The 121896-nt window shown below is 41.5% G+C and overlaps 2 protein-coding genes across 2 annotated transcripts; both read left to right on the top strand.

The window, feature by feature from the left end:
• Positions 1 to 27802: 27802 nt before the first annotated feature.
• LOC138604539 (alpha-2-macroglobulin-like) lies at positions 27803 to 62692 on the top strand. The gene is made up of 34 exons (XM_069676470.1): positions 27803 to 27885; positions 31868 to 32048; positions 32542 to 32698; positions 33613 to 33665; positions 33992 to 34009; positions 34978 to 35146; positions 35249 to 35333; positions 35549 to 35660; positions 35748 to 35874; positions 35969 to 36078; positions 36936 to 37091; positions 37314 to 37544; positions 37909 to 37972; positions 38431 to 38576; positions 38739 to 38888; positions 41171 to 41279; positions 45225 to 45324; positions 45969 to 46194; positions 46327 to 46453; positions 47404 to 47525; positions 48258 to 48309; positions 48596 to 48679; positions 48804 to 48980; positions 49142 to 49223; positions 52221 to 52377; positions 53039 to 53110; positions 53306 to 53471; positions 56212 to 56438; positions 56558 to 56773; positions 57169 to 57287; positions 58334 to 58424; positions 59351 to 59419; positions 60687 to 60792; positions 62649 to 62692. The coding sequence occupies exons 1-34, from the start codon at positions 27803 to 27805 to the stop codon at positions 62690 to 62692; spliced, it is 4188 nt and encodes a 1395-aa protein (XP_069532571.1).
• Positions 62693 to 63658: 966 nt separating this feature from the next.
• Positions 63659 to 119493, top strand: LOC138604540 (alpha-2-macroglobulin-like). The gene is made up of 36 exons (XM_069676471.1): positions 63659 to 63664; positions 65461 to 65570; positions 71196 to 71376; positions 74674 to 74830; positions 79601 to 79653; positions 81393 to 81413; positions 83204 to 83372; positions 83479 to 83563; positions 83836 to 83959; positions 84065 to 84185; positions 84279 to 84388; positions 85770 to 85925; positions 86515 to 86748; positions 87134 to 87197; positions 88166 to 88311; positions 88474 to 88623; positions 90396 to 90665; positions 93420 to 93508; positions 96314 to 96539; positions 96671 to 96797; positions 98271 to 98392; positions 98951 to 99002; positions 101068 to 101151; positions 101269 to 101445; positions 102458 to 102539; positions 103516 to 103672; positions 103994 to 104071; positions 104267 to 104432; positions 107462 to 107676; positions 107776 to 107991; positions 110972 to 111090; positions 112984 to 113074; positions 113584 to 113652; positions 113828 to 113933; positions 118414 to 118453; positions 119205 to 119493. The coding sequence occupies exons 1-36, from the start codon at positions 63659 to 63661 to the stop codon at positions 119206 to 119208; spliced, it is 4377 nt and encodes a 1458-aa protein (XP_069532572.1). The 3' UTR covers positions 119209 to 119493.
• Positions 119494 to 121896: the final 2403 nt, after the last annotated feature.

A 121896-nucleotide genomic window follows, 5' to 3' on the forward strand; every position in this document is an offset into this window, starting at 1 on the left:
ATTTGTTCCATGGGGGAGCCACAACAGATGGAGCGTGCTTTCAATTCAAGTCAATTCAGAATATTTTATTCATGCCCCAGGGGAGGATTCACGGCAGGCGAGTCCACAAGAGACCGGAGCAGAGCGTCATCCATACACATGAAGGAGGCAAAATATGGAACAGCTTTATTATCATACTGCTTTGTTATCAGATATTATTACACAGCTTTGTTCCATACTCCATCCTAATTGGTCCGTTATTTCTGTATAACTAACTTTTTGTTTTTATTACGTCTATCGTATCAATCCACAGAAAGAAGGCAGAAACGTAACGTCTAACGAAGAGGAGAGAGAAGAAGAAACAACAGCTCTGTGCTGAGTTTCACCCCCACTCTCTCTTTACCACACTTCCTGATTTTACTGTCAATTAAAGGCCCGAAAAAATAATAACATCAAAAAGTAAAAGAGCAGGACGGAAGATAAAGTAAACACTAAACACAACCCAGTTTAGACTAAAGCCTGTGTCTAAGGACTGAACGTGTTGTGAGGCAGAAAAATGTTCATTTTAAGGGATTATCAGAGTTTAGTAAGTTTAGTAAGTTTAGTAAGTAAGTTTTAGTAAGTTTAGTAAGCTGATTTAAGAAGCTACAGAGTTAGCTACAGAGACTCTGAACTGTAGAATCAAAGGGACTATATTTTAGCTGAAGATTATGTCATTTTTAATCAATAAAATCTTGTTTCTTATTATGGATTTCTTTTTAAAATATTTGTGTAATAAGCGCGATAACGCACAGGGAACGTGTTGTTATAGCCCTTCTGTTATAACAACCTGTCTGCTGCACATTACAGGTTACATATCAAAATAAAACTGCTATTTAGTGTTCATACTGTGTGAGACGTGTTGATGGAGCAAAATCTGACTGAATTCTTGAGTTTTCTTTGATGCTTTTTCAGAGCCAAGAAATAATTATAATAAATTATAAAATTGTGCTGTATCATTAAAAACTGCACGTCTACAGATGAGGACGTGTTGTTACTCACCCTCGTTAGCTTCGGACCAATAAAAACTGACGTGATTGTGACACATCAAGTCAGTCTGTCATGAATCACTGAACTCACCCAGGTCGTAAAGAGCCGTTCCTGCGTCTGTCTTCTTACTGTTAATATTCCAAAGATTTTAAGATCAATGACTTGAAAAGTATAAATGCTGTCAGGTCGAGTCCACAAGCAGTTTGAATCAAATGAATCTCTGTTATAAAGTTTATAAGTGGGATTAACGTGATTCACATTTAAATGTTATCCAGTTTATGTCTATGAAACAGGTCTGAAGCATTTATGTACAATACAAACAGTTCCAACATCTAAGAGTGCAAATGTTAGTGAGCTTAATCGGTGTAACGATTATGACGGGGTCCTTGGAAAATGTTCTCCCCTGGGACCATGTTATGAGTATTTGAACAGGGCTTTTATTTTGAAGGGACATCTTTAGAATTGAATCTATAACAAAACGGGATGTAAACCAACAAATCAGAGTGCAAAGGTTACCTTAGTCTAAATAACTTCATCGTGTGACATCGTCTAACAATGTGCTCCATGGTGCAATGATGGCTCTCGTAGTGTTTCTTTATGTCGTTGCTCCGCTGGGCTTTCCACATGGATGCTCATGTCATCATCCAAGTCAAACGCACCAATCAGGAGGCGGCAGCTGCAACAATAAACAAGAATTGCAACATGAAATATTACAATGTTTTTCTTGTTCAGAAACATTGTAATATTTTTATTCTTTAAAGTAGCCCGGGGCCATGCTTAAACACGTTCCTCTGTCTTACTGACAGTTTGAACACCATTCTCGTGAGTCACAAGGCATTCTGGGAAATGTAATGCAGAAGCATTACTTTCTTCTTCAACACTGACAAAAAAACATTGATGAGTTTAATGTTTTATTGTCTTCTTTAAAATATGTGATATTTGTGTATTTATAGTTTTTGTCTTGTTTGACATGATGAGTTTTATATGGAAGAGAAAAGTGCACACATGGATCCAGAGAGATAACAAGGTGAGAGAATATTCCACCTGGTTTTCCTTGGTTCTCGTGCAGTGATGTGTCTTATTCAATCTTATTTCAAGACTCAGAAACTCTTTCACTGAGACCAAAGTTCATGAAAATGTTTCATCACTACTAAATGTCTCAACATGATTGGACAGATTGCCATGAAATATTCAACATACATATTATAATCCATATATAAATTTTTTTTATCATTTTTTCATCTTTCGTTCATGATCACCTGAAAGCTAATGATGAACTCTCATGAGCTTCACCTGTGTGTGGAAGTGCTAATAATTATGTTTTAGCATGATAACACATAAACATAAACACGGTGCACTGTGTGCATGTCAGCATGCTGTTTATGGACGTATTATTGAGAGCTGGTACCCTGCCAAAGGAAGGCTACGGAAGCCCGAAGTGGACAACATTTTATTCACTCTATTTTCGGGGATAAAGACTTTATTTCGGTTGTTCCGTCAGAGATTTCGACTTGTTTATCTCGTTATCTTGAGGTAACAAAGCTGGATTTCTCGTGATAAAGGGATAATTTTCTGTCGATGTAGAAAACAGGCTGCTCACTGTGATATTACAGAGCAGGCCATGCTGCCACCGCCCAGTCTGATGAGGTCAGTTCTCTATATTTGTTTTGTGCTTTTGCAGCTCTGGAGATACGAGTTATGATCATGTGATGCTACGGTGGTGTTCTTATCTCGAGATAAACAAGTCAAGATCTTGAAAAAACAACCATCACGGGAAAACAGAGTAAATAAAATGCATGCGTGCATGTCCACTGAGGGCTTCCATAGCAGACTCCTATTCAGTCCAGTATCCACTGAATGCGGCTTCAGCCACGAGTTCCACATCTTTACATCGTGAGGATGTCACTGATTTTGAAATGGTCCGTCTCCGCTCAAATGAAGTTTTACACACACAAAATTCACGACAGAAAAATTCATATTTGACCTGTTTTCATTTTGAGGTGTCGTGTCGGGCAGTTTTTCTATTTTTGCTGCAATACTGCGAGTGACCACTGGGCAAAATGTAAAGAAACACTGTGTGGCTGCAGCATCAGGTCTTAATAATACATTTATGCTGCTGACTGTATAATTTAACTCAACACTTGGTGACCATTGTAAAAATGTGTTAACATCTTTATGTGAATGTTGGCGCAGTGAGCCAGCACAGCGTCATTCAGCCAGGAGCTTGTTAGGACGTAGGAAAAGAAATAGTACCGAGTTAAAAAAAAACTCGTACTTCAAACAGAAAGATGAAAACTGTTCTGCTATGTCCTCTTCTTAACATCCTTTATTGTTTTTATTTATCTTTTATTGACCGCTCCAAACATTTTATCTGTTTTATTTCTTCTGATGTGACGTCGTCTTCTTAGAAGCTTAATAATTTTTTATTGCTTTTATTATCTTTTTGTTTGCATTGCTTTGTTTTAAGTGCCTTTTAGGTCTACGTGTTTTATTTTATTTTATTTTATTGCATTTATTCTTGTTGACCTTTTGCTTTGTGTTCTTATCTTTTGTTGAATTTTCTACTCTGTTTTGCCTCACTGTTGACTGATTATTCTGTTATCTTCCTGTATTTACTTTGTCTGTCTTTGTCTGTTTTTAAAGGTGCTACATAAATAAAGATATTATTATTATTATTAAACAAAAAGAGTATCTGAGGGGGAGTTTCCTTTAAATCAACATTTACATGCAGTGTCCACGTCTCTGGAGAACCCACTGGACTCGGAACAAAGGAGGCCGCTGCGTCATAACCCTCTGAAAAGTCCAGAGCCAAAAGGAGTGAGCAAACCAAAGACAGCCGTCTCTGTTATATCCACCACCTGAAGGCCAACATATCCCTGCCCGATCTCTGTACACACACAAACACACACCCCGTGGATTTTCTTATACCAATATGGGAATCATACAATCTGCTATGGCCTGACTGCCTGCTCATCGCTGGCTCATGTACCAGCGCTGCGGCTTTCTGTTTGTCCCTGATCCTCAACATTTTGGTAGAAGTGTGGATTCCAATAAAGGCTTGTTAAACAACAGATTTCATTCTCCGACTCAAGAGGGCCCCGCATGGCCCAGAGGCGTAAGCTGCTCCTTTGAACATCTAAATCCCCGTGCAGCGTCTGACTTCCCTTTGTTATTCACTGGTGGATGTTCCTTCCCGTGTTTCCGTGTGCGCTATCTCTCTGGAAAGGCTCCAGCCGACTGTGCAGAGGGAGCTTTTAGCTGTAAAAGATCATCTCATTGAGATCATCAAGCTCCAGTTAATTGAACTTTTATATGATATCTTTGTAGGGGCTCAGGGTGAACATACTGTTTTAATAAAGAATTCATCAGGCAGAGAGGGGGAGGCAGATTTAATGAGCCCCTCCCTGGATTTGGAGACGGGAGACATGAAACAAACAGTCTGCTTTCAGCCTGAATGTCTGCTGCCCTCTCCTGCCTGCTGCTGCGAACACACACACGCACCACGGCCACTCCTCAGACAGAGCTGCCTCGCTGTGTGAAGCATGGGGCACGATGTTTTCATTTCAACAGTGGAGGGAACATGTAGCATTCGAGGAGGGGCGTCCGGGGACAATTTACAGCATCAGGACATTTATTTCCTGGTGGTGGAAGTGTCTTTATGTATATAAAGTAAAATCACAAAGCTGCTAAATATTCAAATAACATATTAACTGCATTTTTATTGACATTCCAGAAAGATATAATCTGCCACTATTAACATCTTTTCTTTATCCCGGAGTTGAGTTTTTAGCTGGTAATGAAACAATTAACCATTTGTTCATGCTACACTTGCTGACTCAGTTTTTCATTTGGTCTGTTGCGTATTTCGATACATTGCTCACTTATCTTATTAGCTCTGTAGATGTTTTTAAGGATGCACGTGTTTACTTATTTTTATACGCCCTTTATTGTAATGTTGCACTATCCACTGTGCTGCTGTAACACTGTAAGTCTCCCTGTTACCCAGATGAAGCTGCACGTTGCTGAAACAGACGTTGTTTACATTTTCCACAGACAGGACTCACAGTGAGTGACACGTTCCACTGTTAAAGAGGTTCTTCTCAGAGAGCACGACGTACACGTGTACAGGACGGGAGCAGCAAGCGCGACAGTGAAAGTTCACAGTAGCTTTAATGTAACTCACGAACAAACCAACAGCTGCACTTCCTCTGCCTCTGAAATGACAAAACAAGTAACCTCAACTAGAAATGTTTTGTTCTAAGAACGTTCTGAGAATGTTACGTGCAATGTTTTTAATAGAAGGAGAACGTTCTCTGAAACAGTGAGACTGTTCAAATCACATTTCAGGAACGTTTTATAAATCACGTTCTGATAGTTCAGGCCGTACGAACATCCTGAGAAGATCCTCAGAATGTTGCAGAAGCATGCTGTAACTTTGTTTTTATGCGACACTGAGCGAATGTTTTGTACAAGGCGTTCTGACATCACAGGCCTCAATAACATCCTGAAAATATCTTCAGACTGTTGACGTTAAAACGTTTTGTCTTAGTTTAAGTTTAAACGTTACAAGAACTTTATTTGAAATGATAAACATCCTTAAAACGTTCTTTGAATATTAGATTAAAATGTTTTCTTTCAAACGTAATTAGAACTTGTAGGTAATGTTAGATAATGTTACTGGAGCGTTCCCTGCGAGCTGGGACTACACTGTGGTGCAGAACTCAATTGCAAACCTTCACAAAACCGAAATGTTTTTTAATCCTGATTTCACCACGACAGGGAGATTTATTTTATGTTTGCAAAATATCAACTGCAACTGGAAATAAATGTAACTGGTGGACTAACTTTAAGCTCACAGCAATCACTCTTTAAAGGAGCAGTTCTCCCCTGGAAAAAGCCACTGTCAGTCAAAGCTGCTGTTCTCTGTAATCGATAGAAGCAATAATATTTGAAATTGGCGCCTTAGCTGTAGAGAAAGTTGTACAAACCATTCTACATTCCTACAACACCCAGCGTGCATTGCGCCCCTCCCTCTGAAAGGAATGGCCCAGCGAGAGACGCTGGAGCGAGAGACGCTGGAGTGAAATACGACCGTTTCACTGCAGGCGACGGCTCAGAGCGGGACAGAACCTGAAATACGACGAGAATATACCGGTGGATCGTTTAACAAAATCTTCAGGTCTGCAGTCTACATTTCAAACCTGACGATTCTGAACGAGACATGACATCGGAGGCGGCGTCCTAGACTGAGGAAGTGTAGTTTAGCGAGCTCCCTGGCCTCTGCCTGATGACGCGTTGGAAGCATTGGAGAAGCGGATAGCGAAAATCTCTGAACTGGACCTTTAAAGACGTAATTTTCTGTGACAGTTTAATTAAATCAATATGTTACCAGGCTGCGACAGACATTATAACAAGGTGGGAATAAAAACATGCACTAAATAGTATGATAAATAAGGGGATTATGTTTATGCTAATAACCTTAGCTGAAAGAAATGACTCCCACCTCTTCCACAGGGGAATTGTATGACAGGGGAGAGGACAAAAGAATATATAGAAATTACCACAGAAGAAGAAATACAGGAAGAGGGGCTCTGAATGACATCATGAGTACTTTATCAAGTTTGGCGGTTGTCACAGTCACGCAACTGTTACCAGGTACATGTAATAGTCTTTAATCGTTCTTGGAAGTGATGCGTCTCGAGACAGGTCGGTGCGTTTAATCACACGCTAACACGCTGCTGTTTTAATGTAGATAAAAGAGAGCGAGAGAGAGAGACCCAGTTCCCCTGTGTGAAAGTGTGCCGCCGTGCCTGTTATTTATCTGTAATTAAGCCTGTCATTGATCGGTAATCATGACTGTTAATTATCTGCAATTATGCTCTGAGAGACGTCAAACACAGCTGTTTGTCAGGCCGGGCAGCACGTGACGTACGACATCAAAATCAAAGTTTCATATTTCCTCAATAGACTCGTGTTTGATGACTTTTATTTGTTTCATTTCTATTACCCTTACCTGGTGCAATAGTTAGTCAAAACACCGTAAACTAAAGCTACATCTGCATTTCAAAAGGAAATCAATATTCATCCATGCAAACATTTTAGCATCGATTCAGAAATATTCCTGACTGTACTGAAGAAGTGGATGTAGCCACCTCCACGTCAGTTTGATTTTAAACCCCCCTTTTGAAGCCTCAAGTTCGCCATCAGGGACCATATGGTGACACCAGGGTGGATACACATTCCAGTACTGTATTTTGGGTACTACACAATATGAAATCATTAATAAGAGACGGGGGGAAAGAGTGCAAAAACAAGAAACATAGCCTCCTGTTGGTGAAATATAAGGCACACAGTCTCTGAGTGATCTGTAGCAGCAGTTCCCAAACTTTTTATGCAACGCACCCCCTTCTACACCCAGACAGGGTTGATGTACCCCCAAACCCCAACACTTAAAAAAACAAATCTATTCAAAATATTCAACAGATCACAACAATGCGCTCTGAAACTCAAAGCTGAAACTACACTGCAACAAACTCACGCACAAGTCCTCTCTTTGAAAGAGCAATGAAGACGAGTGAGGGCGAGGGGAAATGCTCAGGCAGACGGGCCCATCGTGAGAGAAGATGGGGAGCATGCTGTCAGATTTTCAGCCGCATTAAAGAAAAATTGCATCAAGTTTAAATTAAAATGACCAAACATAACATAGTGGTTAAGGAAATTAAATTGCCTAATTTGAATAAACTGCAATAAAGCACACGAGTAGAGAAAAAGTTGATTGACACATGCAGAGGCTCAGAAACAGATCACATGGACAAAAAGCTGATCCATGTGAGGATCCACCATTACATGTTTCCTCACGCGCAGCCCAAGGGGTGCACGTGTAGCGGTGTAAATATTTAACCTGTAAGGTATGTTAGATTTCTGTTAAATTTGGAACTCAACCACGGTTTTATTTTATTTTTGGTTGTATTTTATTTTGGTAACGAGAATCCCAAGCGGAAGTCAGTGCTGTTGTTACTGCTGTGCATGACGTGATTCACTGCAGTCGCTGGGGGTAAGATGGTTTCCCGTTCCCCCAGGTGCATGTCTGTCAATAAACATGATAAACTGCACGTGTTACGTGTTAAAATGATCAGCATTCGCCGTGTATGGCGACTCTGACGAGAAATGCGAGTACTTTGAGTTATGTCTTTTTTAAAGTAATTGCTGACTTAGTAGCGAGTAGCACTTTAGCTAGCTGCTAGCAAGCTGTGTTGCGCACGTTGCCGACCAGTTCACTGATACGTAACTTTGTCTTTTAGTTCATGTTAGAGCGAACTTCTGACCAACTTTTCTGTCATGCTGTGGTTGTTTGTGTCCCATGATTGCAGGTATGTTTTTATGTTGAACTGTTTAATTTTTTGTATATGTTACACAGCATTCAAATGTTAGGATATTTCTGTAACTTAGATGCTTACCAGTTACAAAACAAGGTGGCAGCAAAGTGTTTATTATGGTTTTGTGTGAAATGGAGCCTTTAAGTGAGAATAGTTTGTATTATAAGTCTGTAGTTATGTAACATGAGTCTATATAGAAAAGTGTCAGTATAAACAAGTGTGTTAATTGTTGATGGCAGCTCATTGTTACATAGCTTGAATATATTTTTATTTTTATATTTTTGTTACTAATTTATGAACATGATGCCACTATATATGATCATATGATCACTATAGTTGTTATATATGGCAGTCTGTGAATACTCTGCTGGGGTTCAGGTTGGAGCGAACTTCTGACCAACTTTCCTGTCATGCTGAGCTACTGTGGTTGTTTCTGTCCCATGACTGTAGAATAAAACGCTGTAAGTGATCCATCTACCCTGACTCCTGGAAGTATATTGAACAGCACCCTGGTCTATAAAAGTGGCTAAGTGGACGGCAAACAGTTAGAATTCGCAACATCACAATTTCCTGGAGGAACTGAACATTACTTGGTAAAACTGTTGGCTGTAATGGAAAAATACAACAACATGAAATTGCTTCTGTCAGTGTTTTCCCAAAGCAAAGATGAGCATATGAGCAACATTTACTCAATGGTACAAAGTTAACAGTGATGAAGAATAGACTTCAGACACTACCTGAACAGACCTTGTGTTAGTGTTAGAGTGAATTTGCACAACGATTCTGGCATGTATACAAAAACTTTGATTCAAAAATAATTCCAGAGAAATAAACACATAATGGAGCATCAGCTCTGCTCCAACTGGAACTTATCAGAGAAAAAATTTGTTTTGTCTTACCTTTCACGTTACCTCCAACGCCAATCAATTCTCTTGTTAGCCAATGGGCTCCCTGTCATGACGCTGCCGGTAGATAAATGGTGACGCACTGAAAAGATGGCGGTTTACCCAGTGTCGGTGTGGGAGCGTTCATGGCTGGCTAGCCTTGTGAAATATGGCTAAAGTCCGTGGTAGTTTTCATCCCTCGGAGCTTGTTCTTCCCGCTAAGGACGCGTCACTTCCGGATTCTCCTCGTGAGGAACTCGCTGGATCCTGCGCACAGGAGGAGCGTCACTCCGGTACCGCAGGTAACTCCGACGGCGACGGAGGGGTTTTTGTTTTGCTTGTGCCCAAAGAGTTTCGAGTAAGTTAGAGGGCTCACTCTGCTTCACGTTGCGGGCACGCAACAGTGTTGCCAAAGAGTCGTCCTTTGACAGGAGGGCTCACTCTTTGGAGAAATTATGAGCTGTGACTGTTTGTGGATTAACCCTTTGGAAGTGAATTAACAGAAGGAGGTACTTTTTGTTGTATTTTTGGAACTGTGAAAAGGGCACTTGTGAATACGTTATTTTGCCTAAAAATGACACCTTTTGTTGACTTGTTTGATTTTGCTTCTGTTTTAGTAGGCTGTATGAACTCCCACTTATAACCAATATTTCAGCCCATGGAGTTCCCATGTAGTACCCACATAGAATTTAAAGCTGGGACCAAGATGGTTCATGTGGATGTTGCCCAGATGGGGCTCACCTAATACCTAGTGTAATCTTACATGAATCCATGTGGGCAATTTACATGAAGCTAACATGGAACCCGTGGACAACCCCATACGGCCCATTTTTCAGCCCATTTACTACCCACATGGGCCCCACATACAAATGTTGGCTGAGCTCTGTTGCTCGAATTCCTTCTTTATGTTTGTTGTGGCTTTTTTATGTGTTTTGTAATTACACTTCTTTGTCTATGAAAAGAATTAAGGTATGCCTGTGTAAGATCCTAAAACTAAAAATAATTTGTTGGTTGAAAAACCAGCTGGCACCCTTACAAACTTGGTCAAACTACTTCAACTCATTGACATACTGTATATACATATGCCAATACCATTGTATATTATTGGTTGTTGCCACTGTCCATTACACAATACTTACGTTAATTCGTCAAGCTGGTAGATATTAACAGATAAAATAAAGATATATTTCCCACATTTGAGAGAACATTTTTCTTTTAGTTGGGGGTTGTTAGAGAGGGAAAGAAAAAATGTTACACGGTCCCATTTGAACGATTGCCCATTAAAGTATTAAAGGGGTATTTGGCCTGCATTGAATCCACCATTGAAGCCATTATCCTGTTGATGCTAATAGCCAGCTTGATTACCTTAAATTACTGCTACGCAGGCTTAAAACAATCTTGCTTTATCTGCTTCATTATGTCCCAAAATCACCTCCTCGCTGGACGTGTGAACAAGTAATCTTGCAGATGTGTGCATAATTTAGTACAATTTAACTCTGCTGAGGAATGTTTTTGTTTGTACAAAATACCCCCCCAACACCAAACGACTTCTCAAATTTCACTGTTGTGGACCTTTTCCTTTGTAGGTGTTGTTGTGCGCTCACATCATCTCACTCCAGTTAAAGTTGGTTATAAAACTCAGTCTGAGCTGACTTAATATCTAACATGTGTCATGTGCTATGCCTCTCCATCATTCCTAGTGTTTCAGTTGCTTTTTTTCCCTTCCTTGTGTGTATTGTTGTCCCCCTGTTTGTTTTCTGTCTGTCTGTCTGTCTGTGTGTGTTTGTGTCTGTCTGTCTGTCTGTCTGTCTGTGTGTTTGTGTGTGGCAATCAATTATCCTCCTGCTGCCAATCCACCTGCAGGCCTGGGACCCATCCACTCATCAAGCTCCTGCAGCATACATTCTCCGGCTCTACACACCAGTCTTTGTCAGATTGTTTAGTTCGTGTCCATGGTACTGTCCTGCAGCCAAACCATAGACCTTACAAATAATGGACATTGTCTCAGTGACGTCACCCATTGGTTTCTGAAGAAGCATTTTGAAGCCTGAATTGCGCCGGCGCTGGGGGTCACCATATTGGAAATGACAGAGCTGTCTAATCCAAAGGCGGGCAAAGAGGAGGCGCGCGAACGAGCTGAAGCCTACGGCTGGGGACTATGGGCAGGCCGCATGAATCAGTCAGCTACGGCTAAAGAAGCTAGGCTATATGCTTCTCAGCATAGCTAGCAGTTATTAGCCAAAGACTGTATAAATAATGAATGAGCTCGTTTAACTTCGTGTTTCCCACAGAGGAGATTCTGCTTGTGACATAGAGCGGCGAGTCCACACGTAACAGGAAACTTAAAATAACCGATGTTCTCGTCACTGCGGTCCACTGTAATCTCTCACAGGAAAATACAACAACTTCTGACTCATATTTATTATTAAATAAATAAATGTTTGATAAACACTGAACAGGCTTACAAGCCAGCTAAAGCGACCACAGTATACCTGCTAGTTGGTGCTAAAAATATATCAATACAATAACACTAGCATTTACCTTAGCGAAATAATCATAAAGTTCCATAAATCCCACAGAGAAACAGATTATTTGTCCAAACTTTGAATGAAAAAATCCCCAAAAGGCTCCAACAACACAAACAGGTGAAGTTAAGCTCAGTGTCTGTGTCTGTGTTGACGTCTCCACCTGTCAATCAAGTGATCCGGCCCCTATGATGTAAGGCTTAATTTAATTCACCCCCTGTACAGTTATATTGATATATAAAATTATCTATTTATAACAAAACAGTTTTTTTACCACACTGTAAGCATGTTTATTTCTACTGTAAATTGTAATTGCCATTTTCCCATCTGCTGTAATGTTATGTCTTGTTTTCTGGAGCCTCAAGTGGCCACTCGAGGAACTGCAGTTTTTTTGCACATCTGCATTCGGAGGTTGCTACATTTTTGATCGGTCTTTTTTTTGTGTGTGTTTTTTGACTCTTGACCAAGCCTTGGTTTACCTGTGTCACAGACTCATTAGCCATCCAGGATCTCCATCTGTCGGCCTAACTCAACTGTGCTCTCAGCTCCTGCTGCAGTCCACCTGCCCTCCATCTACCAACCAACCCAACAGTATACCCCAGTTCTTCATCTACGAATTGCCAGATAGTTGTTTCACCTTCTTTCATTGATTTTAAATATCTGACGTTTTTTGGCTCTGCATTGTTTGACTATGAATTCTCATCGTGTGCTCCCCGTGCTTTAGGATCAGCACTCTCCCCACCTGCCTTCCTGCCCGGCCAACTGCCTTCACCTGCCCGCCGAGTCCTGAACTCCTCCCCTTGCCCAATTACACCAGCCGCGCTCACACCCTTGCCTCGCCATATCTACTTTCCCTCTGCAACCTTCAAGACAACATCCACCCATCTCCATCTCCCTCTCCATGCAATAAATCTCATTACTATCCTAAAACCTCTGAGTCTGTGTTCAGCATCTGGGTCCTCATTCACTGGTTGTAACAAATCATCGATAAGGCAGGGTAGGTTTTAGGGCGTGGCTTACTGTGATTGACAAGTTGCTACCTGTCATTGAGGCTAGATACATGTACCAATTCTTATCCACCCTATTGTCCAAATATGGTCCCTTGTGTTTGAAAAATGTCCTTTTTTACATTCTGTTACTAAGTGAATGTTACAGGAGTTGCACACTCCCTAGCTGTTATTACACAGTGTAAGAGCCTTTGTTATTGGCTCTGGTGAACCAGTTAAATTTCATTAACACTGAGGAAGGAATTGCCTCCCCTCGCTAGTTCGTAATGCTAACCCAACAAATGTTATGGCCTCAATCAGCCCAGAATAAGGAGAGTGCTGCATACAGCCAGTTCAACAACAGATTTAAATACTTTACATTGTTATCATTTTCTGTTCCATTCAATCTGTGATTGATTTTTGCTGCTGCCCGAGTGGTATGTTACATTTCTGTTTGCCCTACAGAATTGTACAATATTGTATGATGTGTACAGTTAACTAGTAGTCTGGTGTGATTTCTACCGAGCAGTCAGTGAATCTGAAGAACAAGGTCTATTTTAGCTCGGAGAGTGGGAGGTTAAAGTAGGGCTGTTTGTTGATTTTTGTAGACAGCGTGGGTGTGAAGCGCTGTGTGCAGTAGTGTGATAACCATTCTGTCAGAGTTCATTTGGCACACACCATGTCTGACCTAAACATCTCAGTCAATGAAGGCTCAAGGCCTTTTCTGTTCGGTTGACAGAAAAGTCTGAAAACACAAATGCATGCAGCAGAGGTGATGTTCATTAAAATCTATCCAATGAAGGGGGTACAATGCTGGAAAGTTTGTAATTGTAGCTTAAAATTGCTGTTTATTTAAATGTTTTCAAAAATGAATACAATGCGCTGGTTCTGTCAAAACTTGCCCAAAATGACATTTGATTATTCAGTCTTAAAAAAAACCTACATAGTTTTGAACTATTCGAATATGAATAATATAATCTAATATAATATAATACTCGAATATCTATTTTTGCGCGATATGTCCACAAGAGGACATACCAACATACCACCACAACGAAAGACAAACTTACTTCAGCTTAAGTTTTCTCACGGTGAGATTATCCTCAATGTTGGAATCCGGATTACTTTGATCGAACTGTTCTACATCCTTTGCCAGAGATTCAATCTGCCGTGTGAGCAGACCTTTTACTCTGAGTTGACAGGGGCCATCCGAGTCATCTGATGTTTCATAACCCCTTGCCACAGTAACGTTGATGTTAAACCGCTGCGGAGATGGTGTTTGGCTTAAGCCCGGCCACCCACTATGTGACATGTGTCGATCATTGGCTGATGGGGACCCAAAGTCATCTCGACTCCTAGGGCCTGAGAGGTTATCACATGCCCTTTGGGACAGGGAGTTAACCCAGCTGCTTGGTTTTTCTTCTTCGAGCACTTTCAGCAGGTGTGTTTCTTTTTTGCAGGGGCTTGGGTCACAGCCATTATCTGAAAACTGCCGACATGTTGCACACTTTAATTACCTGCCCTCCCTGAGCTTCTTCAAACACAGCCTGTTTTTTGCTTGGCAGTTTGGAAGCATTCATGCAGAATTTAGTTCTTCCTGCAGGTGGGCTGGCTAAACCTCATACTGCACTACTTGCAAATAGAATTTGCACTGAGCGAGAAGGAGGAGTTGCCCAAGAACATCCGGAGTTGTGCGTTGCAGTATCACGGTTGGGTGGCTGACATTATCAACCAGCTTTAATATTTCCTCACAAGTGCTACCTCGAATTTGAAGGCCTCACGCGGGGCACCGTAATTGTGGAATTGGATGGGAACAATTTAGTTATTAATACAAATTATTATAAATAATATGATTATTAATATTAATACATAATTATCAATCAGAATTACTGATACCACCTTGGGATCAGGGAATAATATGTCAATATAGGTCAATATTTCATCAAAAAAAGATCAATATTTTTAATATTTTAATGAATAATCAGACAACTGCTCTTTAAATGATAAATATAATTTATTTTACTAAGCAGAACCAATGAAAATTGATGATACTTAATGAAGAAATTACTATCATAAACCTAATCTACAAGCAGTAGAAGTAGGAACTTAAACAAACAGTCTCTGTTTGACCAGCATTTAGCTGACTGCACATCGAGGTAATTAATGTAAACACATGAACAAGAAACATACCTCTGAATGTGACTCTGGTCACATGGAATGGTGGGGTGGGGCAGGTTATGCTGACTTTTATGTCCTGGGTGAAATCCCAGCTGACGCCCTGGGGTTCCTTCAGCTCTCCTTCAATGGAGGGAAATAATTTCACTCTCCCCCTCATTTCACACCTAGGTGAGAAAAGAGCATTCTGGGAGATTGAGTAATTGTGGTGTAAATAATAAATAAATATCAAATAAAAATATTGTATCAAATATTAACAGATATCGATTTTTAAAGTGTAATCCAACTGCTGAACAGTTTGGGCAGAATTGTTCAATATACTGCACAGGGAGAGTGAAAAATTTACAGTATGAAATGCAGACGAGAATCTGCAATGTTCAGATATTCTGTGCAAAATACGTCTTTATAAGCCTCAGTCCTGAAAAAATCAGCTCCACAACATTTCAGCACTATCTCGAACATTACAATCCATTTACAGCTCTGCCTGTTGTTCCTGTCACTGACAATATAATGCAATCTTCACATCTCTGTAATTAAATAATGATGTTTGTTCTGTCTGATAACAAAATTACACTCTCAGTGACAAAGATGAGACAGAAGCAGCTAATTAATCTGTATTAAGGGCACTGACAGCCGTTGCGTTTGCACCGCTGGAAGCAAAGACAGCGGGCTGTTGTTGTAATGCTGCCTGGCCCTGAAAGCTGAGGGTTTCTATCAGCCTCCATCAACATGGATGGTGCTGCGGCTCTGATGAATGTCAAATTGCGCTCATCTAACTCCCCCTTAGAGAAATGCTGACAATCACTTGTACTAACAAGTCAGGTAGTATCTCTGACGAAACACTCAGAAACCTCTCCCTTGGGGGCTGATCTGTACTTGTCCTCTGTGTGAAGGATTGTGGGCTGTGAAGGGAGGTGGAGGGGGGGGACAGGCGGTTTAATAAGGCAACACACAGGGATTAATGAGGAAGAATGAGATAGGAAACAAGGGGGAGGAAGGGGAACAGGGAGGGATGGAGGAAAAAGGATGATGAGTTGAAAAGCAGACAGGAAGCTGTCTCGGTACACAAACTGTCACAGGGAGCAGTAATCAATAGTCCCCTCTAAATTCAATTCATCTGAGAGTCGAATCGCCGTGGTGGTCCGGAAGCTGCTGGTGGAGGTCAGTGACTGTCAAACACAACATCTGAGCAACGGGCCACAAAACATGAGAAATGATTGCTGTGAGACAAAGTGCAAACACCCATGAGCAGTGCTGAAACTGCTGCAACTGTATCGTTTAGTAATAGATTGATCACCACTGAATGTTTTTCAGAGGCATCGGTAGAAAGACATCTGTTTAGTTACCAGCTAACAACACACACTTCATTTGTAACTGTGAACTTAAGAAGAGCTGCGCAGAGCACAGATTTACATAATGTGGGCTTGCACTGGGGCCAGTGCTGCCCACATGCACTTTGTGATGTCTCGGAGGGCTAAGAAAAGACCAACTGTGAGAACCTTGAACTGATAGGCCTAGCCTTCGAACACAAAGCACAGGCAATGCCCGTGATGCAAACATATAGGGACGTGGAGATATGCGTCCTTTAAATCGATGCATGTGGACCACAACCACAGACACAACTCATTAACCTCACCAAGAGTTAAAAACCAAAGTACTTCAGTACCAAGAGAAAACACTTACTGGGGAGTGTAATCTGCTATTTAGCAGGTACACTAAATAAGTGAAGCTTCCAAAAATGAAATTAAATAAACTCCATCAGGACCAAGCAAAAACACCTACTAGGGAGTGTTCACTGCTATACAGGGGGCAATAAATAACTCCAAAACTCAAATCCAATCCCCTCAGTACCAAACACTTACTGGGGAGCATTCTCCGCTATGAGGCGGGCATGCTAAATAAGCATAGTTTTCCACACTTAAATTGAATCACTCTGCATCCAAAGGCCAAACCAAATGCCAGGTAGCAGACGCTGTCATGAAACTAGGGAGCTCCTGTTGCACTCTTCCAGGCTTCCTTTAAGCTCCTCTTTCTTTCGTATTTCCCCCAAATGTGAGGTATTGACATGCCTTTTGCAACAAGCTGAAACGCTAAGTGTTGCCGCAGTGTCTTATCGCCACCCATGGAGGTCGAACACGTAGCACCAACCGTGTGGTTGCAGGGCCCAAAGGGACATTTTTGTGATGATGTGGGCTTATAAGCCCTGCATCATTCCATGTGCGTGAGACCGATCATAAGCAGTGGTAAATCACTGCCACTGGCAAAAAGGAAGAATTAAATAGAACATGTCATTTCCTACTTTTATAAAGACACTTGAGATCAACTTATTATATCATTAAGTTTTATAAAAAGCCCAGAAACTTTAACAATTAGACATTTAAAAACCATGTAAACGTAGGAGGAGGCAGAAGCCTCCCACTCTCACTTTATTTGAACACCTGTCACTTAAAGTTGAGGTTGTGCAGTTTTGTTCCAGAATAATATTAATAATAGAAATGTTCTTGATTATATAAGTCATGATAAGTTTTAGTTGCATCAGTGGTCAGAAAAAAAATGTATCTAAAGCTTTTCTGTCAAACTGGAAACATTTCAGCTCAAATCTTACGCTTGATTTGATGACTACAAAATGACACACAGACGCAGTGGGACGTGTTTGGCACCAGCATGCGTCCTAATAATTTACTTTGTGGAGAAACCTGCCAGGAAATATTAATATTTGCATTTAATGGGCTTAAAGCACAGTGCCTCTGGGGATTTGCTGTTTGAAAGGGTTCTGGGCAGTTTGGCAGGTGGTGATTGGGTGTGTGGGTGTGTGTTTAAGAGGAGGAGAAACTAGGACTCTCAAGTGTTAAATTAAATTCCAACAGGACATGGGCTGGGATTGTCTAAATCCATTAAAGTATCAGGTCAAGGCAACAAGAACATTCCCTGATTTTTTTTGAATTAACAAATCAATGTTCGTTAATGAGTATTGGTTCAAAGTAACAGGTGTAATGTGACACATGTCAATAATGAAGATAAACCAACAGAGATTTCAGCGCCGTGCCGGGGTTTCCAGCTGAAGTACAGGATATGAACCGTGCTGAAATAGGGAGAAAGAAAATGTTAACGTGAAAGGGGCCTAGGACAGAGCCTTGGGGCACCCCACAGTGAACCCCTGTAACAGCTGACCCAGCATCAGCAGCGCAAACACAGAGACGCCTGTCCTTAAAGTAGGACATAGACATTCAAATTGTAGTTTAAGTTGTAGTATTGCTGGTATGGTGTAAATTTCACTATCAACAGATCATGTTTTAAGTCAACAGAAAATATAGGTTCCACTCCTAATCTCAAGATAATATGCCATCGCAGCTGCGCCTGAGCCGTTCAGCTCACTCAGGCTTTGGCTGCTCCAGCCTTTAACATGGACACCAAAATGAAAAACAAGAGGTCCCTTGAAACAAAGGCACTGCTCAGGTACATAGTGTGGCCCAGGTAGAAGCTTTGACATGCATTTAGCTGAAGTGTAACAGCAGAGAGCGTAATGTGGGGTAGTTGAAGTGGCTGCTGGTGTGTAAGAACCACTGTTCAAAAATAATCATGTCGTGTCAATGAAAGTGTGAGCTCTGTGAGCGCTTGGAAGTGTCTTGAACAGTGCTTAATAGAAAAAAATAGAAGTATGATAACACATCAAGTAGAAAATTACGTATTGGCAGAGATAACGAGAAGTAATAAAAAGCATACAGTATATTGCAGCAGTTGATGACAGCGCATGATATTGAACGTAACTGTGCCTGATAATAGTGAAAAGTAATTTTGCAATATTGTTTTTATCTTTCTTTCTAGTATTTGTGATTTTTTGTTTAACGCTATCTTTGAACTTACAAATATTACTTTTGAAATGATATATTCTTAGAAAATATATTCAGCCAGCAAAACAGTTTAGCTGTGGGTGTGAGGCTGAAAAAGGATGAGGTGGTTATTTCCCTGATGAAGGACATCTTGGGACCCAACAATGCAAGACTAAAATCTGCACAGTCCTATCTAAATTGACATGTAGTCTGTAGTCTGAACTGATGTGATCATTGTATCTAATGAATACCTTGCTGTTCTCTCTGGCAGGAGTCTCACGTCACTGGGAAAAGCCAGACACTGGGAACAGTGTCCCGACACGTCCAAGCTTTTTTTATGAGGCTCTTTAAACAACTCTCAGTTTTTAATGACACATTTAACCTCTCCACTCTTCAGGACACCGTGATGGCCCTCCAGGCTCTGGCCAAGTACAGCGCTGCCACCTACAGCAAGGAGAGTGAAACTACAGTGATGTCAGCTGGAGGCCTGAAGAAAAAGTTCACTGTGGCTCAGAGCAACAGGCTGCTGTACCAGGAGGAGAAGCTGAGCGAGGTGCCCGCAGAGTACACAGTGAAGGCTAAGGGAAAGAGCTGCGTGCTGGTACAGGTAAGAGCAGAGACAGAAACAGCCTGACATGTGAAGCAGGAACATGAGATTACAATGAACAGGAGGAAGATGAAGGCAAGTTTAGCACACCTGCACTTAAACTCTCACTGTTAATCTGCTGCTAAATGTTCGTTAGAAACTCTGTGTAACGTGTTCACTGAAATGTAAAGTCTTTTATTTACATGTGAAAATGTTTGTCTATTTAAAATCTGTATCACAATCAATCTGGATGTGATCCTGACTGCTTCAGGGAGTGAAATGTTATTGACTTCAGTGAAACAACTTCTGAACCTGGAAATCCCAGGATTTTTTTGGTAGTTTGAATTGAAATTGACCTCCACTCTCCACAGATCGTGATGCATTACAACATCCCCCCTCCCTCCTCCCCCCGACGTCTCCACCTTCAACATCTTCACCAACACCATAGCCCAGTGCAACACCGGCCGTCCTCTGATCACCCTCTTCGTTCATGTCAGGTACTCTGTGGTTGTGCGTCGAGACTCACTGTACAAAAATACTCCTGGAGTGGGCGCTGTCATCTTGCACATTTAGAGCCAGAGTCTTTGGAACAGCTGGTGGAGCCGTGGTTTACTTTATGACTTTATGACATATACGAGCATACCAAAATGATCGAAACCAACCAGGCTCAGAATGAAATGTGCAACAGTTATAAGTTTGTAAAAAAGCTGCATCAGTAGGTCTGTATTAAATGGAAAAGGTCGCACCTCAATATGATATAATGCATCCACAGGAGGGACATACCATAGGACCACTTTGTGTGTGTATCTGCAGAGGGTTTCTGTCGTCCAGGGGTCTCCAGCCTTCTTTCATCTGAGAGCTACTTTAAAAAAAATGAAAGTGGCCGAGAGCTACTTGCATTAAGTCGCTGTAACTGCTGGTGGCGCCACATGTTGATTTTTTTGTCGACTGAAACGTTGGTACCACAGATGAGGCACACACACTCATCCTTCACATTCGTGAATACAAACTTTCCCGCTCCCCGTAAATAGTATGTTTTCTGCTTTGTCTTGGCGTGGCCACCTTCATCGTCCATCATAAATGTGGCTAACAGGCTGATAGCACCGAACTTTAGCTCAACTAGCATACAGCATAACTGACCCGACCTGTCAATGGAGGTTGCTGCAACATTGCTGTGATTGGTCAGGTTCAAACGTTGACAAACTTGCCAGGAGCATCACCGTTTTTATCGACAGCTGATCGGCCTATCCTATTATGTTGTATTGGAGGGGGCGGGAGAGCTGTGTATTTGATTGATTTGAAGTGGGAAGATACTAATTAATCAGTTAATCAATCAAGGCTGTTGTTTTCTCAGATGGATTAAAAAAAAAAAGATATATGAGCCAAGTGATATTCTTCTATCAGGTTTACAAAGCGATTGTGAACGGTTGTTTGCTCAGTGACGTGTGAGGTCAGAGGTCATTATAGAGTGTGAATAATCGGCATTAACTTTTTGAGAATAACCCGCCAACATAACCTGTTACTTTGGCATTCCTGTCATTGGTGTTTGTGCTGTTGTGATGGTGATGTAATGTTTATGTAATTTAAAAGTATCTGATGTGTTTTTCAGGTGATGAGGCGACGCGTGTCCCTGTGCAGATTAACATTTTCAGTAACATAGTTTCTTTACTGTATTTGATACAAACAGAGTCAGTCATCGTGACCACATCACAGGGTTTCACTACAGTTTCATAAAAGTACAAAGAGGTTAAAAATACTTTGGCAGCACTTCAAAATAATTAGTTTCACAAACACGACCAATCATCCAATTTGTACAATACCATTTTTACAAGCATCTTATTTTCAATTAAGTTATTTTAAACTTTGTAAGCCCATGGACAAATATTAATATATGCTGGTGGTTAACAGGTGATTAAGTAAACGTGTTTCATCTCCAGGCGATGAGCTGTGAAAGCCTCTGTGGAAATCCTGCTGAAAAGCTTGTTGGACTTTATTTTGTTCTTTTTTATCCTGTTGGGTTTTGATCGTCCTCGTCCTTCCACTTGTGACCCTCAGCTTTCAGTACTTACTGCTTTCTCTCCTCCTAAAACTTCTCTACAGATACTCTGTAACAGTTCAGTCTTTAATCGTTTCAACAAGATCCATGTTATTCATATGTGAACGTAACGCATGAGACATACAGGGTACCAACAAAACAGTATGGTCCGAGTATTGATTGTGAGTCTGTTGTTCTACAAAGTCGATCCTGTTCCATGCTCAGCTCTCCCCGTCTCTGCGCTGCGAGTTTGCATCACAGTTTTTTGTATTATATGATGTGTTGAGAAAGTGAGATCCGATCACAAGTGGTCACTGAAGACACATTTGAGGGGCTCCTTAATGCCAGGTGTGAACTGATGTGCTTACAGCTGACTACTTGTGATCGGATCACTCAGGACACATGATGATGCCAGGTGTGATGAGGGCCTAAGCCTCATGAGTGCTAGGCGAGTGTGTGAAGTGTGACGATGTTACAGCATATTTAGTTTCCTTTCTTTTTAACAGAGATATCAACAGTAATGTATACACCACCTGCTATCAACAGACATGATTTAATAGCCTTGCACCACAACTATAAATCATCACTGTACCGACACATGAAACTAGACAACAGTTCCACATGCTCCAATAATCACAGCGTAGTTTGTCTTCTGCTCCTTCAAAATAAAAGCAAACAGCAACCTGTATCTGATACAAACTGATCGATAGCTTCACAATGTGATGATGATCGACACTTCACTATACAGAAGAAAAGTGATGATTTAAACCGTGATTACTGAGCGTACATGATATTCTGAAAGATGGCGGCACGCACAGATGCAGCGGCACCTTAGGGGTTCATCAGGTCATCTAAAAGTGTGTGATGTTGTGTTTGTTCATCCTGTCCCAGACACGTTTACTGTAAGAACATGCTCTTCAACATTTGGCCGAACTACGTGGGCAGTACTGACAAGTCCTTGTGTGATAAGGACAAAATCCACAGCTATGGACTACTAGGCCCCTGAGGGCTCCCTTTTTAAATCCAAACAGGATCAGGTAGAGAACGTGGAGGTGAAAACATCTACAAATTAAAAGTGTGAGATTAAAAAGTAAACAAAGAAGGCGTGTCCGCTGCGGACAGGAAACAGGAAGTCAGTGATGGGAGAGTCCCTGCTCGTCGCGCTTCGTTCACTCTGTGTGTGTCCCGTGACGATCACATCCGTCCACATCCTCATGGCCCCTGCTGACGGGGCCACCACTTAGTAGAGCCGTTCGAGGGACAGGGAGGGGTTCAAACTCTGGAAGACAGAAAAAACTAAGGAAAACTAGAGTCAGGCTTTCATGCACAACTTGTAGTCCGTCTGCGCCCTTCACAGGCCACTTAGACAGCCTGCTTTCACATTGTCCTGCACTCTGATATTGAGTTAGTCAAAGGTCAATTTCAACCTTGTACAAACCAAAGTATGTATTTTTCAGGGGTGGAAAACAGTCAGGATTCACTTTAAGTTTATATAAAATCAATATATTTAAATTATTTTCTGTCTACAGTATGTGTGCTTTTATAGTGACCTGTACCATTTGGCCCATGACAAAGAAGTCACTTTTAGGTATTCTTAATCGTATTTTTAAAATGGTATTTAAAGGGCCTATACAAACGATGCCCCTCAAACATGACTATAAATTATACCTGATAACGTGAAGTTACCGACAAAGTAGCTTGTAGCTTGCTAACCCTATAGATTTTCCTTCCCTCATTCCGCTGCTGTTGTCTTAAAGTTTAACAAGAATAAAACGTTTCCGTCTTTGCAAAGTGAAACTCAAAGGTTTTTCCTCTGGTTTGTGACATCTGAAGTAAAATCAGAGTTTTAGAGTTGATCAGATCCACACAGTCGGTCAGAGTGCGACATGCCATCAAACGCACACACACACACACACACACTGAAGAAGGCCACAAGCACCTAGGCTTTATATGTTGGAGGTAAAAACAACAATAACAACGTTATATTAAAGTCGAGCAGCAAGCGGCCCTGATCCTAAAGAACACAAACAAGGACACAAACTGTACCTAAACTAACTCCTGAACAGTAAAGTGGAGAGAGATCAGATGGGGTGACATTCTGTCAGATGACTGTCCTCTCCTGCATTGAACTGCTCACTCGACAACATGTTCCCTGTGCTGACAAAAACATCAAACATCCAGGGCCCAAATAGATTTTCTCAGCACAAAGCTTCATTCCAAGACAACAGCGCTGGCAGCTGCTAAACTTGGAAACATTTTCGTACATTTCGAAAATATTTCTTGAACATTTTCTATATATTTAGACAAATGTACCAGTTATAAAACAAGCTGCACTTAGTTTAAGATAATATTTCCATGACTTACAGCAACATGTTAAGAAATTAATTCTTAAATCTTTTCTTTGTATGAGACAAATGACCCCAAAAGTTTGAAGCTATCAAAGGGTTCTTTGACACTTATTTTTCAGGCACTTTCCCAATAGCTTCACTTTTGAAAGCGAGAGGCTACGTCCACTTCTTATATACAGTCTGTGATATCAACAGGCGTGAAAAAGCATACCACATAACAATTCATATTGGGCCTGCGTCTGAAGCGTAAGCAGACAGAATGGGAACTCATTATCTTACCTAAAACAGCAGCGCTCCTTCAAGGGCTGATGATGCCGCTGGAATCACTACAATAATAATTTGTCCCCTGCACATGAAAGGCAGCAAGGTCAACACCACCTTTAATTAGTTATTTATCTTTGTTAAACATGAAGAGCAGCACGGCACAGCTGAAAGGCAGCGTAAAGGCCTCTGACGCACCGATGAAGCTCATAAAACAAACTAAGAGGTGCAAAAAAAATCATCAAATATATGCGTCAATAAGGTTGTTTTACCAAAGCAAAGGTTTAACATGTAGGAGCACAATTTATTCAAAGGTACAAAGTAAACAGTGAGTAAGGATACACTTTAAACTTAATGCTTTGGAAGGGAAGGAAGGAAGGAAGGAAGGAAGGAAGTTAAACATGCTTATTTGAACAGTTGCCCATTAAAGTACATAAGTGGTATTCGGCTTGCATTGAAGCTACTATAGAAGCCATTAAGCCTGTAGATGCTAATAGCTAGCTTGATTGCTTTAAATTACTGCTACAAAGACTTAAAACAACCTTGTTTTCACTGCTTCATTATGTCCCAAAATAACACCTCCTCACTGCACATGTAAAGACAGGGCATCTTGCTTTTGGACAATTATTCTGTACATCATTTTGTACAAGCAGCACACAGCAGCAAACCGCCTCCTCAGGAAGTCGAGGCGTGTGAGCTCATCTATGTCCTCTCCTGGTCGTGCCTGCCAGTCTGTCACCTCAAAACAGCCCCGCAGAGCGTCATAGGCCTCCTCCGACCATCTCCTCACCGTCTTTTCACCAGAGGTATATAGCAGGGGATGAAGCGAATCAGGTTGTGATCAGACCAGAGAGTCCTGACTCTCTATAGGAGTTTGGTTCCAGAACCAGTGCTGTGCGTGGACATGAGCCCAACTAACTGGTAATGCGCCACATTCCACACCATCTCTGGTTCCATCCTTTCCAGAGGGTTGACGTTCCACATTTGGGAAGCAAGTCGCTGCTGGTGAACATCAGGTCTAGGTCTCCTCCTTTGCCTGATGGCCAGCTTGCATGGCATTTGTCCCCCATGCCAATCCCTGCCGGTGGTGTACTCACAGGGCGGCTGCTCCATGGGTGGGCCACATGGGTGAAAGCACGACCACCAGCAAGGTGGCCCGATGTCCCTGTCCCAGGCGAGGTACCTTTCATTCATAAGGGTTGATTGAACCGTTCTTTGTCTGGACCTCCCGCCAGGGAGTTAATAAAGCAGCTAAATATTGAAGTGTACGTTATCTGAGGCCACTTCTTAAGGTCGTCCTCCCACCCCTCGATAGTAGAGGGCAGCGGTATGATGACATTATCCCGTTTTAGGTGTGTTAGATCATGTTCCCACGTTTTATTTCTTGATCGCTCAGAATAAGAGGATTAGCTTTAGCCGTTGCCACGGAAGTCGCACCCATAATTTACGCAAAGGATCATGGGGGGTAGGAATGAGGTGGATAGCAACAGTAGTTTGATGCTATGTTAATATATAAAAATAACACATAGAAAGGATGCATCGCTGTATCCACAGAGGTTCAGAGATGAGGTGAAAAAAATAGTTTGATCACAAATTTGTTGCCAAAAATGGATCGAGAGGCTGATCACCGAAGAGGAACGGACTGACGCTGCGACCTGAGCTGGACCAGCACATCACTCGTCTCTGAGGCCCGCCACCATTTTTTAGGTCAATTTATGCTACAAGATGTAAATGGAAAACTGTGGAACATGTGACACATTAAACATTACAGTAAATATTTGTGTTTAAAAGTCTTATTTACCTATAGTATCTTGACATTTGGATTAGTAGTTTAGACCAAACATTGCATAACCAACATAAAAGGTTAATGTTTGTTTATCATGTATTTACAAATTAACTGACTGGGAGTTAATTTGTAAATACAGCTAGTGCCATCCTGAAGCAGAACATCCTTGTTTACATCCAGGTCTCATGATTGATGTCAAATAAGATCCTGGACAACCAACAGAGAGAATCACGCAAACGCTCTCGCAGAGAGAATCAACACTGAAGAAATGAAAACGCATTTTACATTTTAGAAATGAAGTTGTGAGCTGAAACATTTGTTGTTGTCTAAGTGAGATTATCTGCAGGCTGTAACTGATCACACTGCATCACACTGAGTTTTGCAGGAAGAAAAACAGAGCATAACTTTTGTTAATATCAGGTACATCAAGTTTGTTTAAAGGCCCTGATATTTAAAAGTAATATTGTACATGATGTCAACAATTGTACATGAATATGTGCGTTATCATGTGCAATATTACGGCTCATCACTCATTATTAAAATGTGCAACCTTGCTTCATTGCTTTCTGTTGTGGGCCCGCTGCTCGTCAGACTGGAAGAGGTGGCTGAGGCCAGAATACTGGAGACACTGTAATGGACAATGACTCCCACCCTCGTCATAACGTGCTGGATAATCTGAGGAGCAGTTTTAGCAGCAGACTCCTCCACCTCTGCTGCTCTGCAGAAAGAAGGGCTTTCTTACCTACCTCACTCAGACTGCACAACATCCCTGTACATGCCCAACTGTCAGCCACTGATCTGGACTAAATATCTTTGCACTATTCGCCTGAATACTTTCATGTGATTATATATATTTACATCTATTAGGTTGTGTTATCTATCTATCTATCTATCTATCTATCTATCTATCTATCATCAGGTTCTGTTTTACAGTACATACTGTTTCTTTGCATGCAACACATGCTTTATATTTTCTTTCAAACGGTAAATGAGCTCTACTTAAATTGCATCTAATTTTCCTTTCATGCACAACATCTAAGCTCACATGGTACGGATCAATCAGCAACCACAGCCTGGGGAAAATTGGTCATCAAAAAGGTCAATAAAACCTTCTGGCACAACAAAGTATTCATATGATCAAACATGAGACTTAATTCAGGGGTTGCAACCTGCACTCAAACTGAACATTAGCTGGTTTTAAGTTAGGTTAAGTTAAGTTAGGATAGAAATGATTCTTGTGCCGTATCTGCCAAAGTTTTGACTCCGAGAACATGAATGCATTTAGCTTTTCTCTTCTTGCACCCTCCATCTACACCCAACAAGTCAGGGTGCAACAATCATGTTCGGATAGCTCTGCCTTTACTGCATTAATATTGATCAAATTCCCCCACGTGTAGGCTACTGTTTTAAATAAATTAGAAATGTCTCAATTGTGCATGGAGAAGGAGTCTTATGGATTATAGAATTGGAATCATAACTCTCCTAGCGATAAGACAAATGATTGCAGGGGGCTCATTTGAACCACTCAGGGCCCCACAGACACTCAGGGTCTCTGTCATCTCTCTTGTCTTCAATTCTCAGTCTGTTACACTCAGACATGACGTTGCAGTGCTCAAACAGTGTTAAAACTGCACCTGTGTTTTCACTCCTTCTCTTCACTCTCTCGACCCTCACTCACTTTCAAATTGTGCAGAAATTGTGCAGGCGGCAGACAGGGCGTTGGGATTCATCTTTTGGAAAACGGAACTCCTTCGGGGAAAAGGGAGGAGGCTGCAAAGGTCCCACAAACTTGGGGGGAGTGACTGCAGAGGGAGTGGTGGCGGCTGAGTGGGGGTATAAACAGCAAACCAGCGCAACTGCGAACGCCACCTCCGTTTGAGCAACTTTGCGCCCTGGACATCCATCTGTGACTCTGTCTCAGTCCGGCCCGCCGCAGGCTTGAAGTGCGTCCTCCTCCAGTGAAGTCCGGTCCTCTCACCTTGTCCGCTTCTCCCCTGCAGACATGACACCTGCGCTCCAAATGTTCGCTGTCATCATCGCTGCAGCGCTCCTGCAAACTGCGACCCCATACGGCCTCAAAGACACGTAAGCAAAGACATTTGTCCAGCAAACTGCGATTTATATTGACTGCAAAAGTTTGGTTTGTGCTTTATGCCGGTGACGCTGGGTGCACGCGCCTATGTTTGCAGGAAAGGCAGCTGCACGTGATCGTGTTTGTAGAAGCTGGTCGTATTTATTACGTCTGGTTCACACAAGGACCAAAATCCAGCAAATCCAGTCCCACACTGGAGGCAGAAATTCCATTTGGCCTCAGGTTGTTATGCAATCTGTGGGGAAGTATAATAATTAATAATAATGTAATAATAGTGCTCATAGCTGCTAAAGTTAAAGGGACAAAGTGGAACAATGAGCACTGACTGATGTAGGCTCCTTTCTTTAATCCGCTAAAAAGAGTTTTGAAGAGACAAAGTACAAATTCTTCTTTACTGTACTTGAAGATACTGCAAGGAGCTGATAAATAAACAGACTGAAGTTTTGACTGATACCTTTATGACCTACAAAAGCAAACAACCATCAGCTGTTTTTACCTGTAACGGCTGCCACCGGGTCGGTGTCAGATGAAACGATTACGCGCTCGCTGCAGAAACAGCCTTTCTTTACATTTTAAAGAGCATAGACTTACAGTTAGTGATACATTTGACTGTGAAAAAAAATAGGCTCTGATTTTTTTTGCCAGAAAACAGTACTTGCATTTGTACAGGACATTATCAGCAAAGAGATAAGAGGTACTACTTTTACTACCACAGGTATCAACAAGATCGACACAGAATGAAAGTTACTCAGTAGTTTTAGAAGATTTTCAGGCATCCGTTCTTCACTTAAGTATTCATGTTTTGACGACGTTTTACTTTTACATTAAAACACACACATCGGTCATTTATACTCCTTACATTTTCGAAACAGTCTTAGGCTGCAGAAGGAAATATAAAATCATTATGCATTTGAGGGAATGGTCTTTTTTTAAATGTTGCATCATTGTGCACCGCCTTCTCCTCATCGAGGCTGATACAAACCTAAAGGAAAAGGACAATAACTGATTTGTATGTTGGAGCAAAGTTCAGTTACACTGTAGAAAATTGAGGAATCCATGCAAATTGTGTACATTATACTAAAAGTATATATGTCAGCAAGTGAATTAATTGAAATAAGTGAAGTTTAACTGCATTACCTTATTTTCAGCAGTAACAATTGCAACCCAAAATAACATAATAAAATCAAAGATATGGGCCTGTGCTGCAAAGTGCACATGCATCAACAATTGTTCTTGGCTGCAGGCCAGGGTCGGATTAATTGGTGCTGCAATTTGCCAGTGTTTCAATTCCACAATGCATCGGGGCTGAAGTTAAGATTCCTGTTTTGCTGTGTCTCATGAAAGTGTTGATATATTTCTTAGTTAGATATACCAGATGATTTGTGGTCGGCATGTCTGTATATGACAAGAATTTTAAATGTGTAGCCCTCTCTTGGCGGTTACACTGGTAAGTAATTTAACATGAGCAGGCTAATGTTGCTGATTATAATTTATTTGTATTTGAACACCTTAAATTCCCAAAAGGCTGCATGGTGGTGCAGTGGTCAACGCTGTCGCCTCATAGCTAGAAGGTTCGGAGTTCAAACCCCGGTTCCGATGTAGTGGGCCTGTCTGTGTGGAGTTTGCATGTTCTCCCTGTGCATGAGTGGGTTCCCTCCAGCTTCCTGCCACAGTCCAAAGATTTGCTCGTTAGGTTCATTGGTGACTCTAAAATGCCCGAGAGTGTGAGCATGAAAAGTTGTCTGTCAAAAAAACAGCGCACACCCGGCTTTTTTGTTTAATGGGAAAGGCTACAAAGTGCATTCAGACCCGGCTCAAATGACTGTGCTGTCCTGGGTAATTGTCAGCTCGGCTCCAATCGGCATTGATGGAACCACAAAACCTGCGTCGACACGCTAATCTCCGCCCCATTTCCTGCATGGTGCTATGCTCCGTTGGTAACTTCTGTGACTCCTCGTCATCTCAGCTACAAATTCCCTCCGTCCGAGCAGCACTCAAACATCGTTCCAAATTTGTCGGCGCCAAGTTTGATAAACAGACTGAATGAGTAATAGATACAATAAAGACCTAACCACCATAACATCTTCACTGTTTACTAATCCTGTCTCCGGCACGTTTCTGACGTCAGACGGTGACGCAACAGAGAAGAGACCAAAAGGAGTATACTCTGCAATATAAGTGGGTCATCCAGGGTCTAAAAAACCACCGTCAACACACTAAATTTATTATTGCTCATTTTTATGAAGTAATTTGTTGTGTAATCTGATGAGAAATGTAAAGTAGAATTCACCTTATTTATTTTAGTGTATCCTAGTTGTTAAATTTAAATACTCTTCACTCAAAACTTTGGGTAAAATTTACTCAATGAAATAAAGTGCAAATTGTTACCTCGATTTTCTTGAGTAGATTCTGTCGGTTGCTTTTTATAGTGTAGCTTTGCACAGAAACAGGCTGTAGAAATGTCCTTCAGAGGGCAACTTGTGATGTTTATACTGCGAGTACATTTCAATTCATGTCATTTTTCCTTTCTGGTTAAAACTATATCAGTATTCTCAGCAGCACCACCTTAAACTAAATGAATGTGTCCTTTATTTGTCATTGGCAGCAGCAGGCCCCTGTGTGCTAACCAGCAGAATATTCAGCAGCGTGGTTAAAGTCAGATAAGATGGTTGTTTTGGGTATTTTACGTGGCAAACATGTTAAAATAACACCACATTCCAAATACTGATTTGCATGTTTTTCAGTGGTTGAAGAAGCACTCAGATCGTTTACTTTCTGCAACTAATATTATGTCGTATAGTAAAAAGCACAGTTCCTTCATAAAGGGAGAAAAGTAGTCATGTAAAGTCATAGGGAGACTGTTCCATAACTTAGGAGCAGCCACCTCAAAAGGAACGATCCCATATTTTTTAGTCTTGATCTTGGGATTTCGAAGAGAAAGTGGTTGATCGACTTAAGTGCTAAAACAGAAGATCTAAGTGCCCGATGGGCTAAAACCTTTGACTGTGTGAAAGCATTACGATAAAACATTCAGGTTCTAAAAAGTTTAACATAAAAATCTGTCCTAAAAACTACAAAAATTGACAGAGCTTCTGACTGGCAGATACAGGTGAGCTGTTCATCTGTTTTCAACAAGAACTGTTAGTGACCAACAGCAGCTCAAAAGTAGAAGGATAGTAAAATGAAAGGTACAAATTCAAAACCTTAAGTAAAGTACCAATGCATTCTGTTGTGTTCTACTGCTCAGCCAAAATGTATTTAATCTATTTATACATTTATTTTAACATTTAGTTTTGCCTGTTAAAATATCCACGGTTCTGGAGAAAGTACAACATTGATTTGAAGTCATGTTTCTGTCTACCTGATGAATGAACTTCTATTGTTCACCTTTTTAGCTTTTAGATCTTTTGGTCTACACCAACACATGAGAACAATACCCGGCTATATAGCTACTTAATCAGGGGTGGGCAACCCTGCTCCTGGAGGGCCACCTTCCTGCATGTTTTAGGTTTCTCCGCACTCTAACGATCTGTTGTTACTATAAAAATGTATTTTTATTATTACTATTTATTAATGTCACTTTAATGTCAGAACTTTGTAGCTTAACTAGCTTGAGTAGGCATTATATTTTGGAACATGTTTTTGTTAAATATCTTCAAATTTTTATACCAACAATAATAAATAAATAAAATTATTTGACAAAAATAATTAAATAAAAAGTATCTGTGGCTCTATTCTTACCTACTTACCTGCCTGCCTGTACTTACTCTGCTTGTGTGCTCATTGAGCATGAGTAGTGTCTCCCACAAGCCTAAGCTAGCAATCTTGTCGCACAAAAAGGGCAAAAGGGTTGTTTGATACGTTTAGTGACGACAAGATGTGCATGACTTTTGTTTTGCCTGAACAGAAACAAAAATACACTTGCATGGTTTTCTTCCCGTGTTCATATCTGAAATGTTCTCTCTGTTCATGCAGCATTTTTACAATGACGGTCAGTTCCCAGGTGAGAGGAGGCGACAAGGAGACCCTGTGTGTGCACGTGCATGGCCCCACAGAATCCATCTGCCTAAGCATCACCCTTTATGTGAATACTGATAGCATCGTCATCCTGGAGGAGGAGGTCAAAAAGGACTTTTACCGCTGTGTAGACTTCCAGGTCTGACTCAACATACACACACACACACACACACACTGTTTGGCCTCCTTTTGGTGTTTCCTTCTGCATTGTCAGTGTCAGCGAGGTGGAATAAAGCAGAACTTAACTTAAAATGTTAATGTGCTCCACAGTGTACATCCCTCTCCTTATGGCCTTTCATTAACCCTTTGAAAACGGATCTGTTCTCGTAAAGTGTCCTGAGATAACTTTCACAATGATTTGTAGCTATATAGATAACAATGGATTGATCTATTGACTGATTGGAATTCTTTTCTTATATTGATATCAAACAAAAGCCATAATATCTGAAGTCTTCATTCTTTTTGCAACCAAAGGCTACGGCTGCTGTTTTGTTGTTTGTTGACGACGCATCATGTTGCATAACGAGTGGTGTAAAGCATCAGGCAGCAGGGGGTGGCCTTGATGTAGTTGCTTATTAACATGTATTATGTATTTTAGCTCGCTGACAAATGTGTGTTTTCTGGTGCTGCAGGTCCCCACAGTGCCTGAAAGAACTGTGGCAGTAATTAGAATCGAGTTTGAGGGTGACTTCTCCGTGGTAACCAAGGATACCAAAATCCTCATTGTGCCTTCTTCTTTCATCCACATCGTCCAGACTGATAAACCCGTCTACAAACCTGGTCAGACAGGTGAGTTTCAGATGTCTTTATCCTCAAAATGTTAAGAGAACATGAAAAGTGTTAAAAGTCCCCCACTATGTGGCAGAAATGCTGTGTCTAACTCTTCATAAAGTTCACTATCAACTCTGCACTGCTTAAAAATTCAGCTGCACAAGCACTATTTTAGACTACATTATAATATCTGCATAATGCTGAGCCGTGGCTTAAAAAAGGGAGCTCCTCAAGAGTTCTTGGAAGAGTGCATTATAATATAATAAAAACATCCATCAATCACTTTAACTGTGTAACCTTTAACATGGTATTGCCAGATTAGGATATTCTTGTCATATTTCCGATAAAAAGTTGGAATGGTTCAGCCTATTAAATATCTCTATGTATGTAATGTTTTTTTATGCACTTATATTTCATAAAGGGGCATTTTACAGATTTATTCTAGAATGTTTTTTATTTAGCAGACTTGAGAAAGGTCCTGACTTTAATCCTTTGTGTGGGTCAAGCTTTAACAACACTGGATACTGCTCTTCCCATAATGCAACTTAATTCAAGATTTAAGATGTTTATTATAACTCCAGTTACACATGTACAACTGTGTGAAATGCTTTAGCTTGGATGTTCCATTTAAAAGGACATATAAAATAAAATATATAAAAAAATAAAAGAAGCAGTAATAAAAAATAAAAATGTAAAATAAAAAGACGTACTATGTATCTATGGTGCGTGGTGGTGTGTTCTTATTTTTTGCTGTTTAAGTAATCTAGTGTGGTAGTCCTTATTCCACCAGCTGGCAACACAAAGGGAAGTGGATCTGTAGAATTTCATTTCATTTATTTGCAATGTCTCTGTACTTCTTCCTCATATTGTGTAGTGCTACATGTTTTATTTAGAGATTGAACTGTTTTTTTGTTTCCTTCCTTTGCTTACAGTCTACTTCCGAATCGTCTCCATGGATGAAAATTTCAGGCCTGCAAAACGAGTGGTACGTTACATTTCTGTTTGCCCTTCAAAATTGTGCAATTTTGTATGATGTGTAATTTCTACCGTGCAGTCATGTGAATCTGAAGAACAAGGTCTATTTTGATTCGGAGAGTGGGAGGTGAAAGTATGGATGTTTGTTGATTTTGAAGAGCGTGGGTGTGAAGCGCTGTGTGCAGTAGTGTGATAAACATAAAGAATTTGTAATTGTAGCTTAAAATTGCTGCTCTTTATAATTAGTCACTGACTGTGTAAAAACATGTTTTTGAATCAATATCGTGCAAATTCTGTGTGCACTACATTCACTTTTATTGTATTTTCCTTTTCCAGTTGGAGGTGGTGCTTCAGGTAAGATTCACTAACTGACTGCAGGAGAGGTGCATGGCTGGTAGGTTTTCAAAACAGTGCAGTTTTTTTCCTCAAATGTACACTTACTTTGCTAGCTAATGGTCGGGTATATGATGAGTGGGGTGAGCTAGCAAGTCTTCCAAAATAACCATAGACTGCACAAGTGGACATAGACTAAAAGTGAATACAAATGCACTAAACATGCATTCTTTCTAATGGCCAGAGGGGGGCGACTCCGCTGATCTTGTCCAATAACATGCGTTAGTCTAATCGGTGAATTAATTAAGTTCGTTAACCTTTCCTGATGCGTTTAATGTCATCATTGAGACGATGCAGTCTCGTCAAAATATTGTCACATCACTTGTGGCAAAAGGCGTCAAAAACTTTAAGTAGTCCACAAACCTGTGGGTAACATCACCTTGGGTATGTCCACTTCTCTATACAGTCTATTGAAAGACCATCTGTTTGCCACCAACATTTTAATGCCCCTATGAAAAGGATTGTAAATGTTTACTTTGACGTCCCCTAGATGTAGTTCCAAATAAGACTCACAGTGCTGATATAATATACCCAACAGGTGCAGTAGTTTTACCATGAATATATAATATTCCTGTGAACATGACACCACCCAACTAATCCAGGTAGACTGAAATCGAGGGACTAAGAGATGTACATACACATGTTCCCATGGAAAACCAAAATGTATGACATCACAATACTTTTGAAGGAGAGGATTTTTCGGGGAATGGAGCAGATTTAATTTAGTCTTTCATTAACACAATAATTCAAAAGGTCCCTGCCAGAGTAAAATGAAACATGAACATGTAGATTTGGTTTCTGGTTTCCAGGCAAGGCTTCATGTCTGTGGATAGTATGTTTGTTTCTTCCTTCTTGAAATTCAGATGCTCATGCGGTTAACATAGCAGTTAGCTCTGAATTCAACCTTCACAACCTCTGTCTGTATTTAGGATCCTAATTCAAATCGCATCGCCCAGTGGCTGGATCAGCACATTACTGGTGGTATCCTCGATCTTTCCCATGAAATGATTCCCGAGGCAGTAGAAGGAACCTACAGGATCATCGCCAAGACGGACAAAGAAGAGAAAATAGACCACAGCTTTACCATCAAGGAATACGGTTGGCTGCTGTTACATGTTTAAAGTTACATTGACCTAAATAATGATGTGTGTGTTATCTGTACATTTTCAGCTTTATGATTTTCTGTTTCCTTTGTCTTAGTTTTACCAAAGTTTGAGGTAAAGGTTGAATTGCCCAGTGTGATTTCCCTCCTGGACCGAGAGATCACACTAAAGATTTGTGGAAAGTGAGTGACCAGTCGAACAGGACGTGGAGTTTAACAATGGCACTGTGTGCGTGCGTGCATGCGTGTCAGTGTCAGCCAGTGTTCCACATCTGACTTGAAGGATATTGTGCTGTTTCTTGATTTATCACTATATACAACACTTGCTGTCTATGAGAAGATAGAATCAGGGTACGTTGTTTCAATAAAGCGTCTCTGTGTCCTCGTGCGTCCTGCAGATACACATATGGGAAACCAGTTTCTGGTTCAGTCAAAGCAGAGTTCTGCAGAAGAGTCAGGCTGTATTACCTGTACTCAAGGGGGAATCTTTGCCAGACGTATAACCTGAAAGTGAGTATATCAGATGTTAATACATTTCTTTTTCACTTATTCTATTAATCTTATTTAGTTTGAAATTGACTTGTGATTATCTTGTAGACGGGTATAGACGGCTGTGCTACACAAGCTGTGAAGCTGACTGAACATGAGTTTTTCCACCTAAAAAATTCACGGTACTACGAGGACAAGTTTGTAGTAAATGCTGAAATTGAGGAGAAAGGCACAGGTAGGCTGACTGAATGCTGTGATAATGTTTATTAAGTTATCAACACGAGTTCCTGATCTGATCTGTGATCTGTTTACTGCATGCTACCATCTAGGGGTCACTCTAAAGAGCAGCGGGCAGAGCACATTCACCACTCTCCTCAGAAGTGTCACCTTTGTGGATGTACCTGAAGCGTACAAACCTGGCCTCCCGTTTCAGGGGAAGGTAAATATTCTTATTAACCCTTTGAGAGTGGTCATTTTATATTAAATGAGGAATTCCTGTATTGTTCAACCTGTTACCTATTCTTTATGTTAGCTGTGTGAATTCGTAGGTTCAAAGCGTTATGGAATTGCTCCAGTTGATTGCTTTAGCCAGCAGTTGCAACACTACTGTAATTACTGCAATGTAATCCTTTGGGACAATTCCAGACGAGTAAGTCAAGTCCTCTAGAAGTGCTTATTGTTGCTTTAGGTCTGACAACATCATGGAAAGCATCCCTACAGTATTAAACCACAAAATAAGCTCTCACTGAGGGAGAGGTCTTCATCTGGAATCTTGTGGATTTGAACTGGCAGGTCTCCAGAGTGGAGTTTGTTTGACTACAGATAGCTTAGCTATTTTTATTTGGTTAACCCCCAACCCCACTTTTTTGTTGATGGAAGTAACTTGGAAGAGAACAATTTAACAGCTGTTTTCTCTGTTTGCATCCTTTCTGTTGGTGGCAAAAGGAAGCACTTTAGTAGAAGTTCTTTGATTGGGTGCATTTGTCCTGAAAGATTAAACTGCATACATTACAACCTGTCTTGCAGCTACCGGCTGAATACTGAAGCAATTCAAAACATTGTGTGTCTACTAGTTCTTTAGACCCAAAAAAATGTGGAAGAAAAGGGGCTCATATTATAAAGACACTGAAATTCCCTTCAAATGTCCCTTAATGACCAGCACCACAAGCTTTAAGTTTTTAGTCCGACTAGAACAGCTGCACAGTGGCAAAATGGTTTGTATGCTGGTTAAGTTTTATTCTTTTTACATGTTTAAAGTCTGCTGTGGGTGAACTTCTTCCTTTGAACTGTTTTCAGGTCAAATTGACGGGTCCAGACGACAAACCTGTCACCAATGAAGAAGTGTACCTGTCAGTCAGTAACGAACAAAGTACCACGGTCACTACAGACATGCAAGGGTTCTCTGCATTTTCTTTGGACACCACCAAATGGGAGGGCTCTGTGTATCTAAGGGTTTGTTTCTAGTTGTCACACACTAATCGTTTTCTAGAAGACCTTCAGCACAGGCTGTCTATAAGTAACTACATCTGTTTAGTCAATTGTTAATAAATAAGCAGTTTAAGAAACTTTCCACCCTATTGATCGATGAACAACACAGACCTAAACTCATATATAAGAATTAGAGGTTGATAAGTGAAGGTTGTTGAGTGAAAATTTCAAATGTTGTGTCCACAGGCTTCGCCTAGAGAGATGAAGAACACCTTATTAGTGGCCAAGAGACCCTCACCACAGTACTCTTCAGGCTACATTAAAGTCACAGAATTTTACTCGAAGAGTCACAGCTTTCTGAAGCTCATGCAGGTCAATGGAAAGATCTCCTGTGACCAACCTACAACTGTACGTGCTCAGTACATCATCCAAGGGGAGGAGCTAAAGGAACAGAAAGTCCTCAACTTCTTTGTCCTGGTAAGATTCATGGAAATCAGTGAGACAGCTGGGCGGTAACCTGCTGATTATCTGAATCTCTATAGATTTACTTTGTTATGAACCATTTTGAGGAATGCTGTGTTATTCAAAGTTTGCTTATATACTTATATATATACTAATCACATTATAGGGACACCTCTGAGGAGCTGGAACTGGTGTCGTTGAGTTATTTATTTTAATTAGAGAATACATTTAGTCTTTTTTAAGCCCACATTTAGTTAAGCCTCACAGTCTTTTTTGCAGAAAGGAGGAGGACCTTAATGTGTCGGTTGTTCACTGGATAAAAACATATTCACAGTTTCGTTTGAAAAACACACATCATATTTACCTGTGTTATTTGTAGGTGATGTCCAGAGGAGGAATTAAGCAGCATAGACGTTTCCGAGTGGCTGTTGAAGCAGGGGCAGGTAAGAACTGTTTCCAAAAACCAAAAAATATCTGACTAACATGAAAGTATTTTTCATTTTTTAAGTCAACTTAAGAAATGAGTCCCCAGTAAATACCTCAAATTCTCCCGTTTGAGTGATATGTGGAGTACTTCAACAACTGGTCACAAACATAGATATGGTGTTTTTAAAGTTCCCAACTCAAAGATTTCAGTTAAAGAAATTTCTCTTTGTCCCTTCGCTGTCTTTAAAATTAAACAAATGCGCCCCAAAAATAATCTTTAAAGAAGCTTAATTTCTTCAGGAAAACCTTCTTAGCTTCATACTAATCTAGCAGATTATTATTTGCCCGTGTGCAGCACTGTCTGCTGTTTCAAAGTGTGACTTGTTATTTGCAAAATGAGAACGTGTTTGTTTTTGCTTTTGATGTATTTTGCTTGCTGATGTTTGGGCTTGTCTCTCTTGTGTTCTGTGTCCAGTCAACAAAGGAGAGTTGTCCGTGTCACTCCGTCAGGTTAAAAACCTGGCACCATATGCTCAGGTGGTAGTTTACACTGTGTTGCCCACTGGAGAGACTGTGGCTGATAGCATGGACTTCCCCGTTCAGCTCTGCCTCAAAAACAAGGTACCAACTGAATGACCCATTAGGACTCTTTGTAATATAAAACAATAAAGTCCAATTCTTCAAAGCACGCCTGATACACAAAAGAAATGTGCGTTTTAGATTCTTTGTCTGACCTGATGTCTTCTCATCAGCTCTGACACGACCTCTCTGTGACCTCTGCAGGTGTCCCTGAAGTTCTCCTCTGTTAAACATCTTCCAGCAGAGAAGACCACACTCAGTCTGAAGGCTCACCCAGGCTCCCTGTGCTCCGTCAGGGCCATCGACATGAGCGTCCTCCTGCTGCAGCAAGAGCAGGAACTCACTGTCGACTATGTAAGATTCAAATCTTAAGCGGATCTTTGACCTCTGTTAAAGGGAAATTCTTAACCTTTGACCTTAGCTTTACATATTTTCATAACCAATAAGTTATCTCCAGAAACTTTGCAAAAAGAGCAGATCTAAACCATACCCTTTGTTATATTATTTAGAGACACTCAACATTAATCCACCATGAGCAAGAAAAAGTTTCCTGTAAACAGGCCGAAACCTCGAGCAGAACCAGACTCATTGGTGAGCAGCCGTCTGCTGCGACAGGATTGGCTGAGAAGGTGGGACAGAGGGAGAGACAGAAAGAGAGAGACGGATAAAAAAAGACAGACAAACAGGGAGATGTACACCACGACAAAAACAACAACAGATAATACAGACTTATGGTTACAATGCCAAAAATGAAAAATGTCTAATATTAGCAATAATAACTATAATAACGATAATGTAAGAATGACTCAGAATGATAATTGTAGCAGTTGGAGTCGGCTCCGCTGCGTCAGGGGGTCCACAATAACAATCCTCAGGAACCTGCAAACCAAGGCAGCACAAAACCCCCCAGACAGATACAAATACTCGACTGTGATTGGTCAATCACAGCATCCCGAGACCTGCTATAACTCTAGAGCTGTTGTTTTGGATACCAGTTAACCCTTTAAAAACCAGTGTTAATTTTGGCTATTGTAGATTTAGTCTGTTTATTAGTCACATTTTAATCATTTTTACCCTTTAAAGCTTTAGTCTAGTTTTAGTCGAGGAAAAATCAAAACATTGTATTCCCGTTTCAGTCAATAAAAGTCATTCTTCTCATTGAAACAGTCTGACTGACGCTGACAGCCGAAGATCGCTCCTTTCTGTGCAGAAGAACCGGGTATCTCCAACTGGGTTGCCCAGTTGCAGGAATGCATTGCTTGTATTTTGACAGACAGATTAGATGCACAGTGGGGGAAAATATGCATTTTGAATGTCCGACAGTCCAACACTAACATTTTACTCCCGTCTGGTTTAATTAACGGGAAAAATATATACCTGTGGTCACATTCTTTATTATCAACAATCTATTTTTAGCTCGATCTTTTTTCTGTGACAAAGACGAGACGTTGACGAACATTTTCATTATTTTTGTTAACCAAATTAACACTGTTAATAACACTATTTAACACTATTTTCTGGGAGGGGGTGCAGTGTTAAATGCATCACTCTGGTGCACTTTGAGAAAAAAATTAAGAGCCTAGATGTATGAAGAACTTGTGCTCTTGTAAACAATTTAAATCACCTGACAAATAGCCTAAACTATACACACTTTCACTGCCCGATCAATTGTATGCACACACTGTCAAGCACATCTCACACTCGACAAGTACTCTATTATCTACTATGCCTTTTGCCTGCACTGACCAAAATGAGCTGTCACGTGTGCGCACGGTTTATGGAACTCAAATGCAGTATTGCACAGACACTATACCAAAAATACTTTCACTTCCATTAAAGGTGTATTAAAAATGTAGATATATATTCTATGAAAAACAAATGTAGGCAACAAACTGTAAACAACTGAGTCGGCTGGATTGATTATGTTATATTGTTATCGCATCAAAGGTTTGCACGCATCAAAAATCCAGCCACATGCGTCATAGCAAGCGTCAACAGCCCTGACAACGACACATTGATTGACACATACAGACAAATCCGTGTTGAATTCAGACGGCTGGTGTATTTTGATTGGGTTAGGTAACAATGAGTGGGACAGAACATGATGAAACGCCTATGTAAACACTGAAAACAAGTATGTTATTATTATTTTAAGTGTGGTGAAAACGGGGACAATTTTATGTTTTACAAATATTTGCTGGGACTCTGGACACCCAGTTTGAAACTGGGACAGTCCCAGACAAACAGGTGATGTCGATAGGGGGTGCTGTCGCACCTCCCGCACCGCTACTTCCAATGTGCCTGCCTTTACCCACACCTAACATTGGTTTTCTTATTCTGTTAAGAAAAACAAAAGCTCTGGCACTCAGAGCTTTTGTTTTTCTAGATTTGATTTTCTACCATGCACCCGAAACGGTATTTTGAAACAAAGAGTTGTGCACGCTACTACTGCTGTACTTATTCTATAAAGAACATGTCTTGATTTCAGAGTTGAGAATGAAGACAATGACATGTAATGACACTATGTACAAACTAATATAGAACTCGATCATATTGATGCTGGACTGGCTTGTACCTGCTGCTGACACTGATGACCTATCTGTATTAGTAACGTGCATGTGTGTGTTTTTGTGCAGGTGTACAGTAAGTTGCCCCTGCAGAGGCTGGAAGGATATTCCAATGAGGTCGAGGACTCTGACCTATATCCCTGCTACTTTGACCCTCCTACTACAACACAGCCTTGGCGTACACCTGGGCCTGTATCAACCACATCCCCGGACTGGAACTTTGGCTACATCACGAGCTACACATATAAACCGCCGCAGAGGACGGACGACTCCTACAAAATGTTTAAAGTAGAACATTTTGATCACCTATTAAATAATATGCTTCAGAAGATGTTTATCTATACAAAAATTAAATATCTATCACTATACGAACTATATAAGTATCTATGGTCCTCTATTGAACCACGTATCTCCCTCTTATATTTAGGGCCCAAGCAATGAATGTGATGCGAGCACCCTATTGGACATTTGTCCAAATGAATTGCATATTTGGCAGCTTTCACATGCCCCAAAATCCATGAAACGTGTCACACACATCAGGCCTGGCGAAAAATGTTATACTTTGTGTGTTTAGCGCATTAGTGAGCTTAAATGGCTCCATAGTTCCCTAGAAGTCCCCATGGAGGTTACTTACACCGAAATGTATAAAACTTGGTATGTTTGTTTACCATGTCAAGACCTACAAAAATCCTCTCAGACCCATAGCTAAAACCAAACAGGAAGTCAGCCATTTTGATTTGATTTTCAGATTAAGGTGTATTTTTGGCAATTTACATGGTCCATACTTAACTTCACTCATCGTCATAGCGCCGCCTGGTGGAAAGACACAGTATTAACTTTCATATACAAAGTTCAGTACGCTCAAAATTGTACATGTTTGATGACGTCAACAGATCTACATATAGATGTTTGGTCAAAGTCATAGCACCACCTACTGGTAAGAGCCAGTAGTAACGCCCATATACAATGGCTGGATCTCAAGTGTCTTATTCGATATTTCCTCGTTCCTAGCTCGAATAGGAAGTAGGGAAGTAGTTCCGGACCCGCCATGTTGAGGACCGTCCTAAAGCTCCTATCACTGCTCAGAGGGAATTCTGAGGAGCGATGAGCGTGGATACACGAGAGCAGCCTCCATAAGGCGCCGACACGCCCCCTTATTGGATATCAGTTACTAGGGTTGGGAGGGTTACTTTAAAAATGTTATCCGATACAGTCACTAATTACCTGTTTAAAAAATCTAATCAGTAACGTAATCCAAGTATCCAAATATGAATGTAATGTAACACATTACTTTCAGTTACTTTTAGTTTACTTCAATACTAATTCTGCAATAAAGACAAGAGAAAAGACATTTAAAGTTATATAGCGGTAATTATGCACATTTTAATGTACTCTAAGTATGCAATTCAAACTACTTCACACTCTAACTTCAAGTAAACTGCCATAAATGTATCTAGAGCTTGTGTTTTTACCCACACCATCCTGTCCGCGACCAACACCAGAGTCACAAACAATTTTTCAGTAGTAGAAGAAGAAACAGCAGGTTCTGTGCAGCTAAGGCTAGCAGCTGGTCTTACCTGTTAATGACTCCTGGATAATGACAGCATTTCACAGCTGGAAGGCATAACTGCACTGTCCTTTTCGGAGCGGTGTTGTTGTGTCGTAACGTGTGCGCCTGGGTACATGGTATTATCAGAGACCGTCATGAGACGCCAATTGTTACAGAGCATCTTTGATATTATATCGTCTTCATTTAAAAATGTATTTTTAAATTGTAATTCTGCCAGTAATCCCCATTTTTAATAAATTACCCCTTTTTTTAATATAACCGTAACGGAATAGAGTTGCTTTTTTTTTGTATTCTAGTTATGTAACGCTGTTACTTGACTCCGTTACTCCCCAAGCCTGTCAGTTACTGATTGGACGCTGCAGCAGATCTGACTGGTGAAACTTCACATCAGCTGAGTTTCATGACAGAGAAAGGAAGACATAACAGACTCTAAAGAGTGCCTTGAAACCGCCTATAAACAACGTCAGTATAAAGAGTTGGTATTTGACCACCTGGGATCGTATTTAGCATGAAATAGACCATCTACTAAACTCAACAGACTGTATAACTGCCAATTTGATTTGTTTTCTGCGTCACCATTTATCAACAAAATCTGTTAATTGCTGGTCTGAACATCAAAAGCAGAAAAAATAAATCAATTCCCATTAAAATTCATTTATAAAAAGATCTCTAATTGTGATCAGATTTTTCTCCCCGTCACCGATTCAGATTCACGTGAGGCTGATGATAAATGAGCGTCAGCTTAACGTCATTTCTATTTTTCCTAAAACTTTTAGACTTATAATAATAATTGTCATAGTTTTTGTAACTCCATTAAAGTATTAAGGTTTACTAAATAATTACTTTGCAATCAGAATATCAGCATTTATAAATGCCAACAATTAATTAATATAAAGGAATTGTTCCAGTAAAAAAGGTTTGAATGGTTCTACATAGCACACAGAATAAACACAGACTGCAGCCTGTTCTTCCTGGCAGGTGTTTGTCAAACAGGTAACAGGATATAGATTGAAAACTCTGTTATTCAGTTCATTGTATTAGAATGAATACAGTGCACATGCTAGCAGACACAAACAGCTGTTAAAGCCGACTGACTGATGATTCAACGGTAATCAGCTGAGGCAGTCATCACAAGCAGACGTCGCTTGATGTGACGCTTCATGTCTTGTCTTTTAGTCATTTCCTCTCTCCTCTCGTCTTTCCATGCATCCCGAGTGGGAGGGACTAAGATGCAAGGAAAAAATGGAAGTAAGGGATGCATGGATGCAATTTAAGAGACTTGAGATCCAGCCAATGTTCAGTCTGCTCCATTATAGTCCCAGCCTGAACAGATCAACATATGAATTTGGTTCATGCTGATAGCACCACCTACTGGTGCATAGCCCATGGCTGCAGCACATGCTGTGGCTCATGCACACCCTGCGGCTGTAGCACACCCCAACATGCGCAAAGGTGCCAGGGCCCGTTTATTTAATGTTATTTATATTCCTATCCTACACGTCTAACACTTTTTTCCCCTCCTCTTTCGCTCTGTCTATTAGGGCTGTCCCGAACCTCTGCACTTTTGCTGTTAGCTCAGTCATTATAAACACTAAAACAACTGTGACAGGACTGAAGAGTAGAAAAGTAGTCTGCTGGAATCGTTTTCTTGTGCGGCTGACAGCCAGCACTTATGGAAAAGCTGACAAATGTACATCTTATAGTTATAACATGAGACTCGTGTAGGTGGCCTGTCTATTGTTTGTGTTGTGTGGAACGTAATGACAAACTTTTTCTGCCATTTGTTTCCCCCAACCAGCAGCAAACACACTCTTAAGTAGCAAGTTATAAACATAATTTCCACCACACCATAATTCGAAGATTTATGTATGAAAAGAAATGAACTGCTTATCTTAAACCTAGCCAGGCCTAGGGCTCTAAGAGAAGGTGTCTAACTATTTACAGCATTTCAACAAAACTTGAAGTGAATACAAAACTTGCAAGTGGCTAGTGGTCTGCTTCAATCCATATAAAACATGTAGCTGCGAGGGATACCGCCCTACTGTTCTGTGTGGTATTTCACTTTATGTACTTTAGCTGAACAGTAGTGTACAGTTGTGAGCAAATCATTTACGATATAGGACTTGACAATTTCTCTCTCTCCCCCTTCTAGAAAATTGGAATGAAAATTCTGACCAACTCTGACGTGACAAAACCTTACAAATGCTTTATAAGGACTAATGATGAGAATCCAGTTTTTGGTATGTTTGATTGTTTTGTAATATCCATTGATTCCTGTGTTATTTGATATTTGAAAACACCCATTATACTTTAAACTTAATGGTAATCAGTAGAGCACGATGTGCTGTATAATGTGGCTTTCATTGATGAAGTTCCAGCTAAATTCACAATAGAGACTATTAGAACATACTTCACTGAGACCTCGATCTGGAAGCTGGTTTGTGTGAGCTAAGTTTAGATCAGTAATTGGATTTTCTTTTTATATCCATATTTTCCTACATTTCATAGAGGCATTCGAAACGATCATGCCAGACACAATGTCACCGGCTACAGCTGGTGCGACAAGGAGAGAAGAGGCACAGATGGAGGTGAAGAAGACAGGTGTCAGGACGTTCTTCCCTGAGACCTGGATCTGGGACCTAGTTCCTGTGGGGTAATAATGAAATATTCTATGTAAAGGTTCATAATATTATAAATATATAGATCAGATTGGGTATTTATTTGGATAAAACCTCCAGTAGTTTTTCAAAACTTCGAGTGGGATTGGGATCACAATCCTACTGAAAGTTTCCAAATTTAGGGTTGTAAAAGAATTACAGGATTTTGATTTTGTCTCTATGAAATAAACTACCAAACAGCATCAATATCAAACATGAAACATTTGTACGTATAACTAATGACGCTGGTAATCTCTAATCCTCGAGCACCACATTTGTGTTTTTGAATGATTGTTGGTGATCCAGCATGCTAAAGCACTAATCTATGGAAACCGTGATTGTGAACGTTAACTAACAAGAGTTGACATTGTGAGCATGTTTTCCTACAGCCTCAAAGAGCTGTTAGCGTAGCTGTAGACACTCTGTCTTGTAAGAAGTTGTTCTGGGTGCTCGGGTGGTGCAGGAACAGGGTTCATAGTACATGTTAAAGACAAATGGGGCATAATGATCATAATTTATTGAGCAGTCAAAATGAGATACTTCTCATGAACTTTTTCAAATTTTTCTGAGCATATTCATGTTGTCACTCATAAAACTTTAAGGCTCAACTCCAGGATCTCTTTCCTGTATGTTTGTGCAGAGACAGTGGGTCGGTGAATGTGGAGAAAACCGTCCCTGACACCATCACCAAGTGGTCAGCTGGAGCTTTCTGTGTCTCCTCTGTGGGCTTGGGCATTTCACCCAACGTCGGACTGACCGCCTTCAAGCCGTTCTTTGTCAGTCTCACCCTGCCCTACTCTGTCATCCGGGGGGAGGTGTTAACGCTCAAAGCCACCGTCTTCAACTATCTCTTCAAATGCATCATGGTAGATATTCACAGATGGATTTAACTTAATGGGTTTAAGAGTATGATGATGCAGTCTGTGAGTTACAGATGAAATTCTCTCTCTTTGCATTTATTATTCTGTTTCTCTGACCAAGTGTCTTTCTGTTTGCAGGTAAGGGTTACACTGGCCACATCAGACCAGTTCACCTACAGAGAGTGTGATGGCTGCCAGTACAGTGGGTGTCTGTGTGAGGGGGAGAGCAGGACCTTCTCATGGATGGTATCTCCAACTGCCTTAGGTATTTATACATAACTGACAATGCTGGGTCATGACCAGTTTGTACTGGACGGGTGAACATTAATATTTCTTAAAAAAAATTAGATAGAAAACGAGGGGAAGGATGGAGAACAGAGGGAAGGGATGCAGGAACAAGGAGGAGGATGAGTTGAAAAGCAGATAGGAAGCCAGTCCCTTCAGGAAGTTGCATTGTTGTGTTCCCGCAAATTCATGCAAATTCATCCGTTACAACTTTTCCACAAATTGAACCAACCGTCCTATTTTTCCTGCAGGTATTAAGTCATTTACGTCACCAAACTCAGTTCTTTGATATTGGAAATATTGATACCCTGAGTACTACAATGTTATATAAACATCTGAGGGTATATTTTACTGTTTCTTAGATATCTCTGGGATCCTGCATGCTAGAGACTGACTTTTTTTGGCTGTAAAGCAGACAGCTGTGCCATTCTGACGAGGCTCTGATGTGATCGTCTCACTTTTATGAGCTTCCTTATCCAGCCTCAGTGTCTTTATGGAGACAATACAGTGAATCCACGATAATAAATCCAATCCTATTATCATTCATCCATGTTTTTGTGCTGTTAGCTGTCCACTTAGATGTAGATTCTCCTTTGAGCTTATTGATATCATTGTAATGTGCACATGTAGGGCGCACGGAGCATTTCATGACAATTGACTTTAGTGTCATTCGCTTTTTACACATGGTATTTGGCATCTTGACACGGAAATTGACAGGAAATTATAACAGAAGACAAAAAGCTCGCTCAGCCAATAGGTGGCTTTATTGGAGCGTTTGTCCCACTCGCTCACAGTGGACAACAATCACAGCAAATACCAGCAAAATCCTGGAGGGACTGGGAAGCTGTCCCTGTACAAACACTGTCACAGGGAGCAGTAATCAGTATTCGGCCCTGAATTTAGAATAATACTTTGTATGTGTTCACACAGGTCAGGTGGATCTGAAGGTCAGTGGAGAGGCCCTCAAGACCAAAGCTCTGTGTGGCAAAGAGGTGCCCACCGTCCCCAACATGGGCCGAATCGACACAGTGGTGCGCAAGCTGCTGGTGGAGGTCAGTGACTGTCAAACACAAACATCTGAGCAACTGCTCACAAACGCTTTGACCTTCCTGGGGTCCATTCTCATGCTGCTCTGTGACACAATGTACCCCAAGGAGCACAAATCATCACTACACCATCATGCAGGGCCTGAGATGTTGGACCAATCAGAAAGGGACAAACCAAAATGAATTCATAAAGAGGTTAACAGATAAATCATTGGAATTTTTTACATGCTTTATATGAGCTACAATAGATACATTTCCTTCAAGCCTGCATTCAATCATTCATATTAGTGTGTTTTATGTTAGCTTACACTGATTTATGATATTAGCAGTTCTACTTAATACACCACAAACATGACGTATTTACACAGGACAACCTTGGTTATACAACGGGAGTGAAATGTGAGGTGGAAAAGATACCTCACGCCCGCAGCCACTTACCATTGATTTATTTACGTTTACATTACACTGACTTTTTATGCGTTTACCGATTGACGTTAGTCACTCGCAGGCAGACAACAAGTAGCATTTCCTGTACCTGCTTCACAATAAAAGCCCCCTGCTGGTTCGCAAACAGAAACCTTTTAATGTGAAGGAGCATCAGAGAATGATGGGCTTCATCATTGCTTACAGCCATTGGTCATATTTAGGCTTCCCAAACACAATTTTAATAAGGGACAATTAGTGTGTTTAACAACAACATTTTTTACTATTATCACTCTCTCTGTCTCTCTCCACCAGGCTGAAGGAACACCGCAGATGGAGGCTCATAATGCTCTTCTCTGTCCTAAAGGTGAGCATCACAGACGACCTGTGTATCAGCTTCTGTTAACAGTGTGAAAACTGGGACACCAGATGAATCCATCTTTAACTGTCATTATGTCATGGAGACCTTTACAAGGGTCAGAGATCAAAGTTTGCAGTGCTTCAGTGTCAGGGATAATTGAGTCATATTGGTCTCTTACTCATAGTAGTAGTAGTAGTAGTAGTTTAGTGTGTGTGTGTGTGTGTGTGTGTGTGTGTGTGTGTGTGTGTGTGTGTGTGTCATTAATGTGTTGCCTCTCCTGCTCTGTTACCAGGAAAGCCTGTGGAGAAGACGATCTCTCTCCAGTTGCCTGAGAACTTTGTGGAGGGGTCAGCCAGAGCTTCTGTCACCGTACTAGGTAAGTGATCTATTTTGACTATGATTGCACATCAGATGTTAATGCTATGCTAACTCAACCTTGTAAGCATAAAAAACTCAGCAGTGTCTAATAAGTTAAACATTTTGTGCTGTTTCTCCTGCAGGTGACCTAATGGGCGGGGCCTTGAAGAACCTGAATAATCTCCTGCGCATGCCGTATGGCTGCGGGGAGCAGAACATGCTGCGGTTTGCTCCTAACATCTTCATCCTCGACTACCTGAAAAGCACGAATCAGCTGACCAAGGAGATTCTGAACAAAGCAACACACTTCCTTGAGAGTGGTGAGTTGTTTTGTGGGAACCGAAATGAATGTTAAAAAGACAAATTTCATGTATGAACCCTCAACATCTCCACAGATGCCTTCCAGGACTTTTGCAGCCTCTTGCATTGTTCTTACACATTTTCTTAATTTGATGGTTTTGTTCATGTACGTGTTTTTCAGGATATCAGAGGGAACTTTTATTCAAGCATAGCGATGGCTCCTACAGCGCTTTCGGAGGTAGATCTGGGCCTGGAAACACCTGGTCAGTACACTACGCCAAGTGAGATAACGTGTGGAAGCTGCTGAGGACACAAACATTAGACCATGAGATGGTGTAACAGCCACAGTCTGTAGAAACTGGTTACAACTTCGATTCAAGTGGAGAAAATCTGAATTGAAGAAAACCATTTTGTAATTTTTTTTTAGCAATAATGGAGCACCTGTCAAAACTCGAAATAATAAACAAAACATGAAAGAAAAACAGCTGAGGAGGAGAACATTAAAGTATAAAATAAGAGTAACAGATATGGAGATCTGGATGACTGCCAGAAGCGGTGCTTTAGCGTTGGATATGATCCGTCTCGCTCATGCGCAGGTCGAGCATACTTTATAAGTCATGTTACCTGGGGTATACGTCTATAAGCCTATGTCATCACAAAAGATGCCCCTACAGAATCTTCTCACCAAGAAGTGATAGAGAATTCTGATGGTCACTCACAGAACTGTAGTTACATCTGTTCTATGTCTTCCTTGGCGCTGCTGTATGTAGCCATGCCTGAATCAAAGTGCACGTGCATCCTCGTCAGCAGGGTTTGGAAGCAGATCTTCCTTTCCTTGAGTGCTCATGTAATTACAGCGGGAATGCTAAATATGAGTTTCCAAAATTAAAATCAAGTAAACTCCCTCAGTAACAAGGAAAAACACTTACTGGGGAGCATTAACCGCTGTGAAGTGGGCATGCTCAATAACCATAGTTTTCAAACTCAAATCAAATCACTCTGAATCCAAAAGCTAAGCCAATTGCGAGGTAGCAGACTCTTCATGAAACTCGGGAGCTCCCGTTGCACTCTGAAACTAGTGACAACACTTGTCCGAAAACAGGCTCCCTTTACTCACCTCTTTCTTTGTAATGTGAGGAAATGTTTAAATGCAGTCACGCTAAGCTTTGCAGCACTTAAATGGAGACCAGGAAACCAACTCTCTTTTCTCATCTCTTCTTTTCTTTAATTCCCCATAATGTGAGCTATTCACACACTGTTCACATCTAGCTGAAGCGCTAAGCATCTACGCAATGAGGAACTGAGAATACAGACAAAACACAGGACGAACACAAGCAGATAATCTGCGGATTACTTGTGAGAAGATTCAAGGTGACCTTTTTTGTGGTAGCCTACAGAGATATAGATATCCAGTACTAAAGCACTGACTGTGGCGAAACAGGAAGAATCAAATACAACATTTCCTATTGCCACTGAGTGGCGTTATGATTATATTTGAATATTGAAATGTAGAAGTTTCTTGGCTCGTCATACTGGTCAAGCTGGTTGAACCTTACTGCAGGGAATGCTTCCTTTTAAGGGTGCACCAGGGAGCCATTTTGAACGACCATTCAAAATATTTATTAGACATTGAAACTTTCTTCAACTGTGACGTGATGTGTGCAAAAAGTTCTGTGAGTTTTTGAGCACCTTTATACCCTCAAAAAATGGGGCTAGGAATTTAAGAAAGGAGGTAAGAAGGAAAGTGAAGGGAAAAGATACTTTCTGCTTTTTTTATTATGTAATAGAATGCTCGGGACCTAAAAAGTATAAGTTAAGTACTTTTATACACACTTGAAAGCTACTTATTTTATGTTCTCGCTTCTTTCACACACCTGTCACTACGTTGACGTTGTTCAGTTTTGTACCAGAATAATATTAATAATATAAATGTTCACGATCATATAATTCATGATCTGTTTTGGTTGCGTCAGTGGCCAGAGAACATTTTGAAGAAAAAAAATCAAAGCTTTTCTGTCAAACTGGGAACATTTTCAGCTGAAATCTTCCACTTGATTTGATGAGAGAAAACAAAATGACACACAGACGCAGTGGGACGTGTTTGGCACCATGCGTCCTAAAAATTTACTTTGTGGAGAAACCTGCCAGAAAATATTAATATATGCATTTAATGGGCTTAAAGCACAGTGCCTCTGGGGTTTTGCTCTTTAAAAGGGTATTGGGCAGTTTGGCAGGTTGTGATTTTGTGTGTGGGTGTGTGTTGAAGAGGAGGGGGAACTAGGACTCTCAAGTGTTAAATTCCACTTGAAAATGGGCTGGAATTGTCTATATTAAAATACCAAGTCAAGAGAGGGGTAAATTACCAGGTGTAATATGACAGACGTCGATAATAGAGATAAAGATTTCAGCACCGTGCCAGGGTTTTTAGCCTCTTTTACCTCCACTGTTTTAGTTTTTAGCCACAAAAAAGTATCTTTACTTACATATTTAAATCAAAACAAAAACCCCCAAAAAAACGTGTATAGTGACAGGGGTGGCTGGTAGGGTTGACCCCGCTAAATATTATCTCTTAAATGTGTGTTTTTCCCTCGGTGCTACAGAGATTTAATGTCTTTTAGCTTGTTTTGTTTTCAAGGTAATATTCTTACTAATGTAATAAACCTCAATTTCAGACATAGCAGGCTGTTTCCAGTGAAAAAGCTGCACAGCTTCAAACAGTAGACAGACAAAGCAGCCGAGTGTCAGATATTTCCCTCATGAGTAATTATTGGGATGGACTTTGACTGAAACATGATCAAAGATGATTGCTAATGTTAATATGTCTACTGGATGTGTGAATTGTTTGCAAACACATTGAACTCTGTTAATCCATTTTAAATCAATGTCAGGGGTCAAGGGTTTCCTGCTGACCCCAAGTGGACAAAGGATGCAAATGTTGCACTTATGATACTTTTAAAGGTTCACAAAAATATTTGAAGTGTTGAGAAGGGTTGACTCCCTCCATATTAATATAAGTTCAACACCATGTGAAGTGTAATTTGTCTATAAATCCCTCAGACGCATTACATCGGAATTATGAGAATACACGATCTATGTTCATGTTATGGGATGTGGATCTTTGCTGCAGTTGTTGTGTGCGCTCTGAGGGAATATCATTGTTTTGTTGTGGGTGTTTTGTAAAAAATATTCCTTTTGTGTGTGTGTGTGTGTGTGTGTGTGTGTGTGTGTGTGTGTGTGTGTGTGTGTGTGTGACCTTTTAGGCTGACCTCCTTTGTGATGAAGTCCTTTGGCGGGGCGAAACCATACATCTTTGTGGATGACAAGCCCATCACAGAAGCTAGGGAGTGGCTGTCCAGACTCCAGCGACCTGACGGCTGCATCAAATCTGTGGGGAAACTCTTTAATAACCGCATCAAGGTAATTACATCTGACTCTCTCGTGGTTAAACAAGACTTTAGAGTAAACAAAGATTGCAGATGACGGGCAGGAAGAACTGGTGATGATATTTTTTGGACTTTTTACTGAAAATTCAGGAAGAAAAAAGAACAAACTGTGAATGAAGTGGTGGACACGGCTTGAACATGGGCTGTACATGGGCTGTACTCCGTTTGCTTTTGTCGTCATGGCTGTGGTTGTTGTGCTTTCTTCTTCAGTCAGCTTGCTTCCCCATTGCCTATTGTTTCGTTCCACGTGACAATTCACCGAGTGCGTGCTTGGCTGTCATCAGGGTTCCCCCCACACAAAAAGGATAACGGATTGTAAATATTGAACATGTATAATATTTCCGATTTGAAATCGGTGCGACCACGACGGCCTTCCGAGCAGATCACAGGAAGTAGAATCACTCTTCACATACCTCACACCACAGGAACATCTGGCAAGATAATCTTTGAACCATGAAAAATTCGGGACTTTGCTTACGATTGTCTGAAGGGGGGAACGGACCCAATATCAGCCCAATTATCATGTAGTGTGTACCCTGCTTAAAGTTACAGCCCTAACCAAAGCAATGACAGTTTTGGTGTCCCATATATACATTGTATCATTACTGAGTGTATCAATATATATTTTCCATCAGGGAGGAGTGAGTGACGACGTGTCTCTAACAGCCTACATTACTGCTGCCCTGCTGGAGCTGGACACCAATAAGGTGAATCTCACGTCTCTGGTGCTCATCAGACCGCCGTGTTCAGCTCGGACTCTGATCACCTGTTTTAAGTCACCCTTCATTTAATATTATTTTTAAACCTAGTAAAAGTTATACAATTGGATTAACAAACGTGGGTAGATTTCTGCGTATTTTCCAGCACTCTGTCTCATTTGTGTGTCTTTCTGTGATGTTCAGGACTCTTTAGTGCAGAACTGTCTGAAATGTCTGAAGACAGCAGTCGAAGGTAAGATGGAAAACCTGTACACCACCGCCTTGATGTCCTACGCCTTCACTCTGGCTGGAGACGAGGAGATGAGGAGCAAACTCATAATACGGCTTCATCAGAAATCCATATTAGAAGGTTAGACCGTGAAACCTCAGCAACAACATCTGCACATCCTACAACATTTTTACCTCTGTCACTGAGCAACATCAAACTAAAATATCTGACAAAAATAGACACATTCCACTGCCCAAAATGCTTTATTTTTTATTTTTTATATGAAATAATTGAAATTATAACAGTTAAAGTTGTAGTAGAAGAGACAAAGTGTCAGTTGAGTGAATTTTATTTCAGTTTAAGATGAAGTTCAAACATCAAGAAGCCCTCTTTGCAGCCTCTGTGGTGGACTTGATGGCTCTCCTTCTGGCAGCTCCTGTGATGCCATCAGGGTGTAAACCTTGAACAGTGAATGGCCAGCAAAGCCTCTACACCCCACCTCGACAGGCTGCTTGGAAGAGGCAGATTTTAGCACCACATCTCACAGACTCACTCTTGGACTCATACACCGCTTGGACCATGAACTTGATGTGCCGTGGTTCAGCCTGCCAGATGTCCAGGTTATCTTCCTCTCAGGCACTCCCACCTTGTCGATGCTCCTTGCTGCCGCATGGTCATCATCCTGCTGGTCCGCTCCTCCTCAAAAACTGCCCATACCCTGCCTGCCCCTTTGCCACTGTGCCCACTAGAGCCTTGTCTCAGTCGAGACTCTGCTTGCTCAAGACCTTCCTGGGGCTCCACTTCCTGCCTGTCGGCACCATAATGCCTGCTGATGCCACTTTAAAGTCCCGACAGAGCAGTGCCTCTCTTGTGCGTTTAACTCTGAACTCCTCGAAGGCTGGAAGCGTAGCTTTCACCATCTTTCCACTCCTCGACACTATGGACCTGGATTTGGTTGGTTTGACGCTCATACTTGCCTAGGAGATGAGCTTTTCCAGGCAGAATCCATCTGCCAACAGGTACTGAAGCAGTGGTGACAGTCAGGTCATCCATTAAGACCCTGATGGGGGGGCTCCCAAATGCCAGACTTGGACAGCGGGCCTCTGCACTCAGTCTCAGCTGCTTTGACTACCATGTCCATGGCAAGGGCAAAGAGAATAACTGAGATAGTGCACCAAGTTATGATCCCTTTTTCCAGCCAGTGCCAGTAAGATGTTTCGCTCCCAGAAGTCACTCTAAGCCTGAAGTTCCCATAGTAGTTCTGTATGAGGTCCTTTATCTTGCTGGGAACATGGTGCCGGATACAGGGTGGCCTCAACCACAGCACAACCAGGTCTTCCTTCCCTTCACAGGCTTCCCTTATGAGCTGGGTGACCACTCCAGTGTGTTGTAGGCGCCCTGGGACTCCCAGGATGCCACCTTTCTGTATTGAGGTGTCGATGAACCCATTTTTTAGGAGGAAGCCTGTCATCCTTCTGGATAGGACGCTGAAAAAAATGTGAGAAGTGAGATGGATCTGAACTGCTCCAGCTTGGTTAAGTTCTCTTCCTCTGGAATCCAGACTCCCTTTGCTTGGCTCCACTGTACCCCTTTGCTAAATTACTCGCAACATCTTCCAGAGGATTCTGAGGTGCTCTGGGCAGCACTTGTACACTTTATAGGGTATTCCACTGGGTCCTGGAGCAGAACTGGCCCTGGCTGTTGTAACCTCCTCTTGGATTTCCTTCAAGATGGATTCTCTAGTGTTGAACTCCACCAAGGGGGCTGGTATGTCCAAAAGGGCTTTCTGGGGTCCCAGCTCTCGCTCTCTATCTGGGTCACTCAGAGTAGTGTGCAGGAAGTGATTTATCTCTTCCTTTGAGCACTCAAGATGACCACTTTGCTTCTGTCCAAACAGCCCCGTGTAGAAAATGAACGCAGCTTGCATCCTGGCTCTCTCTCTCTATCCTCCGTCTTCTGTGCCATTCAGCTCTCGGAAGGGTCATGAGTTTCTTCATGATGATGTAACTTAGTTGCATTTTTGACCTGTTTTGCCAGCCCCCTAAGCTCTTGATGCAGTTGGTGGATCTTACCTGCTCTTCAGTTTACGGTGGGTGTAGGTGGATCTAGTGGTCTTGTGCTACTAGACACCAAACTTCACAGCTGCAAAAATTACAATGATGGTGGTCAAAGTCTGGAGTCATCTCTCTACATCTCCCCTTGCTGTTGAGTTGATGATTATGGCTGGGTCCTCATCAAACTTGTGAAACAGCCTGTGCTGCTATGCTGGAGCCCACTTGATCGGATGCTGCAGAACTACTTTGCTAGCAAGCTTAGCACCTGGAGGTTCTGGGCTCTGTGGGGTGTCTCCAGGCCAGGCTCCTCCTGCATCTCACCAGGCATGATTCCTGAGCTTTTCATCTGGCCCTGATGGATTTTTAGGCCCCGATCGTTCTTGCAGCAGATGCATCTACTTGTCTTCATCACTAATCCATTATCCAAGGTCGTCATCGTTTGTTCTGTCCCCCTCTCAGGCTCTGTTGGGGGTATGTATCTGTGGGTGGATCTGTAGCTCGCTTGGGTTCTTCCTTATGGAAAATGCAGGTTGGGCTGCTACCCCTTCCTGCCCTGGTTGTCGTCTTTCCATGCTGTCCACTGTTTCCAGTTGTCACAAATATTCATTTTAAAAAATATGTCTTTGAGAATATTCAACTAAAATAGCTTAGTTCTGGTTATTTGAAGGCTGGAAAGGCAAAGATGAGATGGTAATTACCATGATCTGGGAACCCAGTATCAATGCAAGACTGAAATCTGCACAGTCCTAACTAAATTGACATGTACTCATTAATTGAACTGATATGCTCACAGTATCTAATGAATGCATTTCTGTTCTCTCTGGCAGGAGTCTCCCGTCACTGGGAAAAGCCAGACACTGGGAACAGTGTCCCAACACGTCCAAGCTTTTCCTGGAGACGTCCAGTCTCCCTGGATGTGGAGATGACCTCCTACGTGCTGCTGGCTCTGCTCTCTGGTCCCGTCTTGCTAGGCTTTGATCTTGGTTACTCTGCAGGCATTGTTCGCTGGCTCATTCAGCAGCAGAACCCGTATGGTGGCTTCTCCTCCACTCAGGTAGGGCAGACCGCACACACACACACACACACACACACACACACACAGAGGTGCTTTTTATGAAGCCCTTTATACATCTGACAGTTTTTAATGACACATTTAACCTCTCCACTCTTCAGGACACCGTAGTGGCCCTCCAGGCTCTGGCTAAGTACAGCGCTGCCACCTACAGCAAGGACAGTGAAACTACAGTGACGGTGACGTCAGCTGGAGGCCAGAAGAAAAAGTTCACTGTGGATCAGCGCAACAGGCTGCTGTACCAGGAGGAGAAGCTGAGCGAGGTGCCCGGAGAGTACACAGTGGAGGCTAAGGGAAAGAGCTGTGTGCTGGTACAGGTAAGAGCAGAGACAGAAAGAGCCCAACATATTTAGCAGGAACATGAGATTGAACTGAAAATGGGTGAGGAAGACGAAGGCAAGTCAGAGGTTAAAGAGAAGCCCTGACTTGAGAAGGTTCTTTTACTGCTAAGTTTAGCACACCTGCTTATACTAAACTCTCACTGTTAATCTGCTGCTACACGTTCCTTCGAAAGTCTTTGTAACATATTCACAGAAATGTAATGTCTTTTGTCTTTTAATCGTTAAACTATTTCTTTATAAAAGATCTTCACTCTGACACTTTCACATCTCAAAATGTTTGTCTATATATAAGAAATTAAACATCTTCTGAACCTGGAAATCCCAGTATATTTTTGGTAGTTTGAATTTAAATTGACCTCCACTCTCCACAGATCGCGATGCATTACAACATCCCTCCGCCCCCCGACTTCTCCACCTTCAGCATCTCCACCAGCACCCAAGCCCAGTGCAACACCAGCCGTCCTCAGTTCACCCTCTTCGTGCAAGTCAGGTATTGTGTGTGTGTGTGATGAATAGTGATTGGTAGTACACATAAAAGTTATATTAATGGTGGTATTTTAAATGTATCGTAGTCAAATTGCATCAGCAAACATTGGTATCATGTAACACAGAACCAAAAGTTTCTGCGACTGGAAAGAGTTTAGCTGTTTAATTTTGAGCCCGGTTTGAAAAATGTTTTTTCCTTTAAAATAACCTTCACATAATCCAGCTTAAAAACCATGTCACAAACTATAGACTGCATGAAGCGGACATAGCCACTAGGGATGCACAGATACCGACACCAGTATCGCGTATCGGGTGGTATCAGAGGCCAAGTACTCATACTCAGTACTCATAAAACTACGACAAGTACCGCAGCCGAATACCACTTTACAGCTTGACGTTAGCCTCCCGTTAGTTAAGCAGGCAGGCGAAGAAGGAGCACTTTTCAGCTAAAGGCTTAGTCCTCACAGACAACACTAACGTCCACTCACGGCCAAACTGAAGCTAAGAGAGTGTAACATGAACATCAAGGCACTATATGTGGTATGTTGTGTTATACTGAAATCCACTCAATGTGTTATAGGTTACATGAAAGTAAAATGTGTGGCAGTGCCATGTTTGTTAAGTAAAACAGAGTGGACTGTTAAAATGCAACCGTTGCATCATTCTGCCGATTTACTTTGTTACAGTCAGAAAGTGAGGAACATCTGATGAAACTGAAACATGCTTTTAAAGTCGTTATGAGAACTGTTATGATATTATTAAGTACTCGTATTTGAACAAGACATTTTTTAAGTTGCCTTGGTAGCAATTTGTCAATCACACAGTAGCCGTGCCCAAAAGCGTACCCATTTAGTGGTTTAGTGGATTACAGATATAAGGCATTTTTGTATAGGCTTAATTTTCCTACCCAGAGGATGTCTTCTTATATACAATTAAACATTTTGGAAACTTGAAACTTTTGAGTGGCCAATTGGAAGTGAAGCCACATGTGAGTGTCACTGTTCCGTGGTGTTTGACTGTGCGTGTGCGTGTGTGTATGTGTGTGCACAGGTATAAAGGCAACAGAGCGGAAACAAACATGCTCATCATCAACATCAAACTGCTATCCGGATACATTCTGAATAAGGACTCTCTCAGTCTGGTCAGTTCCTCCTGAGTTGCACACATTTAAACCACTCTTCACTGCATGGCCAAATCTCTCACAGTCTTCATTAGAAATGTTCCGATACCATTTTTTCCCCGTTATCAATTCAAATACAAAGACTTAAGTATTGGCCGTTACCGAATAATCCTCCTAATACTAATGCAATAAAAAATTATACATAATATTAATAACATATCATTAAAATATGCCAGCACCTCACTTTATGATTGTAATTTTGCTCAAAAAAATTCGGGGACTAATCAGATCGGTGTATTGACTGTAATACTCGCCGATACCTTATACCTGATACCACATTTTTTGCTGTATCGGAGACTGACACAAATACTAGTGTCTGCAGGGCCAACCCCATTAGGGGGGAAGATTTCTGGGGCCCAGAAGCTAGGGGGTGCCCTGGAGTCAAGCAATAACCTTGTTCATCCTTAATATATATTTGAACAGAAATACTCACCGTTACTTATTAAAATACCAAAAATTCATATTTCACTGTTTCAAAATGAAAAATGAGAGAAGGAAAGGAAGGAGAAGTAAAAGAGGGAGCTAGCAGTGGCTTTTTTCAGACAGCTCAGTATGCTGCTCCAAGCCAGGATTAAGAGACGAACAATAGCAATGACAATGATGTGTCTACTACTGAACCAGAACCAAAAACCTGCTAGACCTGTACCTATGTAGTCACTGAGGAAGTCTACACTGCATGTTTATATAAAGGATTGAGCATGTTGAGATATCATTACAATAATCTCCATTACTACTGTTATTATTGACAATGTTATTGTTATCATAAGTCTTATTTTATCACCTCTTCTAATGTGTTTGTTTCTTTGGATCAACTGTGTTGTGTGTAAGGTGCTGTATAAATAAAGTTGATTTGATTTGAATACTGATGACAGTCTGTGCTTTGGCAGCTGAAGAGATCCAGCTCAGTGAAGCGTGTAGACGAGGAAGATGGATACATCAACATCTACTTAGACCAGGTAGGAAGCAATGAAAGAGTCACTGTGAGAGAGTGTGTGTGTGTGTGTGTGTGTGTGTGTGTGTGTCATGAACCCATTCAGAACTTCCTCTGCAACAGGAACAACACTTAACTTCATGGAAATGCCACCAAGCTGTGCAATGAGCTGTGTGTGTATAAGATAAGATAAGATAATCGTTTATTCATCCCACAACTGGGAAATTTACAGTGTTACAGCAGCAAAGTGGATAGTGCAACATTACAATAAAGGGTATATAAAAATAAGTAACTAAACAAGTGTATCCTAAAAAATTGCGTATCCTAATTTACAAGCAAAAAAGAACAAAAAAGACTACCATAGTTAAGTTCCAAAAATAAGACAAAAAGCTCGTCAGTGAGCAGGGAGCTACTGCAACAGGCTGCCACTTTTGCACCGCAGGAACCGTGTGTGTGTGTGTGTGTGTGTGTGTGTGTGTGGTCTTGGTGGTTGTGATCCGTGTATGCGCGCAGCCCCGCCGATCTCATCCTCTGAACTGCACAGCCAGGGCTGATACTGTAGGAATGTAGGTGAGAGAGTCGTTCTTTAGATTTTCTTCAAAATAAGTATAATAGTGGGCATAGTGCAACTCCATTGCATGGGCTTAGGATCATGCAATTCACACGCTTTTCTACACTGGGACGACTACATAAACAATGTTGCGTAGTTGATGATACTCTTTTTGTTCTCCTTGTTTTTGAGGTGCCTTACCGCCACCTTCAAGTGTACTCAGGTACGGAACGAAATTACTAATGTGAAAGCTGACTGGCGCAGGAGAGGAGAGGGGGGGGCAACCGTACTCGGGTACGGTATGAAGCATCCGTACCTAATGTGAAAACACCCTTAGACATGGAATAACATTTATTACAAACTTAAAGTCGATTGTTTTCTTTAGTGCTATTTCAGAAGTGCAGCCCACAATTTTGAGGTGCAGATTTAATTATTCACGTTACGGACATTTACTTGCTGGGTTCACACATTGGTTCTCGCCCCAACTTCTTGCAGACATTTTAAAAAGTAGGTTGGAAATTTCGACCGTTTGCATTCACATATGTAGCCCACTTAAGAATGTCAGGGTGCAGAGTGTGTGTGTGTGTGTGTAATGATGATGGTGAAATAATGCTCGTTATACACACATATTCACTCCCCTTAATTTTAATGCATATCAGCAACATCGGTGAATCTTAGCAGAAAAATCCTCCACATGTGAGTAAACTGAATTCCTTTAGCAGCCTGTTCTTTCATGTTACAGCTGAAGCAGAACGAGTCAGAGGTCTACACTGTGAAACAAGAGAGGGATCAGCCTGTCGGGAATCTGAAACCAGCTGTGGTCAAAATCTACGATTATTACCAGACAAGTAAGAGACTCACTGTCACAGTCTTAGTTGTACTGTATATTTCACCTTATTGAAGTGTGCATTCACAAAGCACTTTAATCTGCTCACCTTGCTTCCCTTTAGTTCTCTTTTACACACTCAACACACTTGGGATTCTGAGGTGTTCCCAGGCCAGGCAGGATATCCACTGCTCAAAAAAAATTAAAGGAACACTTAATCATCACAGTATAACACCAAGTCAGTTAAACTTCAGGGATATCAATCCGTCCATTTAGGAAGCACAAGTGATTGTGAATCAATTTCACCTGCTATGGTGCAAATTAAAGAGACAACAGGTGCAATGGAGAGGCAAAAGCAAGACAACCCCCAAAAAGGGAATGGTTTTGCCTGTGGTGGCCACAGATAGTTGCTCTCTCCTGATACTTCCTGACTGATTCGTCTTTAGTTTTGTGTTCTGCTCGTGTCCTTGTCACAACTGGTAGCATGAGGCGGTACCTGCAGCCCAATCAGGTTGCGCAGGTAGTCCAGCTCCTCCAGGATGTCACATCCTTACGTGCTGTCGCAAGACGGTTTGCTGTGTCTCCCAGCACAGTCTCAAGAGCATGGAGGAGGTACCAGGAGACCGGTTGTTACACGAGGAGAGCTGGACAGGGCCGAAGAAGGGCATCAGGCAGCAGGACCGATATTTGCTACCATGTGCAAGGAGGAACAGGAGGAGCACTGCCAGAGTCCTACACAATGACCTCTAGCAGGCTACTGGCTTGCATGTTTCTGACCAAACTGTCAGAAACAGACTCCATGAGGGTGGCATGAGGGCCCAACGTCCTCTAATGGGACCTGTGCTCACAGCCCAGCACCGTGCAGCTCCATTAGCCTTGCCCAGAGAACACCAGAATTGGCAGGTCCGCCATTAGCGCCCCGTTAACAGATGAGAGCAGGTTCACACTGAGCACATGTGACAGACGTGAAAGAGTCTGGAGATGCCGTGGTGAACAATATGCTGCCTTATCATCCAGCATGTCCGGTTTGGCGGTGGGTCAGTGATGGTCTGGGGAGGCATTTCCTTGGAGGGCCGCAGAGAACTCCATGTCACAGCCAATGGTACCCTGACTGCTGTTAGGTACTGGGATGACATCCTCCAAGCAATTGTTAGACCTTATGGTGGTACAGCGGGCCCTTGGTTCCTCCTGGTGCAGGACAATGCCCGGCCTCATGTGACCAGAGTGTGTTGGCAGTTCCTGGATGGCGAAGGCATTGATGCCATTGACTGGCCCTCTCGTTCCCCTGACTATAATCCAATTGAGCACCTATGGGACATTATGTATCGGTGCATCAGATGCCGCCAAGTACCGCCACAGACTGTCTAGGAGCTCAGTGATGCCCTGATCCAGGTCTGGGAGGAGATCCTGCAGGACACCATCCGCCGACTCATCAGGAGCATGCCTAGACGTTGTCGGGAGTGCATGCGAGCTTGCAGGGGCCATACACACTACTGAGTCACATCACGAGTTGCTATGATGACATTCACGGAAGCTGGATCAGCCTTTGATTTCATTTTTTTACTATGATTTGGGGTGTAATTTTGAATCCAACCCTCAATGGGCTGATGAATTTGGTTTCCACTGACCGTTATTATACAATAATAACGACAAATTATACAATGTACATGTAAATATTTTCAACTTGAATTACACGTTCATCAAGATCTGATGTTTGAGTTAAGTGTTCCCATCATTTTTTTGAGCAGTGTCCTATTATATATGTCTGTGATGTTAAGTTTCCTTTCAGTGTAGGAAAATAAAAAAAATGCTTGTGATAGCAATACACTATTGAATGTGTCTATTGTGTATCTGATTCAATTTTTTTTGTTTTTTCAGGTGATGAGGCGGCAACTGACTACACTTCTCCCTGTGCAGAGTAAGTAACATTTTAAATAACATCGGTAGTTTTTTAGGAAATATTCCTTCATTCTAATTCTGTGCTTGATGTTCTATTAATCACATGGAAATTTCAGTAAAGTCCAAATTATTCACTTAAAAGTACCACAGAAGGCACTACTCACTGTAATATGGGAAAATTGGACCAAGTAAAATCATTACACTTTGTAAGGCCAAGGATTCATCTTGTAGAATTGAATATCTAGTGTTATTTTCCAGAAACTTCTCCTTGCCAGTATTTAAGTATAAATATTATCTTATTATTATCTATCTATATTATTTCCTGCCAGTTTTTTAAAAGACTATGTAAATATTAATATATGTTGGTGGTTAAAAGATGATTAAGTAAATGTGTTTCATCTCCAGGTGATGAGCTGTAAAACCCTCTGTGGAAATCCTGCTGAAAAGCTTGTTGGACTTCTTTCTGTTGGGAGAATCACTGTGTCACCTTTTTTTCTTGGTCTTTTAAACTTTTTGAGCTGTGTTTTATTTGGACTGGAACTTCTTTTTCTTTTTTCTTTTCAGTTTTCATTTTTGCTGTCCATCTTCTTCCATTTGTGACTGTGAGTAATAAACCAAAAATCAGTTTGCATTCATAACTTAAAGCTTCCTCTTTTCTTAACACTGGAACTGGCTCCCACGAGCTCAAGAAAAGCAGCAGATACTCTGTAACAGTTCAGTCTTTAATAGATTCAACAAAATCCATGTTATTTATACGTGAAAGTAACGCATGAGACATACAGGGTACCAATAAAACAGTATGGTCCGAGAATTGATTGTGAGTGTGATTTTCCACAAAGTAGATCCTGTTTTTACATAATATTCTAAACTTTTTGTGTTTTAATATGATCATCTTGATTCAACCAAAATACAAAGAAAGATATTGAATACTGTAAATTCTGTACTGAATTCAGCAGATAAGATTGTCCGTATGGAGTACTAATGGAATAATGCAGGTACTGTCACAGAAGTCATGTCAGACACTAACCAGTTTTTTGAAATTATGATTTTGGAAGAACGACCAACCAATCATTTTTTCACACACGTTCCACTGCATTTATTTTTCTTTCCCTAATCATCATGTATGTATGTTATTTAAACATTAAGATTAATGATTTCAGCTTGTTTATTGATTAAGAGACTATTTTCACACTTGTCTGTAATATGTATTATAAGTTTTGATAATTGTACTAAATTTGCTCATCTCAAACTCGTCCATGAATGCTTACATCATCAGGCTCCTCAGGTGCTCAGTGACCTTGTGGTTCCACTGAGAGTATCAGGCTCTGTAACTCGTGGAGCATCTAATGGAGATTGTAAAGTGCCCTTCCGTCAAGTATCACTCGGATAAAGCGCCTTTTCTGTTCAGGGGATCAGTATGTGGAATGCCTTACGTGCAGAGCTTTAACTGGACCCTGACTGGGAGCATTTTAAACTCAAAATGAAAGTTTTTGAAGAGGGCTCAGTCATGTATGATTTTGTGTTTCCTGTTTTACAGAAGGTTTTATTGTCGGACATTTTGTATCCTGTCTCTTTATATCTGTTTTAAGGTTGAGCCTGTTTTGTACCGTCTCTTGTGCATTGGTCGTTGATTTTATGTATTTTAAAGACCTATCTAGGGACGGGCATTGCAAACTAGCCAAGGCCATAAATGCTGTAGTGTGTGGCATCGGTTTACTTGTGTCATACTTGTCCCTATACAAATAAACATGAAATAAATAAATTTAACCTGTTTTGAAAGAAGTGACTCGTGAATTTATTCAATGACTTGTAAAAGAACAGTGATGCAAAAGAGGAAATGTAATTTGTAATATTGACATTGTAATGAAAGAAAAGGCAGATGAATCCAGAGACAGACAGACAGACTGTACAGATAGACAGACAGACAGACAGATAGATGGATGACTACACAAAAATATACCACTACAAAAGTGAAACATGTTGCCTGTGTTGACTGTCACAAAATGATCATACATCAAGTGTCCAAATATATTTTCCATGCACAAAGCTTTATTCCAAATCTTTTCTTTGTGTCTGACAAATAGCCTCACATGTTTTGAGCTATCAAAGGGTTCTTTGACATTTGGTATGTTTACTTATTTTTCTGGCACTTTTCTAATAGCTTCACTTTTGAAAGCAAGAGGCTACATCCACTTCTTTTATATAGTCTATGATACCAACAGGCGTGAAAAAGCATACCACATAACAATTCATATTGGGCCTGCATCTGAAGTGGAAGCAGACAAAATAGGAACTAATTATCTTACCTAAAACAGCAGCGCTCCATCAAGGGCTGATTATGCCGCTGGAATCACTCCAATAATAATTGGTCTCCTGCAAAGGACAGCAAGGTCAACACCAACTTTAATTAGTTATCTTGAGTAAACACTCAGTCAAGAGCAGCACGGCACAACTGAAAGGCAGCGTGAAGGCCTCTGACGCACAGATGAAGCTCTTTAAACAAACAAAGGTAGAAAGGTACAAACAAAATGAAACATAACACATTAATAAGTTCTGGTGCTGACTTAATAATATTCAGCTTTTTAAGGCTGTTGCTACTGACCAAAAGATTACATGGACTTGGGAAATCTGTGGAATTTGGTGCTATGAACTCTGTTGGATCAGTGATGAAGGGACTGAACTGCGCTGCATTGTCTCCAAGAACCCTACAACCTGGAGCAAACACCTCATCTGGGTAGAGTATGCCTACAACACACTTCCTTGTTTCTCCACTGGTCTTGCACCCTTTCAGTGCACCTATGGCTATCAACCACCTCTGTTTCCAGTTCTGGAGGAGGAGGTCAGCGTGCCCTCAGTGCTGGCTCTGATTCGTCGGTGCCGTCGCACCTGGAATCAGGCCAGGTAGGTTTTGCTAAGGAGCTCAAGAAGCTACAAGACGACAACTGACCGTCATTGCACCCTGCTCCTTCCCACCAGGCTGGACAGAGGGTATGACTGTCGACCCAGGACCTTCCTCTACGTGTGGAATCGTGCAAGTTAGCCCCTCATTTTGTTGGCTCATTTCCTGTGTCCAAAGTAGTAATCCTGTGGCTGTGAGACTGACACTCCCAGGTTGATTGAGGGTGTGTCTGATCCTCAATCACCCCAGCTGTCTTCTCTCTGTGTGAGTAGCATTCCAGCATTTATTCCAAGTGAAAGACTTTCTAGTGTATAACCTTTTGACTTTTTGGATCATGTTTTTGCCCAGTGATTTTTGTACCTGTGCCCGATTTTTTTAACAGCTTTTGTCAAGTATATTTTTTCTCAGTCATGAGTTGTGCATTTCTGTCCACCGTTGCCAAGCCTAAAAAATCACCCCCCTCCAGGTGTCTCCATCATTGCCCAAGTGGGCATTGAAGTCCTCTAGCAGAATGTTATAGTCCCGGAAAGAACCCTTTCTATCTAAGTGGTTCACATTATTTCTGAGCTTTTAACCCCTTACATCACAGAACGACCTCTTCGATCATCGAACCACAATCTCTTGGTGATACCACGCACAGAACTTAAAACTAAGGGGGACTGCTCCTTTGCTGTTTTAGCACCCACACTCTGGAACTCACTTCCGCCTTCCATTAAATCAACTGAATCTGTCGACTGTTTAAAAAAACTCTTAAAAATCCACCCTTTAAACTTGGCTTATAGAACACCTCTGATCTTTCTATGTTTAATGTGAGTATATGTGTGACGCTTTGGTATGTATTGGATCATTCTTGGAGTATATCTCGCCTGTTTGACATTTGTGATTTTCTTTTAATTACTGCTAGTCTTGTTCTTTATTGTGCTGATCTGTTTTATCTGGTTATTGTTGTAAAGCACTTTGTAACCTGGGTTTGGAAAGGTGCTATATAAATAAGGTTTATTATTATTACTATTATTATAACAAACAAAAAAGATGCATCAGATACTATTACCCATAAGGTCAACGCAAGTGAGGTAGAGAGAAAACAGATGAAGTGAAAAAAATTGTTTGATCAAAAATAATTTGAGGCAAAAAACAAATTGCAAACTACAAAAGAGAGATACTGACCACCATTGGGAGATGGGCTTGCACTTATTATCAGAGCTGGACCAGCATGTTACTCATCTCTGAGGCCTTTCACTATCTCAGAATCAGAAGGTGAACTGGTTTTCCAAATACAGTTGAAGGAATAAGTATTCCAAAAGCTGTAGATGTAAAACCAAGGAACAAGTGACACATTCAACATGTAAATATCGGTGTGCAAAGGCAGCTGTTTTTTTGTAAACTTAAAACTGCCACGTGTTTAAAAGTGTTACCAATGAGCTTAATTTGCAAATAGAATTTTGACATTTGCTTTTGCAGTTTAGACCAAACACACCAAGCGCACAGCCAGTGGCACCCTGAAGCAGTACATCCTTGTTGATCCACCCAGGTCCTGTTTAACTGTCTCATGACTGATCTCAGATGACGTGCTGGACAACCAAGAGAGAGAATAATAACAAATTAACAAATTTGAAAAAATAAAGCTGAAACCTGTTTTTTCACTGAGTGATATTTTTCTCTCCTGAGATCATGTGTAAGCTATAAATGATCACAATGTGTTTTGCAGGAGGAAAAATGGAGCATGACTTTTAATTAACGTGCTATTATGTTGTCCTACTATGTTGAATGAACACATTTTGATACCATGTGCGATATTACTTTTAAGTAGTGAACTATAGGAGCGCTGGTTTAGCTCAGCTGGGAGAGCGGGCGCCCCATGTACAGAGTCCTCGTCACACTGATCGCAGGTTTGACTCCCGGTCTGCCGATCATTTGGTGCATGTCATCCCCCACTCTCTATTCCCAACAATCTGTCAATCTTCAGCTGTCCTGTCAAATAAAGGAAAAAGCCAAAAAAAATAATCTTAAAAACTGAACTATAGTATGTTAATTACCATGTGCAGTATTACTTTTTAATATCAGGGGCTCTAATGTGTGCATCACCATGTGCAAAACTACTAATCTATTACCTGTATCAATACCATGTGCAATATTACATTTACTTTCCCTATCATGTCAATATTACTTCAAATTATTACCATGTACAGGAGCCAATACTATTGTCTATGTAATTGCCATTAGTGTGCATAGGTCTTACCTAAAAACAAATCCCAGATGTGAATGTCGAATACTTCATGGGATACCTTCATGTAGCCTACAGACACTGTACATCTTTATTAAAGCTGTACCTGGTGTGAACTCACACAACACATTTTAATCAGCTGCTCTGCTTGGCAAACATGTACATCTACTGTAAGCTCACATGGCACAGATCAATCAACAACCATAACCTTGGGCTTTGGGATTCACCTTTAGGAAAGCGGAACTCCTTTGACAAAAGGAAGGAGGCTGCAAAGGTCCAACAAACTTGGGAGGAGTGACTGCAGAGGGAGTGGTGGCAGTGGTTTGGAGGTATAAACAGCAAATCAGCCCTACCTCAACTGCCACCTCCGTTTGGGCAACTGCGTGACCTGAACATCAATCTTTGTCTCGGTCTCAGTCCGGCCCACAGCAGGCTGCAAGTGAGTCCTCCTCGAGTGCAGTCCGGTCCGCTCACCTTGTCGGCCTATCCCCTGCAGACATGACACCTTTGCTCCAAATGTTCGCTGTCATCATCGCAGCAGCGCTTCTGCAAACTGCGACCTCATCTAACCTTGAAGACACGTAAGTAAATAAAAATTTGTCCAACAAACTGCCGAATTTAATATTGACTGCAAAAGTTTGATTTGTGCTTTTAAGCCGGTGACACCGAGTGCACGCGCCAGTGTTTTCAGGAGACGTAGCTGCAAGTGATGTTTGTAAAAGTTGGAATTAATGTTGTATGTTTTATGTTTGGTGTACACAAGGACCAAAATCCAGCACTGTCCCACTCATACATGTATGTGCTTTCGTGTGTGTATGTGTGTGTCAAAGATTCTCCATCTGCTAGCACTAACTTCCATTTGATGAATAATGTTCTCATAGCTACTCAAGTTAAAGAGACAAATTGGAACAATGATTGATGACTGATAATCCGCCACATTTAAAAAAAAAAAAAGTACTTTTTTACCCTTCTTAAAGATACTGGGAGGAGTTTTTAAATGGTAATTTAACAGACTAAAATTAATACTGATGTCCCTGTAAGACACAAAAGCAAATCAGATCATCAGCCACAAGAATGACTAATTATATAGTTATTTTTAATGCCTGTAACCGCTGCCACAGGGTCGGTGTCAGACGAAGCGATTAACAGCACGCTGCTGAAACAACCTTTATTTACACTTTCCAGGATAAAGACTCACACTGAGTGATATGTTTGACTATTAAAGCTGGAGTAGGTAACAATATTAAAACTAACTTTTAATCATATTTGCTCAAACTGTCAGTTTAAACATGCAGTAGTACATGAGAGAGATAATCTATTAAAAAAATCATGTTCCTCTGCCTCCTCCTACTGCTCCCAAAGGCATTTGTATGAATCCAACGCTCCCGAAACACACAACCAATCAGAGCCGAACCCAAGCTCTAACCTGGAGGTTGTCATCTCTCAAATTTTGAAGCAAAGTCCGCTCTCTTCTCCAGCTTACCTACTGCAGCTTTAAGGGGACACAGGATGAGATGTATCTAATAAATGATAAACTGATGTCACTTGGTTCTGCTGTGTAAAAAACTACAATCTACCAATGATGGACTACAAAGAGCGCATCAATCACCCGATGCTTTCTTACAGTGTTGTTTCATGCAGTAATAAAAACATGGGCATGAAAAACCTGACCTCATTAAGATGTTTATAGTGTTTGATGCAGTTCGACCGTCAGGACGAGGCAGCTTTTGGCAGCATCACAGCTGAAGTGTTCATATATCTAAACGAGCAATTCAAACTTCTGCAGCCTTGTGTACGAATGAATTATGAATGTTTTTGAAATCACTAATCTTAATGTATTTATGTTGAAAAATCTTATTCCGTTTTTTTTCTGGTATTTGTAATAGGATCTTATAATAGCTTTTACAATATTTGCATTAATATTACTGTAGTCTACACTTGTTCTGTCTTACTATGAGCTTGTGCATAATGTGTGAGCACAAAAAACTGCAAACTAACACACTTCCCCGTCCCAGATTAATATTTTTCTTTATTTTATTAATGATAACATTATTAATGACAAAATAACAATTGCGTTTTAGATATGAACCTCATCAATGTCATCAAAACAGAAGAAATAACTCTTCATAGAGGCACATGGGTTTTGAGCTTTGAACGGCATTAATCTATATTATCCTACAGTATAGATACAAATACAGTTAGAGTTACTGAGTCATTAATAGGAGGTGGGTATTAAATAAAAAAGGAAATTAAGTTACCAAAGGTGACGTGAAATTTGTCATATTTAGGGGTACTTGCCTAAATTGTCCTGCCCCACCTCTTTCTGGTTCTCCCTGCCTTTGTGTAGCTGATCTGTTGATATCCAGCATGAGCTGTGCTTTTTACAAAGTTGCCCAAATAACACAACTCGCATTTTGAGTTTTTATTCCGAAGTTTATTCTGGTCAAAACAAACATGAGATGATGATTAAATAACGATAAACTGTTCAGCCGTACTTGAAACTTGACTTGCCCCTCAAAGATTTCGGACTTTCCCACAATCCTTTTTTGTATTTTGCATCATTAACATTACGCGCTGAATGTCATTACCTCCCATCATGCGCAACCCCGCATCGGGTGCTTGAATGGCCACACTCCGCAGAAGACACCATGGCAAGCACATCACCTGCAGCTGTTACAGTGCCATTGCCATTTACCACATCTTTTGGCTTTAATAACTTCATGTGAAGCCTAAACAAAAGAATCAGCGAATGCAACATCGGCGGTCTGAAAATGAAAGACGCTGGATCAACTGCACCAAACTTTATCAGGCATCTGAAAATGCACCCAGATAGGTCAGTCAAATTAGCATACATGATTAGCTTAGCTACATTAGCTACTAGTGTTAAGTTTGTGGGAGAGCAACTTTTAGATACCCGTTTACTGAATTATATATTGTTTGCAAAGATATGTTTGCTTGCCAGAGCTGGATTGACTTTGTTATGACTATAAAACTCATCCATGTTCCACTACCGACATCTGCTGGCTAACGCGGTTAAACCAAGAAATGCCACGTCAATTGAACAGGTCTCTGAGTGTTCCCGTTTACTTCATAGATTAACTAGCTTGGGTAGGCGTTCTGTTTTGAAGCATACAACAATCAATAAATAAAAATCTTTGACTGAAAAAAAAAAAAAAAAAATTGGTATTTGGTACTCACTCTGCTTGTGCACTCGTTGAGCTTCAGAGGAGTCTTCCACAAGCTTAAGCTGGCAATCTTGTTGCACAATAATGGCAAAAAAAGGTTGTAAGATAGCGTTAGCAATGAAAAGACGTGTTGTGTGACTTTTGTTAAAACTTTTACACTCACATGATTTTCTTCTCACGATTTGTTCAAATCTGTAATGTTCTCTCTCTTCATGCAGCATTTTTACACTGGCGGTGAGTTCCCGGGTGAGAGGAGGGGAACGGGAGACCCTGTGTGTGCAAATTCATGGCCCATCAGAGACCATCTGCCTGAACGTCACCCTTGATGTGAATTCAAATACCACCCTCATCCTGGAGGAGGAGGTCGAAAAGGACTTTCAACTCTGTCGAAAGTTCCAGGTCTGACTCAACACACATACACACAGTTCGGCCATTTTGGTCTTCTTTTGGTGTTTCCTTCTGCATTGTCAGTGTCAGCGAGGTGGACTAAAGCAGAACTCAACTTTAAATGTTAATTTGATCTACAGTGTTCATCTCTCTCCTTATGGCCTTCCATTAACCCTTTGAAAACAGAGGATATTTTTTTTTTTCGTTATTGTTTATATATATATATACAAATATATATATATACAGTATATATATATATATATATATATACACAGTGTGTATAATATATACACACACACACACACATATATATATACACATATATTCATATACATATATTTACAGCAAATGCACACATACAACCATAGAGAATATCTCTAAGTGACTTCAAAATCGCCAGACATAATCGCCAGCTCACTCACCTGATGCTCTAACACATATGGTCCACTATATTTAGCTTGCAAAGCAGACCCTGGAAGTAGCAAAAAGACAAGCACTTTGTCACCTGGAGAAAACACCCGGTGTTTAGCCTTCTTATCATACCATCCCTTCATTCTGGTTTGGGCCTCTCCCAAGTTGTGCTTCACTATTTCACAAGCATTGCTAAGCTTAGACCTAAAGTTACACACAAAATCTAAGAGGTTGGTAGAAGAGGGCTGGCTGTCTATCCATTTTTCTTTCAAAAGTTTCAAAGGGCCACAAACTGCATGGCCGAACACTAGTTCTGCTGGGCTGAAACCAAAGGATTCTTGAGTCACTTCCCTAGCTGCAAAGAGGAGTAAGGGAGTTCCATCATCCCAGTCTCTCTCAAACTCCTTACAGTAGGACCGCAACATAGTCTTAAGGGTCTGATGAAATCTTTCTAAAGCACCTTGAGACTCTGGATGATAAGCAGATGAGGTACAATGTTGAACAGACAATTGCTGCAACACCTGCGAGAAAGCACGAGACATAAAGTTTGACCCTTGGTCAGTCTGAATGATTCTTGGGAGACCAAATACTGTGAAGAACTTAATTAGGGCCTTGGAAATGGCTGAAGCTGTAATTTGACGAAGAGGAATGGCCTCAGGGAATCTTGTGGCAGCACACATTATGGTCAACAAAAACTGGTTGCCAGATTTGGTGCGAGGAAGGGGCCCAACACAATCAACTAAGATCCGTTCAAAAGGTCCTCCAATAGCTGGGATAGGATGTAGGGGTGCAGGTGGAATTTTCTGGTTAGGTTTACCAACACTTTGACACACATGACAAGTTCTACAATATTGTTTTACATCCGATTTCAAACCAGGCTGGAAAAAATGTCTCAGAACACGGTCTGAAGTTTTTTTAATGCCCATATGTCCCGCAAGGCAGTGATCATGGGCCAAGCTCAAGATATCAGGACGATAAGCACTCGGGACAACAACTTGAAACACACTCCCCCACTCATCCTGACAAGACATCTTAGGAGGGGTCCACTTTCTCATCAGCACTCCATCATCCACAAAATACCCACAAGAAAGGTCTTTTACTGCCTCCCTGTCAACATCCTCCTCAAAGAGGAGAGACAAAGTTTCATAATCTCTGCTCAACTTTAAGCTCTTCACGAGAGGGGAAAACTTTGCTAAACCCAAAAGTCGCATCTTTAGCTAAGAATGTGTCTGAAAGTATCTTGTCAGTCACATTTGTATTTATTGCTTTTTGACATGGCACGGGTAGTCACACAGACAGGAAAAGTGTCTGGATAGTGCCGCTCAAGTTCATCTGGAACTTCACTCACAACAGGAAACAGGACAACTTCAAGAGCAGCAGCTACTCTGTCACCAGCAAGATCATTTCCCAATATAAAAGACACACCATCAATTGGGATGCGAGGACAGAGAGCTACCGCAACCTCACCAGAGACCAAAGAGGTTTTGAGGTTTAGGCTATACATTGGCAAAGACATATAGCATCCAAACCCTTCAACAAGAGCGCTAGATCCTAGAGAGGAATCATCATTAAACTCCAAACAGTCCTGAAAAATCAGGGACTGAAATGCTCCAGAGTCTCTCCAGATTTTAATGGGCTTCGTTTTTGCTGGATCAGAACCGAAAGAAACAAAACCGTCCATAAGAAAAGATGAAGAACCTGGTAGCTCTTTCGTTAGAGATGGATGCTGATTAGCCTGCATAAAAGAGGATTCTTTTACAGTTTTTATTAAGGCTACAGGTTTGGAAGATGTTTCTTTCTTTCTCAAGACAGGACACTTAGCAACAAGGTGACCAGGTTTCTTGCAATAAAAGCAAGCTCTTTCAGAAGGAACATTTCCTGGAGCAGTTCTTTTGAACGAGTTTGAGACAGCGGGAACTTGTCTTGGAGTACGAGCTCTAGGGGAAGCAACATAGAGGAGTCAGAGGCTTTTAAATCGATCACAATAATCTTTATTGTACAAAAAAAACTATCTTTAAACAAAGGACAAGGTGGCTGGGGCCATTGTCTGGTCCTGGCTGCTGGTTGAGAGAGGAAGAGGGAGGAGCTTGCTCAGGCCTTTATAGACAGCTCTCAGGTGCAGGTGATCAGACGTTGATTGTATGGAGGCCAGGCAGTGCCACACAGCAACACACAGAAGTATGGAGGTCAGGGAATGCCTCAGACAAATGAAAAAAGTGTTAGTCCGATACATAACATCATATACATGCACAGAGTCACCTACATGCAACTCTCAACTCAACGTTCTCCTGACAATAGGCAGCTCAGTGTCCAAAGGTGTATATTAAAAGGGACTGGTTATATTATCAGGCTTTTTGCCAAGAATGCATACAATAGGGGATAAGTGTAGAACCACATCCAAAATCTGTCATCATGGAATGCATCTCTAACCACAGAGTTTTCACAGCAGGACAGTCCCATAAAAAAATAATCCAAGAACCACAAGCACCACAATTATGCCAACATAGCTCAGAGGCATTAACAGCCATCGTTGCTAGTGTAACTGGAGTCACATAAGCTCTACATTAATTCTTATATTGAATAATCTTATATCTGAAACATTTAGATATATGTATGCCTGACCTCTATATAGAAGACACCTGTGACATAGAAAAAGACATATAAAGTTCTTTTCCCCAGGCCACCGGCGTTGGAGTACAGGCCTTGTGGGCATCCAAAAACAACGAGCTATGTTCTGTTTTGTTGTCGATGACGCGGTACGTAAAGCAACATGCGCTTTTAAACATCAGGCAGCAGAGGGTGGCCAGGATCTAGTTGCATATTAACATGTAATGTGGAACTGTCCAGGTTTTAAAGTATTTTAGCTCTCTGACAGATATGTGTTTTCTGGTGTTGCAGGTCCCCACAGTGTCCAGAAAAACTGTGGCAAAAATTACAATTGGTTTTGAGGGTGAGTTCTCCTCTTTAAGCAAGGATACCAAAATCCTCATTGTGCCTTCTACTGTCACCCACATCGTCAAGACTGATAGACCCATCTACAAACCTGGTCAGACAGGTGAGTTTTAAATATTTGTGTCCTCAAAATGTTAAGAGGACATGGAAAGTGTTAAAAGTCTCCTACTGTGAGGCAGAAATGCTGTGTCTAACTCTTTCTACAGTCCTCTATCATCTCTGCACTGCTTTAAAGCTTATGTAAGCACTATTTCAGACTACATTATAATATCCGCTTAATGCTGAGCCACAACTTGAAAAGTGGCAGTTCCCTCTAGAGTTCTTGGTTGAGTTCGAGTGCATTAAAATATAAAGAAAAACATCCATCAATCACTTTAACTTCATAAAACCATAAACATATATATATACAGTATATGCTTTATCTAAAAGGTTGTAAAGATGGTTCAGCCTATTTGTCATCTCTCTATATGGTTTTTTTTATGGACCTATATTTCATAAAGGGACATTTCACAGATTTAGTACAGCATTTTTTTTATTCAGCAGACTTGCGAAGATAGATCCTGACTTAAATCCTGTGTGTGGGTCAAGCATTAACAACACTGGATACTGCTCTTCCCATAATGCAACTTGATAGCATCTTGTCATCAGACCCTGCCCACTGCTAAATTTTTAAAAATTTCTTGCCATAATTTTGAAAATCAAGTTGCGACCTCGGGCTGAAAAATGAAGCTAGCGCTGAGGTGCCAAAAACCTAAAATACCAGAATGTGCAGCAGAATTAAACATGTTTACAGCCTGGTAAATAAAAATGTTTACGGTTTTGGTCTCTATAGCTTTATTTCCAATTCATGACAACTGTCTGGGTGAATAAAACTGGTTCTGTTCGTGGCTTCTGCCTGTTAAAAAAAAGTTTTTCTTGCCACCGTTGCCAAATGCTGCCAGGTGTTTGCTCATGGTGGATTAATGTTGTGTCTCTGTAAATAATATAACAAGTACATTCCAGACCTGCTCTTTATGTAGTGTCTTGAGAGAACACTTGTTATGAAGTGTCATGTTGTCCAAAATCAACACTGTTTGTCATAATACCTCAGTTAGTATCATGTTAGCTGGTGGAGTTATTCGTCAAGCTAGACTGGCAACACCGACATACACACTCGGATAGTACTGTGGTTGTCATAACGTTAGCGTGCATGCTAAGGTTAGCTAACCAGCTCTAACATAACTACACTGCATGGATCTGGCATTGTGCTTCGTAACCAAACGGTATTAGCGAAACATTAGCCAGGCTGGAGAGAGCTGGGATGAAGCCGTGCTGTGAGAGAAAAAACGCTGCACCCGGTGAGAGAACTCTGCACGCGGGTTTTGTTTCTATGACAACAATAAGTTGTGGGTCTGTTTTGATCCCAAAAAGCAATCGAAGGTCTCCATGATTCGCATGCCCTGCCAATGTTGACTCTAGTTTCCCCCCTGAAGTCGATCACATTCCTGTTAAACTTTTGTTTGCTTTATAATCTTGTGTGTAGTTTGTGTTGGTGTTGTTGTGGGTGCTGTCGTTTGTTGGCATCCGTCTCCATTTCACAGCGTGCGTTGTCTCGTGTTGCACACTGTTGACTGCAGCGGCGTAGAATGAGCTCTCGGCAGAGGAGGTGCGAACGCGCAGATACGTCCCATACTTTTGTTTCGCGGAAAAAACGGCCTGAGTGCTTTACATAAAAATCAGCCCACAGGTTGTTAGAGGCAAAAAAGCAAGTTGGGGAAGGTCTCGATTTATCAGTTCCTCTACTATCCCTTCACACATTGGCAATAATAAATTATATTTGATTGATGAATATATGTGAAATCTTACATATAGCCCCTTTAAGGGTGTGATTGCTATTCTAGTTATGTTAGCACAAATGAGCAGGTATCATTGTCTGTGCTCACCGTACCTGGTTTGTACCTTGTTCAGTGCTTCTCATACAATGGTCTATTTGTGGCGGCTCATGCACAGAGTCAGGATTGTGGTTTGCTTTTTCCCGCAGAGAAGACTGCAGGCGGAACTAATGAGTGGACTGGTTATTTTACGGAACTGCAATAAGTTTGATCACCCAATGCTCCGTTGCTGGCGCCCACTGCAGCAGCGCCCGTCGTGTGTGTTGTTTTTTCTTGAATTTCAAACCCTGGATCACCAGTGACCTGGAAGCCCTTCTCAATAAAAAGAAGCAAGCCTTCAGGTCTGGAGACCGGGTGGAGCTGAGGAGGATACAGCATGACCTGAGGGAAAAGCTTAGGGAGTGCAAAAACTCCTACAAGAGGAAGCTGGAGGCCAAACTCCAGCAGAACAACGTGAGGGATGTGTTGAATGGAATGAAAGAAATCACTGAGTTCAAGGTGAGAGACAGAAAACCTGCAGGCAGACTAGATAGGGCAGATGAGCTAAACCTATTGATTGAACAGATTTAGTTCACAGCTCACTGCTGCCTCCTCCACCTCACACCAGACCACCACACCTCCAGTCTTCCACACACCTCCACCGCCCCTCATGCTTTTTCACCGCCCCTTTCTCAAGCGCCTGGACGGTATCAGACTATGGGTTTTGAAGACCTGTGCCAGCTGTCGTCTCGATTTAGCAACACCTCTTCAACCTGAGTCTGAACCAGGAGAGAATACCTGTGCTGTAGAAGACGTCCTGCCTGGTTCCGGTATCGAAGAACTATAATTGCACTTTTAAAACTCTTAAACACTATATGGCACATTAACACCTCTACCTCATTGTAAAGTATGTTAACTTTTAATATTTAGGTCTTCTAAAATTTGTTTACATCTCAGATATATTTGAGATTTACTACAGTTTAGGTTATTATTTGTTACTGTTGTGTACAATTTCTGGTGTATATATGCAACGCTTTCTGTATCTTGGCCAATAGGTAGCACCCTGTGTTCGTAAACCTAATTCCCTAGTTCTATTTTGTACACACTTATCCCTGTTTTTAAAGTATATTATAATATTAATATCAATAATTATTTCCTCCTTTAATATTTGTGTGACCTCCTGTAGTTATGCATGTACCTAATTTATCACAGAACAACTATGTCCTCACAAATTAACTTAAAATGTTTTAACAAAAGAGGAAAATGGTAAAATCAAGAAAATGATTTCTACTGACCTTTTACAGAAATAAACAAATTGTTATACACACAAATAAAATGTAATTTAGCTCCCCTTGACCTTCTGTTACTATTTTTTTTATATACTTTAATGTACATTTGGTTTAACAATAAATACTATTAGCAATACCAACAAAGATCGACTTAATTCTTATGGTACCTGTGAAACCGAGTGGGCCCACAATCACACTCGTAAAAGCCGGCGACCAGAAAAAAACAGAGGCAACTATAGAAAACAAACCCCTGTTGCAGGCCTGGTCGATGCTGGAGAGCGTGTTGGCCAAAAAACAGTAGAAGCCGTTTTACTCTGACCGAGCAAAATAAAGTGTAAATTCCAAGTGTAGCGGAATGAGCTGGCGGGCTGATGGCTGACTGTGGCAGACTGACGGGGCAAATTTTCCTTCTCCCTCGTTGCCAGAGGAGCTACCAGGCTTTATCCTGATCACCTATCTGGTTAATTTAGCGTGTCCACCGTTGCCAGAGGAGCCATAGACGCCGATTTATTTTCTGCTGGTGGGTGCTTCTCTCTCTGTTTCAAGTTTGCAGAGCAACTGTGTCTTTCAGTCTCCCCGCAATATCAGAAGGAACATGTGGGGAGGGACGTGGAGCAGCTAGCTAGGCTAATTAGCTGGAAGGGCTATTCACAAAATAACAGTTACTACATCGTGTTTACTTAAGTCCAAAGCCAACACAGCCGACTTTTCACTGGTCTGCGGTCTTGCGCTCTAGTTTCTACAACGCTATACTCTACAGACACTTTTAATCATAAATCTCTGGTGACTTTTCTCATTGCCTTCCCGCTGCTTTCCTCACAGCTCCAGTAGTCGACAGCGCCGCTCGCTCACTTTTGTCGCTTGACCCGTGTTCCTCACTAGCCCCCGCCCCACAGCCAATCACAACACAGGAAAAGTGACATGACCCTTCAACAACCAACTACATATAATAAAACAAAGCATTTAGGTTGTACTCTATTAACACCACATGCTCGCCAAGTACACTGCAAACAATCTACTTAAAGTGACAGGACATATAGTTTATATTGAACTGAACATGTTAACACTAACCAGAACGTAGTTACTCTGAACAACACATGGGCAACTGTCTTGAGGCCATGAGTTTATCTTTATCTTTTTATTTTCGGAGCCTGAAGTGACCATATTCAGTCGAAAGGTTGGCCAAGCATTGCTCCTGGTTGACAGGTTGGGATGGGACAGGTATCCACTTCCCAGGTTGGTTAGCCTAACTTTTGAAAAAAAAGAGTCTATGTCCACCTATTTCATACAGTCTGCGTGTTTTCCAGGCAAGAAAGACCTCACAAAAATATGCCATTAAGGTTGCAATATGGGAAATGTAAGTGTTTGGAGCTTGGACTCCTTTAAAACCATCCTTCTCGTAGCTCCTAAACCTTCTTGCTGGCTTTCATAAAGTCATAATTTACATTTAGAAGGTGAAAACAGTCTCACACCATCAACTCTCAACAGAACTTTCCAAATTTGATTAGATTTTTCTCTGTAAGAACAGTGTGTTCTTATGTTCTGCTGTTTAAGTTATCTGTCCTCCTTTTACCACCTGCTGGCACACAATGGGAAGTGAACTATGGAGTTCCATTCACGTGATTCTCAATGTATCTGTACTGTTTGCCTTACTCTTACTTTGTATTGCTTTCTGTGTTTTATTTAGGGAATTAATTTAATGTTTGGTTTTTGTTTCATTCTTTTCCCTTACAGTCTACTTCCGAATCGTCTCCATAGATGAAGATTTCGTCCCTGTGGAACGAGTGGTATGTTAGATTTCTGGTTGCCCTACAGAATTGTGCAATATTGTATGATGTGTACAGTTAACTAGAAGTCTGGTGTGATTTCTACCGAGCAGGCAGTGAATCTGAAGAACAAGGTCTATTTTGGTTCAGAGAGTAGGAGGTGGAAGTAGGGCTGTTTGTTGATTTTGTAGACAGCGTGGGTGTGAAGCGCTGGGTGCAGTAGTGTGATAACCACTCTGTCAGAGTTCATTCGGCACACATCACGTTTGACCTAAACATCTGAATCAATTTTAGCTCAGGGCCTTTTCTGTTGTGCTGTAATGCTGAAAACAAGACAGAGGTGAATTTTATTCAGATCTGTCCAATGAAGGGGGTACAATGCTTGAGAGCAGGGCTGTCAATCCATTAAAATATGTAGTCGCGATTAATCGCATGGTTGTCCATAGTTAACATTTTTGACCTGTTGTAAATGTACCTTAAAGAGATATTTTTTAAGTTTTTAATACTCTTAGTAACATGGGGATGGACAAATATGCTTCCTTTATGCAAATGTATGTTTATTATTACTGCAACATTCCAAAACAATGACATATACTGTACAGACTAGTCTACAGAATAACCTCAAAGGTTCTGCATGCGCAAAAAATATGCTGAAAGCATAATATGGCAATCGCATATGTCAATGATTTCTGTGAGAAGCACATCACATGTAGATTTACTCAGTCTGGATGACCCTCTGTCTAGATGCTTATTTCTTCCTTCCACAGGTTAACTGTACTCTCTTCTTCACCTTAATTCACGTTTTAATTCACAAACTACTTTAATGTGATCACTTTGCTTTGCTTCAGTCCCCCAACACACCTGCCCCTCTGCTCTCTGCATAGCTGCTGGCCCCGCCCCCTCTTTCCGTCTGTCTCTGTCTGTTGTGTTGACTGTCTTCATCAGCAGTCTGTTTCATTAAGTCACAAAAGTTAAATATTTTCTCACGCAATTCAGTTCTCACAGCACGTTAGCCGCGTGTGCACGAGGGACTTTATTAATGACGTAGTGATCAAAATGATCGATTGTTACCGAATGACATCTGCACCTTTTTATAAGCTGTGTGCGGACAGAGAGCGTCCTGATGTCCTGTGACTCCTGTCACTGTTCCAGTGCTCTTCCTCAACAAGGAAAGCGGGCGAACGACCGTTCATGTGGAGCGTAGTCGTTTAATTGCACAGAAATCTGAAGCAGCAGCAAAATGTATGTAGCGTAAACATTGCCGGTGGTAACTCACATCAACAATAAATACAGACTTCAGCCCAAGAACCATGGAGCAGAGCTTTGAGGCTGAACTTGCCATTTAAAAGACCCTTTTCTTTATCCACTTCTGCTCACGGAGGTTTGTTTCTGCATGCTATTCACAACATTGCGGCTTCATCGCTTCCCGATTTCTCAAACTACGGGGCGGGTGGAGGGTCATAATATAATAAATAATAATAATAAATAATAGAATGTGCGTGTGTTAATCGCGCGTTAAAATAATTAGTGGCGTTAAAGGGAATGTGTGTTAATGCGTTATTAACTTTGACAGCCCTACTTGAGAGTACTCAGTCCCTTCAGCTATAAAGAAGTTTGTAATTGTAGCTTAAAATCAAATTATTTTAAGTCAGATACGGTGTTAAAACACACATATATTTAGATTCTATATTGTCTGTATTGTGCAAATTCTGTGTGCACCTCATACACTTTCACATAATTCTTTTTTGTTTCTTTTCCAGTACAAAGAGGTGGCGCTTCAGGTAAGAGTCACTAACTGATTGTGTAAAGACTGCCTCAGGCGCTTATTCTACCCTGCATGGCACCTCTCCGGCCAACTGTTGACTAGTTCCTTAAAATCATAATGAAGAAATTCTTGAAGCAAATGAATAAAGTAGATACAGAACTGTTTTGAAAACACCTCCAAACCAAAATATCTCGTTGCTAGCTAATGGTCAAGTCTGACTTTATGATGAGTGAGTGGGTGAGCTAGCAAGTCAACCAAAATAACCATAGACTGTATAAGTGAACATTTCTTGTTTTCAAAAGTGAATACAATGCACCAATCTGGGAACCCATCGGCTAGTGATGACGATATAGCCTCTGGGAGTTAGGGCAAACATTCCAGACATTCCGCTTTAGCCAACAGTTAGCAATAAGGACTTCCAGCCACAACTTCCTTTTCCACGCACTGCATTGTTTACAGTCCATTTAGCAGCTTGAGAAGCGACCGTGTGTTCAGATCAAAGTGAAGTGAAATTCTTCCCTCCAGATATGTCTGCAAAATAAACACTGTCATGTCTTGGTCCATTAAATCCCTCGGAGCGCCCGTTCATCTGTCTGTGCTGAGTCTCAGCTTCACTGTAAATAATAAGTTACACAGAGGCTGCACTCTGGCTTACTTCAGCGGGATGAAGCTGAAAATTACTACTCAGACTACAAACATACTACAAACGGGAACCCTGGAGCAGGATTTATGCAGAGTTTCTTCAACACACGAGTTCAAAAAGGTCCCTGCCAGAGTAAAATGAAACATGATTCGCCTGGTGTCCGGCCTAGGCTTTATGTCTGTCCATAGTGTTGTAATATGGCCTTGTTCGGTGGGCTGAGTATAGATGACATATGCACGGCAGCGTCGTGGCCTACGCCCTGTCTGTTTATTTCCTTTACTGGGTCTTTGCACGCTGGAGCGACACAGGTATGGTGAAAAGGGAGGTTTGTGTGTTAGTTGTGTTATCACATCTGACCTACATCCAGGCAGGATACACCTACATGTTCCTGTACTCCTTGATGATCTGGGGAATGTGGTGTGCAGAGCGTCTTTTGACCCCTGCAAGGTTAGGCCATGGCTCTACCCAGTTCAGTTGTATACTTTCTGGGTTGGCTGGGGTCCCCTACTTCTCCACTGTGGCAGCCCAGGGTGTAACAGAGGGAGGTAGGCTATGACGCCTGACCTTTTGCCAATCAGGGTCTGTGTGGTTGGTTCGATGTGATGTCGAGACAGGGCGTTCATTCATCGGGGCTCCATCCATTGTACCCATAGAGTGAAGGAGAGTGCTGCCTTATATACTGTGAGAGTCACACGTATAGGCCAGCTACGTTTACACAAAGTTCAGTGGGCAAATACGTGCACGTGATTGGAGGAGTGCAGTACCCATAGAGTCCAATAGAGGGCTCCACCTGTGCTTATAGAATAAGGGTTATAGTATCAAAACATTCGACATGTGTTTGCAACATTGGCTGTGTTGTGGTGAAATTAACTTAGTAGCATTTAGAATAATTAAACCTTGAGGACTCAGACTCAGACTTGGACTCAGACTCAGGTAATGGGGACTCGACACGGTTTCTTCATTTGTGACTCAGACTTGGACTTGGACTTGTAAACGGGGGACTCGACACTCAACTTGGACCCGAGGTTTGATGACTCGACTACAACACTGGTATATAGTATATTTGTTTCTTCCTTCTTGAACTTTAGATGCTTATGCCTTTAACCAGCGGTAGATAGCAATTAGCTCTGAATTCAACCTTCACAACCTTTGTCTGTATTTAGGATCCTAATTCAAATCGCATCGCCCAGTGGCTGGATCAGCACATTACTGGTGGTATCCTTGATCTTTCCCATGAAATGATTCCCGAGGCGGTAGAAGGAACCTACAGGATCATCGTCACGACGGACAAAGAAGAGAAAATATACCACAGCTTTACCATCCAGGAATACGGTTGGCTGCTCTTAAATGTCTCTAAAAAATTACATTGACCTAAATAATTGTGTGTTTTTAAGGATGTACACTTTTTCCTCATGATTTTCTGTTTGTTTTATTTTAGTTTTACCAAAGTTTGAAGTAAAGCTTCAAGTGCCCAGTGTGATTTCCCTCCTGGACCGAGAGATAACACTAAAGATTTGTGGAAAGTGAGTGACCAGTCGAACAGGACGTGGACTTTTACAATGGCACTGTGTGTGTGGGTGGGGCGGCGTTCGTTGTGGTTGCCATTACCACAAAAAAGTACCACAAAAAAGCAATATACAATTTATATTCAGTGTCAGGCTGTTTCTTAATATCTGAATAAATACTACGCTTGCTGTCTCTGAGAAGATAGAAAAGGTTGACATAAACTAAATCTATCTTAAATCAGGGTACGTTGTTTCAGTAAAGCATCTCTGTGTCCTTGTGCATTCTGCAGATACACATATGGGAAACCAGTTTCTGGTTCAGTCAAAGCAGAGTTCTGCAGAAGAGTCTATCCCTGGCGTAGGAGGTATTCATACAATCGTTACGACGACATTTGCCAGACTTATAACCTGAAAGTGAGTATATCAGATGAAAATTAATGTGACTTTCACACACATTGCTTTTTTCCCTAATTCTTTAAATGTAATTTTGTTTGAAATTGACTTGTGATTATCTTGTAGACGGAAAAAGACGGCTGTGCTACACAAGCTGTGAACCTGACAGAGTTTTTCCCCACAAAATATATCTGGCACTACCAGAACACCTTTGAAGTAAATGCTGAAATTGAGGAGAAAGGCACAGGTAGGCTGACTGGATGCTGGATAATGTTTATTAAGTTATCAACACGAGTTCCTGATCTGATCTGTGATCTGTTTACTGCATGCTACCATCTAGGGGTCACTCAAAAGAGCAGCGGGCAGAGCACATTCACCACTCTCCTCAGAAAGGTCACCTTTGTGGATGTAACTGAAGCGTACAAACCTGGCCTCCCGTTTCAGGGAAAGGTAATTAGTCATACTACCCTTTTGAGAATGGTCATTTTTATATGATCATGTTCAAAGAGGAATTCGTGTATTATTCAAACTGTTCCATATTTTCTTAATTTTGTGAATGTGCAGGTTCAAAGCGCTATGGAATTGCTCCAGTTGCTTGCTTTAGCTAGCAGTTGCAACACTGCTGTGATAACTACAATGTAACGAGCAAGTTAAGTCCTCTACAAGTGCTTATTGTTGCCACTGAGAGGCTCAGGTTGTTGCTGAGGTCTGACATCATGGAAAGCATCCCTACAGTATCAAACCAGAAAATAGTTTGTTGTGTTGGAGTACAGATATCCTAGTTTTATTTTTTTTACCCCCACTGAAAAGTTATGCCAGGTCTGCGAAATAATTGAAATACATTTATAATAAATTATAAAATTGTGCTGTATCATTAAAAACGGCATGTCTACAGATGAGGACCGTTTGCACTAATGAAACAAATATATTGTATCCATTACTCCCGCCCACGTTAGCCAATCTGCCGAAGTCAGTCTGTCATGAATCACTCAACTCACTCAGGTCGCAACGAACCGTTCCTGCGACTGTCTTGTTGCTGTTAATTTTCTGAAAGCTTTTAAGATCAATTAATTGAAAAGTATAAATGCTGTTGAGTCCACAAGCAGTTTGAATAAAATGAGCCTCTGTTTTAAAGTTTATAAGTGGGATTAACATGATTCAAATTGAAATGTTTTTCTTTATATCAATTTGAAACAGGTCTGAAGCATTTAGGTTGATAACTTTTACAATACAAATTGTTCCAACGGCATCTAAGAGTGCAAATGGGAGTAAGCCTATGCTTCATCGGTGTTGTGATTATGAGGGTTCCTTGAAAAATGTGCTCCCCTGTAAGGGATCCCTGGCCCCAGAAAATTTGAGAACCCCTGGTTCAGAAGCTTATTAGCAGCCATCATCCCCATCAAGACCACAAGCATCAGGCATCAACAGGTCCCACACTTGACAACAGGAACATCATTCCTCTGTGGGCATGGGCTCATAGCACAACCAGATTTCAGAGCTTTTAACCTTGCAGCAGAAAAAAACACAGCGTAACAATGCACGAGTGGCCTGAAAATTGTTGTCTATTGCTGCCTCAACCTGTTAATTTGTTTGGTGTTGTAAGGGGTTGAACAGATCCAACACGACACAAAGTCACACAACAATACTAATAAAACCAAACGTCCGAGGCAGCTGTAACACAGCCAGAGTTCTGCAGGGTAAAATCAATGTTTTTTAGTCCGACTAGAAAAGCTGCACAGTGGCAAAATCATTTGTATGCTGGTGAAGTTTTAGTCTCTTTACATGTTTAAAGTCTGCTGTGGGTGAACTTCTTCCTTTGAACTGTTTTCAGGTCAAATTGACGGGTCCAGACGACAAACCTGTCTCCAAAGAAGAAGTGTACCTGTCAGTCAGTAACGAACCAAGTATCACGCTCACTACAGACATGCAAGGGTTATCTGCATTTTCTTTGAACACCACCAACTGGGAGGGCTCTGTCTCTCTAAGGGTTTGTTTCTCATTGTCACACACTTATCGTTTTTTAGAAGACCTTCAGCACAGGCTGTCTATAAGTAACTACATCTGTTTAGTCAATTGTTAATAAGTATGCAGTTTAAGAAACTTTCCACCCTATTGATCGATGAACAACACAGACCTAAACTCTTATTAATCCATTTCTGAGTTTTGGTTCATATATAAGAATTAGAGGTTGTTACCATCTCGCTCAGGGCCGGTAACAAAAAGGGAGGCCACACACAGATAAAGCTTAAAATAAGGATTTCATTTAACTTAAATTATCAAACATATAAAATAACTAATGTGATTTGTGAATATGTTAGTAATCAGTCATGTCTGAAGTGTGTGGATGATTGAAAAGTGGTGCAATGCGTGTGATGGGTGCAGCAAACCAAACAAAGCAAAAAGGCTGAGGAGGATGTAGCAGGATAAGTAAACGACCCTCCCGGCTCCAACTACGTGCCAACTCCCAGTACCTGAAACAAGGAGGCAAACAATAGAGGCAGGCAGGGAGGGAGGGATCATCACAAGGTTGATAAGTGAAGGTTGTTGAGTGAAAATTTCAAATGTTGTGTCCACAGGCTACGTCTAGAAAGATGAAAAACGCCTTATTTGTGACCAAGATACAATACCCACGGTACTCTTCAGGTTACCGCACAGTCACAGAATTTTACTCGAAGAGTCACAGCTTTCTGAAGCTCATGCAGGTCAATGGAAAGATCTCCTGTGACCAACCTGCAACTGTGCGTGCTCAGTACATCATCCAAGGGGAGGAGCTAAAGGAGGAACAGAAAGTCCTCAACTTCTTTGTCCTGGTAAGATTCATGGAAATCCGTGAGACAGTTGGGCAATGACCTGCTCATTTACAGATACGTATTTGGTTATCATTCATGTTGAGGAATGCTTTTATTCAAAGTTTGCTTTATTTATATTTGTTCATTCACATATATATAAATCACATAATAGGGACCCCTTTGAGGAGCTGAAACTGGTGTCTTTGATATCCATTTATTTCATTTAGAGAATACATTTTGTGACACATACATTTTTGTAACTTTTTTTAAGTCCACATTTAGTTAAGCCTCTGAGCAGCAGAGCAAAGGAGGAAGACCTTAATGTGTCAGTTCACTGGATGAAGACTTAATCACAGTCTTGTGTGAAAACACACCTTATATTTATCTGTGTTATTTTTCTTTTTAGGTGACGTCCAGAGGAGCAATTAAACAGTATAATTGTATCCCAAAGCCTGTTGAAGCAGGGGAGGGTAAGAAATGTTTCCAAAAACCAAAAAAATATCTCACCACTTATTATCATGAAAGTGTTTTTTAATTTTTTCAAGTCAACTTATGAAATGAGTCCCCAATAAATACCTCAAATCTCCTGTTTGAGTGATATGTGAAATACTTTGACAAAAGGGTCACAAACATAGAGATGGTGTTTTTAAAGTACTTAAAGGACCAATATGTAACGTTGACAGCTAGCATCTAAAGAGGGCACTGCAGTCCAATTCTAAAATATTGGAGAGCGTTTCCCCCCGCCCACTCCGCTTCCCAGATTTGAATGTTAGCCTTTCCTGCTTCAGCGTTTAGACCGTGGTGGGAAAGCACAGGGGAGACTGATCGTCTGCCCCGCGGGCCGAAGCTCACACGGGTTGCCAGGTTGGGGACACTGAACCTGCCCGAGCGCAAGATGTGCGCTCTGACAATGACAGGCAACGAGTCCTGTGTGCCAATTTGTTTTATATCTGGCAACCCGGGGTGACGAAAAGGGCAGTGAGCAGCGCACCGGAATGGAAATTTCAGGAGGAGAATATTCTGGCTGCAGCATTGTTGTCGGAGAAGCCAGTATATAAAATTTAGCATGTTTCCTTAATCTCTGATGACATATCACGGCCATTTTATGTCAAATTCCAGTAAATATATTACATATTGTTCATTTAACTCAAAGATTTCAGTGAAATAAATTTCTCTTTGTCTATTCGCTGTCTTTATAATCAAGCAAATGCGTCCCAAAAATAATCTTTAAAGAAGCTTAATTTCTTCAGGAAAACCTTCTTAGCTTCATACTAATCTTGCAGATTATTATTTGCCCATGTGAGAGTAATGTTTGCTGTTTTAAACAAAACAGAAACATGTGCTTTGTTACTCGCAAAATGAGAACGTGTTTGTTTTTGCTTTTGATGTATTTTGCTTGCTGATGTTTGGGCTTGTCTCTCTTGTGTTCTGTGTCCAGTCAACAAAGGAGAGTTGTCCGTGTCCCTCCGTCGGATTAAAAACCTGCCACCATATGCTCAGGTGGTAGTTTACACTGTGTTGCCCACTGGAGAGACTGTGGCTGATAGCATGGACTTCCCCGTTCAGCTCTGCCTCAAAAACAAGGTACCAACTGAATGACCCATTAGGACTCTTTGTAATATAAAACAATAAAGTCCAATTCTTCAAAGCACGCCTGATACACAAAAGAAATGTGCGTTTTAGATTCTTTTTCTGACCTGATGTCTTCTCATCAGCTCTGACACGACCTCTCTGTGACCTCTGCAGGTGTCCCTGAAGTTCTCCTCTGTTAAACATCTTCCAGCAGAGAAGACCACACTCAGTCTGAAGGCTCACCCAGGCTCCCTGTGCTCCGTCAGGGCCATTGACAAGAGCGTCCTCCTGCTGCAGCAAGAGCGGGAAGTCACTGTCGACTATGTAAGATTCAAATCTTAAGCGGATCTTTGACCCATGTTAAAGGGATAGACCAGTATTCTTAAATCTTGGCCCTAGTTTAACCCATTTTCAATTTCAATTAATTTTTTATGAACTTTTTATTCATATAACACCAAATCCAAAGTCATCTTAGGACACTTTACAAGAAAAGCAGCTCTAAACGTACTCTTTGTTATATTATTTTAAGAGAACCAACATTAATCCACCATGAGGAAGTACTTTGCAACACTGGCAAGAAGAACTTCCTTTTAACAGCCAGAAACCTCGAGCAGAACCAGAGTTATTGTAGAGCAGCAATCTGCCACGACCGGATTTGCTGAGAAAGTGGGATAGAGGGAGAGACAGAATGGATAAAGACTAACACTCAGACAGACAGACAGACAGACCTGGGTGTGCCTTTCAGAACACAGGAGTTGCTGGTCTACCACACAAACTAAACAGTGAAGACCAGCAACTCCTTTGTTCTGAAAGGCAAAATTACTGTTAATGTCACTGAAGTCTGTTAGTTTTGAAGAGAGTGATGTTACAACCGTTTCTGGTTTCAATAACAGGTTCTTACTCTTTAACCAAAAAGTCTATCTCTGTAGGGATCCTTTCTGTAATATAGTCAGACAGTTTGTGCCTGTCTGTGGCAGAAACAAGAACTTGTAGTGGTTGGTTCACTTATTGAGAGCATTTGCTTAGAAAGATTATGTTTCAGCCATTACAGCCCAATTCATGGCTGCCTGCTTAAGTAATCTACCGGAGCAATTAAAACACTTTCTGAGTCGATTAGTCATTTAGACCGCGTAATATTTCAAACTAGACCCGAGGTTTAAAATGACTAAAATAATGTTTTAAGATGACTACCCTTACCCACACCTGATGGTGGTGTTCTTATTGTTCGTTACACGGCTGTGTTAAGTACTTAATTCTGATTGGTTAATTACAGCAATCTGAGGTCTGCTATTTCTTGCTAACAGACCGTTGCTATGAAGAACAGACCGTTGCTAGGGATTCAGCTCTAATCACACAATCTGGAGGACTAACTAATCATATCAATCTGCCGAATGGAGTCCGGTAAATTTGACGTTGGTCTGTTTACAGAGGGAAAAAAAGAAAAGAGAAGAAACATCGGAGAGAAAGCAATAAAGGTTAACAATGCAAAACCAGAGCGCTCTACAAAACTGAAGATGGTACATGAAGTAAACATAAATGGATCACAGTACGGGATACGGCGGTGTTTAAAGACGGTGACAGTGACGAGACAGAAAACCTCAATCGGGTGCTGCACTGATTCATGCGGTCCTGTTCACCGTGTCTTACTTCACCCTGGTGGATAATGTGAATAGCGGTTAGCTCATTTTAAGAAGTCTACAGAGTTAACCGTTGCTATGGACACAGCTCTCACTGTGAGTGTAACAGACTGTTTTAAACAACAAATAACAAATATAATCATTTTAAATTGATAAAATTATTTCTAAATCAAAAATTTGTGTCAAATTATTAATTTCATCAGTAAATAGCCTTTTTTTTTAAATCATGACCTTCTCAGCCTGTTGGGGTTCCATTCCATGATAACAGCCTGCTCACTATGCATCATACCTTACACAAAAAACAGGTCTTGATTCCAGAGTTGAGAATGAAGAAAGTTACCCTCACCTTTTTACAAACTAATGTAGAACTTCATCATTCGGGTGGTGGACTGGCTTGTACCTGCTGCATACACAGATTACTTTTCTTGATTAGTAATGTGCATGTGTGCTTTTGTGCAGGTGTACAGCAGGTTGCCTCTGAAGAGGCTGGATGGATATTCCTATCAGGTCAGGGACCCTGACCCATATCCCTGCATCTTTCCAATGACAACACAGCCTCCAAGTGTATCTGGGTCTTCAAACACACCATTCCCAACCACAACCCCAGGATTCCGAACCACATTTCCACAATTCTGGGGCGAGTGGCAGGACCGAAACCTTTTCTACACCTACAGCGGCATCGTCAAACCACCCAATAGGAACGGGGATGACTCCTACAAAATGTTCCGAGTAGAAAACTCTTCACTTTGATTGCCTATTTAGAAATAGGATTCAGAAGATCACTGTATAACAGTCCCTCCATTTTCACAACCTTGCAGTTTTTGCCAATGCCTGCAACCTGACCCTATTTCTCTCACACTATACGATAGATTCATAATAATAATTCCAAGACTCAATGTCTTCTTGTGATCATTTCTCCGTGTTTCTGTACTGAAAACTGTTAGCTGTCCACGTAGCCACAACACAAGATTTTAGAGAACTTAAATCCACATTTAAAGCAAAACTACAAAAAAAGGTTGTGAGAATGGTGAGAATGCCTTCCTTCTTATGAAAAGACATAACGAAAGGTCAGTTAAAGGTGCTATATGTAACTTTCAGAAAATCCTAATTCCTAGCAACACGGTCGGCCGTTGAGAGAACTGCAGTCAACCTTCTTGTACTCGCTCGCGCAGACACTCGCACGCATGAACGAGCATCCGGGGTTTACGAAACTGAGCCTCAATCTCGGAACTCATCGGCTCGGTTTACTTTTCACAGACGAGTTCATTGACCAGTATCATGTTGACCAAAATCAACACTGTTCGTCATAGTACCTAAGTTAGTATCATGTTAGGTGGGTAAGTTATTTGTCAAGCTAGACTGGCAACACTGACATACACACTCAGATAGTATTTTGGTTGTCACAACGTTAGTTAAGGTTAGCCAACTAGCTATGACATAATTACACTGCATGACTCCGGCATTGTGCTTCGTAACCAAACGGCAAATTACGCCGGTGAACCAGCAAATCATCACAAGCATTAGGGAACCTTAGCCAGGCGGGGCAGGGCGGCTGGAGAGCTGTGATGAAGCACTGCTGTGCTGTGAGAGAAAAAATGCTGCACCCGGTGAGAGAACGATGCATGCGGGTTTTGTTTCTATGACAACAATAAGTTGTGGGTCTGTTTTGATCCCCAAAAGCAATCGAAGGTCTCCATGATTCACATGCCCTGCCGATGTTGACTCTAGTTTTCCCCTGGACGTCGATCACATTCCTGTTTGGTCAGACGGGCTTCACTAGATAAAACGTATTTTTGTTTTTTATTCTTGTGTGTACTTTGGGTTGGTGTTGTTGGGGGTTCCCGTCGATTGTTGGCATTATTGATCTCCATTTCACAGCGTGCGTTGTCTCATGTTGCACACTGTTGACTGTAGTGGCGTAGAATGAGCTCTCGGCAGAGGTACTCGCGAACGCGCAGATACGTCACATCCTCTTGTTTCCCAGAAAAACCGTCCCGAGTGCTTTACATAGAAATCAGCCCACAGGTTGTTAGAGGCAATGGAGGAAGTTGGGGAAGGTTTCAATTTATCAGCTCCTCTACTATCCCTTCGCACATTGGCAAAAAAAAAAAGATGTTTGATTGATGAATGTATGTGAAATCTTACATATAGCCCCTTTTATGCAGAAAGAAAAATAAAAGCATTTATCCCATTTTTTGGAGGATGTATAACCATAACATTTTACACAATATACATTTTACACAATATACTAATTTACATAATTTCATTAAAACATATTTATATGTCAAAAAAACAAAACAATGTGGTATTTTACTTTAGGTACTTTAGCTGTCCTTAATTTCATCCTGTGTTCATCAGTAGTGAGCAAATCATTTACGATATAGGACTTGACAATTTCTCTCTCTCCCCCTTCTAGAAAATTGGAATGAAAATTCTGACCAACTCTGACGTGACAAAACCTTACCTATGCTATACAAGGACCTATAAGGTGTATTATGGTACGTCATACTGTTTTGTACCAGTGACTCCTGTGTTATTTGATATTTGCCCCAAAGCAAGAAAACACCCATTATATTTTGAAATTAATGGTAATCAGTAGAGGATGATGTGCTGTATAATGTGGCTTTCATTGATGGAGTTCCAGCTAAAATAACAAAGGAGACTATTAGAACATACTTCACTGAGACCTCGATCTGGAAGCTGGTTTGTGTGAGCTAAGTTTAGATCAGTAATTGGATTGTTCTTATTTGATCCATATTTTCCTACATTTTGCAGATTATTTTACAACTACATTTCCAATAATGAACATGGCTCCAACGCAAACAATGGGAACTACAACATCGCGTACAACAACTGAGACACAGGCTATGTCTACGGTCAGAACGACAGACACTATTGAAGTAAATTTACTTGAGTATTTTTTTGAGTATCTGTACTTTAATTGAGTATTATTTTTTGGGAAACGTATTACTTTTGACTCCACTACATTTCTATGAATGTTCTCGTTACTCGCTACTTTTGCTCTGAAGTCAGCCGATGAATTTTCCTTTCTTTTATAAAATCCGAAAGACAGTAAACTGTGTTCGTGTAGTTCTGCGTGTGGTTAGTCTGAGTGGTGTTGCCGTACCTGTACCTCGCCTCCATGGTTCAATGTAGAGCAAATGCAGAGCAAACGTCACTCAGATCTGGCGGTTCATTCAGTGGTGGTAATGATGGCTACGGCAGAGAAGGACGACGATTCTCCACCATATTCAGCCCATGTTTGAGGTTTTTTAATGAAGAATGATTTGTATCATTTTAAATGTTTGCTCCGTTTACCGCGCACAAACTTCATCACGGCCTTCAAAAAATTTGAGTTTGAATACGTTAGTATTTTAAAAGCAAGTACTCCCATACTAACTCAAATAATAATTTCACTGAGCAACTTTCACTTGTATTGGAGTAATATTTGACCAGGAGTATCTATACTCTATACTTGACTAGGAGGTGAACATTGAGGCGGAGATCGAGGAGGAGGTGGAGGTCAGGAATTTGTTCCCTGAGACCTGGATCTGGGACCTAGTTCCTGTGGGGTAATTATTAAATAGTCTATGAAAAGGATCACAATGTTACACTTTTAGAACTTGAAAATTATTCATGTATTTGAAAGTGACAATGTATGTATTGTATGCATGCGTAGAATCCCTTAAACCTGCATTCTTTCTAATGTCCAGCAGGAGAACTGAAGTGCAAATGTATGAAAGCCTGGGCATGGTTATTCAAAAGTAATGTGAGTGGGGAAACAGTCCTACTTAAAGTTTGTGATGTGAAAACAATCAGCTTTATCCTGATCCCAGCAGAGGGGTGGATTAAATGTATTAAACTTTTACATTGATCAAACAATTCAACATTTTTACAATGTAGTTCATACTATAGACATTTTTTATTAGTTTTGCACTTAAATTGCTGTATCGCTACAGTGACAAAGTATATAAAGTAGTCATTTGGGTTACAAAAAATACAGGTAGCAAATAGAAACATTGTCAAACGTGAGGAACTGTGAGGAACTTTCATTTTGTGTAGATTTTGGCGCCCTCTGTGGACAAAGTATGTAGTATGTAGTCCCATTTAGAACACTGCTAAGTGAGATTTGGTAATCTAAGTCTGTACATGGATCAGTTTGATTTAATCCAGTTTTACTCTGAAAAACCAGGACAAAACTAAAATGGATTAGCTGATGCTGAAAAACAGAAAATGGGGTTTCCAAGTCCAGATCATCCTGATCCAGATTAAATGTTTTAACAGCTGGGCCCTGGTGACAAAATGACCCTACTAATCAGTGATCACTCAGTAAATATTTTCCTGTTGAGTTTGTGGTCACTAGTATCATGTCTTCTTCATTACAGCATGATGTTTGTTTGGTAAATGATGGTCCCGTTTAGAGTTAAAGCAACAATAAGGTAGGGTACGTTTTGAGGCGTGGCTTCCTGTGATATACATGGTTACACCACGGTGGCTTGTCAACCAGAATGGAGTTTTAAGATTGTGTTACCACTCTTTCATCCAAATGTGTTTACTTCTGATACCAAAAAAGAAAATCAAAATGTAAATATTGACACTACATAAGTGGACTCAGTGACTACAGACTTGTCGCACTGACCTCTGTGGTAATGAAGTCTGTTTAGAGCCTTGTGCTTTCACACCTCAAGTCCATCACAGACCCCCTCATGGACCCCCTGCAGTCAACATGGCCCTCCACTTCAGCCTCCAGCATGTTCATTTTCATTTTAAATAAATGAACGCGCCGAAAATGTAGAGAAAAGGACGCTCGCCTATTTTTACCGCGAGTCGTGCATGGTTCTCGACCAAAATACACGGTGAAAGTTAATTGTGATGAGTCCTATTGATCTCTGACAGCAATGTTAACATCTCTTCCTGTAGTAAAAGTCACAGGCACGGAGAGTAAAGTAGGTCAACACTTCCGGTATGCTATTTCAAAGTAAAAGCCCGATCTGGAATTCTGACTCCACTCATTTTGTACACAATGCTTTTAGTTTGAAGTGTTTCCCGGGCCGTTGTTGTTGGTTTGTTTTTTTACTTATTTGTAACTTTTCCAGGAAGTAATTTGATGCTAAAGTCACTCACAGGCTCCTTATTGCGGTTCCTGCCTAATTTTCTTTTAAATAAAAACGTTGTCATAAGGCTCCCGCAGGCCATAAGTATATGTGTTCCTCCGGAGTCGATCGCGCCCATTCAAATCGATGATCGTGATTCCACAGCACGCGCCGCAGTCCGTCTCTGGTGCATCCCAGAAGCGTGTCTCCGCTCTGCTCCGCTAAAGATACGCGCCGAGTCTATTTCTGATAGAGGCCGCTTCAAACACGCGTCAAGCTGAACAGAGCAGATCATTCCAAAACAGGAAGTCACACACGAAAGCAGCATACAGCATCCGATCATTTCAAAATAAAACACCATGTTCAGACCGGTACAGACTCCCGTTTTTTCCCGTTTATTTGAAGATCAACACACTGAAATCTCGAAAAAAGAAAAGAAAAAGAGAACACTTAATTAAGTAGTGTACTACTCCGTAGTAGAAGCACAAAAATCACGGAATGATTTCCAAATGAGCAGATAATCAACCTCGGATGTGCAAACTGAACTGTAGTTTGTGTGTTGCTCTGCTAACATTGATGTTATCGCGTGATTTATCTTTTCTCCCGCGATCTTGTGATCTCGCGAATCCAGCTGCTTGAGCCAGCGCTCCGCTGCGCTGCGGACCAGACACACTTGCGAGGGCTCGTGCCGTTGACTGATCAGAAACGCGGCGCAGATGGAACGCGCCGCAGACGGATCCTGTGGGATCGAGGGATAATGTAAATACGATTAAGTTTTCTGTTAAGACTAACCCACGGAAAACCAGAAACTACCCCTGGATATGCTCGCTGCGGACATAGGTGAGGACAGCGGACGAGCAGCCCGGCCTGCTCCCCAAACAAACTATCTAGAGCCATGTAGAGAGAGAGTTGCGTCAGTTGAGGTCCCTTATGCTCCATTATCTGCCATGGCGATGTCGCAACTCTCTCTCTCTACGGCTCTGAAAGTACCGTCAGTCAGTCAGTAATTCAGTCAGTCACATACAGACCCATGTGTAGGGCTGACCCCGGAGGAGTTGTATTTGGTTTCCCTCAGGTGGTGCAGGAACAGGGTTCATACTAGTACATGTTAAAGAGAAATGGGCCCTTAATGATCAGAATTTATTGAGCAGTCAAAATCCCCTGAGGATAGAGATTTGCTGTCACCCACCTGCCAAAAACCCAAAAAATGAGAAACATCCCCTCATGTATTTATTATTCATAAAACTATTAGTTACTTCAACTCTTGCTTGGATGTTTGTGCAGAGACAGTGGGTCGGTGAATGTGGAGAAAACCGTCCCTGACACCATCACCAAGTGGTCAGCTGGAGCTTTCTGTGTCTCCTCTGTGGGCTTGGGCATTTCACCCAACGTCGGACTGACCGCCTTCAAGCCGTTCTTTGTCAGTCTCACCCTGCCCTACTCTGTCATCCGGGGGGAGGTGTTAACGCTCAAAGCCACCGTCTTCAACTATCTCTCCAAATGCATCATGGTAGATATTTACAGATGGATTTAACTTTAATGGATTTAAAAGTATGATGATGCAGTCTGTGAGTTATAGATTAAATTCTCTCTCTTTGCATTTAAAATTCAGTTTCCTAGAAAGTGTCTTTGCGTTTGCAGGTAAGGGTTACACTGGCTAAATCAGACCAGTTCACCTACAGAAACTGTGATGGCTGCCAGTACAGTGGGTGTCTGTGTGCGGGGGAGAGCAAGACCTTCTCTTGGATGGTATCTCCAACTGCCTTAGGTATTCATACATAAGTGACACAATGGATGCTTGATCAATTCCATTTGATTTGGGATTCTTTTTATTTTGGATAATTCACTTCTGATATGACAAAATTGACTTGCACTCAGGCACAGTGTGAGAACTTGCCCGTGTGACAAGATGCCCCGGTCTCACTATTTAACAAAATAGCTAAAAGCTTAGGCAGGGACAAAAAGGTTTCAAGTGTCAAGGTGAAAGACTTCAGAACCTGGCAGCACTGGACAGCGCCCAGCAACAACAACACAATACATCCAAAATTGCAAGGGCATTTCTTATGTGAAATCAGACAACTGTGCATTAGTAAAGTTTCGGCCGAAATGGCTATCACAACGTCAGGAATAAAATTAATAATGAGACGTAGTTCAGCTGCAACTAGAAGTGCAAACAGCCTATGCCTGTTACTGTGTGCACACATGAAATCACAATCTTGGTAAACACATTTGAATTGTAAACAAAATTACATGCGTTCCGCTTTGCATTAAATGTAAAGGATTAAACGTCTATCACAATCTCAGAAAAAAAGAGGTCAAGAGGTTACGGTTAATTAAAGATATTGGATCAAATATTAACATGTTTAAAGTGTAATCCAACTGCTGAACAGTTTGCACAGGATTGTTCAATGTACTGCACAGGGAGAGTGAAAAATTTACAGTTTGAAATGCAGACGAGAATCGGCAATGTTCAGATATTCTGTGCAAAATACGTCTTTATAAGCCTCAGTCCTGAAAAAATCAGCTCCACAACATTTCAGCACTATCTCGAACATTACAATCCATTTACAGCTCTGCCTGTTATTCCTGTCACTAACAATATAATGCAATCTTCACATCTCTGTAATTAAATAATGATGTTTGTTTTGTCTGATAACAAAATTACACTCTCAGTGACAAAGATGAGACAGAAGCAGCTAATTAATCTGTATTAAGGGCACTGACAGCCGTTGCGTTTGCACCGCTGGAAGCAAAGACAGCGGGCTGTTGTTGTAATGCTGCCGGGCCCTGAAAGCTGAGGGTTTCTATCTGCCTCCATCAACATGGATGGTGCTGCGGCTCTGATGAATGTCAAATTGCGCTCATCTAACTCCCCCTTAGAGAAATGCTGACAATCACTTGTACTAACAAGTCAGGTAGTATCTCTGACGAAACACTCAGAAACCTCCCCTTTGGGGGCTGATCTGTACTCGTCCTCTGTGTGAAGGATTGTGGGCTGTGAAGGGATTGAGGTAGAGGGGGGGACAGGTAGTTCATTAAGGCAACACACAGGGATTAATGAGGAAGAATGAGATAGGAAACAAGGGGGAGGAAGGGGAACAGGGAGGGAAGGGATGGAGGAACATGAAGCATGATGAGTTGAAAAGGAGACAGGAAGCTGTCTCAGTACACAAACTGTCACAGGAAGGAGTAATCAACATTCTGACCTGAATTCAGAATAAGACTGTATGTGTTCACACAGGTCAGGTGGATCTGAGGGTCAGTGCAGAGGCCCTAAAGACCAAGGATCTGTGTGGCAAAGAGTTGCCCATCGTCCCTGAAAAGGGGCGAATCGACGTGGTGGTCCGCAAGCTGCTGGTGGAGGTCAGTAACTGTCAAACACAACATTTGAGCAACCGGCCACAAAACATGAGAAATGATTGCTGTGAGACAAGGTGCAACTGCAATTGTATCTTTTACTAATAGATTGAAGAAATGTTCAATCTTCTTGCTGATGGTCTCGTTTGCTTTTGTCGGCCATATAGAGGCATCGGTATAAAGACATCTGTTTAGTTACCAGCTAAAAACTCACACTTTGTAACATGAATAACAAAAACATATAAATAGTCTTTTTTAAAGAGGATCTTTTCCCTAATGACGACATAAATCTCATATAACTGGTCTCATAGATTTATTGATTTAAAAATGGATCAGTCTTTCCTCTAACGGCTGGTATTTGTAGTTTTTAGCAATTACAATTAAAAGAAGATGACATTTTAAATTTGTCGGGGACTATTTTCAGCTGCAGATTAATCCACATTTGGATCTTGCGAGGGTTTTCAGCAGCAGGACAATCTATGTTGGATTGATAAAAAATAAACGGTAATGTATGTTAGAAACATGTTATTTACTATTATCACTCTCTCTGTCTCTCTCCACCAGGCTGAAGGAACGCCACAGATGGAGAGTCATAATGCTCTTCTCTGTCCTAAAGGTGAGCATCACAGACGACCTGTGTACCAGCTTCTGTTATCTTTAAGCCTTTTTTTTATTCATTAAAATTAAAAAACACCTGATAAATATTTAACTGTCACTCCGTCATGGAGGCTTGTGTCAGGGTCAGAGATCGAAGTTCACAGTGTTTCAGTGTCAGTGATGATTGATTCTTATTTGCATCTTACTCATTTTTGTTTATTATCCACTGTGAGAACAAAAACTGTGTTGTTGTTGCTAGATACTTTTACTGAGGTCCCTTTGTCTTTGTTGGTCTCACACCACTAAAACTATAACTGATACTTGTGAAAAACACATGAAACTGTAAGTTCAGCATAAAGATTTGAAACAGTTTGCCAGGGTTTGTCCAAGGGGAAAAACATGAACCTACCAGAACCTTAATAGAGCCAAACCAACATGGGATTCAGACATGATACTGATGGCATTTCGTCTGGCCCATAACAGCTGACACATGATATGAATGCTGTGCTGCGCGTTAAAGCTCACTCTATAAAGGGGCTATATGTAAGATTTAACATGTATTCATCAATCATTTTTTATTGCCAATGTGTGAAGGGATAGTAGAGGAACTGATAAATTGAGACCTTCCCCAACTTCCTCCATTGGCCCAAGCAGCCTGTGGGCTGATTTCTATGTAAAGCACTCGGGACGGTTTTTCTGGGAAACAAGAGGATGTGACATATCTGCACGTTCGCGAGTACCTCTGCCGAGAGCTCATTCTACACCGCTACAGTCAACAGTGTGCAACACGAGACCGCAAGCTGTGAAATGGAGATGGATAATGTTAACAAACGACAGCACCCACAACAACACCAACACAAACTACACACATGAATAAAAAACAAAAATAAGTTTATCTAGTGAAGCCCGTCTGACCAAACAGGAATGTGATCGACGTGCAGGGGAAAACTAGAGTCAACATCGGCAGGACATGCGAATCATGGAGACCTTCGATTGCTTTTGGGGATCAAAACAAACTTCTTGTTGTCATAAAAGCAAAACACGTGTGCAGAGTCCTGTCACCGGGTGCAGCGTTTTTTCTCTCACAGCACAGCAGTGCTTCATCCTAGCTCTCTCCAGCCGCCCTGCCCCACCTGGCTAATGTTCCCTAATGCTTGTGATGATTTGCTGGTTCACCGGCGTAATTTGCCGTTTGGTTACGAAGCAAAATGTCCAAGTCATCCAATGTATTTATGTTATAGCTAGTTGGCTAAGCTTAGCTATCGTTGTGACTACCAAAAAACTATCCGAGTGTGTTTGTCAGTTATCTAGCTTGACAAATAACTTCGTCAGCTAACGTAACAAACGGTGTTGATTGTTTAAATTATGTAGCAGAACAAAGCAAATGTGTATAACTACCGATTATTTTCTATTAGCCAATATCATTGCATGACCTGCCTAGGCTAAGGTAGAGCTAGTTAGCTAACCTTAGCATGCTCGCTAACGTTATGACAACCAAAATACTATCCGAGTGTGTGTATGTCAGTGTTGTCGGTCTAGCTTGACAAAAAACTTCAACACAACATGATACTAACTTAAGCAAATAGTGTTGATTTTGGTCAACATGATGCCGGTCAATGAACACGTCAATGAAAAGTAAACCAAGCCGATGAGTTCCGAGACTGAGCATGCTCAGTTGCGTGTGTCTTCGGCAAAAACCCCGGATTCTCGTTCATGCATGCAAGTGTCCGCGGGAGCGCATACAAGAAGGTTGACTGCAGTTCTCTCAATGGCCGACCGTGTCGCTAGGAATGAGGATTTTCTGAAAGTTACATATAGAACCTTTAACATTGTTTTGTGTAATCAAAACACTAACTTAACTGAAAAAACATTTGAAACAAGTTGTTATTTTTTGGGGGCTGTTTATATGTTAAGTTAACCGGACTGGCGTAAGAAGGTTTTGAACACTCAGCAAGATCACAAATTTGTGTATTTCCCAAAACCAGGAAGTGTTCCTCTTGAAGTTCTCTTTTGTGTGTGTGTGTGTGTGTGTGTGTGTGTGTGTGTGTCATTAATGTGTTATCTTTCCTGCTTTGTGTTTCCAGGGAAGCCTGTGAAGAAGAAAATTTCTCTTATTTTGCCTGAGAAGTTTGTGGAGGGTTCAGCCAGAGCTTCTGTCATTGTACTGGGTAAGTGACACTACTTTAACAATGATAGCATCGCAGTAACATCTGATGAACGAGCCAGTGCAGTCTCAACCTTGTAAGAATAAAACACTTGGCAGTTTTGTGCTGTTTCTCCTGCAGGTGACCTAATGGGCGGGGCCTTGAAGAACCTGGATAATCTCCTGCGCATGCCGTATGGCTGCGGGGAGCAGAACATGCTGAATTTTGTTCCCAATATCTTCATCCTCGACTACCTGAAAAGCACGAATCAGCTGACCAATGAGATTCTGACCAAAACAACACACTTCCTTAAGAGTGGTGAGTTGTTCTGTCCCCTGTGGGAACAAAAATGAATGTTGAAAATACATTTTTTATCGGTCATGTATGAACAGGTTTTAAACATCCATCAGTTCCATAAAGTTTTTGCAGTTGTCCTTTGCAGAAAAATATACATTTTTAGATGTCAGGTGCCTCCAGTAGTCAGCCGTGAACCAGTTCAGAGTTTTAAAAAAAAGAATATTCCTTTTTGCTTTGTAAAATAAATACTTGCCATATTTCCAGATGGACGGATTGTTACAATAACTTTCTGTTTGTACGCGTGGGTCAGAGTTTGCTTACCGGTGCGCACATTTTTCCATCAAGTTTGTTTAAATGGATCACAACTTTTGCATAATTTCAGGCCCTGTTTTGTGCGTACAATGGTTATTTGTGCTGCATAATAGTCTTGTTTAGTCTAAATCTGGTGTATTTACGCTACACATCTTGTGGATTTCAATCAGGTGTTTAAGTAATAACCTCATATATTTTCATTTAAATTCCCAGATTTCCCCCCCAGGGATCAACAAAGGATTATCTTATCTTACATAAATGTCACACAATGGCGACTGAGCCTATGGCCCACTGATGAAAGCCTTTGCATTTGCAGTATTACAGACTGGGTGTCTGTGGCGACTTTCACAGAAAAAATCACAAGCGGCGCCCAGTTAGTGACGCGTTTTCCTTCATCCAGCAGTGGTTGGTCTGCCAGAGAGGGTAGGCGGAGCTAAGCGGCTGCTTTTCTGGTAGTAGTAAACAGTAATCTACTATAACTGAACAAACAAAGAAAAGATGGATGACTACAGATACAACTTCAAAAATAAATGAAAATCCAAAGAAAAAGAAACAAATTTGACGCTCAGATGAAGCAAACAGTCTGAAAAGGAAAGCGAGGAAAATCTAGAGTTACAACTGGAGCCGACCGTGGATGTATATTGTTGTTTGGATTTTCTGACTGTCTGCATATTCACTTTATTTTCTAAATGTAATGATTTTGTTAATGTGTGTGTTTCAGGGTATCAGGGGGAACTCAACTACAAGCACACAGACGGTTCCTATAGTGCCTTTGGGAAAAGGGATGCATCTGGAAACACCTGGTCAGTACACTTTGCCCAGTGGCATAACGTGTGGAAGCTGCTGAATATACAAACATTAGACAGTGACGTGGTGTTACAGCCACAACATGTAGAACCTGGTTACAATTTTTATTAAATTTCTTAAATGCCAGATTAATTGTCATTTCTTTGAGCAATAGAGCATCTATCAAAATTATAACATTCAACAAAACATGAAAGAAAAACTGGTGAGGAGTGCAGACTCTACTCGGTGAGAGGAGAAAGGAATATAAAATTATAATGTCCAACCGTCAGTAAAGCAGCGTGTGGTCCCTGAAGGTAACTCTTGACTGAACCACCATCTGACCTTCTTACGTGCCCACGGTAGCTTAAAGTTACCATGGTAACCAACATAAACAAATATCATTCAAAGAAACAGTACACAGAAGGCTATCATTACAGTTGGTCCCACAAAATATTATCCTTTAACTTTGTGTTTGTGTTTTCCCTCAGTGCTACAGAGATTTAATGTCCTTGTAAAAGACAGCGAGTATTTTGGTTTAGTCTTACTGATTTAATTACCCCAATTTCAGAAGGCTGCAGGCTGTTTGCAGTGAAAAAGCTGCCCAGCATCAAACCGTAGACAGACAAAGCAGCCAAGTGTCAGATATTTCCTTCTACAGAAATTATTCGGATGTTAATGTTGGGTTTCCTGCTGACCACATGTGGACAAAAAATACATTAATGTAGCATTAATGATTTTAAAAGGATCACAAAAATATATAAAGTGTCAAGAAGGGTTCACTTCATCATAATTTAAGTGACACCCCATGCAAATTGGAATATAATATGTCTATAATTCTCTCTGAGCCATTACATCGGAATTATGAGAATGAGTTCTGTCATGGATGTTTTGTAAAAAATTCCCTTTTGTGTGTGTGTGTGTGTGTGTGTGTGTGTGTGTGTGTGTGTGTGCGTGTGTTTGTCTCTGTGTGTTTGTGTGTGTGTGACCTTCTAGGCTGACCTCCTTTGTGATGAAGTCCTTTGGCCGGGCGAAACCTTACATCTTTGTGGATGACAGGCACATTACAGAAGCTAGGAGGTGGCTGTTGAGACTCCAGCGACCTGACGGCTGCATCCGATCTGTGGGGAAACTCTTTCACAACGCCATGAAGGTAAATACATCTGCGTGAATGTGAAGCTCAATATGACGTGGTTGGCTGCACTAGGTACTAGGCTGCAAGGAAACAAATTCTTCTTATACAGACAAATTGCTTGGTCGCAGGTGTGTATTGATTGTACAAGTTTTAGGTTTATGTGACAACATAAAGTCAAAAAACAAAAAACTACAACAAAAAAATCTACGGTCAACTCAAAGTAAAGTTACAGCCGTACTGAAATATTCATATATTTTTTACAACTTAGCGAAAGCAGTTTGGGTGTCCCATATGTGCATTATGTCATTACTGAGTGTATCAATATATATTTTCCATCAGGGAGGAGTGAGTGACGACGTGTCTCTAACAGCCTACATCACTGCTGCCCTGCTGGAGCTGAACACCAATAAGGTGAGTGTCCCGTCTCTGCTGCTCATCAGACCACCTTGTTCACCTCGGACTCTGATCACCTGTTTTGAGTCCCCCTTCATTTGAAGCATTTTTAAAACTAATTAAAGTTCATTGTCATGTCCTTGGATTAACAAACGTGGGTAGATTTCTGCGTATTTTCCAGCACTCTGTCTCATTCGTGTGTCCTCCTGTGATGTTCAGGACTCTGTGGTGCAGAACTGTCTGAAATGTCTGAAGACAGCGGTCGATGGTAAGATGGACAACCTGTACACCACGGCCCTGATGTCCTACGCCTTCACCCTGGCTGGAGACGAGAAGATGAGGACCAAACTCATAACACAGCTTCATCAGAAGTCCATATTAGAAGGTTAGACAGTGAAACCTCAGCAACATCTGCACATCCTGAACGTTTTTACCTCTGTCATTGAGCAACATGAACAGTAAAGGAAGGAAAGTAAAATCCATCCATCCATTATCTTCCGCTTATCCGGGGCCGGGTCGCGGGGGCAGCCTACTCAGTAAGGTGACCCAAGCGTCCCTCTCCCCAGCAGCATTTTCCAGTTCCTCCTGGGGGATTCCGAGGCGTTCCCAGGCCAGACGGGATATATAATCCCTCCAGCTGCTCTGGGTCTGCCCCCGGGGTCTCCTCCCAGTTGGACGTGCCCGGAAAACCTCCAAAGGGAGGCGCCCAGCAGGCAGCCTAACCAGATGCCCGAACCATCTCAACTGGCTCCTTTCGACACGAAGGAGAAGCGGCTCTACTCCCCCCAATGCCTGCTGGAGGTCCCAGCTTGATGAAGCCAACAGGAAAACATCATCTGCAAAAAGCAGAGATGAAATCCTGAGGTCCCCAAACTGGAAACCCTCCTCCCCCAGGCTGCGCCTTGAGATCCTGTCCATGAAAATCCCAAACAGCATCGGTGACAAGGGACAGCCCTGGCGAAGGCCAACACGCACTGGGAACGTATTTGACTTTGTGCCGAGGATGCGGACACAGCTCTCACTTTGGTTATACAGCGACCGGATGGCTCGTATCAACGTCCCCGGTACCCCATACTCCCGCAGTACCCCCCACAGGACCACCCGGGGGACACGATCATAAGCCTTCTCCAAGCCAACAAACCACAAGACTGAAAAAGACTGGATGAGCAAACTCACATGCCCCCCTAAGCAGCCCTGCCAGAGTAAAGAGCTGGTCCACTGTTCCACGGCCAGGTCGGAATCCGCATTGTTCCTCCTGTATCCGAGGTTCGACAATCGGCCAGAGCCTCCTTTCAAGCACCCTGGAATAAACTTTACCCGAGAGGCTGAGTAACGTTATACCCCGATAGTTGGGACACACCCTCCGGCCCCCTTTTTAAAAATGGGAACCATCACCCCGGTCTGCCATTCCACAGGTACTGTCCCAGACCTCCATGCAACATTGAAGAGGCGTGCCAGCCATGACAGCCCAACAGTGTCCAGAGCCTTTAGCATCTCTGGGCGAATCTCATCTACACCTGGCGCCTTGCCACTGAGGAGCTTCTTGACTACCTCAGCGACCTCTGCCACGGATATAGATAAGGCTTCCCCTGGAACTTCAGACACTGCCTCCTCATCAGAGGACGTTTTGGCTGGGTTCAGGATTTCCTCAAAGTGTCCTTCCTCGACAATATCCTCAGTCCGGGTCAGCAGTTCTCCACCCCTGCTAAAAACAGCTTGAGCCAATGCCTGCTTCCCCTTCCTGAGTCGTCTTAACGGTTTGGCAGGACTTCTTTGAGGCCAACCGAAAGTCCTTCTCCATAGCCTCTCCGAACTCCTCCCACACCCAGGTTTTTGCTTCCCCAACCACAGAAGCTCTGCAGCTCTTCTGGCCACTCGGTACCCATCTGCTGCCTCTGGAGAGCCCTGGGCTAACCAAGTCTGAAAGGCCTCTTTCTTCAGCCTGACGGCTTCCCTCACCGCCGGTGTCCACCAACGGGTTCTCCACCCAACCCAGTGACTCCAAGAAGGCCGCATACTCTGAACTGCTGTTCGGTGCATAGGCACAAACATCAGTCAGAGCCTTCCTCTCCGCAACCGCGACCCTCTCGTTCACCAGGAAAAACTCCAACACAGCGGCGCTCAGCTGGGGGCTTGTGAGTATCCCCACACTTGCCCGACGCCTCTGACCTTGGGCATCTCCGGAAAAGGCGAGAGTCCAGCCCCTCTCCAGGATATTGGTTCCAGAGCCAGAGCTGTGCATGAGGTGAGCCCAACTATCTCTAGTTGGTAACGTTCCACCTCCCGCACATGCTCTGGCTCCTTCCCCACCAGAGAGGTGACATTCCACGTGCCAACAACCAATCTATGCTGCCAGGGATCAGCACGCCAAGGCCCCCTCCTTTGCCTACTGCCCGGTTTGCAATGCACCCCACCCCTATGCCTATCCTTGCAGGTGGTGGGCCCACAAGGCGGCGGCTCCACGTTGCTCGTTTGGGCTGAGCCCGGCCAGGCCACCACACGCTCGCCAACGAGCTTCCCCCCCAGGCCGGCTCCAGGAGGTAGTCCTGATCTCCCTGGTCCGTGCCAGGTAGCTTTTCCACATAGTTGCCTCTTCATAGGGGTTTTTGAACCGCTCTTAGTCTGGTCCCTCCCCTGGGACCAATTTGCCTTGGGAGACCCTACCAGGGGCTAGTGCTCCCAGGTTCACAGGGACAAGCCCCTCCACCACGTTAAGGTGGCGATTCATGGAGGGGGGAAAGTAAAATATCTGACAAAAATAGGCACATTCCACTGCCAAAATGTTCAGCTTTTAAATATATGAAATATTTGAAATTATATGTGTAGAAGTTGTAATAGAAGAGAAAGGGAAAGCGTCAGTCGAGTGAATTGAAATGTAAGTTTAAGATGTTGAAGCTCAAACTATGAATTCAGTTGAAATGTCAGTTGAAGTTCAGGATATGAACTGTGAGGAAACAGGGAGAAAGCACACGATAAAGAGAAATGGACCTAGCACTGCTCCAAAATTACAGTACTATGATAAAAGTTACACAAAATAACACCTCAAATATAAAATATGTGTATAATATAAGTGTATATAAAATATAAAGAGACAGTGCTTAATAGAAAAACAAGTACGATAAGTTATGTAAGAAAGTGTCAGTTGAAGACGTGCATGATATTAAAGGATAAATAATGTTGGAATCTCCTCTTTATTGTGTGTGCTCTTTTTATTGTGGTATTTGTGATTTTTGTTTAATGTTTTCTCTGGACTTCCTTACATATAGTGTCACAGATGAGATGGCAATTTCCCTGATGAAGGAAATCATTAACAATGCAAGACTGAACCTGTACAGTCCTAAATCGACATGTACTCATTAACTGAACTGATGTGCTTACAGTATCTAATGAATGCCTCGCTGTTCTCTCTGGCAGGAGCCTCACGTCACTGGGAAAGAAACAGTGTCCCAATACCTCAAAGGTTCTCCTGGAGACGTCCGGCCTCTCTGGATGTGGAGATGACCTCCTACGTGCTGCTGGCTTTGATCTGCGGTCCCAGCCTGCCAGGCTTCGACATTGGTTACTCTGCAGGCATTGTTCGCTGGCTCACCCAGCAGCAGAACCAGTATGGTGGCTTCTCCTCCACACAGGTACACACACACCACACACTACACACACAGGTTCTTTTAATGAAGCCCTTTACACAACTGACAGTTTTTAATGACACATTTAACCTCTCCACTCTTCAGGACACTGTGGTGGCCCTCCAGGCTCTGGCTAAGTACAGCGCTGCCACCTACAGCAAGGAGGGCAAAACTACAGTGACTGTGAAGTCACCTGGAAGCCGGAAGAAAAAGTTCACTGTGGCTCAGAGCAACAGGCTATTGTACCAGGAGGAGAAGCTGAGCGAGGTGCCCGGAGAGTACACAGTGGAGGCTAAGGGAAAGAGCTGCGTGCTGGTACAGGTAAGAACAGAGGCAGAAACAGCCTGACATGTGAAGCAGGAACATGAGATTGAACTGAACAGGGGAGGAAGATGAAGGCAAGTCAGGGGTTGAAGGCAACAGAAAGTTTACAGGGCCACTATGTTTTAAAACAAAAACAAAAAAATCAAACCAGTATGCAAAAGCTTTATCACACCAGTTTTAACACATAAATATATACTGAGAAGATGTTTGAAGTGATAGTTATGATTTTTTTTGAAGTGGTGATAATAAAAGGAAGAAGTTATTTGAAATTAGATAAATACAACTAACCTGGGCGACAGGTGTAACCACATGTGCCTTTTATGGGAAATAGCATTCAGTTTAGCAGATTCCTAGCAAAGTGAAGCAAGCAAAAAAAAGTATGTTTGGGACCATTTTGTATGAACAACAACAAGGTTACTTGTAAGATCAAGGATCAGAGAAGGTTTATGGTCATTCCAAACCATGTTTGTAGCCTACATGAAAATGAACTAAATTAGGTACTCAGGTCCCGGTTTAAAAGAAAACAACACAAATAAAATCCAACAATACTATCATAAAAAAAAAAACTATAGACTCTGAGTACAAACAAAGAAACTAAACAGTAAAAAAAACTTTACTTCAAATATGTATAAATATGGAGTAAGGATATGAGTGAGGAGAGAACACTTAGCCAAGTGACCTCAAGGAAGAAGCTGTTTTAAGCCTGATGGTTTTGGCCTTGATAAAGTTGTTTGGAAGGTGGGGTCTGGATGGTGGGAAGGCTGCTGCCGGTGATCTTCTGCGCTGACTTCACCACCCGTTGCAGTACCTCTTGTCTGCGGCAGAACAGCTGCTGTACCACATAGTGATGCAGGACATGGGGACACTCTGCACCACACACCTGTAGAAGGATGTGAGGACTGGGGTGCCCAGGCCAGCTCGCTTAAGTCTTCCTTAGGAAGTAGAGGCGTTGATGAGCCTTCGTTATAATGATGGCTGTGTTGTTGCTCCAGGTGAGGTTGTTTGCGCACTTACAGGTGTTGGTAGCTGGAGACCACCTCAACAGCTGCTCCTCTGATGTAGAGGGGAGGGAGGTAGTTGTTGCCCTTTCTGAAATCCACAATCACCTCCTTGATTTTTCACACATTAATGCAGAGGTTGTTTGCTCTGTACCAAGCATCCAGATGTTCCACCTCCTGCCTGTACTCTGACTCATCATTGTGGGAAATTAATCCCACCACTGCTGTGTCATCTGCAAACTTGACAATATGACTGCTCGGATACTCTGCTTTGCAGTCATACGTCAGCAGGGTGTACTGTAGGGGGCTCAGTACGTACCCCTGGGGAAGCCAGTGTTGAGGATGATGGAGGAGGATGGGATGCTGTGGTTTCTCACAGTTTGTGGCCTGTTGGTAAACAATTCCATAACCCAGTTGCATAAGGGTGGGCTGATGCCAAGAAGTGGACGTTTTCTTAACAGAGTTTTGGGGATTATAGAATTAAAGGCAGACCTACAGTCCAAGAAGAGCAGGCGTAGGAGCCCTTGCTTTTCAGCTGGGTGAGGGCCAGGTAAACCACAGATGAGATGGAATCAGCAGTGGAGTGGTTCTTCCTGTACACATACGGCTGAGGGTCCACACTGTCATTAATGCTGTTCTTTATGTGGGCCATGACCATTCAAAGCACGTCATGACTATCGGGGCGAGTGCTACTGGGCGATAGTGCTTCAGGCATGACACTGTTGAGGTCTTTGGAACGGGGATGATGGTGGCAGTTTTGAGGCATGATGGTACAATAGCCTGGGACAGAGAGATGTCCATCAGTTCCTCTGATGTGCACAGTCCTTTAGCACCTGGCCTGAGATGTTGTCTGGGCCTGCAGACACACTAAGGGACACTTCACCCAGTAGATGGGTGAGCCTGGTGCATAGAGAGGAATTTGTAACCTCAAAGTGAGCATAAAAGGTGTTAAGGGCATCAGGAAGAGACAGGTCCCTGGGGCCTTCTGCATCTCTTTTGGTCTCGATGCCCTTCCACATGCTCCAGGGGTCGTTGGTGGACAAGTGCCCCTGGATTTTCAGAGCAAAACAAGTTCTGCCCTTTTAATAGCAGTAGTCAAGTTTCTCCAACTACTTTCAGTGCAGATGCATCACCAGACCTGAAATCAGTGTCCCAGGCTTTAAGGAGAGAACGGATCTCCGCATTCAGCCAGAGTTTCTGCTTGGGGTGGATTGTGATTGTTCTATTGGGGGTTACATCTTCAACACAGTTAGCTCTGTATATAAAGGGATAGCTCTGTGTGTCTCCCATCTGTTTGTCTACACACGGTCAAGCATATTGCTTCCTCGGGTTGCAATTGTGACATGCTGGTGAAACCTTGGTAGAATGTCCGTCATGTTGACGTGGATAAAATCACCTGCAATCACATAGAATGCCTCCAGGTGCTTGCTCTGGATTGAGCTGATTGGCACCTCAGTAGTATCAACATCGGGGGGATGTAAACAGCTATAATAAACACAGCTGTGAACTGGCAGATAATGTGGCCAGCATTTAATAGTTTGATGTTCCACTGCCTCAGGGCAGGAGCTGCTAATCAGGGAGCAGTTTGTGCACCAACCTGCATTGATATGCAGAGGCCACCTCGCGTTTGTTATAAAGTCTGTGTAACATATATTCATTCATTAACATTGAACATCCTTTTTAGTTTTAGCTCTTGTTTAAAAACTGTTCTCACTGAAATTAAATCTCTTAAGTCACTTTTTTAATGCTAGTTCAATGTTCCAGTGTTAAGTATCTTCACACTTCACATCTCAAAATGTTTGTCAATATATTAAAACTCAGATTTTGATATTTGAAATCTGTATCATAATCAATCTGGATGTAATCCTGACTGCTTCAAGGTGTGAAATGTTTTTGGCTTCAGTGAAACAACTTCTGAACCTGGAAATCCCAGTATATTTTTGGTAGTTTGCATTGAAATTGACCTCCACTCTCCACAGATCGCGATGAATTACAACATCCCTCCTCCCCCCGACTTCTCCACCTTCAGCATCTCCACCAACACCACAGCCCAGTGCAACACCAGTCGTCCTCAATTCACCCTCTCCGTGCAAGTCAGGTACTTAGTGTTTGTGTGATGAAAAGTGATTGATATTACTTATACAGTCGAGGTCAAAATTATTAGCCCCCTAGTGCTGTTAAACAGATCACTGATCAATGATTTTTTAATACAGCTTTTCCAAACATCCTAGTTTTATTTTGGATGCTTACATTAACTTACTTTGCACACAGAAACAAAATGATTTCACAAAAACCAAAAACTACCAGGGTCAAAATTATTAGCGCCTTTAGAACTGACCTTTTTATTGAGCCAAAGCACAAACCACTGTTGTATCAATCAATCAAGTTAAAACTGAGGGTTGTCCTACACTTTACACACAGTATAAAAACATCATTAAGGGTTTGAGCTGTCACTTGAGAAAGCATCATACCAAAAGCAAAAGAACTCAGTTTAGACTTGAGAAAAAGAATTGTTGAAGGATATACAAAGTTATCACAGCATTTCCAAGTGTCAAGAAGTGGAGTGAGAAGTATCATCAAGAAATTCAAAGAGAGCCACACAGTACAGAACAAGTCTGTCAGAGGCAGGAAGTGAAAGATTTCACAGACTCTGGAAAGAGTCTAAAGACCCTAGAACAAGAGCCCTGCACAGAAATGGACTGCGAGGATGCTGGCCAAGAAAAACTCCACTTCTACAGAAGAGACACCTTCAAGCCAGACTGAAGTATGCTAAGAACAATCTGGAGAAAGATTACGCATACTGGAGGCGTGTTCTTTGGTCAGATGAGACCAAACTAGAGCTCTTTGGCCGTAGAGACGTTGCTTATGTTTGGAGAAAGAAGGGACAGGCGTATAACCCAAAGAGGGCCGTCCCCACAGTTAAACACAGTGGTGGGAGTATCATGCTGTGGGGATGCTTCAGTGCGTCTGGAACTGGGAATCTTGTCAAGGTTGAAGGAATCATGAAGAAAGAAGGATATGTGAAGATTTTGAAAGAAAACCTCAAGCAGTCAACAGCAAAACTGGGTCTGGGTCGTCGCTTTGTCTTCCAACATGACAACGACCCAAAGCATACGTCGCTCCTGGTGAAGAACTACCTCAAGAAAACCAAGTGAAAGTTATTGGGTGGCCTGCACAAAGCCCTGACTTGAATCCCATTGGAAATCTGTGGGGTGAACTGAAGACCAGGGTCCATGCCAGAAGACCATCAAATCTGGAGGAGCTTGAAAGATTTGCCAAAGAAGAATGGGCCAGGATTCCTCAGTAGAGGAGAGATGTGTCAGAGACTTGTTACAAACTACAACAAATGACTGCATGCTGTTATCCAGGAAAAAAGGATACACAATTGACTATTAGCATCAGGGGGGCTAATAATTTTGACCTCATCTGTACGTATACTACCATCGTATTTATTTTTTTGTTAACATTTTTTTGGACTTCAGGGGTCATTTTCACTGGATAGGGAAATGTACCGTAGCCAAGCAGCAAACATTGGTATCATGTAACTCCAAGAACCATAAGTTGCTTCGACTGAAAAGAGTTTAGCTGTTTCAATTTGAGAGGAAAGAAACAGAAACCTGCCCGGTTTATAAAATGTTTTTTCCTTTAAGATAACCTTCACATCATCCAGTATAAAAAAAGATGTCACAAACCATAGACTGTATATAAGAAGTGGCCACCATGATAGCAAAAGACATTCTTTTAACAAATTGCACTAATGCAGATGAACAGCCAAGTGTCTGTAACTACAACCGAACACTGAACAAGACATTTTTTAAGCTGCCTCGGTAGCAATTTGTCTATCACACAGTAGCTACAAATGTTTCACAAAACTTTTGAGTGACCAAATTAGATGAAGTAAAGCTACATGTGAGTGTCGCTGTTCTGTGGTGTTTGACTGTGCATGCATGTGCGTGTGTGTGTGTGTGTGTGTGTGTGTGTGTGTGTGCAGTTATAATGGCAACAGGGACGAAACAAACATGGTCATCATCAACATCAAACTGCTGTCTGGATACGTTCTGATTAAGAACTCTCTCAACCTGGTCAGTTCCTCCTGAGTTGCACACATTTAAACCACTCTTCACTGCAAGGCCAATTCTTTCACATGGTCTTAATTAAAGATGTTCCGATACCATTTTTTTCACCTCATGCATTCCATTACCTAGACTTGTGTATTGGCCGATATCACTCCAATACTAGTGCGATACAAAAATATACATAATATGCATAACATAATAACATTAAAATCTTCCCCTAGCATGATTATAATTGTAATTTTCATTGAATAATTAACCCGAAAACCTGAAGATTTTTAGGGGGCTAGTTGTACCTTGGACCTGTACCTATGTAGCCCCGGTCACTTAGGAAGTCCTCTCAGTTGACCTGTATATGTATATAAAGGAGACAGCATGTTGAGATATTATGCACATGCATTGATTGATTAGTGGAGGGCCCTTTTACGGGAAGGACTCTAGTCTTACTACTATGCATTTCATTCCTCACAATGTACTTTAATGTTGGAGAGTACTGATGACAGTCTGTGCTTTGGCAGCTGAAGAAATCCAGCTCAGTGAAGCGTGTGGACGAGAAGGACGGTTACATCAACATCTACTTAGACCAGGTAGGAAGCGATGAAGAGTCACTGTGTATATGTATGTGTGGGTTTGGGTGATGATGGAAATAGAGTTCCTTATACACATATTCGCATATCAGCAACAATGGTAAATCCTGGCAGAAAAATCCTCCACATGTGAGTAAACTGAATTCCTTTAGCAGCCTGTTCTTTCATGTTGCAGCTGAAGCAGAACAAGTCAGAGGTCTACACTGTGAACCAAGAGAGGGATCAGCCTGTCGGGAAACTGAAACCAGCTGTGGTCAAAATCTACGATTATTACCAGACAAGTAAGAGACTCACTGTCACAGTCTTAATTGTACTAAATTGTGTATTACTTGTCTTATTGAAGTGTTCATTCACAAGGTACTTAAAAGGATAACTTCTGGATTTTTCAACCTAGACCCTATTTTTCCATGTGTTTGTGTGTAAGTGACTAGTGGAGACAACAATTATTGAAATCGACCCAGTATTCAGGGAGGGAGCACCGGCCGGCAGCCGCGAAATGAAATACAATGTAACGGGGCACCGGCCAATATACAGCCACTTAAAGCGTTTGTTTTTGCTACTGACAGGCTGCAGATTTTAACTGCATATATATTGAACAGTGGATCAGGTAATAAACAGGTGGGACCCAAAGTGAGTTCACATTATAATGTATACAAATCCACAGATTCAGTTGGAAAAATAACAAACAAAAAAAAGCAACTGTGCGCACATAAAACCATAAAGACCCAGGTTTTTTTTTTTAAGTCTTTGTAAGAGTCAGTTCTCACTCCAACCCCTCTGGGGGACCATTATGAAGAAAAATCTAAGTCTCTATCTCAAGAGCTGTATGTGTGCGTACAGTTCAATCCTACCGCCCTTGACGCAGGAGTTAAGTTCACAGCCTTCTTGCTGCAGGCCTCAGGTTCTGTATCTCGTGGGCTGGGCTCGCCATCCAGTACTGGAAGAGGGTTTCTCTGGAATCTCAAGTCTTCCCTGATGGCTCTCAAATCTCCTCTAAAATCCCGGACTGCCTCAAGATGACTCCAACTCAAAAAACCTGACCTAAGAATAAGGTCAAGATAAAATTACCTTTATGCCAATTCTATGAGCATTCCTGATCATAGAGTAAAGCTTAGGAAATCAACTAAATGCTAAAGTTCACACGTTTGTTGTACAACATAGAAAGTTCACTGTGATTTCACAATCACAGTTACATTTATAATCTACCAAAATAATTACTTTAGAAAGCAAATACTTTTAGTAAACACTCAATTACAGATAAGGTGAGTAATAGAACAAATACAATATTATAAATGTAGGCACTGGTGCACCTTTAAACTGTGCTTCATCTCTTGTAAACCACAAAATTACCAGTGCTAAAAGTGGAATTCACTTAGCAAACTACTATCACAGCCAACAGCTAAGCTGCAGCAATTAAACATAAATAGTGCATAAAGTGCATCAGTAAAAGAAATAAAGAACAGTTTCTTTGAACATGTCTGCTCAGCAGTGTTACTTTTTAAGTCCATTGCAGAACCAGCATTCAAGACGCTAATGTCTTTAGCATAAGTCTATGGAGTTTAACATAGCGAACGTTAGCTTTGCGGCTAGCGGACATTTTGGAAGCTAATTAGCATATGGACAGCCTCTTTACTACACACAATATGGCAGAACATGTCCGCTCATCAGTAGTACCTCTTAAATCCAATTCAGATCCAGCTTTCAAGACGCTAATGTCTTTAGCATAATTCTATGGAGTTTAACATAGCGAACGTTAGCTTCGCGGCTAGCGGACATTTTGAAAGCTAATTAGCTACATGCTAGTAGTTGTCTCGACTCACCAGTGCGGTGAATAAGGCTTCAGTGCACGGACTGCAATGGAATGGCGTTCTCTCAGTTTTTTATCCACACTGTGCGATTTTATATCAATAACAAAAGATGAATTAACACATGAATATAACATTCATTTAAAATTAGTTTCTCTATTGTTTAGCTAAGTTTCTTACCAGTTCGATAGCAATGCTTTGCACTCTGCCCTTTCACCTTCACTGACATGACCAGTCAGTGAACAGACGGGAGGTGGGCTAAAGCCTTTGATTGGCTAAAGTGAAAGTAAACTTGAATTTATTGGCTAGGAGCCAAGCTCATCAACAAAACATTTCCTTTCTCTCCATTAACTCTCAAACATGTATAATATTGAGTTAGAGCTTATTTATTTCAAGAGGAAATATATGATTTCCTAAATGTTAATACAGAGATGTATTATTTATTTATTTTTTATTGCTGATTTAACTAGTCTGGGCTACATTAGGCTCTCTGTTGTTGTCTGTAACCAAGTCTCACTCACGGAGAAGTCTCACGTGAGACTGTAGTTGTTGCAGGAAGAAGGAGAGAGGAGTGAGAGAAGACGAAGAGGGAGAGAGGATCTTCAGCCATGACTGAATATTTTAGATAGCACTGAGCAATGCTTTCTGTACTCCAACACATCAAACGGCACTTCTCCCTCTTCGTCTTCATCGAGCTCCTTCTGGATGTCTGAGCTCCATTCCCTATCTCTAAGGCTGAGCCCAGCCGCCCTTCGGTGAAAACTAATTTTGACTGCATGTATCCAGGACCTCATTCTTTCACTTACTACCCAAAGCTCATGACCATAGGTGAGGGTTGGGCCGTAGATAGCCAGGAAATCACCACGACGGTCTGGTGCAACGCCCGCATTACTGCTTAAGCTACAACAACCTGTCTGTCAATCTCGCGATCTATGATACCCTCACTCATGAAGTACCTAAGATACTTGAAGTCCTTCATTTGAGGCAGCGACTCACTCAACTGGTGGACACTGCTGGTGTCCACCAGTGGGGTTCAAAGGTCGCTGCCATGTCAGGCACAAGCAGACTTCTGGCCACAACTCCTTGCAGCTGCTTCCACAATGGAGACTTTGAAAAATGTCCATTCGGATTCCATGTTGCCTACCTCCCCTAGTATCCAGTGAAGACCTTGCATACAGGGGCCTCTGCCAGATGTTCCCAGTTCACCCTAACTACCCATTTAGGTTTACTATGTCAGCCTGGCAGCCTCCCCGGCCATCTGATCCAACTCACCACCAGGTGATGATCAGTTAACTCTCTTCACCCGAGTGTCCAAAACATATGGCCGCAGATCTCATGATACCACAACAAAGTCGATCAGTGATCTGACCTAGGGTGTTGTGGTACCAGTTACACTCATTAGTCATCCTGTGCTCTAACATGGTGTTAGTTAATCCATGACTGGCACAGAAGTCCAATAACAAGTCACCACTCGGGTTCAGGTCGGGCAGGACTCCTAATCACCCCCCTCCAGGTGCCTCGTCATTGCCAAGGTGGGCAATTGAGTCCCCAGGCAGAATCTTTTCTAGGATTCCACCCAAATGCAAAATAAATAGGCTGCATACTCTTAACTGCCATTTGGTGCATAACTAAAAACAATAGTTAGAGCCTTCCTCTCCGCAACCTGCAGTCAGGGAGAGGCAACCCTCTCTTTCCCGGAAAGAACATTAACACCACTCCAAAAAAAAAGAGTCCAGACTTTCTCCATGAGTTTGGTTCCAGAACCAGTGCTGTGCATGGACGTGAGCCCAGAAAACTGGTAATGCTTCACCTCCCACACCAACTCTGGTTTGTTCCCTGCCAGAGAGTTGGACTTCCACGTTCCTAGGGCCGGTCTGTGCTGCCGGGATCAGCATTCCTAGGTCCGGTCATTGCCTGCCACCCAGCTTACATAGCATCTGACGCTCTTGTCTATCCCTGCAGGTGTTGAGCCCACAGGGCGGCAGCTCAATGTTGTATTTTGGGGCTGAGCCTGGATTGGCCCCATGGGAAAAAGTCACGGCCACCAGACACTCGCTGGCAAGCTCCACCCTCAGGTCTCTCTTTCCAGGAGAGGTCACTCTTTTCAGATACGACCACTTTATTGGGGTTTGTTGAATCACTCTAAGTCTGGACCCTCCCCTCGGACCAATTTGCAGAGGGAGACCCTATCTGGGGCTAGTGCCCCCACCAACACAGCTAGGGTTCAGCGGTGACAGGCAAACCCCTCTACCACGTAAAGGTTGCAATTCTTGGAGAAGGACAGACACCATGTTTGAGAAAAATGTATTTGACATGTATTTTAATTTTATAGTTTGACCCATGTCCAAACCGTGAACATGGAGGGATGGGCTTTATGACCTACACTGCAGCTAGTCAGCAGGGGGCGATCAAGATGTTTTGGCTTCATGTCATCCATCTTTTATGCAGGGGGTCTTATCTGGGGTCTCTCTTCGTATGTGTCTGTTGTATTGACGTTCATCAGCAGTATATAAAGTTGCATAAGTAAATTAGTTTTTACATAAGGTGAGCGGTGCGTGGAGGAGGCTTGTTGTTATTTATGTAGCGTATTGAAGCAATTGAACAGATAGTGGTTTAATATGAAATTTGCGACAATTACAGGCTTACAAAAGGGCGCCTTAAGTAGGTCTATATTAGAAAAGATTGCACCTCAGTAAATGCACAAATGCACCAGAGGTCTTTGTCTGTCTGTGTGTGTCTGCAGAGGGTTTCTGCAGTCTGTAGTGGGCAGGGAGGGGAGATTGACCACAAGTTTACTGATCAAAGATCGTGTTGTTCTCTCAGATGAATAAAAATGTATGTTAGTAATGTTTGTCAGGTTATGCTTCCATTGTATTCAAGTAAATAAAAAAGGCTTGTGATAGTGATACACTGTTGGATGTGTCTATTGTGTATCTGATGTGGTTTTTGTTTTCAGGTGATGAGGCGGCAACCGACTACACTTCTCCCTGTGCAGAGTAAGTAACATTTTAAATAACATAGTTTCTTTACCGTATTTGATACAAACATAGTAATCACATCGTAACCACATCACAGGATTTCATTGCACTATTATACTGCATGTTAAAAGGGTTGCAGCAGTACGGTAAACCATGTTATGAATATCCATTGAATTTTACTTTATGGTTTTTATTAAAATGTTTGAATTCTACAGTATTAGGACGTATTTTGTGAAATAACAATAAAGCGTTTTCAGTTTTCATTCCTTTAAGGGTCATTTTAACATGATAATAATAATCAAGTTATACTTTGACATCTTAAAACCTCTGTATTCTGTCAGGGTTATTGTTATGTGAAACTCTCATACTGTTGGGAATGTGTAAAGCAGTGATTATGACAAAGTCAGCAAAACTTTTGGTTATTAAATTGTGTAAAAAGAAAAGAAAGAAAGAAAAATGGTTTATTTATCACCCTGCTTGTGTAGTCCAAATTATTCACTTAAAAGTACCACAGAAGGCGCTACTGCACTTTAACTTTACTCCAGTCTACTCATGAACAGGGTAATTTTGTCAAGGCAGCGCTGTCAAAATATTAGTTTCCCAAACATAATCAAAAATGGGATGAAGTCATATTAAAGTTTGAATCTATGGATGCATCTCATAGAATTTAATACAGAATACCTTTGCAGAAACGTTTCAATGTCAGTATTTAAATATTAATATATGTTGGTGGTTAAAAGGTGATTAACTAAATGTGTTTCATCTCCAGGTGATGAGCTGTAAAACCCTCTGTGGAAATCCTGCAGAAAAAGCTTGATGGGACTTCTTTCTGTTGGAAGAATAATTGTTTCACTGAAAGAAAACTTTTTTTTCCTTTGAGCTGTGTTTTATTGGGACTGGAACCCTCTTTTTGGGTAATTTTAGGACTTTTTTTCCTTGTTTTATTTTCTGCTTTCGTTTTTGCTGTCCATCTTCTTCCATTTGTGTGAGTAATAAACCAAAAATCAGTTTGCATTCATTACTTACGGCTTCCTCTTTTCTTAACACTGGAACTGGCTCCCACCGAGCTCAAGAAAAGCAGCAGATACTCTGTAACAGTTCAGTCTTTAATAGATTCAACAAAATCCATGTTATTCATACGTGAAAGTAACGCATGAGACATACAGGGTACCAATAAAACAGTATGGTCCGAGTATTGATTGTGAGTGTAATTTTCCACAGAGTAGATCCTGTTTCATGCACACTAAGTCTCATGGGCGAGTGTGTGCGTGTGAAGATGTGTGTTTTCTGCTGTACCAGTAAAAAAAAAAGGTAGATTGATACATCACTACCATACAATTTGAGACAGACAATAAAATCTCAATCATAAGATATTTTTTTTATTCGGGGATCCTCTTTACAGCATATTTCGTTTCCTTTCTTTTTAACAGATATCAACAGTAATGTATGCACCATCGACTATCAACAGACATGATTTAACAGCCTTGCCAGTGTCGAATAGTTTTGCACACTGAATATATTAATATAGGTCTTTTCACTAGTCCTCTTAATTTTCTTTTAGTAAGAAAACATGAAGTAAACGTGTCACTATCTCAGGCACCACAACCATATATTATCATCATCACTGTACCGACACATGAAACTAAACAACAGTTCCACATGCTCCAATAATCACAGCGTAGTTTGTCTTCTGCTCCTTCAAAATAAAAGCAAACAGCAACCTGTATCTGTCCCTTTGACGATAAGCACTCTGTTAAAGCTGAAGATTTCTGAATCCGCTCTCATGCATGCAGGCTGCAGCACGCAGTGGGGATTCAAAGCAGGGGGGGATGTTTGTGTGATAAATAACTATAAAATTAGATTTTACAACCACATTTTTAAGAGGGTACGTCATCTCATATCACATCACTGTTTTTACATCTACTGTAAAAAACATTATAAAGATTATGAAAATGTCACGATTCATTGTTCACAAAAAGGTGAGGAGCCAGATGCAGACTTATATGATTTAATAAAACAAAAGTCCAACTGAAGATCACAAAAGTTTGAAGCTATCAAAGGGTTCTTTGACACTTATTTTTCTGTCACTTTCCCAATAGCTTCACTTTTGAAAGCGAGAGGCTACGTCCACTTCTTACATACAGTCTATGATACCAACAGGCGTGAAAAAGCATACCACATAACAATTCATATTGGGCCTGCGTCTGAAGTGTAAGCAGACAAAATGGGAACTAATTACCTTACCTAAAACAGCAGCGCTCCTTCGAGGGCTGATGATGCCGCTGGAATCACTACAATAACAATTTGTCCCCTGCACATGCAGGGCAGCAAAGTCAACACCACCTTTAATTAGTTATTTATCTTGAGTAAACATTAAGAGCAGCACGGCACAGCTGAAAGGCAGTGTAAAGGCCTCTGACGCACTGATGAAGCTCTTAAAACAAAGAAGTTTAAACAAAACGAAACACATCAAAAAATTCTGGTTCAAGACTGATTCATATTTTGCTTTTTAAGGCTGTTGCTATTAACCAAAAGTTTACAAGGACTTTGTAAATCTGTGGAATTTGGTGCTATGAACTCCTGTAGATGCTAATAGCTAGCTTGATTACTTTAAATTACTGCTTCATAGTTTTCTCTACCTTATTATATCCCAAAATAACACCTCCTCACTGGACAAGTAAAGAGGTAGTTTTGCTTTTGAAAACAGCTTTGTAAATAATTTTATAAACTTTAATTGTCTTGAGGAACTTTTTTTTGTAGTTTTGTATAATGCTGCCTTACACCACGACTTTTTAAACGATTTCAGAGTCGCCACCTATTTCCAATGTCTAAATAAAATCACGAGAGATTACCTGGAGTTGTGGTGTGCTCCTGTCTTCCCACTTTTTCGGTTAAAGGTGTTGATAAAACTCAGTCTGAGCAGTTTATCTAATATGATCATACATTTTTGGTCGTGGCTCATGCAAAATCTGAAGTTCAATGACATCCACATTGTCACTAACCAATAGGAGCGCAGATGTGGTTCAGAGGTAGAGTCGGCGGCCCTCCGATCTGAAGATTGGTGGTTCCCAGCTCTTTCATGTTGAAGTGCCGTTTGGCATAACTGTGAACCCCAAATTGCTCCCAGAGGCTTAGCCTGCAGTGTGTGAATGTGTATGACTGATTAACAAATTAGTGGCCCTGCATTGCACTGAAGAGTGGGTGACTGTATATATAAGTGCAGTTCATTCACCAAATGCTTTATCATTTCACCGAACAAAATGTGGATGTAGCGTCTTGCTTCAAAAGTGAAGCCAATGCAGAACCTGCGGTATTTCTAATGGTCAGCAGGGGGCGACTCCACTGTTTGCAAAAATAAGTGCGATTGTATGAAACCAGATAGTAAAAGGAATCTAATTCTCAGTCAATGTATCACCTTAGTTAACTTTTTTGTAATGAGTTTATGGGGTTCATTAGGTAAA

This window comes from Semicossyphus pulcher, unplaced genomic scaffold (genome assembly GCF_022749685.1).
Source record: "Semicossyphus pulcher isolate SPU_LCO1_2020_fin unplaced genomic scaffold, fSemPul1.0.p SCAF_26, whole genome shotgun sequence".
In the NCBI taxonomy this organism is placed as follows: domain Eukaryota; kingdom Metazoa; phylum Chordata; class Actinopteri; order Labriformes; family Labridae; genus Semicossyphus; species Semicossyphus pulcher.

Bases quoted from the DNA above. Each gene is read 5' to 3' on its own strand.
- LOC138604539 (XM_069676470.1), top strand. From the start codon at position 27,803: ATGACACCTGCGCTCCAAATGTTCGCTGTCATCATCGCTGCAGCGCTC. The intron at 45,325-45,968 runs GTAATAATGAAA...ATGTTTGTGCAG, and splicing joins TGGGACCTAGTTCCTGTGGG to AGACAGTGGGTCGGTGAATG. The intron at 48,981-49,141 runs GTGAGTTGTTTT...CGTGTTTTTCAG, and splicing joins AACACACTTCCTTGAGAGTG to GATATCAGAGGGAACTTTTA.
- LOC138604540 (XM_069676471.1), top strand. The intron at 96,798-98,270 runs GTATTCATACAT...GTGTTCACACAG, and splicing joins GGTATCTCCAACTGCCTTAG to GTCAGGTGGATCTGAGGGTC. The intron at 107,677-107,775 runs GTACACACACAC...TCCACTCTTCAG, and splicing joins GTGGCTTCTCCTCCACACAG to GACACTGTGGTGGCCCTCCA.